Source organism: Emys orbicularis, chromosome 8 (assembly GCF_028017835.1).
Source record: "Emys orbicularis isolate rEmyOrb1 chromosome 8, rEmyOrb1.hap1, whole genome shotgun sequence".
Classification (NCBI taxonomy): domain Eukaryota; kingdom Metazoa; phylum Chordata; order Testudines; family Emydidae; genus Emys; species Emys orbicularis.
The window spans coordinates 29167620-29311798 of record NC_088690.1 but is presented as its reverse complement, the minus strand read 5'-3'; the positions used below and the strand labels follow the sequence as shown (position 1 = coordinate 29311798).

At 41.8% G+C, this 144179-nt stretch overlaps 3 protein-coding genes across 3 annotated transcripts; all 3 read right to left on the bottom strand.

Annotated features, from left to right (window-relative positions):
• Positions 1–17316: 17316 nt before the first annotated feature.
• On the bottom strand, positions 17317–45082 carry SAMD13 (sterile alpha motif domain containing 13). The gene is made up of 4 exons (XM_065409322.1): positions 44947–45082; positions 38557–38641; positions 25724–25835; positions 17317–17460 (listed from the first exon to the last, which is right to left on the bottom strand). The coding sequence occupies exons 1-4, from the start codon at positions 45080–45082 to the stop codon at positions 17317–17319; spliced, it is 477 nt and encodes a 158-aa protein (XP_065265394.1).
• LOC135882982 (dnaJ homolog subfamily B member 6-like) lies at positions 19133–19807 on the bottom strand. Its single transcript, XM_065410004.1, has one exon. The coding sequence runs from the start codon at positions 19805–19807 to the stop codon at positions 19133–19135; it is 675 nt and encodes a 224-aa protein (XP_065266076.1).
• A 28546-nt stretch (positions 45083–73628) lies between the features above and the next one.
• PRKACB (protein kinase cAMP-activated catalytic subunit beta) lies at positions 73629–138892 on the bottom strand. Its single transcript, XM_065410137.1, has 10 exons — positions 138697–138892; positions 115393–115454; positions 114259–114387; positions 107382–107480; positions 99738–99820; positions 98996–99122; positions 95952–96047; positions 91986–92108; positions 87708–87872; positions 73629–75695 (listed from the first exon to the last, which is right to left on the bottom strand). Exons 1-10 carry the CDS (start codon positions 138881–138883, stop codon positions 75570–75572), a joined length of 1197 nt encoding a protein of 398 aa, XP_065266209.1. The 5' UTR covers positions 138884–138892; the 3' UTR covers positions 73629–75569.
• Positions 138893–144179: the final 5287 nt, after the last annotated feature.

The window sequence follows — 144179 nt, the reverse complement described above, 5'->3', positions numbered from 1 at the left end:
CCAATATATTTAAATTAGAGAATTATTACTTATATTACCAATGTAAATTCAATTAGATCCTGATTTCTTCATGAAGCAAACGAGGAAATAAAACCACATTCTACCTACTTATATATTATATCTTCTTTACAATATTAATAGTACAGATTTGACTAATTTCCATTTAAGGGTTCTAGTTAGATGGCTGCTGCATTATTGCTCATCAAACAACCAGCTATGAGGATTATGCAGCTATATAATTGCTTCTATGTTAATCATTGAAATGCTTAAGGGGTTAATGCTCTGTGGGGTTATTTAGGTCTTGTTCTTTAATTTAACAATACTATCATGACTTTTGAGCAGGCAGGAGTCAACCCAAGAAGTAAGCTATGGCTTTTTGGGGAGAAAAATGGGTAGGCAAATTCCACTTTATTTACAACTCGTTTAAAATGTTTAAGTACTCCAGGACATACCTTTGAGCACAGATATTAAATAGCAAAATCAGCACATCTTACACCTATGTGTTCACAACCTGTAGCTAACACATCCACAGTATAAAACCTGCTTAAATCCCATCAGCTTGAAACTGCTGCCTTTAGTTTCCAAGAGCAGGATTTTGAAAACTACTAAATGACATAGGACCTTAAAGCCAATGTGACTTGTGCCCAAATCACTTAGGCACTTTTGAAAATCTCACCCCAAAAGTCTTTGGGCATTAAACTCCTCACTCAATACATTTAGACCAGGGGTCGGCAACGTTTGGCATGCGGCTCGCCAGGGTAAGCACCCTGGCGGGCCGGGCCAGTTTATTTACCTGCTGACGCGGCAGGTTCGGCCGATCGCGGCCCCCACTGGCCGCGGTTCGCCGTCCCGGGCCAATGGGGGCGGGGGGAAGCCACGGCCAGCACATCGCTCGCCCATGCTGCTTCCCGCCGCCCCATTGGCCCGGGACAGCGAACCGTGGCCAGTGGGGGCCGCGATCGGCCGAACCTGCCGCGTCAGCAGGTAAATAAACTGGCCCGGCCCGCCAGGGTGCTTACCCTGGCGAGCCGCGTGCCAAACGTTGCCGACCCCTGATTTAGACTAATTTTGCCCTACTGGATCTGATCACGTGCTTTGGGAAGCACTAAAAATTAGGGCACACATCCTGAATGGGCATTTAGGAAACTGAGGTTGCTTGCAACATAGGAGCATCTCTCTCTCTCTCTTTTGCACAAAAGGATTCATCTGCTCGTCTTAAACACCACATAAAATTGGAAGGCAGCTAATGCTCATCAAAATGTGACATCTTCTTAAAGACAATAGGACAACTTATATCATGGGATGTATTTGTTCCAGATATGCTTTTATTTGCCTGACCTGCTGACTAGTTGACCCAACTAATTGGTCTGTAGTTCTTTAAACTCTGTGTTGGACATTACTTCCTTCCTTGTGTGAAGTTTATTGAATTACATTTGAGGGTCTCATCTCTTTTCTATTTCTGCTACATTACTATTTAATGACTGCATGGTCTTGTAGATTACCTATGCATCTTTTAATGGAAAAATAAAAAGCGAAGTTTAAAAGAAAACTGCTTTTTGACTATTATATTGAATTAGGGACGAGCCCATATGGATTTCATTAAAATGAATACATACCAGATAACATTACTAATATTAAATTCAGATCAGTCCCCCCCCAAAATGATCCACCCCTTCCATTTAAACTAAAAAAAGGATTCCCCTGACCACTGCATTACCCACTTCTTCTTGGTTAAGCAGTTAGTTCATTGTGTGTGGACAGCCTGCTCATTGTGGTTTGACAAACTTAATGGAAGCAACAAGACAGAAAGAAGACAACAAAATCCCTATTCAGACCTCCCATTGGTTCTGAACACACATCATTGCTCATGCCATGCAGTCTCTCTAGAGCTCTGGAGTCGTGCAGGCATTTCAGCCCAGCTTGGAAAAGGTATTTAAACAGTGCTCTGCTTGCAATTGCAATGCCTAAGAGCTGGATTTTTAAAGGCATTTAGGTGCCTAACTTTCATGGATTTCAATGAAAGTTAGGCCCCTAAATATCTTTAAAAATCTGTGCCTAGGTGACTTAGATGGCGAAGTCCCATTTTCAAAAGTGACTTGGGAGCATAAGTCTCATTAAAAGTCAAACTGGGATTTAGCCATCTAAATCACTTAGACTTTGCAACGCTGAGCAGAGCAACACCTGAAAACTGTTACAAATCTGGCCTTTGTGTGTGACTCTTAGGCAATAGACTGATGAGTAGAAAAGTGCCAAACGTCCAACAAGAACTCATGCGAGAAGAGGTGTTACACCTGAGGTCCTGACCAAACTCCAATCTGGATCATTACTTTCTACCTACACAGACTCCCATTAAGTTTTATCTCGCAAAATAATTCTTCCTCCCCGGTCCTAAAGGGTTGCAGAGGTTGACTGCACAGGTTTCACTCAGAGCTGGCTGTTGGCTGTATTTCTGGGGTGGGTGAAATGATCTCGATAAGTATGTGGCCTGATGTCAACCCTGGCTTGAAGTGGTTTCCATCATATACAGTGGTTAGAGTTTGGTTCAATGGCTCTCAGTATCCCGACTGTACAAATTGTTCCAGCACCCCTGCAAGTTGGCTGGGGGTTTTGACCTTGCATCTTTGGTCCATCCTCCCACATAGTTCACTAGTGGCCTATGGATAGGGCCCTACCAAAGTCACAGTCCATTTTGGTCAATTTCATAGTCACCGGATTTTAAAAATCGTAAATTTCATGATTTCATCTATTTAAATCTGAAATTTTATGGTGTTGTTATTTTAGGGGTCCTGACTCAAAAAAGTTATGGGGGAGTCACAAGGTTATTGTAGTGGGGGTTGCTGTACTGCTCCCCTTACTTCTGCGCAGCTGTTGGCAGCAGTGCTGCCTTCAGAGCTGAGCAGCTGGAGAGAGGTGGCTGCTGGCCAGGAGCCCAGCTCTGAAGGCAGATCTGCCGGCGGCGGCAGCGCAGAAGTAAGGATGGCACCGTATGGTACTGCCACCCTTACTTCTGCACTGCTCCCTGCAGAGCTGGGCCCTCAGTCAGCAACTGCCACTCTCTGGCCGCCCAGCTCTGAAGGCAGCAATGCAGAAGTAAGGGTGGCATGGTATGGTATGTTCACCCTTAATTCTGCGCTGCTGCTGGCAGGGCGCTGCCTTCAGATCTGGGCACCCAGCCAACAGCCATCGCTCTCTGGCCACCCAGCTCTGAAGGCAGCACAGAAGTAAGGGTGGCAATACTGTGACCCACTCCCCCACACCTCCCGCAGCTCCCTTTTGGATCAGGAACCCAATTTGAGAAATGTGGGTCTCCCCTATGAAATCTGTATAGTATAGGGTAAAAGCACACAAAAGACCAGATTTCACGGTCTGTGACACATTGTTCATGGCCGTGAATTTGGTAGGGACCTACCTATGGAGGCTTGCAGACTAGACTCCATAACCTACAATTAAAACTTAACTGGTAGTCTCAGATATGCACATAAGTTCCTATCATTTTGATTTCCATTCCTACACCATCCAACATGTGGCCAAACCAGGAAGGTTTCACTACAATCCCCATCAACCATTGATTAAGCTCCAAATGCAATCAATTTTATATAAGATGTGTGTGCACAGACATTTTTTGTTAAATGGGCTAAGAACACAGAGCTGAAATTCTGTTTTCAAAGCCAGTACAATTACTCTCTATAAATTGACCATATCACAGTGCAGAATTCTATATTGTCCATAGCTAAGTATGATATGAAAAAAATTTCTCCTTTCTAAAATAAAATATAATCTCTTACCTTTTTAATATCATTGAGCAAGTCTATTGCAGCTGCTTCAACCTTTAAAGAAAAAACCCAGTTCTCTTCCATCCTCCTTTTTATTTTTGGACATTAGAATATCACTTCCACATGAAGCCAAAAAAAAAGTAAAATCAAAGCAATATCGTGCCCTCATATTTTTTTCTAAATGCTAGAAGCATAATCCTAAAATGAAGTGAACTGCTCTGAGATTTCCAATAACCAATAAAACTGTTGGCTGCAAATATCAATAGGAAAGCTTTGTTAAGATAAAACTATCTGCTGTTTGGGGCACATCAAATAACCAGCCAGCTCTCTCATGGGAAGTAGATAGCTGTATACAAGAGGAAAAACTGTTAGTTGTATTTAGCTATAGGAGTAAAAATATTACACAGAACTCAGTAATAATTAGAATGTGAACTGTATCTGTGCATCTCAGAATGAATACCTGGCAGTTCAAAACACGCCTAGAAAGGAAGGAAGTTCATTCTCTCTCTCAGCTGGGCACTGACTTATGCGAAACAGGCAAGGTACAAATAGCAGCGGTGTTAGGAAGGACTTTTATGTGTAGGGTTCCCACAACTTTGCAAAATTCCCCTTGCCTGCTCACACGGGGTGCGGTTTGCTGTTGTGTGTTTTTGTTTGTTTGGACAGGTGAGTAAAATCTCATTATTTTTACCTTTATTATCAATCATCATAGCAAAGGATGAGTAAATAGATTTTAAGACAGGGCTGGTAAATTTTTAAGACAATTTTGGGAGGCTGAGTTTATATTGGACAAGATTGTGGTTTGCCTTATGCACCTGTGTAAGGGAGGAGAAGAAAGGCCCTTTTACTCCCCTTTACAGGCTGCCTCCATCATGGGTCACAGCACAGAGAAGGGAGTAGACTCCATGAGGCCACTTCTTCCCGTCCCCTGTAGGCGGGTGGTGAGTGGGCAGGCAGGGGTGGGCAAGGGGTGACATGTTAACTCCAACCACCCCCAAAGCATAGGCTGGAATGGAGGAGGTCATAATCTGGTACTAGTCTAGAGGCAAAGCCAGGGAAGGAACTGTGATGTCACAAACCCCATCTACTCCAGACCAGGGGCAGTGCAACTACATTGCAAGCGAAGATGAGCCTGCAGCCGGCCTGGAGGTTAACTAATCCAGGCTGTGGTGGACCACGGACAAGTTCCTAAGTCAAGGACTTCTCATGGAGAACACGCTGTCAGCAGCTTCCATTCTTTAATATTGAGAGTGCTCCAACTCAAGTGCCTTTGTTGATCTCAAATGCAGGAGGATAGCACGGGGAGGGAGGTGATCTCTCACCAGGTAACCAGCTCCCAAACCATTTGGGCCTTATAGGTTAAAGTCAACAAGGATTCCATTTGGAAGCTCATTGGCAGCCAGAGCACTGGTATAATTCAATGGCAAAAAAATAGGTTAACAGAGTTAAGGTTGTTTGGTGTTATGTCATCCCATAAATTGAGCAAAACTCAAATTTCTGAAAACCAGGCAATGCACAATGCAGGTTGCTCATGCATCGTTAACTCTGCCCTATTTCAGCAATGCCTGAGTACACCCCATTCACACACACACACCTTTACTCTGCTAACCCAACATTTGCTGATAAGTACAAGCTCCTTTTACAACCCATTCACTCTCATCCACAGGAATCTATCTTACATTTTTAAGAGACAAAAAGCACGGGGGAAAGGTTTCCAACTTCCCTCTGCCACACCACAATATGTTCTTAATGTAAAACACCACTTACTAAGATCATCATTGACAACCTCCAGAGATCAAAGATCATGAGTTGGACTTCCAAAATAACCAGATATTTTAAAAAAAAGATATTCTGTGGTTTTTTGGTCTGTCCTTCGATTTTTGAAATCCGTGCCCATCCCCAGTGTGTGTGTGACAATTACTGTTGCCCACTGTCCCCAATTTATTGGGTAAGATGATCCCTGCTTCAGGAGCTCTCACCGCCACATCTCCTCATCCCCTGCCCCCACCCTCATAAATTCAGCTCCCCTCTGTTCCCCCTGGGGGTTCTTCCCCTCCCTCTCCCAGGCTGGGAGGAGCTGAGTGGGGTTCCCTCTCCCTTTTCCCAGCTGGGGGGGTCAGCTCCAGGGGCTCTTCACCCCCTCTGGCCCATCCCAGGACGGGCGCTGCAGGAAGGGGGTGCAGGAGGAGCAGAGGCACCATCCCATTACCATTGCTCACAGGAGGAGGGGGGTGGATGGAGTGGAGCCAAGCTGAGCCACTGGCTCTTTAGCTCCCTCCTCCCTTCCTGTGAGCATCGCTTGGGGTTGCTGCAGGAGGGTTGCTGTGGGAGAGAGAGCTCTTCCTGTAGCTGCTCACTCCCTGGGGGCAGGCAGGCAATCAGAGGGTTCAAATTTACTAGAGGGCTGGAGCATCTGTCATCACCAGACTGGTTCCAGCCCCACCCAAAATCATGTCACAGGTGAAAAATCATGAGAGCTGGTAGCACTGTAAGCACGCAGCTGCTCTTGCTTCTGTTTCTGAGTCACTCACCATGCAGCCCCTTGTAGAGCGCACTGCAGCAACATAATCACGTGAGGAAAGCATGGGAAACGATGGCAAGGTCAGTGAGAGAAGTTCACGTTTGCCCCACCAAGCACAGATGGAAAAAAGTGCTCTTGGCTTCCTCTTCTACTTGGATGACCAGCCCCAGAGCTAATAAAACACCTTAGTAGCAAGCACCTTTGTCACATCTGGCAGTTCTACACCCTCCAATACGGGCACGGATACAAGTTCAGCCAACTCTTCTGGTTAGTTCCCCCAGTCCAAAGGGAAAAGTGAAAGACTATGGAAGAAAGAGGCAGAGCGAGGGAAAGGAAAAAAGTGAAGAGAATTAGGAAAGGAAAGAGGAGGACAGAGAACCCAAGAGACACAGTGAGGGGAGAAAAGTTTTTGGTATGTAGAAGATCTGTTACCAAAGTAAATGCTGGCGTTTGATTTATATTTCAGGGACTCAAAAGGGCTTCAGAAAGCTGAGCGTGGGTGGCAGATGAGCCCAGTATTCTTACATATAGGGGAGGAGTTTTTCACATCAAAATGCTGGCACTTAGCGTGGTTTTCTCTGTTTTAATGTGCATGTCTGATGGGAAATGATAGAGAGTTTGGGCCTTAATTGCTTTGGTGCTTCTGCAATGTCTTAAAATCTTCTAAAATCTTCTAAACGACAGGAAATTGTTTCAGATATTTCCAGAATGTCCAGATGAGGGAATCCCAGAGCCCCATTTCTATTGATTGTACATCAGTAGCAACTTTCAACCTTGGTCATGTTTAAATGGTAGCATATTTATGGAAATGGGGACCAGGAATAGCAGGGATGTGTCCCTGAGCAGCTGAGGCACTATGCGCACATTCACCCCTGCAGCCTTTGTTTTTGCCGAGTATGGCTCTGCTGGGAGAGATTAACTCAGATACATTTCTCTCATAGATTCATAGATTCTAGGACTGGAAGGGACCTCGAGAGGTCATCGAGTCCAGTCCCCTGCCCGCATGGCAGGACCAAATACTGTCTAGACCATCCCTGATAGACATTTATCTAACCTACTCTTAAATATCTCCAGAGATGGAGATTCCACAACCTCCCTAGGCAATTTATTCCAGTGTTTAACCACCCTGACAGTTAGGAACTTTTTCCTAATGTCCAACCTAGACCTCCCTTGCTGCAGTTTAAGCCCATTGCTTCTTGTTCTATCCTTAGAGGCTAAGGTGAACAAGTTTTCTCCCTCCTCCTTATGACACCCTTTTAGATACCTGAAAACTGCTATCATGTCCCCTCTCAGTCTTCTCTTTTCCAAACTAAACAAACCCAATTCTTTCAGCCTTCCTTCATAGGTCATGTTCTCAAGACCTTTAATCATTCTTGTTGCTCTTCTCTGGACCCTCTCCAATTTCTCCACATCCTTCTTGAAATGCGGTGCCCAGAACTGGACACAATACTCCAGCTGAGGCCTAACCAGAGCAGAGTAGAGCGGAAGAATGACTTCTCGTGTCTTGCTCACAACACACCTGTTAATACATCCCAGAATCATGTTTGCTTTTTTTGCAACAGCATCACACTGACGACTCATATTTAGCTTGTGGTCCACTATAACCCTAGATCCCTTTCTGCCGTACTCCTTCCTAGACAGTCTCTTCCCATTCTGTATGTGTGAAACTGATTTTTTCTTCCTAAGTGGAGCACTTTGCATTTGTCTTTGTTAAACTTCATCCTGTTTAACTCAGACCATTTCTCCAATTTGTCATCTCCATTCTCTTCCTCCTGCGGCAATCCACCACCACGAGAGGACACAACCCTGCATCAGCAGAAGATTCTGAGACCTATCATGACAGTCACCAAATTGGTCAGCTCTCCCTTATACTCTGATCCACTTTAACCATTGCACAGATTCGGGCCTCCTCATCTTAGGGAATAGCACATAGGGTTAATATAGAAGAAAACCACATATAAATACTAGATGCAAGCCATTCGAAATGAGGGATGCAATGAAATGAATATAGGAACACCCATGTCAGCATGTTTGCTGTTGCCTTGCTAGCAGGTAAAATTTTATAATATACCTGGACTTCAGCAAAGCTTTAGACACAGTCCCTACATGACATTTTGATAAATAAGCTGGAGAAATGCGGGCTCAACAGAACTACCATTAAATGGATATGTAATTGGTTAAACAACCCCAAACAAAGAGTAACTATTAATGGAATGATGTCAGATTAGAAGGAGGTCTCCAGTGGGGTTACCCGGGGATCTGTTCTGGATCTGGTGTTGTTTAACATTGTTATTAATGACCTCGAGGGAGGAATAGAGAGTATACTGATCAAACCTGCAGATGACACAAAGCTGGGGGGGGGGGGGGGGGGGTTGCCAACACTTTGGAGAATAGAGCTAAAATTCAGAGGGACCTTGAGTAGTGGGCTGTAGACAACAAAATAAATTCAACAAAGACAAGTGTCAGGTGGTACACTTAGGGAAGAAAAACCAAATGCACAAACACAGAATGGGGGATAACTGGCTTGGCAGCAGCACTGCTGAGAAGGATCTGGGAGTTGTGGTGGATCACAACCTCAACATGAGTCAGCAATGTGATGCTGTTGGGGAAAAAAAAAAGCAAATGCAATTTTAGGTTGCATTAACAGAGGCATAGTATGCAAGTCACGGGAGGTGATAGCACTGCTCTACTCTGCGCTGGTTAGGCCTCAGCTGGAGTACTGTGTCCAATTTTGGTCACCAATGTATAGAAAGGATATAGAAAAACTGGAAAGGATCCAGAGGTGAGGGACAAAGATGATCAGAAGGATGGAATGCAGCCATATGAGCAAAGGCTGAAGGAACTGGGTATGTTTAGTTTGGAAAAGAGGAGATTAAGGGAGGATAGAATAGTGGTCTTCAAATACTTGAAAGGCTGCCATGAAAAAGATGGAGAAAAGTTGTTTTCTCTTGCCACAGTGGGCAGGACAAGAGGCGATGGCTTCAAACAACAGCATAGCAGATTTAGATTAAATCTCAGGAAAAACTTCCTAACTGTAAGAACAGTAGGACAATGGAACAGATGCCTCGGGAGGGCGTGGAAGCTCCTTCACTGGAGCTTTTTTAAAGGAGGCCACATAGCCATCTGTCTTGGACTGTTTAGACACAACAAATCCTGCATCTTGGCTGGAGCTTAGACTAGATGACCCTTGCAGCCCCTTCTAACCCTATGATTCTATGATCTAACAGATGGTTCGTTCATATAACAACTATGCATATCAGCGCTACAATTCCGCTAAGCATTCCTACTGGTGCTCACAGGCAAACTCACTAGAGGTCATAGCCCCATTCTCCAGTAGCAATGAAAGTCACACACACAGATCACGGGCTGCTTAAGGCCTTAGTGATGTTACCCTTGGGTTTTCCCGGTGCTTGGAGTTTACAGTCATATCCATGTCCACAAGGTTTACTCTTTCTAGGAGGTAGCATTATTTTGGGGATAAGTGTGAACATGCAGCTGGGAGTCTAAACAATAGCACAAGGTTTCTCTCACACAATCTTCCTAATTATAAGGGTTTAAGCAAAACATTTTAAAAGGACATTTTCCATTAGCATACTCAATAAAATGCAGCCATTCCCAACAGGAAAGAAAAGCAACTTACCAAATCAATCTGTCCCCATTATTCAGATGGATGACTCTTAACTTGTGCACTGCCCGAGGGCTCTCACAACTACACTGAATGACCCCAGGGTGGAGCTATTGTTTCATCAGAACGACTTGCTAGCAAACTTTCTTTTTAAAGTTACCAGCCTTTCACTAGACTAGAGTGTTGGTGAAAGGTGCTGGACTGACCCTTGGCACCTGAACTTCTCAAGTCATCCACAGAGCTGGGCACTGGACAGCGAGAGGGCACAGTAGCTCACTCTCTATGCCCAGTACGTCCTTGTGCTCTCTGCTGAGGCAGCAACGTACACCACCACCAATGCTGTTGCATACACGAGTCTCCTCCCTACTCACATGGTGCTTTTGAACTAAAATCAGTTCATGGGAGCAGGAGCTGCTCTTCTGACGCACACACCAATGAGCAGACTGGAATACTGACTAGAACAAAGTTTCTCTGTCTCAGCTCAGCCTCATACTTCAACATTTCAATTTAGATTTGAAACCGAAGGCAAAAGCTGGTTGACACAATAAATATAAGGAATATGCACCTGTCAACAATTATTTTGAGCCATTTTAAATATTTCCCTAAAAATGAGAAACTGGTCTGAATCATGGTTTTCAACTAATACAATAACTGATATTTTACGTAACACCTGAGAGTGCCAGGGCCAAGGGGGAGGGACAGAGTGAAAGCGGGAGATGTTGGGGTGGAATGTAAAGGGAGTGGGTGAAAAGACCAAGTTAAAGAAGCTGATAACAAAAAAACCAACAACAAAAAAGAAAAATAAAGGGGATGGGACTGAATGGGGAATGAAAATAGTCAAGGATGCAATGGAATGTGAGTTGTTCATTAAAAGCTGATGATTCACTGCGAGGCCCCAGTTTTACATTTTGACCTGAGCCTTGAAATCCCTGTGTGACATGTAACTTACATTCCCCCCTTCCACATCACCTCTGAATGTCACCCTGTGAGTAAAAGGAGAGAACCTTCTTCAAGATGGTAAGTCAAACTGCAGCACATTAGGGCAATGAGCCTTTTAAAAAGGGAATAAAAAAATATGCGGGCCGGAGAATGTAATGTATAGAGAAAACACCTTGTCCTATGGGTTGGTAGAGTGACCCCAAATGGGTTATTAGCTGGCAGCTTTTCACATAATATCCCACTGCTAGTTGCCTTTTTAAATCGTGGGGCCATAGTTTTCTACTGTGAATCTAAATTTCAGCCAATATTTGTGTGGTATGCAGTATTTATCTACATATACACACAGAGTATGTATTGTATATACATCCCCCCCCCCCCAAGATTAAATGGTCTATGCGAGTCTATATGTGTCTGTAACTACAGAGAGCTGAATAGTCCATTTGACAGAATCTTCCTCTACAGGTTTCAGAGTAGCAGCCGTGTTAGTCTGTATCCGCAAAAAGAACAGGAGTACTTGTGGCACCTTAGAGACTAACAAATTTATTAGATCATAAGCTTTCGTGGGCTATGATCTAATAAATTTGTTAGTCTCTAAGGTGCCACAAGTACTCCTGTTCTTCCTCTACATTACCTCAGTTACATTTTTGGTGAGGGGAAAAGGAGGGGTGGTTAGCTGAAAAACATCTGGCCTTGGCTTCCTCTTTCAAAACACTCCCGATTTGTTGTTAAATAGATTTTTTTCTGAGGCACCAACAAGAATTTAACAAAACAAACACAGAATGAACTGTTGTGTAAAAACCGTGATAGCACAAAAAACTCCAATGCTAACAGGAAGAGACAAAAATAGTTAAAAACCATGGACAGTAGCAAACTTGCTTCTATACTGTACATTCTGCCACCAAATCTTCTTCCATGCTTTCCATTAGGTCCCGGCTTGTATGAGACAGTTAGCAGCGCTTATTAAAAGAGGAACAGAAATTAAATGCATCTGGTTTTGAATCCAAGTCATTTCAGCTGGCCCTTGAAAAGCTTGCATGCCTTATTATAAAGGCCTGATAAAGACAAAGGGTTATTGTCTCACTAAAACATGGCAAGGAGAACTGCAAAGCAATTATGAACAGGATAACATCATTGCATTGTGGACATTTTCACTTCCCACTTTGGAGTGAATACTTAATTTTACTAACAAATCTGCATGATTCTTTTTATATGTGTAGAACAGAATTATATTAATCATGGATTTATATAGATATAAAATCATGATTAGTGTAATTATATCATCATTGCTGGCTATCCCTTGACACAAGGATCATATCTGCTGGGGGGGAAAATGTCATTGATGAGACTTAAGATGGCTGAGGAGTCCAATCTGTGCTCTACAAGTTATTCCACATAGGTGAAAGATGGTTGCTTGGAGAGAGCACAACTTCTGGCTAGGATGCTGTACACTTTCCTTCCTCCTCTGCCATTTCTCAGCCTCTTGAGAAAGGCGATTCTCTTCAAAATGGGCTGAGGCTTGATGTATGATGCAATGCCACTCTAGTTTATGGTCAGCCAGCTCTTCCCAATTTGTGGGGTCAATGCTTCCCTTCTTAAGATATACTTTCAGGGTGTCCTTGGTGCAATGATCTTCCCATTTGATATGGAGAATCTTGCTAAGGTGGTGCTGGTGGTACTGCTCCAGATGCTGAAGAAGGCTTTGATATGTCACCCATGTCTTGCACCCATAAAGAAGAGTGGGGATATCTACTGCATTATAGACCAAGATCTTAGTTTCCATCAGCAGATCTCTGTCAATAAAGGCACAACGAAGCAACTTTCTGAAGGATGCGGTGGCACAACGGATCCTATGTTTGATTTCCACATCAAGATTGGCTGTCTGGGAGAGGTGGCTATAAAGACAAAGGAAATGCTCAATATTTTCCAGGAGTTTATCAACAATGATGATTTGTGGGAGAAGGGGGACAACTTGTGCTGGGGCAGTCTGGTGGAACACCCTACTCTTCCCAATGTTGAGGGAAAGTCTCAGGCTATGATAGGTGCCTAAGAAAAGAAAAGATCTAGGGTGGATTGCAAGTAATCCTCAGTGTGTGCGAGGATAGCACAGTCATCAGCATACTGAAGGTTGGTAGTAACAGTCTTGGTTACCTTAATTTTAGAATGAAGACGCTGCAGGTTGAAGAGCTGGCTGCAGTCATGAATAAGAATCAAGATCACGGCAAGATAGATGGAAAAAAGGGTTGGGGCAATAACACAGCCCTGCTTGACACCAGTACGGATGGTGAATGGGTCCATCTCCTACCCATTACAGAGGACAGTGGCAGTCATCCCATCATGAAATAGCTTTAGAATGCAAATGAACTTCAATGGACAACCAAACCTAGACAGCACCTTCCATAACTCTTCATGACTAATGGAATCAAAGGACTTAGTTAGGTCAGTAAATGCCATAAACAATGGCTGGTGTTGTTCTCTTGCTCTGTGAGCAAGGATCTTCCTGCCAATGGAGAGGAGGGCAATGTCTTGGTAATTCCCACACATTGACTTGTCCCCTTTCTTAAAAATGGTCACAATATTGGCATTCTTTAGGTCGGGTAGAATTTCCTCATTAACCCAAATTCTAACAAGAAGTTGATGAAGTTTTTGCACAAGTGTTATTCCACCAGCTTTGAAAACCTCCACGGGGATGCCATCTGGGCCTGGCATCTTGTTGTTTCTAGTCTGAGTGATGACGCGCCAAACTTCCTCAGAAGATGGGGGATCGGCAAGAGGTTCTATTACTGGTTGTTGAGGAATGGTCTCGATGGTGGCAGCTAAGACTTCATATTCACAGTTCAGTAGAGTCTCGAAGTGTTCCTTCCAATGCTCCTAGAAGACTACATTGTCCTTAAGAAGGGTGGAGCTGTCCTAAGATTGCAGAGGGGTTGTGCTGCTTGAGCTTGGCCCGTAGATGGCTTTCCTTGCTTGAAAAAAGCTTCTCATGTCATGTTGATCAGCAAAGCTCTGGATCTCCATGGCCTTTGCTTGCCAGCACTGATTCTTGATGTAATGCAGCCTCTTTTGAACTACAGCTTTAAGCCAATAAGTCTCTCATTTTTGCTTGTTAGAGGGTTCATTTTGCTAAGTGCAAAATGTGCTTCTCTTCTGATGAATAAATGCTAGGATTTCCTTGTTGTTCTCATCAAACCAATCCTGATGGCCGTGAGTGGAGTATCCAATCGATTCAGCACACGTACAGTAATTATAATCAGTGATTAATTAATCCATTTAGGATACAGTATTACATTTGCTATTCTATTAATGATTCTCAACAGACAAATCTAGTTTACAACATCTTAAGCACATTTTGTAAATTAGTAAATGATCCAAAAAGTAATATCACAAAACACAAATCAAAAAGACTTAGGGCCCAGCCTCACATGAACTCATGGAAATGTTAGTGCACAATTGTCCATTATGGGAGTTTTTATCCTTTCTTCCAAAGCATCAGACAATGGCTGCGGTCAGACACATGATATTGGACTAGGTCAGTGGCTTTCAACCTTTTTTCATTTATGGACCCTTAAAAAATTTTCAAATGAAGGTGTGGACCCCTTTGGAAAATCTTAGACATAGTCTATGGTCCCCCAGGGGTCCGCGGACCACAGGTTGAAAACCACGGAACTAGATGGACTGCTGTTCTGATCCAGCATGCCAGTTCCTATATTCCGACCATCAGACATATACTCAAATATCTTATTGAGTTTGGGTGCATAGTCCATGGCAGGATTGGGCCCCCAGTGTATACTACTGAAGACAGTGTAGTTTTACACCATGCAAGGCTATCTCCACAGAATTAATTACGATATCTTATTATCTTAACAACTTAATGTGTCATCCTTTCCCTCCTTCCTTCCTCCCTACAGTTTTTACCAAACTGATTCATTTGTGCCTATAAACTCCTCGTTGCAGGGGCTATGTTTTCTTATCTGTTTGTACCAAGCCTTCCAAAATGGGACCCTGATCCTGATTGGGGTCTCTGTGTGCTACCAGAATATAAATCATAATAATAATCACAATATACATTGTGATGCACAAACAGGAGTAAGTACTTCCCTGCTCCCATACCCCAATCTCTGCAGTGAATACAGGATGAGGGATAGAAAGTGATCTGTTAGTTTAGAAGCTTGGTTCATACAACACATTCTCAGAGTCTCAAGATCCAAATATAAATGTAATACAGTCGGGTTGCAAGCCACGCAGTTATGCACATCATCATATGAGTTTAGCCAACAGCCCAGATATAACTAAATATGCAGGGCCTGATTCCCCTTTCATTTTTATTGGTGTAAATGAGGAGTAACTCCCCTGGAGTCAAAGCGGTAACCATTCCACACCCCTTCCCAGCCTTACCAGTGGTCTAGGCGGTCTAGGGGCACCATCATTACTGGATTATAAGCATCTGTTTCCTGCTGTCTTCCACTGAATTCCATCTCTTCTCTCCTGTGCCTCAGCCTTCCTCCAACTTGGCTGACAGGTACCTCCTTCCTCCTCTCCCTCTCACCTTCTTCCCAGCCATGCAACGTCTTCCTCACAATCTCCTCCCACCACATCACTCTCCTCCTACTTGTTTCCCACCACACTGCCATTAGTGTCTTCTCCTTGCTCTACCTCCTCTACTTCACCTCGTCTGTGCTGTATCTCACATTGTGTGTTTAGGGAGTGTCCTAGACTTTATGAGATGCTCAGAGAACTCTTTGTAGCAGGGATGGTAGCTGTCTTATGGTTTTGGAAGGTGTCTAGAATGGTCATGGGCGCTCAGGGTGAAATTCACCCTTCTGCGGAGGGCCAGCATGAAGTATCTGCACTGCATAAACTGGGTTTAAGAGAAGTTAAGTGGAATAAAGGACCTTTGTGGGAACTTTGAAATTGACCTCACTACACTATTAATCAATAAATAATCATGTCAGTGAGAGGGAAGAGAATCAGATCCGTTAATACATAGACAAGTGATTTTAAAAAAACTGTGGTACATATGCATCATCTTCCCCCCTTAATCTCAGTTCACTACTTCTATAGTTTTCCCTTCCTCTTAAAGACAATCCCAGTTAGGAAAGGCAAAAGATCCTAAGCGTCCCTCGTGTATTGAGCTCCACTTTTCATAAATCCTCACTGGGAACATCAAAACAGAAGGAAATAGTTACCTATGTAAGTATTTTATCCTCAGAGGGTAAGAAAAAATATCTCTGTGTCTGATTACTTAGATGTCAATGGAGCTATGCCAGCTGCACATCTGATCAAAAGTATGGATGGACTGATAAGAATGCAGAAACATTAAATAAATACTACAACACTGAACAGTAAGAAGTCTCCTGACCCCCACTATTGGCTGGATGGAGAAAAAGAAATGGGATCCCTCCGATACCACAACTAAGAAAATATAGAGAGAATAGATAGCTTTGAAGTAAACGGAATCAAAACCTAAGCAATGCTTTATTGCGGGAGCCAGTAGCCAATTAAACTGGGAACTAGTACAAACAGATTGAACGAGACTCTCTTTTAACAGAGATCTACGGTAACAAGACAACTTCTTTCACATTTTTGGAAACAAATATTTAAACCATAAATCAAGTAAAACATCAAAATTATTCATTGAAACACCATGAAATACAATAATATTTTTTAAAAACTGCAGAAATCTACTCTTTATACAATGTTCTGCAAAATTTGTAAGAAATTTTTATAAATTAAAATATTAAAATGAACTTTATTTTTGTTTTATAAAGCAACACACGCTATTTAAAAACAAGTATACCTTACTTAGAACTGCGAATAAAACTGGGTGAAAACAAGCTGAAAATATGAACACCACCAAAAATACACAACCAAGCTTCACCTCTTAGGAAGGCCTTCTGCTATAGAAGGTGCTATGTTAATTGTATGTACAGCTTTAAACATTGCAATATACCACAAATAAACCTTAATAAGGTCAAAAATAGGACCCTTTGCAAAAAGGGGTGAGTTGGCAAATCCCAATCCAGTCGCACAAGTTACAAGGAGCAGTAACTTCAGTAGATATTTGACATAAATCAGAATCTACTTTTGCTTCCTCTCCCCAAATATATGTAAACTTTTAAGAGTACTTTAAGTAATTCTTGAAAATTAACCTCTTGTTTGGCTTAGAAATGAAGAACTCCCTTTCTTCACTTTTTGTTCAGAATCTGACTTAATCATCTCAATGTATTCTGTTTAGGGAGCTGGAAGAGAAAATCATTATGTACCATGTGAAAATCCACACCATCCCTCAGTTCAGTCATAGTACAGTATATTGCCAAATCTATCCAATAGGATATATATCATTTCCATTTGGTTTAAATTCTTAAGACATATATTCTCTCTTTACAAAGTTCCATCACATGAAACCAAATTGCTTATTTATTGTTATTGGAGGCACAACAGGACCCCAATTAGACCATTTGCTATAAAGAATTGTTCTTTAGATGTTGTGTCTGTAGAGGCTTTACGTGATATTCATAGATTTTCAGAGCTGGCCCCAGTTTTAACGCAAGTCCAGTCAATACATCATTTCTTGTCATCAGTAGCAATGATTTGCCGTCAATTTCCTAGAAAAAGAATTAACGAGTAATTAAGGGTAACGTACACATCTAAAAGATTACAAAACTATTCTCAACAGACAAGAGTATACTAAAGAGGATCATTCATGAAAAACAGAAATACTATGCTCTATTTTTTCATAAACTGTAAACATCTGTAAACAAATGACGACATCTGCTGATGGGCCGATTTTCAAAAGTGCTCACCCTCTGCAGCATCTATTGACTTCAGCACCTCTAGAAATCACGCTATTTATTCCGGTGTCTAGCTAGAAGCATCCGCATTTGAAATTTTTCCCAGTTATTTGTTTCAAATTCACAGATGCTGGTAAATGTTTTAATTATTAGGTACAGGAGGAAGGGTGGTCTTGTGGCTAATGCAGTGACCTGTGGTGCAGAAGATCTGAGTTCAAGTTTCAGCTCTACCATAGACTGTTTTGTATGACCTTTGGCAAGTCACTTGATCTCTCTGTGCCGCAGTTCCCTGCCTTTTAAAAGAAGGTAATAATATTTCCTTTCTCCCTTGCTTTGTCTGCCCGGTCTATTTAGAGTGTATGTCACTGTGGCGCTTTTGAAAATCCCACCCCAAAATCTGAGGCCACTTTTAAAAATTTGCCTCTAAGTGACTTCTCTAAGGTCACAGAGCCAGGAACAGAATCCACACCCCTCGAGTCCCAGTGCTGTGCTTTCATCACAAGACCATCCTTCCCCTCACAATACTGCAGGCAGTGCTTAATTTGTGCCAAGGCTTGCTAGGGCTGAGCGCCAGCACCTCTGGGCTTGCTGCATCAGTTATGAATGTAAATAAATTGCTGGAGCCCTGGCACCTCTTTCATTACAAATTAAGCCCTGACTGCAATGATACTGTGTGGCACAATCCACAGAACGCAAGCTACACCTACAAGGCTCTATACATGCATCAAAGAAGTGTCAAGAGCAATACCTTTCTGGCATCACATGGTGTAGCTGGAGTGCTTTCTGAGGTCAGCAAGTCCCAGAGAAGTTTATAGCTTTACACAGTTTGCCTACACTGTTTTATGTTCTTTTTTCCACAAAAACAACAGCATTTAGTGATTTAGAACTTGTTAGCAAATAACTTAGACCCAGTTCACTCCCTATACTCATTGCTATTTGCCTATACAGAAAACGACCCACCAGAAATGCAATGTTATTTTGTATTTACATCTTCCAGTACTACACATTTTTCCTTACTAATTGAAATGAACAAAGTTTGTCCTGAGAATGTTAACTTCAGAGCATATTAGCCATTGGGTTCACAATTCAAACAAAAGGAAAAACATAAGATTCATGCTAGTGTAAGTATTGATTGGCCTGAACTCTGATCATTCTTCACTTTGGATAACTATTAATAAATGCAAAGTCCACAGAGAATTCACAACAATTTTATAGACAAAATATATGCATTAATGATAGCCCAAGAATTAACTGACAAGTCTATGGCACCCACATACAATAACTTTGGAAGAACTGTTTATAAATATTTTCAATTAGGCTGCAGCAAATGAAAAGTAGATTTTGGTTGAAACTTCCCCCACAGCCTCATTACTCTGGTTAATCCCTCAAATGAAGCTCATCATAATTTAATATTTCTGATAAATGTGTGTTTTCAATATCGCATTATCCAAGTATAGTAGCTGCCTCTTACCAATTGTTGAGAATTTTAATGGTCAATAATGGTGTCTACTCTTTCTTCTCCATTCATCACAATTCTCTTGGTAGTGATTTTGATGCCATTAACTATTTTGCTGGTCGTTATGACTGATTTGAAGTTGCCTTTCCCACTGTTGTTCAGTGACGTGATGGAGGATGAAGAGCAGCCCCCAACTCGCTGGGAACCAAATGAAGTAAATCCAGTCCCTGAAATAGGAGACACTCCAGCAATAGAGACAGAGTATCCTTCACCACGTCTGCTTCTTCTTCCATGGAGTCCTCGCCGAATGCCAGAAATCCCATCAAGTAGATCATCCCAGAGTTTCACTGTAAAGGAGTCCATTCCTCTCAACACATCTGTGTGGGGGCTATTGAATGGGAATTCAGTATCAAAGTGACTCCCACCCCTGCCTTTCTCTCTACCTTTCCCTCCACCTTCATCTCTACCTCTTCTGTCTTTTCCACTTATACCTCCTTCACTAGACATGTCATAGACATCCCGTTTTTTGGCATCAGATAAAACCTCATATGCCTTAGAGACTTGTATGAATTTCCTCTCTGCTGCCTCTCTGTTCTCTGGGTTTTTATCAGGGTGCACCTTCAATGCCAGTTTTCGGTATGCCTTTTTAATGTCATCTGCAGAGGCATTTCTTTGAATACCTAGAATGTCATAATAATTCACCATCTTGTCAAGATGTTCTCAGCAGCAAAATTCAGTCTCTGTCCTCAGCAACCATTGGCAATCCAGTGAAACTCTAATTCCTCTCGGCACTCTCTCTGTCCCTCAAGTTTAATATGGTTGAGTAATATCAGAAATTTTTTAAAAGGAAAACATGTTTATATTAAAGTGATTTACAAAATGTCTCTCTGTGCTCCTCCATGTTTTTGTTAAGGTATCTTCGTTAGAGAGAGACATGGAAAACTAGCTATTTTCCAACCAACAGTCTGCTTTCAGGATAGCTATGAAGAGGCCTTTGTTGGAGTGGGGATTGTGACATCAGAGATAAGTCAGCTAATAACCATGCTGAGGACTTTAGTTCATTTGCATACTGCAATCTCATTGCTTAAGGTGCTGTGACAGTGGTTATGAAGAGTCGAATTTAGCATTATTGAAATATAACCCTCTGGCTACATGACAGACATGAATATTATTGGTTTTGGTAGCTGGCACTGAAAGTTTTGCTTTCTCTGTTAAATATACAAAGTTGAAACATGTGGCAAAGGGTTACATGCATCAAGTCACCCACACACACCAGCTGCATTGTCAGGACTTGTGTTTTCATCTGCTGAAGCAATGCAGGCATACTAGCAAAGCTCTTCGAATTCAGCCTTGCAATGTGTTGCAGTCTATTTTAGTGTCTTGCTCTTTGAGCCAATTGTTCAGAATGTTTATGGCTCATATTTTCTGTCTCAGTATTTTGCATCTTCCTGCTTCTCTAATTCCCCTCTATCCTCAACTCTCTCACAGTTACAGCAACCCGTTCCCTGCTAATTTGCTATTTTCACTTTTTTATAGTAATTTCTTCCACTAAAATCGACTTACATCCACTGAAATGAGAGAGATATTAAGATTTAATAATACCAGCAGAAGTATAATCACCTTATAATTAACCATTTACACTAGTATTCACAATATACAGTTTTTAAAAAAATGTCTTTTTCCTCATCTGAGAGAGACAAGGGGGGTGAGGTAATATCTTTTATTGGACCAACTTCTGTTGGTAGAAGAGATAGGCTTTTGAGATTCACAGAGATCTTCCTCAGATCTTTTTCCTCATCTGTAAGACATGTTCAGGTTTTAAAACAGCTTGGAGCCATTTATCAGTGTATTTTATGGGCAAGTATTCAGAGATGTATTATACATCCCTTACAAAAAAGTGTGGACTCAGTTACTATTATGCAAAAGGTGGGATTCAAGAACAAAGCAAGCAATCACATTTTCCAACAATTCCCTAATACATATGTTGTAGCCAACCACTATACAAAAGAATGGCCCAGGTGTTCCCTCTACTTAATGGAAGCAGTACAGTGGAGAACAATTTTCCATGGCAAAGGTAAGGCAAGGGGTTATGTGGGACGCTTCCCTCCACACACACAGTCACTTTCCCCCTGCAAGTGTGTGGGGATAGGGGTGTGGGGAGAGAGCCACATTATATGCATGCCTGCCCATTCTTGCCCTCAGGCGAGTACATAAGTAGGGTGGAAAGTCCTGAGATAGCATTAACTCCTGGTGCAATTTCACAGAGGATAGCTGGGGGCAGCAGCCAATGCCAGCACAGCTAGGGATCCCTCTGTGTTGCCATAGCTGGGTTCCTGATGATAAAGATCTGAGGACCCTTAGAGATCCAACAATTAACAGAAACACACAGAGATAAATGGAACCTGAACTAGCAGCTTTCCTCCCAAAACCACAGCAGCTGTCCTACCTTCATCATAATAAAAACAGCACTTAGCACGTCTATACTGCCTTCCATCAGGTGATCTCAGAAGCTCTGCAGATATTCTTGAGAGTCAGCCTCACAAGAGTGCAGTAAAGTTGGCAATTTTTCTTGCTGCATTACTGACAAGGCAACGGAGGCACACAGAGAGTAAGATTCTTGACTGAACTCACCCAGGCACGTCTGTCAGAGGAAGAAAAGCCAGAGCCCCTGACTCCTCAGACTGTCTCTTTCTTAATCATAAATCCACCCTTCGTGGGGTGGTGGAAAGGAGTCACAGGTGATGTTCTTGATGGTTTAGAGAAGTAACAGACTCAGTCAAATCTTGTCTGTCCGATTACTCATCTTTAAATGTAAAATATGCTGAACAGTTAGCAGCAGCTGTAGAAAGAGGCTCCTCGAGCCCTTCCAGAGAATTACCCAAAACAAGGGTTTATTCCACAAGAATGAAACTAAATTTAGTCCCCAGGCTGCACTGATAAATCATCATCAGCTGGGACTTCATTTCTCAGGCTTTAAGGTCAGTTAGATTAATTCAATAGCAAGAAGCTAATTTTATTCCTTTTTGAATGCCACTTTTTTTTTGTGGAAAGCCTGCATTTCATTTTAGCACTGGGCGGCTCTATGCCAAATAAAGAAGGCTAGAACGGAATTTTGATAGGCTTCTTGTCTGTGAGAGGAAAAGTTTAGAGCTGCAACGTTTGAAACGCCTTATGGAGGTGCTGAAAGGATGGATGGGTGGGGTGAGAGACAGAAGTTTTGTATCAAAGTTTAGAACCATCGCCATTAAATGACCAAAGTCTTTTAGTGCAAAGATTTCAGGTACATCAGAATGTAACAGGCAAAGAGGCAACCTACAGGTCCTGAAATCTGTTAAATATTTGCTAAAACATGCATGCTATAAATATATCTTTTAAGCCAAATTAAAAAGATGGTTGCTGAATTGTATGATTTTTAAAAAATATGGTTTATTTATATATATGTTACATATACATATGTTACATATATAAAAAGATTCCAGATCTCTATCCTCCCCTTCAAAATTGTTCTTATCAGCTGCAAAAAACATTAATTTTGCAAAAATTGTAAAAATCAAGCAAAGAAAATAGAATGTCAGGAAGAGATTATTACTATGCAATTTTTACAGCTATAATTTCTATCTGGCCAATATTTTGTAATTTATCAAATCCTGAACTAAATGAAATAAGCAGCTTTTAAGAAAAACTTCCCCTCGAAGGATGCAGAGAATAAAAATAAAACTGTTTCCAAGTAGGTACATTCCCATATCTTCATTATGGAGAGAAGATTTTCACAGACGAAGACATTGTTATTTATTTGTTCTTTTGTTAAAAGACATTTTGGCCCAGGTGTTCAAACTTGGGTGCACTAAGGCCTCATCTCCAGAAGTACTACGCACCCACAGATGTCACTGACCCTGTGTTATGACTGCTCAGCATTCTGGAAAATCAGGGCAATTATCTAGGTGCCTAAATATGAATTTTGGTGCCTAACTTTGAGCACCCAAGTTTGAACATTTGGGTCTCAGTGATCAGGAACGGTGCCAGACTAACAGACCTGGAGATGTATGGTCTCTTGCTACAAAAGAGGCAGGCACATCATGGGCAGTTCTAATGCAAATTTCCCTTCACTGCCCCACTGCTGCTCCTCAGCTGTGTGCAAGTAGCCCAGTTTCAGTGATCCATTCAGTCATTAACCTCACAGCTGACAGACTGCCAGCAAGTGTGTCAGTCAATACCAGTAATGATGATGATGGTTATGTGAATGCTTGTCCACTCGATACAAGATACACCAAACTCATTCCACATGGACTTTAGGTCCTTGTGACTTTTGTCAGTACTGAACCATGAAACAGTGACCTGTAGGAGAAAGGATCCATATTGCATTAACAGCTTACTGAGTGATCAGTCCCTGGCTACCTTTTTCATTGATTCTTCTTCACTGATCCTTCCCTGTCACATCAAGACAGCTACTGTGGAACCTTTCATCCAAGGGGGAAGTGTCACCTTTGGCTTCACTGCTTCTACTCAGATGGCAGAAATGCTGTAGGAGTAGGCTGTTCCAGCCATCACCTTGTTTCCCCTGAGATAAAAAGCATACCAGTGTCTTGTGCTTCCTCTCCAGCAGCCCAACTAGTGAAGATCCAACATCTTTCTCAAGGCAATTACAGGCCGGTAAGCCTGACTTCAGTACCAAGTAAACTGGTTGAAACTATAGTAAAGAACAGAATTGTCAGACACATAGATGAACATGATTTGTTGGGGAAGAGTCAACATGGTTTTTGAAAAGGGAAATCATGCCTCACCAATCTACTAGAATTCTTTGAGGGGGTCAACAAGCATGTGGACAAGGGGGGATCCAATGGATATAGTGTACTTAGATTTTCAGAAATCCTTTGACAAGGTCCGTCACCAAAGGCTCTAAAGCAAAGTAAGCTATCATGGGATAAGAGGGAAGATCCTCTCATGGATCAGTTAAAAGGTTAAAAGGTAGGAAACAAAGGGTAGGAATAAATGGTCAGTTTTCAGAAAGGAGAGAGGTAAATAGTGGTGTCCTCCATGGGTTGGTACTGGGTCCAGTATTACTCAATATATTCATAAATGATGTGGACAAAAGGATAAAGAGTGAGGTGGAAAAATTTGTAGAAGATACAAAACTACTCAAGATAGTTCAGTCCAAAGCAGACTGCGAAGAGCTACAAAGGGATCTCACAAAACTGTATGATTGGGCAACAAAATGGCAGATGAAATTCAACGTTGATAAATGCAAAGTAATGCACAGTGGAAAGCATAATCCCAACTATACTTATAAAATGATGGGGTCTAAATTAGCTGTTACCACTCAAGAAAGAGATCTTGGAATCATTGTGGATAGTGGCACATGTGCAGAGGCAGTCTATGTGCAGAGGCAGTCAAAAAAGCAAACAGAATGTTGGGAATCATTAAGAAAGAGATAAATAATAAGACAGAAAATATCATATTGCCTCTATATAAATCCATGGTACGCCCACATCTTGAATACTGCGTGCAGATATGGTCGCCCCGTTGCAAAAAAGATATATTGGACTTGGAAAAGGTTCAGAAAAGGGCAAAGAAAATTATTAGGAGTATGAGGAGTAGCTTCCGTATGAGGAGAGATTAATAAGATTGGGACTTTTCAGCTTAGAAAAGAGATAACGAATGGGTGATATGATAGAGGTCTATAAAATCATGACTGGTGTGGAGAAAGTAAATAAGGAAGTATTATTTATTTCTTCTGATAACATAAGAACTAGGGGTCACCAAATGAAATTAATAGGCAGCAGGTTTAAAACAAACAAAAAGAAGTATTTCTTCACACAACGCACAGTCAATCTGCTGATCTCTTTGCCAGAGGATGTTGTGAAGGCCAAGACTATAACAGAGTTCAAAAAGGAACTAGAGGATAGGTCCATCACTGGCTATTAACCAGGATGGGCAGGGATGGTTGTCCCTAGCCTCTGTTTGCCAGAAACTGGGAATGGGCGACAGTGGACGGATCACTTGATTACCTATTCTGTTCCCTCTGGGGCACCTGGCATCGGCCACTGTGGAAGACAGAATACTGGGCTAGATGGACCTTTGGTCTGACCCAGTATGGCCGTTCTTATGTTCATGTAGCAGAGCAATGTGCTGTTGCTATGCAAGAAGCCTACTGCTTTCCCCCCTACATTCAATTTCTCTGTTTCCTGATTACTTGTAATGACTTTAATCAAGGAACCTTTCCTCAAGCCAAGAGAGCAAGACTCCCAGGCAACAAAGCAGCACGCAACTGAACTTAAGAGGTAGGGAAGTACTATTCCCATTTTACATATGGTGAAGCTTAGGCACAGAGTGTTTAAGTGACTTTCCTGAGATCACACAGAAAGGGCTGTGGCCAAGCCAGGAATAGAGCTCAGATTCTTCAGGTCCCAGTCTAATGCTTAGATCACAAGAGCAGCCTTCCTCCAGCTACAGTGCATGTCCTGTAAAATGAGGATATTGTTTAAAGATAATAATCCCAGTGGTTGCCACCCAGAATGTTCCCTTTCTAGGAGACTTACCATGCACTAACCTTTGTACAACCAGCCCGTATAATGAAAATGTGAGGAGTCAAAGGGCAGTGACAGTCAATCCAATCCGATTTACCTGTTCTTGAAAAGCACTGGCTTGTTCTTCAAATCCTGCTGTTCTGAAGTAATTTACGACATCAGTGACAGCCCAGTCAGCAGGGTCAGGAGGTCTCCCATTCTCTACTGAACTACAAAATGCAAATGTAGACAGGTAATCACTATGTGTGTGCATATTGTATGCTGCTTCTGTGTGTGCAACCCACGTACTCCTTCCCCCAGAGGAAGGCATCCTCCAGGACGCTCTTAAAGAAATGACAGTCACTCACATTCTTCCCCACTTCAAAGACCCAGTGTCAAGGACACCAGAGAAAGGTGGGATACCTCTCCCTTGAGAATACATTACTGCTAGTCCTCAAATTGGCCAGACGGGGTCAATAGAGACTCCTCCTCATGTAAGGGCTGAACATGCTGCCTTCACAGCTCTCCCCAGTCCCCTACTGGCCTTGGAGCACAAGACGTACCAAGTTTGGGATTGAACACCAGCAGGGCTGGCTCTAGGCACCAGCAAAACAAGCTGGTGTTTGGGGCGGCACATTTTTAGGGGCGGCATGGCCGGCGCCAGAATGCCGCCCCTAAAAATGTGCCGCGGCCGCCCTAGCTCACCTCCGTTGCTGCTGCCTGGGAGGGAGGGGGAGATCCCGAGCGGCCAAGGCGCGCGAAACAGCCGTTTAGGGCGCCGCTTCTCCCCCTCCCTCCCAGGCTCTCAAACCTGGGAGGGAGGGGGAGATCCCGAGCAGCCGTTTCGCGCGCCGCTGCTCCCCCCCCTCCCAGACTTGAGAGCCTGGGAGGGAGGGGGAGAAGCGGCGCCCGCGCCGCGGCCACTCGGAGTCTCCCCCTCCCTCCCAGGCTCTCAAGCCTGGGAGGGAGGGGGAGACTCCGAGTGGCCACGGCGCGGGCGCTGCTTCTCCTCCTCCCTCCTAGGCTTGAGAGCCTGGGGGGAGGCAGGGCTGGGGATTTGGGGAAGGGGCGGAGTTGAGGCGGGGCCAAGGGTGGAGTAATTAAAAAACGGGGGGGGGGGGGGCGGCCAAAATTGTGTTTGCTTTGGGCGGCAAAAATCCTAGAGCCGGTCCTGAACACCAGTCTCCCAAGACTTTGTCTGCTATTTGTTTTCTCCTACCAAACTCTGTTCAGATGATTTCAGTATTTTGCCAATGTGCATATCCCCAGTGGAATATATACATAAACTCTTATGAATCAGGGATGCATCTGCACCGTTAAACACTCTACATGCTCCCATTATCCAAGTCTTTCAACATTGCCTTTAAGACTTAACAAATCTATGGATTTTCTAATCAGCTAAGAATCCTAGAAAACATCTGTTAAACACAGTCAGAATTGATTCCTTTCTGTGGCTGACCTCAGCCAATTGCTTTCAGCAGCATCAGAAACAACAAATCATTCAGAATGTTACCCATTAGTTATTAATTCAGAGTGATTCCAGATAGCATTGCTTATCCTTAACCTACCTTCTTATCTCAGATAACCTTTTTGGCTCTGCAAGTTGTTAATAAAACCTGCACATAACTAGCTTGACTCTGGCTTTCATCCAGTAATTTCAGGAGATGAACAGCAAGTAGTCACTCACAGGAAACACCTGCTTTTATAAAATGCTTCTACAGCTATAGCTTTCAATGTACAAAAGAAGTTCAGCCACAGATATTCTCCATTTTAACTGTGCCATCCCTGTCAATGGCTCAGTTGTAGCATCAATGAGGAAATAACAAGAACTAATTTATATATATATTTCTGAAATCAGGCGAAACGCTTCCATGGTCTCAAACGATTAAAGGGGTTCCCAAGAGAGAAACAGAGCCACAGCCAAAGGTCTTTATAATACATATTTTGAATATGAATATAAATAATTGGAAGCCAAAATTCAGCCTTTAGATACATGGCCCAAGATCTCATTGTAACCACTGGGATTTGCATGCATGTGTCCCAGGTCAGAAATCTGGCCCAGAGACTTACTGCTCTAGCTTCCTTTAGTTTGAACATGAAAGACAAGGACATTTACAATATCTTTCATCTTTGGGCAATCTTTAGCCCTGGAGTCTAATCCCAGGTGCACAGCACATATATGCATATCTATGTATTTATAATTCACTCGTCACTACGGAATGCAAAGGCTATCAAAGCTTATGTGAGCATACAAGTACTCAAGAAGACTGTACTATCTATTGGAGTGGATTTAGAAATTTTAAAAATTAATTCTCTTGCTTCACTTTTCCTTCTCTCGTCTCTTCCTGCATCTGTCTATACTGAGCTATGTTTGGATTGCTAATAGGGAAAGCAATGCCCAGGTGGTGAATCTTGCATCTGACCTCAAAACTCGTGTGGTTCAGGATCACTGTGATGGAAGGGAGTTCCTGCTGCTGAGAAGGTCTAGTCCCTGCCCCAATGAGTCTTAGCTTACCACAGCAAGAGTATCTGTCTAGATATCTATATCTATATCAGGGTAGTAGCAGCAGGGCTCCACCATTCCTGATGACTATAGTGGTTGCTTGTGGTCTTAGGGATCTATGTGATCCCTAAAATAGCAAAGGCCAAGTCAATTTTGGGCCTTGACAGTCAGGATTCAAGTTGCAGATTGTGGACAGTATTGGACAGAGTCAAAACAGCATGCTGAGCACCAGGTGATTGATTGCTCAGGAGGTTGATTTTGGCCTATTCTTCCAAAGGTTCTTCTTCCCACTATCACCGCTTCCATCTTGCCCGGGCTTAGTCAGGCAGCAACGCTAGACCACTGTGCATTTCAGAGTGGCAGGAAGATCGATTTCATGGAAAGAGGCGGTGATTATCTCTGTCAGCACAGGGTCCACAGTCTCCTAACTGCTTTTGACCAGCCACAAAGAACAGGGGCAGAATTGGAGATGGTGGCTCAAACTTCACTGAGCGCTTTGGGGGTCTCCCAGTTGTGTGATTGGCTGTTGCTTCTCCTCTGACTCCTGGGATCTATATTTGTATGCGACAACAGAATTCTGGATCTTTGAAGTTGCATGGTAACATTGCTTGTACATTAGCATTTTAGCCCCTTTAAAACATTTTCTGTCACTCATTAAATATAATACAAAAGCATTCCACAGCAGTAGCCCAAAAACCACACTAAGTTAAGGGCCAGGCTGAGAGCCCTTCAAACAGACCCACTGATTTCAATGGGGCTACTTGTGGAGTAAGATACTATTCGCTGCAAGCAAAGGATTTGCTAACTGGGATGAGTACTGCAGAATACTTGTAGTATTTCTCTTAAATACAGAATGCATTTTAGTTTAAGATTTTTACATAAATCTCTGCATTTTCCCCAAGGTGCAGAATATGCCTCTCACATCACACTTACAATCTGCATCATCGCGCCACTTAAAATAAAAATTGAGCATTAAAAAAGTATTGTGAATTTTAAAAGTGCTTAATTTTCAATATTCTTTCTATATAGCAAACAAAAGATTTAATGTGCAAAAATGCCTACTAAAATTTTGTTTACTAACAAATACATTTTAATTTTAAGCTTATTGTGCTTCAAGGCGTGTTTTAAAACATTTTATTTTTAGGTTTTAGTTCTCCATGCTATTGCTCTTACAGTAAAGGAATATTTATGCACAATGGTCAAGACTCACGCCAGGTATAAATACGTTAACCAGCTACACTAGTGATTAACTTGTCCCAATAAATGCAGGCTTCTGCCTCACAAGTAGCAGCATCTTGCTGGACCTCAAGTGAGAGGTGGTTTCAAAAACTACAGAACTTAAAGCTTGGAAGGAGTGTGGCAGAATCCAGTTGAGACTGGCTGGATTTCTAACCTTTCTTGGCTCCCAGACTGTGGATTGAACAGCTTCCTCATTGCTTAATTATTGTGCAAAGCTCAATTCTTTAGGCCTGGTCCACACTAACCCCCCACTTCGGACTAAGGTACACAAATTCAGCTACGTTAATAACGTAGCTGAATTCGAAGTACCTTAGTCCGAACTTACCGCGGGTCCAGACGCTGCAGGCAGGCTCCCCCGTCGATGCCGCGTACTCCTCTCGCCGAGCTGGAGTACCGGCGTCGACGGCGAGCACTTCCGGGATTGATCCGGGATCGATTTATCGCGTCTAGACAAGTGATATATTTCTGAAATCAGGCGAAACGCTTCCATGGTCTCAAACAATTAAAGGGGTTCCCAAGAGAGAAACAGAGCCACAGCCAAAGGTCTTTATAATACATATTTTGAATATGAATATAAATAATTAGAAGCCAAAATTCAACCTTTAGATACGTGGCCCAAGATCTCATTGTAACCACTGGGATTTGCATGCATGTGTCCCAGGTCAGAAATCTGGCCCAGAGACTTAGACAAGACGCGATAAATCGATCCCAGAACATCGATTGCCTGCCGCCGGACCCCGAGGTAAGTGTAGACGTACCCTATGACAAGGAAAGGGAATGTGTGAGAATCATAGCTTAAGCCATAAATACGTGTTTATGTCCGGCACACAGGGTGCCTTAAAACCTTAAAGGGGCTGGCGTTTTATGACCTGACAGGTTGAATTGCCTGGTACCAGATGCACTGATTACAAATAAAGTTGTGGCCTGTTTGCTTTTCACCACGGTCTGTGTGTTGTGCCTTTATTGCCATCATGTGGTGGAAGCAGAAAGGTCTGGAAAGATACAGCAGCATCTTGAAAAACAGCTTTTACTAAAGCTATTTATAACCTCTAACATAGTGCCAAATGCTTATTTTGTACATAAGCACACACATGCTGTATACATTCACTTAGAAACCACAGCTTCTGTTCAATTTAATTACATTACCCACCAGCTTTAAATAGCCACCTTCAATTATCAGCTGAGCCTCTACCATTTGAGCCAAAAGGGAAAATAATTAAATATAAGCTGTCCTTGTTTTGATTACTTTCCCCCTGCAACACCTATGGCAAAGGTGAGGCTTCTAATTGAGGGTGGTTTCCAAATGGACATACATGGTATGATCCATGTATAGTTACTGCATAAATGCATATTGCTGTGCTGTAACCAGTGCTTAAAGTAGATCTAAATAGGAGGGGAAGCTCACCAGTTTTGATAGCTATCATCAAAGGTCTTGATGTTACATGGTAATAAGATGTTGCATCATCATCTTGTAGTGATGAGATGCAGCATGTGGGAAGAGATTAGGAACCATTTATCGAATTTATCTACCTGGTTTTATATCGTGCCCATCACCGTGCAGTCTATTTCCTTCGGGGGAAATGAGAAGGAATGTGTGTGAAAGCAGTTTATGTCCCCAAGCAGCAGGCCTGCAGCCAACCGAGCCAAAGTATGTGTCTGCGTGTGTACACGCATGCACGCAGCTTATTGGTCCCACCCAGTGCCACTATTTAGATTTGACCAGGGTGAAGAACCTGCATGGATGTCAAAAGGAATAAAAATAGCAGGTCCTGGAGGTTTTTAAACAGGAAAGTTGGAAATATGTTATTTCAGACAAGACATTGCACCAAATGTATGTATCATCTCCATCTGTCATCATCTCTGGATGGGAGGAGAAGCCAGCAGGGGAACAGAACTCTCTTTGGAACAGGTGGATAGGTGCCTCCCAGCTGGGACACTTCTCCCATCAGGCTGCTGTGCCACCCACTGGCAGGAAGCCTGGAAGCCCCAGGCAGGTACCTGGCCTGCCAACTACCCCTCTTCTGATCCCCTGTCTGAGCAGTTCTCACCCCCTCAACAGAGGAGGAGCTCCCCTCATGCTATCTCCTTTGTTAATCCCTGGTTGTAAGGATGGAAGGTGCTGTGTAACTGCAACTTTAGATGCTTACTCTCAGCATTTGGACAAACATAAATTCATGAAAGCTCTATATGACTGGTCATGCGAACAGCAAACATAAATAAGAAAAGAAAAGTGCAATGAACTGCAAAGATTAAGGCCCAGAATTTTAAAGGTAGGTAGGCATTGCTGTGCTCAGCAGTGCAACACCTAAATGATTTAGGAGCCTGAATTTCATTTTCAAAAGGGATTTAGGAACATATACTGTCAATAGGATTTATGCTCCTGAGGCAGCGGATTCACTACAGATTGGAGAACAGCCTGGCCAATGGCTGCATCTACCCTAGGAGCATACACAATAGCACAGTGCCGGGAAAAGGTGCACACAGGTGACCAGGTGGTGCCCTTGCAAATGTCTGTGATGGGTAAATTCTTAAGTAGGGCGATAGAAGTGGATTATGCCCTAGTGGAATAGGCAGTGACCCTAGGTGGGGAGGCATTTCCAAAGCTTTGTAACATGCTAAAATGCATCCTGAAACCCATTTAGATAGTGTTTGGGTGGAAATCGAACATCCCGTCACTCTCTCTGATAAGGTGACAAACTCTGGGAGAAGCTCTGAACAGGTTACTCCTACTCAGGATAAAAGGCAAGAGCTCCTCCCATGTCCAAAATGTGAAGACTGGTTTCCTCCCATGAGGCATGAAGTTTTGGGTAGAAAAGTGGTAACTGAATGTCTTTGTTTATGTGGAAGTCTAATGAAACCTTAGGTAAGAAACAAGAATGGGGACATCAGGTTGCCTTGTCCTGGTAGAATACCGTGTACAGTGGATCAGCCACAAGTACACCTAGTTCCCCTACCCTTCTGGCCAGCTAATGACTGTGACACTCTGTACCTCGGGGGAACACCCTGCATCCCCATGTTCATTCTTATAATAGGATTGTGTGGTATCCAATGCAAAGTTTGTCATGTCAGGTGTCTTCGGAAGGCTCATGATACACTGAGCTTTGTTGTTATAGTAATGTTATAGGTTGTAATTTCATGTATATAGTTATGAGGCTAAAAATGTGTCCTCATGGCTTAAAACAAGCCCAGGCAAAACTCTCCAGGAACAGAGGGGCAGTTCACACCTCATCAGGACAAGTATGGGACAAACCCAGCCCAGCCTCACAGGAACAAAGGACACTGGCCAAGGCAGCAACAAAGGATCTGTTGGACTCTCGAGTGAGTCATCCCCCTTCCCTTGGTCAGTCAGGGACTACGATGAGGTAATGCTCACCTGACCCTGAAGGGGGGGGGGCGCAAAGCCAAGAGGGAAGAAAGAACATGATAAAAGGGAGAGTCGTTTGCCATGCTCTTCCTCTCTCTTCCACCTCCATCTACAGACATCACCACCAAGCGACTGAAACGCTGATCAAAGGGGAGAGCTTGGCTCAGGGCAACCAGCCAGCATCTAAGTTTGTAAGATAAGCGTTAAGATCAGCTTAGAATGCATTTTGCTTTTATTTCATTTGACCAAATCTGACTTGTTGTGCTTTGACTTATAATCACTTAAAATCTATCTTTTGTAGTTAATAAATTTGTTTGTTTATTCTACCTGAAGCAGTGTGTTTGGTTTGAAGCATGTCAGAGACTCTACTTGGGATAACAAGCCTGGTACATATCAATTTCTTTGTTAAATTGATGAACTCATATAAGCTTGCAGCATCCAGCAGGTATAACTGGACACTGCACGACGGAGGTTCCTAGGGTTGTGTCTGGGACTGGAGATATTGGCTAGTGTCATTTGGTTGCACAATCCAAGCAGTTTACATGCCAGAGGCTGTGTGTGAACAGGCCAGGAGTGGGGGTTCTCACAGCAGAGCAGAGTAAGGCTGGCTCCCAGAGTCCAGGACTGCAGTGACCTAGCAGATCACCGGTCCAGATAACACCAAGGGAACGTCACAATGACTGTGAGGAATGAGGTAACTGAACAAGGGAACAGCTCCACATGGATTCAAATGAGGGTTTTCTCAAGGCAGTGAGAAGTAGATTAAGGTTCCAAGGTGTAGTAGGTTTTTGTATGTTATAAAAATGGTTAGAGAAGCCCTTAATAAACCTGGCAGCAGGAAGATGTGTGAATACTAGACACCCCTGGACTGGTGGGCAGAAAGTTGTAATGGCAGCTAGGTGGACCTTACTGGAGCTCAGAGACAGGCCCATAGTTTTTAAATTTAGCCAGTGATCATGTATGTACATGTGGAGAGACTCAGAGTGCAGAGTGGCTGCTCTGCGCACCAGGATTGGAAACGCTTCCACTTTTGCAGGTAAGGTTTCAGTGGTGGTTTTCTGACTAGAACATACTCCCAATTACCCAAATAGTGTAGGGGTGACCAAAGGCACCACTGTAGTCACACCCTACACACTACTGTAATAATCTGTGTACATAATACGCCTTGTGAGGTATCATTTGAAAACTAATAACTCACTGGTCAATAATATCATGGTGAAATGTTTGTAGTAACATTCTATGTAAAGTCATAAACATAACCTGAAATGAGGTCTGAAGCGTGTTTAGCAGATAAGTCTGGGTAAACCAGTTTCTCAAAGACAAAGGACAAAATGACACCTCTAGCCAAATGTCATCAAAGCTGGTGGGCAAAAACCTCTCAAGTGGCCATTTATTGGCAAGGAAGGGGGCAGGAACAAAAAGAACAAACAAACAACAGCATGAACAGCAAACAACAGTATGAAACCTCTTTCACCTCAACACTCCATGACTGCAGCCTCACAGCAGGAGTGAACTTTATCTAGTGGTAACCCTCAGGAAAATCCATTTCAAAAGGGGACTGAACAGTAAAGTGAGGGGCAAAACCACCCCAAGGTATCTCCTCCTATTCGACTTTCTCTCTTTCACCTAAGACAACAAAAGAAACAGCCTTTGGGAGCAGATCCTGGCCTGAGAATTCGGTCAGCAACGTTCCTGGGAACATGTGGTACGGATTTCACCTTGACCAAGTCTGGTTTGTTAAATTTTAGCATTAGAAAGCGCTTTATCTTTATTTCTGTTGTAACCATTTCTGACTTTAATGCCTGGAACTTGTAGTCACTTAAAATGCCTTTGTAGTTAAATGAACTTGTTTTATTGTTTAATCAAAACTAATCCAGTGTTGTGTTTAAACTGAATTGTGTGGGTAACTCTCCATTTAAAGTAACAAACGGTTGGATATTGATTCCCTTACAGGGGCAACAGACCTAAGATATCTGAACTGTCCAGGAGAGGGCTGTACAGTGCAGAACACACATTTTGGGTGAAAATTCAGGGCTGAATTCAGTTGGCCTGTAAGATAAATGGCTCCGATGTCTATGTGGTGGGCGATGCACCAGGCTCTGGATCTTGCTCCTCCTTGGCAATTTACATGGTAAATAGACCGCTCTGTAGACTGTCATTACTTTGACTCAGAGAATCTTTGATCTTGGGTAGGCAGCGTTAGCAAGCATATCAAACTGCTCTGAGTTCGAGGATGCTGATTGGAGCAAGAGTCCATTTGCCTTGAGCTGTGCAGTGCTGAAAGTGGGTACCCATACTTAACATGGAGGCAAGTAGTGATGATCTTTGTGGGAGGTCAGAGCAAGAATGGAACTCCCACATAGAGCTTATGGGGGGTCTCTCAACCAGTTGAGAGAGTTGAGGACTCTATGAGGAACAGACAGCTTGTGCTTGTTGGGAGTGTAGACAGATTTGAGTCAGGTTTGAAGACACCAAAAGTCCAATCTTGCATGGAGTGTCACAAGCTGCCCTCTGTCCCAAAAGTTGAAGGGCTTGCTGTGGTTTGGGGGATCTGATGTAGTGTAGCAATGAGAGTGACTTTGTGGGGAACCTGTCTGGGGGGCAGGTATGCTCTGGCAGCTGCAGTCTAGAGTGGCTCCAACGCAGTCTATGTGTGGACAGGTATCAAGGCAGACTTTTCAGAATTGAGATGAAGGCCCAGAGAGTGGAAGAAGGGTAGGCCCTTGTTGGTTGCTGACTGTACCTAGAGGAAGGAGCAACCCTTGAAGAGCGAGTCATCCAGATAGGGGAGGATGATGATTCCCATTTGTCGAAGATGGACTGTGATGACCAAGAGGACTTTTGTGAAGACTCTCTTGCTGGCTAAAAGGCCAAAGGGAAGAACCCAGTGCTGGCAATGGTTGTTGCCCACAACAAACCATAAGACTCATCAGTGAGCTGGATTACTAGCCATATGGAAATACGCATCTTGGAAGTTGAGGGCAACAAACAATTCCTCTGGATCTAATGAAGGTACAGTTGCTGCTAGCTGAGGAATATCTCTTGCGGCTGAGAAGGTGAGGGGTTTGAGCTCTTTATCGTGAAGGGTCCATCTGGACCAGTACTATTTTTTTTTTTTGTTAACAGTGTTGACCACTAGAGAGTTTGGGATGGGATGGGAGAAAAAGATACTCTGAACGCTTGGCTGGTACTTAGTAATTTTTGTTAGCCCTCTTGCAGGTAGGCAGGATGATCACTAGAGTTTGTCATATTGGACAGGCTGGCAACAGTAGAGCATCATTGCTAGGCAAGGCAATCTTTTCTCGAGGGGAGGTATGCAAACCAGGGGGTGCCGAGGTTCCTATATCTACTCCAAGGGGATCTGCAGGGCCTCTGATATTCTCTTCATTAGCTCTTGGAAGGTCTTGAAGTCATCTGCATAGGATGATGGAGGGGGCATAACAGCCCTATCTGTTGAGGAGGAGGACTTCACTGATGGAGATACCTCCTCCTCTGACCTTAATTCTTGTGCCCCAGGAGGGTCTGGCTGGGGAAGAGGGTCCTTAGGTACCAGTGGCTGTTGCTCTGGTGAGTCCCATTGCGTGACAGCAGTCTGTACAGCTGATCACGATAAGGGGTCTGCCACGGTGTGTTCTACTCACCGCTTGAGGTGCCTCCTCCTGGCTGCTCTGGGGATTAGCTCTTTTCAGGTCCAAGGCCCCCTTCTGCTGCTCGCTGAACACCCTGCTGCCACTCTCTCTTCCAGGTGCTACTCAGGGTGCTCTGCCTTCATGGCTTGGCCCACCAGCCTGGTCCCTATAGTCCTCCCGTTCCAGGGTATCAAAGTTTTTCCTTACAGTCTCAGGAAGTCTTCTCATTCACTGCCCCAATGGTGTCACTCCCCTAGTGGCTGGTAGGGGAACCCAGGCCTGCCTCTATTCCAGGTTCCAGCTCAGGGACTCTCTAATCAGCAGCCAAGGTCTGCAACATCCTGAACCTTGCTGTCTTTTCCCTGTGCCTTTCTTACACCTTCTGGCTCCCCCAATCTGGCTTTGCCACCCAAATTCCTTCCTCCCAGGGAGTAACTGCAAACTAAATTCTATAGCTCCAAACATGCCTCCCTTCCCAACGGGAGTGACTGCAGACTACTTCTTGCAGCCCCTATCTGTTATCAGCTCCCTGGCTTCATAGAAGCCCCACCTGTTCCTACATAGGTGAGCTTACTGTAATTAAGGCTTTCCTTTCAGCCTAACTATCCCCCCAGCTTGCAGCCTAATAGGTTAATTGGCCCCTCTGGACTACATTAACTCCTTCAGGACGAGTATGGGAAACGTGCCCCATCACAGGGCCCCAGGGTTCACAAGCTCACTATGGTGAGGTCCTGCCAAGATTGATGGGACAACCACCAACTGGTTCCTGGGGTCTCGTCCTTGGGATATACCTAGGGGAGAGGGAAGCTGGAATGGGAAGATGATGGAGTCTTGGATGGGCAGTCTTTAGGACCTAAGGAAGACAGTACCAGAGCAGGGACCAAGAGGAATCTGTGTTTGGAGGGCTCCAATCCAGGTATCCATGATGGTGCTGCACTAGGATGCTTGCCGATAGACTCCTCAGTATGTCTGCTGGAAGTCTTTTCGGTGGTACTAGCATGTTGATACTGGAAGAGGTGGAAGCCTTGGCAGTACCCATACTGGGATGCGGGGTTTCCCTGCTCTCTGGACTTTGGGGTGACTTTGCCTTTCTTTCAGGTTCCCTGTCAGGAGAATGGTAGCTATCATTTTTAGAAGGCTTTGAAGCCTCTGAAGCTGCCCCTTGGTCTGTGTTTATCAGAGCCAGAACCAAAGAAGCTAGAGCACCCTGAGAGGCTGATGCTGATGTACTGGAGGAGGAGGGGGGGTTTCAAAGCCCAAAGCTCAAGGAGCCCTCCTTAAGAAGTAGTTTCAATCTGTCCTCCCTTAGCTTCTTGGATCTGCTCTTGAAGCTGAAGACCACCTTATCCTTTGATGGGATGTAAGATGCGCCGAGGCAGCTGGAATGCCCGTCGCTGAGGGGAAAAGACCTGTGGCAGGTCTGGCAGGGTTTGTAGCTTGGGATTTTGGGTATAACCTACATAGGAATAAGGGCCACAAACCAGCAGAGGCCAAGGGTGATGGAGGCCCTGACCACAAACAAAAGAAGTGTGGGATGATCCCCCGCCCCAGAAAGCAGAATTTTGTGCTAGAAATTAAAATAAGAAAACAGCAAAGTAAATAAAGAAAATACTAAAAAATAAAAGAAGAAAACAAGCAAGCCGGATTAAGGCTAGCAAGCGAACACTGTGATATTCCGACTCAAGCCGCAATGGGCTGAGAAGGAACTGGAGCAGTGACAGGTCAGCCCCTCCCTATACACCTCTGGACCAGAGCATCGGGATGGGGAGGGAACAGGTGCAGATCCATGGGCACTGCTGATGAAAAATTTCCAATCGAAAGTGCACGGGCACACACGCACCTGGAGTGGAGTACCCATAGGGACAGTTACTCAAAGAAGAACAAAGCATTTTCCCCCACAGACCATTATGAACTTGACATAATCAGGTACACGGTGCATATTTGCTTTATGTTTGTTTTCCACATGCAGAGTGCAGAAAGGAATTCCATAACAGTCATGGTTGAAAAGACGACAGCAGGATGCCCCCTTTAACCAATGTAATGTCTGTGACCTCTGTTTCCCAGCTGGAATGCAATAAAGACAACTGCAAATGGGGAAAGCTTGCAAACCAATAAATACACCAGTTCCCTCCACCCTCAACCATTAAAACTAATGGAAGAATTTAAAGAAATTTTGGTTTTTGTCTACATATAACATTCCCCAGGAATTCACTTACTTTTTGACATCCAGCGAGCCATTCTCCTTGTTTTCCATGTCAACAGACAGCATGGAGAGGGTAGAGGTTTCTTTAAGTTCAGCAACTAATCAATAAGGAGGGGGAAAAAACTGTGTTTAATAATCAGTAAATACAAAAGAGAAATATAATGTAACAGAAATGAGTGTTCTCCTGCACAAAACCACCTTCCCTTTGGAGAGAAAAAGTGCAGTCAGGACCCTGCTTTCCTCAGAAGCTGGTAACATCTTATAAACTAGGAAAAGCTGATGAGCAAACTCCAGAGGTGCTCTCTGGTCTACAGACAGGAACTGAACATTCGATTTGACCCTTTTCCAAAATAAGTGCTTTCTAGTACTTATTTATAGGGTTTTCTATGCCCCCTCCCATTACTCTAGCATCTCACCTATGTGTATAGAATTTATTCTCACAACATCCTTGTGAGGAAGGAAGTATCGGTGCCCCATTTTACAGGTGGGGAAACTTCGGCACAGATGAGCTGGGTTATTTACCCAAGGTTACCCAGGAGGTTTGTGGCAGAACCAGGAATTAAATCCATGTCTGCTGAGGCCTACTTCTGTGCTTTTCCCACATGACTATCCTTCCTCAGATAGTGAAGTGTCTTCAGTAGCTGTAGTGAGTGCAGAGGAGAGAAGTGGGGACTCCTAGTTAGAGTGAAATTGAAAAAAATCCAATTTATTCTCCCTTCTTCCCCCGCCCTGCAGTGTGCAGGGATATTTTCGCAGTACATATTTTTGCACCACTATTATGTTCATGGGAGAAGTGCAGAGGTGACCCAAGACTTCCCCCCCGCCCCCCCGCAATTCACTCCTGTTTCACAGAGCACTGGGTAACTAACTAAATATTCAAGATGTTCTTGCTGTGGCATTAATGGATGCCTATGACATGTCACAGAGCCCTTTGAAGGAGAAAAGAATGGGAAACCATTACATCTATGTAAAGTTTACAAAAATCTAGGATATAAATTAACGTTTAAAAACACCTTTTGAAAAACCATTACTATATTTAATATATAATTAACAGGATGCAGAACACCAAATACAACTATTACAAACTAATCAAAAAGGTGTTTCTTTCTGTACTGTAGATCAGATCATTTAATACAATTCCCCCCAATCACGTCTCACTCCATCTAAGGAGATTACTGCAAAATGACAAGTGCAACAATTATACTATTCGCAAAATGTTCTCCCTGATACTGTGAAACAAGATTAAAAGAAGAAATAAAGCTGCAGGTGTGTGGTATTTTCATTTACAGCACACACAAACAGACAGAAACTTGCAGTTCTTAATTACTGAGATGATCTGTTGAGAGTTGCTTTCTTTTTTTGCAGTATACAAGGAAAGATTTTGGAAACTGAGTTACACACATTCACCATTTTATAAGCATCTCAGAAATCATTCACTAGGCAACATTACACCACATTGTCATTTTTCTAGGAAAAAAGTAAAAAAGAAAAACCTACCTACAAGCAACTAAAACAAATCATTTTTACAAGCTTATCAAGAACAGCAAAAGAACCCCCAAGGATTTCTTTCATAAAGTAGGCTGGCAAAGGAATTCAATAAGGAGGTACAATTTGACACAGTGAAATAAGATCAGGCTGGCTCAGAGCCAGCATGACGTTAGGAACCACATACAAGCTGCACCAACTGCCTTCTGTTTCATGGCTGACTTTTTAAAGACACAGTGCTCTGCCTGCTCACTTTAGCTAAATACCTTCAGCATAATTATTTAATGCTATAAATCACACGTCTCCTGCTGCAGAATCCACTTAACAACTGCCTTGTAAAAGAGCCACAACTCTTTTGAAATTAATGAGTCTTTCCCCCTACCCTCTTTTATCAAACAACTGCTTCCTCACAACTGCTTACACTGTTAAATATTCATGAGCAGTTTCCAACTAGTTTAACCTGAGTGAAAATAAGGAGAAAGCACATTTCAGATACTGCAGGAACAAATATGCTGCCGAGGCTCTAACAATACTTGCCCTTGGAAAGAATCTCAGAGGGTCCAGTTTTAGCAATTTCTTTTTCAGGAAAGAGTTCCTGCAAGGAGAGCAGAAAATCCTCCCAAATCATTATACAGGGGAGTAATACACTTAACATTCAGTGTAAGATTCGTGATTTGCTTCTTGGGACCTCGACAGTGTAAACCTTTCCCACCCACCCCTACGACCAAATGCAATGTATTTAGTAACAGTAAATTCTGTTAGGAGCAACTTTGCTCAAACTGTAAAGTAGCTGATCCAAAAAAGAGGTCAAGACTATCAAGAACCTCTGCTCAATTCCCATTCCAAAGATGGTCTCTCCAGAGCAGTCCTGATGCCCTCTGGCTGGGTGGTAAGGGGGAAAATTTGCACTACTGTTATCTGTGCCATAAATATTGTGTGGATGGCATACTTTGGTCTCCAGGCTATTAATCTGACATCTTCATGAACACTCCAGTCACTGAAAACGTGGTATTAGTGGTTTTGGCCAAAGTATTGTACGCAAGGGTTAAAGTCCATTTCCCTGGCAATTTCACTTTGCCTGCATTATGCAATGACAGGTAAATAAAAAAAGCACACACAAACCATTCAAACAGTACAATTTTGTGTTAAGACACTGCAAGTGGTGGTGGTACGTGCTTTTTTGTTTTTTTTAGAATTTATTTAGAATAAATAAATACACACAGATAAATCAAATGGAGTAAGAGACACTTATGGGGCAGTGTTACACAGCAAAGGAACCCACCGCCATTTCACATCTCACTTAATGTACTGGAAAATGTGGCATAAATACGTGTTTGTTAGACAGTTTAGCTGCACAAAGCAATTCTCTTTGTTTCTCAAGAAGTGAGCAAGTTCTAAATGAGGACATCTTGAATTTGCTGCATCAGTTGGTTTCTAACTTTGGTAATGAACTGACATTTGAGGATACAAAGTTCAGGCAGCTATTCCCTCACACCCTCTCATTCCTTCCATCATGCTGTTCAATTAATCCTTAGAGTATTTAAAATAAAGTTCACACTGCACACGTGTTCTGCCTAAAAGTCCTTTAAAAGCAGAGATATGAATCCAATACATTAATGGCCTATGGAAGAGTTTGATGCTAAGCCCTAATCCCCAAGTTCTATTGTTTTTAAATCTGTTATGAGGTAACTTAATTCAATTAACAAGGAGATACTGTTTGGGGAAATATTGCTGGAGAGGGTGGGGGCAGGCAGGGGACGGATATAGAGCCTTGTTGGACTGTTTGGCTTCTGTTACTAGTGAAAGGTATTTTCCAGGCCACAGTGGGAATGAAGTGAACTAGGCAGTTCTCAGTTCCATGTCATGGGGTCAGCCGTGGGTGGCCCTAAGTTTATTTTATCTGCGCAAGATCAAACATTCAGAAATCAGTGCAGATATTGTACATTAATATCCAAACGTCAGCTTTCTACTGAGAAGCTTTCCATGTTCCTGGAAGAATCTGCAGTACAAGAAAACAAATACCTCACACATGCATGGCAGCAAAGTGCAGCAATCCTTTAGTGGAAGAGAGAGATGCTGGAATTTAGATCTGGGAGAGCAAGACAGAGCCAAATGTCTTTTCTTTTGCAATGACATGGGGGAGAAAAAGTCAGCAAATTTGTTCAAAGGGAAAATCAAGTGAAACAAAAAATCAAATCACTTTCACTTTGGAACTTCAGTTTTCTGCTGGACTAGCTAGGCAAACTTCTCTTGAAAGAATGAAACAATTAGTGTTAAGCTGTGTGGAATGTAAGCTCTTAAAAGTGTGATAATCCCCTCTTTTATTCTTCTTTTTAAAAATAATGCATGATCCTTTTGAGCTCATCTTCAATCCAGCAGCAAGTCCTGGCTCTCCACACAGGACTGTTGTAAGTTGCTCTAAATATACTTCAGGGCAAAGCATGCATTTTTAAGGAAGCTGCTTAGGGGAGGAATACAGCAGTAACTGAGTCAGAAGAAGGAAACTGAATATTAAAAAAATCCCATTCCCTCTGAAGTGCACAGCAGACCTCACTTACCTTTCTTCATAGCCAGCAAAAGGCTGCCTTCCTCCAATACAGCTGCACCCACATGCAGAGTTCCAAATAGAAGATGCTCTGGCCAATCACAGACAATCTGTCAGGTAGTGTGGCATGCTGGGAGCTGTAGTCCATAACTCCAGAGCAAGAGTAGCAGTCTAGATTTTACTGTCACTATGAGATCTCAATAAAAATATGCAGACCTACCTCTGAGACTCACTAGTTGGGAAGGAGACTTCCTCCATGCTGCATTAATTTTTAAAGCATTGATTAAAGGGGCAGGGAACCTGATTTACTCTTTGCTTGTAAACAACCTAGTAAATTAGCACTGTGAAAGTTACTTTTACTATGACTATTTAAAATACACTTATGATCATGGAATAAATTATGATAAGAAAGACAGACTGGGACTCCAGGAACAGAGGATTTTGGGGAGAGAGAGAGAGAGAGAGAGAGAGAGAGAGTGTGTGTGTGTGTGAGTGTGTATGTGAGAGAGAGCGAGAGCGAGAGAGTGTGAGTGTCAACTGGATATTTAAAATCTTCGTATTGGTTTTCCTTATATTTCCTTGCAGTTAGACAGGAGAGACAACCCACAAATTAGGAGTTTAACCAAAGAAGAGCAAAAATGCTCAGAGATTTTATACAAACTTAAAAAGAAGGCAAAAATCCCAAATTCCCCTTCTTAATAAGAATCTTCCACAACGCTGTAGAAGATGAAAAATATCTGACAGTGAAGAAATCATCTGGCGGTTTTGTTGTTGTTAAAATTAATTCTTGCTAGAATGTAGATGGCAATTTGAAAGTGGCACAGATTTAGGCCAATCCATTGCCAGTCTACCTGCATAATGCCCATAATTATCTCTTAGATCATTAATAGCAACAAAACAAAACAAAAAGTCCTAATTCACACAACCTGCTTTCTCATCCCCCTCCAAACTATCTGTTCTCTGGCTCTAAATATTCATTAACTTGCCAACAAAGGGCTGCATTTCCCCCTCAATTCCCTATTTTCCTGTAGTTTGATTATCATTCCTTAATTGCATTAGGATAGAATCTGTTACTTACCTTAGCACACAGTTTTGAGATTTTAACTTTGGTTGCCTTGCCCTACCATGCCTTCACGAATGTTAATGTCCCAAGCCACACATGCCATTACATGTGCCAGGATCAAAAACTGCTGTTTCTGAATTGGACAAAGAGGTCACTGTAGAGGAGCATGAGGCACCCTCTCTTCCCTGAGGTCCCCTGCTGGCTGAGTGTTGTGCTGCTGCTAAGCAGGTGTGTGTAGTGAGCTGGCTAAAAGCCAATGGCTGCAGAGATGTCAGTGGTTTTGTAAGGCACTTCTCAAGTAGAAAACGTGTGAAGAATACAGTAGTGTAACTTGCACAAATCTGGCATTCAACTGGTGTGCATAATGAGTGCAAACGTATACACCAAGGCCCTGATCCAGCAAAGTTAATTAGATGCTTAGGATGCTCCCATGTTTAAAGTTAAGTATGTGCTTATAATGTGTTGCTGGGTCAGGGCCCAAGATCGTCTACTCTGATTTACACTCTGTGCAGCTACTTCAATGGAGTGACACATGGTGTAAATCAGGGAAGAAGGGAAGAGGTGTTGAAGGAACAGCAATGAACAGGCAGGAGGAAATCACATTCTGGGGTGCAATCTAGACCAGTGAGGGGTTGTGTCACCACCTGCCCTGCAACCCGGGTGTCTCACAATGCTTTGCTGCTGTTGCTCCCAACTAGGGTGACCGCCTTTTCAAAAGGCAAAAGTGGGACACATGCAGGAGCCCTGCCCCTACTCCTCCTCTTCCTTCTGAGGCCCCGCACCCTGGCTAGGCTGGGAGTCAGAGCCAGACTGTGGTAAGAGCTGTCCAGGGAGCCCGGGCCACTGTGGGGAGCCCCCAGATCCTCTACCTGCTCTGGGTAGGGGGCTGGGGTGACTGAGAGCAAGCTCCCGCCCTGTATCCCCGTTCCCCGGGGTGCGCCCCAGGGAAGGTGGAGGGTCCGGGACACCCCAGAGAGGCCTGGGCTCCCTGAGCAGCTCTTACTACTGCCCAGCTCCTGGCTTTGCCAGGAGGCAGGGCCTTGTGAGGGGAGAGGCCTCGTGGTGAGGGGAGGCTAAGGCCCACCTCAGTTAACTGCTCCCCTCCTCCCTGGAAGAGGCTGGTGCCACCCCTGAGCCTCAGGTGGTTTATTACAAGATTATTATGATGGCATGTCTGGTGTGAATACAAGTGTGTGTTCAGTCACAGAGGAAGATAAAGGAAAGGGACTCCAGCTATATCTTACACCTGTTTTATTGGTGTTGGAAGGATTAAGCACCAGGGAGTGTCTTGTCCCTCTGTTCCTTCTCACCTTTTCCTGAGACAATAGTTGCTGTTTCTCTTTTTTCCCCATCCATTTTCTCTCTCATTTCTCTTCCCTGTCTATTCTCCTCTTTTGGTCTTTCATCTTGTCTATTCATTTTTACATTTGTAGTCTTGGTAGCCATTTTACTCACTGCTGAGTTCTCTTCGACCCCTGCTCACTCCTTCCTCCCTGGTAGCTCTGATCCTGTCCGCCCCCTTCTCCCACTCACCACATGGGAAAGTGGATATATTTCCTGCTGTGTTACATGCTCAGTGTGTGTGGCGGGAGAAGGGGGTGAATATGGAGTCCTGCAGTTTTCCCACTCATTGTTCCCTTCCTCTGCACTGCACCTGCCTTAGCTAGTTTGATGCCATGATTGAAGGTTGTTGAGGTAAGAACTGCTCCTAGCTCCTGAAAAACTAAACAGCAATTGCTAATTTCTTTTGACAAAATGCACCTTGTTACTTGAAGGTGCATTTTGTCAAAAGAAATTAGCAATTGCTGTTTAGTTTTACCTTAGAGACAGACCTTCACTTGTCAAGAACACATTCCCCAAAGAGTGTCAAACCATTAACAAGAAGGTTCAGAATGGGTGATACCTGTAAAGAAACATAGATTGAGCTAAGAATGGTTTTTAGACCTGTTGACCATAATTCCAATTTAGAACTTGCTGCAGTAAATGTTTTTATTATAGGCTTTACAGAAAGGACGAGAGCCCACGATTGTCTTTGTTCATCCACTCCACCAGAGGGCCCTTTTTCCTGCACGTGATGTTTTGATATCTACATACCAAAATCCAGAAAGACTTCAATGAAGGGCCCTATTCTTCCCTGGTGAAGAGCCATTCTGTGTTGGCTCTTGGGGTACCCAGGACTGTGGGTCACCTTGTTACCCCCGCCTCCAGTAAGAGGGAGACCTGCTTGTGCTTAACTGGGTGTCAGCTCCCTGACACGACCAGCCTGTTAGCCACCCAAGCACTTTCATCTGGGCTATGCCAGCCCTTACTGTGCCTTGCAGATTAATAATAGATACACCATAGTCCCTGAGCCCCTTCAAAAGGTTCCCCTGTAGTCAGGGGTGAAAGTAACTTAAAAGACTTACCAGTACTCTGGAGTCCTGAGCAGGGGGCAGGGCCTCAACCAAAAGAGGCGTGGCCTCAATCGGAAGAGGCGGGGCCTTTAAATCACCCCTGGAGCTACCAGCTGCAGAGGCGTCTCGGAGCCCCAGGGCTAGGGGGTGATTTAAAGGGCCCGGGACTCCAGCTGCCGCTACAGCAGCGGAGCTCCAGGCCCTTTAAATTGCTGACGGAGCACCAGGGGCTCCCGGCTGCTGCCACTACCCGCTCAGGGCTCTGGTGGAGATTTAAAGGGCTCAGGGCTCCGCTGCGGTAGTGGCAGCTGGGAGCACCTGGCCCTTTAAATCACTGCTGGAGCCCCGCTGCCGCTACCCCAGGGCTCTGGCAGCGGGGCTCAGGCGGTGATTTAAAGGGCCCGGGATTCCAACCACCACTACCACCCCGGGCCCTTTAAATTGCCGCCCGAGCCCTGCTGCTGAAGCCCCCGGGGTAGTGGTGGCAGTCGGGGGCTCTGGCGGTGATTTAAAGAGCCCTTTAAATCACCGCCTCAGCCGCCTCCGCCACCCAGGGCTCTGGCAATGGGGCTCTGGTGGCAATTTAAAGGGCCGAGGGCTCCGGCCGCTGCTGGGAGCCCCAGGCCCTTTAAATCGCCGGCCTGGGGAAGCTGGTCCGGTCCAGCACGGCATAACGGCTCTTGCCGGTACACCGTACCGTACCGGCTTACTTTCACCTCTGCCTGTAGTATTCATACCCATACCATTGAACAATCTCAGAAATACCAGGTCTGCTGTCCCCCAGGGAACAGCGTACACACCAGCTTGCATGATTCAACTCAGGATCAACACCAGGCTTAATTCCACAACACTGAGATAGATTTGTAATTAAAACAACAAAAGGTTTATCATCAAAAGTTCAAGATTCAAGAGGTACTGAGTAAGGACAATGGAAACAAAAGTTACATATAAAACAATATCATAACATTTATCTAAAGACTAAACTGAACTATTAGGTTAACTTCCTGTCTAATGAGGTCTTATCTCATCCAAAGTCTTCTGCAGCGTCTTCAACCAAGGCTAGCTGTGTTCCTGTTTTCATGATGTAAACACACCGCCCATTTACTTCCTAGGTGCAGGACCAGGGGATGTCTTTCTTGCCTTCCACTTATATTCCCCAAGTCCACGATCTGTACTCAGAGACAGTATAGGGTTGCCAACTTTCTAGTTGCACAAAACCGAACACCCTAGCCCCATCCCTTCCCAGAGGCCCCTTAGGAAGCTGATCACATATCTGTGGCTTCTGTATACACTCTCACCTCTGCTGTTCCTCATGATGAAATAGATGATCTCAAGAAGGCCCTGCTGTGTCTAACTGAGCAAGTTAATCAGCCACTCCGGCTGAATACTCTAGTGGGAAAGCCCGACAATTCAAAAGGAGGGATGCCCGTGAGCACCAATGACAGTGGTTGGTATTATCACCCGTAGTTCAAGAGACTCTGTTAAAACTACTTATAGAAGTGACATCTTCTGCTACAAGTGTGGGGAGGATCATCACATGAAACGAGACTGTGAAGTGGAAGAGGATTTGCGGAAAGCCACCCACAAGCTCATCCAAGCCAAAAAGAATTTGGGAAACTTCAGAGAAGTCCAGTGAAGGAACGAACTGGTGCTTCAAGGAAGATACGCTCCACAAAGTGCAACCAACAGCTTGCTAATACCTGGAGGGATTTGCCCCAAGGACTGGTTGGTCTGGCTCCCATTGTTCCTGTTCAAGTAGCAGGTCACCATTCTATACAAGCCATTTTACAACACCTACCTTTGTCACTTGCCCATCCAACCCTTAGATAATTTGGAAAGATGGGGGTTGAATAATCAAAAATACCCATATAAGTGGAACTTGTGCAGATTTAGATTGAGTTCCCGAGCTCAGTAGTGAGCTGGCTAAAAGCCAATGGCTGCAGAGATGTCAGTGGTTTTGTAAGGCACTTCTCAAGTAGAAAATGTGTGAAGAATACAGTAGTGTAACTTGCACAAATCTGGCATTCAACTGGTGTGCATAATGAGTGCAAACGTATACACCAAGGCCCTGATCCAGCAAAGTTAATTAGATGCTTAGGATGCTCCCATGTTTAAAGTTAAGTATGTGCTTATAATGTGTTGCTGGGTCAGGGCCCAAGATCGTCTACTCTGATTTACACTCTGTGCAGCTACTTCAATGGAGTGACACATGGTGTAAATCAGGGAAGAAGGGAAGAGGTGTTGAAGGAACAGCAATGAACAGGCAGGAGGAAATCACATTCTGGGGTGCAATCTAGACCAGTGAGGGGTTGTGTCACCACCTGCCCTGCAACCCGGGTGTCTCACAATGCTTTGCTGCTGTTGCTCCCAACTAGGGTGACCGCCTTTTCAAAAGGCAAAAGTGGGACACATGCAGGAGCCCTGCCCCTACTCCTCCTCTTCCTTCTGAGGCCCCGCACCCTGGCTAGGCTGGGAGTCAGAGCCAGACTGTGGTAAGAGCTGTCCAGGGAGCCCGGGCCACTGTGGGGAGCCCCCAGATCCTCTACCTGCTCTGGGTAGGGGGCTGGGGTGACTGAGAGCAAGCTCCCGCCCTGTATCCCTGTTCCCCGGGGTGCGCCCCAGGGAAGGTGGAGGGTCCGGGACACGCCAGAGAGGCCTGGGCTCCCTGAGCAGCTCTTACTACTGCCCAGCTCCTGGCTTTGCCAGGAGGCAGGGCCTTGTGAGGGGAGAGGCCTCGTGGTGAGGGGAGGCTAAGGCCCACATCAGTTAACTGCTCCCCTCCTCCCTGGAAGAGGCTGGTGCCACCCCTGAGCCTCAGGTGGTTTATTACAAGATTATTATGATGGCATGTCTGGTGTGAATACAAGTGTGTGTTCAGTCACAGAGGAAGATAAAGGAAAGGGACTCCAGCTATATCTTACACCTGTTTTATTGGTGTTGGAAGGATTAAGCACCAGGGAGTGTCTTGTCCCCCTGTTCCTTCTCACCTTTTCCTGAGACAATAGTTGCTGTTTCTCTTTTTTCCCCATCCATTTTCTCTCTCATTTCTCTTCCCTGTCTATTCTCCTCTTTTGGTCTTTCATCTTGTCTATTCATTTTTACATTTGTAGTCTTGGTAGCCATTTTACTCATTGCTGAGTTCTCTTCGACCCCTGCTCACTCCTTCCTCCCTGGTAGCTCTGATCCTGTCCGCCCCCTTCTCCCACTCACCACATGGGAAAGTGGATATATTTCCTGCTGTGTTACATGCTCAGTGTGTGTGGCGGGAGAAGGGGGTGAATATGTAGTCCTGCAGTTTTCCCACTCATTGTTCCCTTCCTCTGCACTGCACCTGCCTTAGCTAGTTTGATGCCATGATTGAAGGTTGTTGAGGTAAGAACTGCTCCTAGCTCCTGAAAAACTAAACAGCAATTGCTAATTTCTTTTGACAAAATGCACCTTGTTACTTGAAGGTGCATTTTGTCAAAAGAAATTAGCAATTGCTGTTTAGTTTTACCTTAGAGACAGACCTTCACTTGTCAAGAACACATTCCTCAAAGAGTGTCAAACCATTAACAAGAAGGTTCAGAATGGGTGATACCTGTAAAGAAACATAGATTGAGCTAAGAATGGTTTTTAGACCTGTTGACCATAATTCCAATTTAGAACTTGCTGCAGTAAATGTTTTATTATAGGCTTTACAGAAAGGACGAGAGCCCACGATTGTCTTTGTTCATCCACTCCACCAGAGGGCCCTTTTTCCTGCACGTGATGTTTTGATATCTACATACCAAAATCCAGAAAGACTTCAATGAAGGGCCCTATTCTTCCCTGGTGAAGAGCCATTCTGTGTTGGCTCTTGGGGTACCCAGGACTGTGGGTCACCTTGTTACCCCCGCCTCCAGTAAGAGGGAGACCTGCTTGTGCTTAACTGGGTGTCAGCTCCCTGACACGACCAGCCTGTTAGCCACCCAAGCACTCTCATCTGGGCTATGCCAGCCCTTACTGTGCCTTGCAGATTAATAATAGATACACCATAGTCCCTGAGCCCCTTCAAAAGGTTCCCCTGTAGTCAGGGGTGAAAGAAACTTAAAAGACTTACCAGTACTCTGGAGTCCTGAGCAGGGGGCAGAGCCTCAACCAAAAGAGGCGTGGCCTCAATCGGAAGAGGCGGGGCCTTTAAATCACCCCTGGAGCTACCAGCTGCAGAGGCGTCTCGGAGCCCCAGGGCTAGGGGGTGATTTAAAGGGCCCGGGACTCCAGCTGCCGCTACAGCAGCGGAGCTCCAGGCCCTTTAAATTGCTGACGGAGCACCAGGGGCTCCCGGCTGCTGCCACTACCCGCTCAGGGCTCTGGTGGAGATTTAAAGGGCTCAGGGCTCCGCTGCGGTAGTGGCAGCTGGGAGCACCTGGCCCTTTAAATCACCGCTGGAGCCCCGCTGCCGCTACCCCAGGGCTCTGGCAGCGGGGCTCAGGCGGTGATTTAAAGGGCCCGGGATTCCAACCACCACTACCACCCCGGGCCCTTTAAATTGCCGCCCGAGCCCTGCTGCTGAAGCCCCCGGGGTAGTGGTGGCAGTCGGGGGCTCTGGCGGTGATTTAAAGAGCCCTTTAAATCGCCGCCTCAGCCGCCTCCGCCACCCAGGGCTCTGGCAATGGGGCTCTGGTGGCAATTTAAAGGGCCGAGGGCTCCGGCCGCTGCTGGGAGTCCCAGTCCCTTTAAATCGCCGGCCTGGGGAAGCTGGTCCGGTCCAGCACGGCATAACGGCTCTTGCCGGTACACCGTACCGTACCGGCTTACTTTCACCTCTGCCTGTAGTATTCATACCCATACCATTGAACAATCTCAGAAATACCAGGTCTGCTGTCCCCCAGGGAACAGCGTACACACCAGCTTGCATGATTCAACTCAGGATCAACACCAGGCTTAATTCCACAACACTGAGATAGATTTGTAATTAAAACAACAAAAGGTTTATCATCAAAAGTTCAAGATTCAAGAGGTACTGAGTAAGGACAATGGAAACAAAAGTTACATATAAAACAATATCATAACATTTATCTAAAGACTAAACTGAACTATTAGGTTAACTTCCTGTCTAATGAGGTCTTATCTCATCCAAAGTCTTCTGCAGCGTCTTCAACCAAGGCTAGCTGTGTTCCTGTTTTCATGATGTAAACACACCGCCCATTTACTTCCTAGGTGCAGGACCAGGGGATGTCTTTCTTGCCTTCCACTTATATTCCCCAAGTCCACGATCTGTACTCAGAGACAGTATAGGGTTGCCAACTTTCTAGTTGCACAAAACCGAACACCCTAGCCCCATCCCTTCCCAGAGGCCCCTTAGGAAGCTGATCACATATCTGTGGCTTCTGTATACACTCTCACCTCTGCTGTTCCTCATGATGAAATAGATGATCTCAAGAAGGCCCTGCTGTGTCTAACTGAGCAAGTTAATCAGCCACTCCGGCTGAATACTCTAGTGGGAAAGCCCGACAATTCAAAAGGAGGGATGCCCGTGAGCACCAATGACAGTGGTTGGTATTATCACCCGTAGTTCAAGAGACTCTGTTAAAACTACTTATAGAAGTGACATCTTCTGCTACAAGTGTGGGGAGGATCATCACATGAAACGAGACTGTGAAGTGGAAGAGGATTTGCGGAAAGCCACCCACAAGCTCATCCAAGCCAAAAAGAATTTGGGAAACTTCAGAGAAGTCCAGTGAAGGAACGAACTGGTGCTTCAAGGAAGATACGCTCCACAAAGTGCAACCAACAGCTTGCTAATACCTGGAGGGATTTGCCCCAAGGACTGGTTGGTCTGGCTCCCATTGTTCCTGTTCAAGTAGCAGGTCACCATTCTATACAAGCCATTTTACAACACCTACCTTTGTCACTTGCCCATCCAACCCTTAGATAATTTGGAAAGATGGGGGTTGAATAATCAAAAATACCCATATAAGTGGAACTTGTGCAGATTTAGATTGAGTTCCCGAGAAGCTGGACACTTTAGTCCTAGTGTGCCCAGACCCCTGCGTCAAGAGTAATGTTGCAATTGTGGTTGGAACCAACACTAGTCTGTTCTGGCGATTTTTCAAAGTATGCAAAGAAACCATGGGGGATTGATGCATCAATAGTCTGCCTATCCATCCTAACATCCATGAGCCTATAAATGCTTCCAAGGAGAATCTCCCTCTATTTCTGATAAGGATGCTAATAGATATAGCAACACAGAGAAGAAATGTCCACATACCATCCAACGGTAGCCGACAAGTGACTGGGATCGAAGTGAGGTTTTTACCCACGAAAGCTTATGCCCAAATAAATCTGTTAGTCTTTAAGGTGCCACCAGACTCCTTGTTGTTTTTGTAGATACAGTCTAACACGGCTACCCCCTGATACTTGGGATCCCTAAGGTTCCTATTCTGCCTACTGATCAGTTATTGTTACTGGATACATCAGAGTAAACATCCCCACCTGGAGGATTTGTGGTCAGACCTAGGTGTGAGTGACTACAGTAGTGTCTCCTAGGAGAATCATGGTTACTTTTAGAAATGTATCTGCTCACAAAATGATCCTTCAGCATGGGACAGTGATTACCCAGTTGTTCCTAGTTGATGTACTACCTCAGATGAATGCTGCAGCTGTCAAGAGCACACTACTGACTTGGCACCCAACTGTTCTTATTAGGGGACTCTCCAAAATCAGAACATAAGAACGGCCGCACTGGGTCAGACCAAAGGTCCATCTAGCCCAGTATCCTGTCTACCGACAGTGGCCAATGCCAGGTGCCCCAGAGGGAGTGAACCTAACAGGTAATGATCAAGTGATCTCTCTCCTGCCATCCATCTCCACCCTCTGACAAACCGAGGCCAGGGACACCATTCCTTACCCATCCCGGCTAATAGCCATTAATGGACTTAACCTCCATGAATTTATCCAGTTCTCTTTTAAACGCTGTTATAGTCCTAGCCTTCACAACCTCCTTAGGTAAGGAGTTCCACAAGTTGACTGTGCGCTGTGTGAAGAAGAACTTCCTTTTATTTGTTTTAAACCTGCTGCCTATTAATTTCATTTGGTGACCCCTAGTTCTTGTATTATGGGAATAAGTAAATAACTTTTCCTTATCCACTTTCTCCACATCACTCATGACTTTATATACCTCTATCATATCCCCCCTTAATCTCCTCTTTTCCAAGCTGAAAAGTCTTAGCCTCTTTAATCTCTCCTCATATGGGACCCTCTCCAAACCCCTAATCATTTTAGTTGCCCTTCTCTGAACCTTTTCTAGTGCCCGTATATCTTTTTTGAGATGAGGAGACCATATCTGTACGCAGTATTCAAGATGTGGGCGTACCATTGATTTATATAAGGGCAATAATATATTCTCCATCTTATTCTCTATCCCCTTTTTAATGATTCCTAACAACCTGTTTGCTTTTTTGACCGCCTCTGCATACTGCGTGGACATCTTCAGAGAACTATCCACGATGACTCCAAGATCTTTTTCCTGATTTGTTGTAGCTAAATTAGCCCCCATCATATTGTATGTATAGTTGGGGTTATTTTTTCCAATGTGCATTACTTTACATTTATCCACATTAAATTTCATTTGCCATTTTGTTGCCCAATCACTTAGTTTTGTGAGATCTTTTTGAAGTTCTTCACAGTGTGCTTTGGTCTTAACTATCTTGAGCAGTTTAGTATCATCTGCAAACTTTGCCACCTCACTTTTTACCCCTTTCTCCAAATCATTGTTGAATAAGTTGAATAGGATTGGTCCGAGGACTGACCCTTGGGGAACACCACTAGTTACCCCTCTCCATTCTGAGAATTTACCATTTATTCCTACCCTTTGTTCCCCGTCTTTTAACCAGTTCTCAATTCATGAAAGGATCTTCCCTCTTATCCCATGACAACTTAATTTGCGTAAGAGCCTTTGGTGAGGGACCTTGTCAAAGGCTTTCTGGAAATCTAAGTACACTATGTCCACTGGATCCCCCTTGTCCACATGTTTGTTGACCCCTTCAAAGAACTCTAATAGATTAGTAAGAGACTATTTCCCTTTAGAGAAACCGTGTTGACTTTTGCCCAACAATTTATGTTCTTCTATGTGTCTGACAATTTTATTCTTTACTATTGTTTCGACTAATTTGCCCGGTACCGACGTTAGACTTACCGGTCTGTAATTGCCGAGATCACCTCTAGAGTCCTTTTTAAATATTGGTGTTACATTAGATATCTTGCAGTCATTGGGTACAGAAGCCGATTTAAAGGACAGGGTACAAACCCTAGTTTATAGTTCCGCAATTTCACATTTGAGTTCTTTCAGAACTCTTGGGTGAATGCCACCTGGTCCCGGTGACTTGTTAATGTTAAGTTTATCAATTAATTCCAAAACCTCCTCTCATGACACTTCAATCTGTGACAGTTCCTCAGATTTGTACCTACAAAAGCTGGCTCAAGTTTGGGAATCTCCCTAACATCCTCAGCCATGAAGACTGAAGCAAAGAATTCGTTTAGTTTCTCTGCAATGACTTTATCGTCTTTAAGCGCTCCTTTTCTATATCTATCATCGAGGGGCCCCACTGGTTGTTTAGCAGGCTTCCTGCTTCTGATGTACTTAAAAACAGTTTATTACCTTTTGGGTTTTTGGCTAGCCGTTCTTCAAACTCCTTTTTGGCTTTTCTTATTACATTTTTACACTTAATTTGGCAGTGTTTATGCTCCTTTCTATTTACCTCGCTAGGATTTGACTTTCACTTTTTAAAGGAAGTCTTTTTATCTCTTACTGCTTCTTTTACATGGTTGTTAAGCCACGGTGGCTCTTTTTTAGTTTTTTTACCGTGTTTCTTAATTTGGGGTATACATTTAAGTTGGGCCTCTATTATGGTGTCTTTAAAAAGTGTCCATGCAGCTTGCAGGGATTTCACTTTAGTCACTGTACCTTTTAATTTCTGTTTAACTAACCCCCCTCATTTTTGCATAGTTCCCCTTTTTGAAATTAAATTTGAAATTGAAATTAATCCTGAGATGGAAACAGCGCCTCTGTAGGAAAATGTTAGAGCATGCTGACGTCTTCTCCCGACATGAGTGGGATGTGGGCCATGCGAAAAGTACTCAGCATGAGATCTAACTGACTCTCGACCTTTTCTAGAAAGATTCCCTTGCCTGGTCCCAGCCAATGTGGAAGATGTTTGGAGACACCTACATGACTTGATAGCCACTGGAATAATTTCAGAGTCATGAAGTCCATATACCTGCCCAATTGTTGTGGTGAGGAAGAAAAATGAGTCTCTCAGAATGTGTGTAGACTATAGAGCTATCAGGAACCTTGGCCTCCCCAGAAAACAAACTTGCAAACCATTGGAGTTCACAGTCCTACATTATGGAAAATCAAATGCCTGGGCTACTTGTCTACCAATTAAAGCCTGAAAAGAATGGCGGCCCATTAAAGACTTTACATTGAAACCATTTACTTCCTCTGGGGCAACACGTCAGAATGGATGCTCCATCAGATATCGAGCCTATCCCTGTACCCAGATCATCTTGCCAGAGGAGATCCCTGACTTCCAAGAGTTCCTCTTCCAATTCTATAAGTGGTGCTATTCCTGTGCCAGCCTCTGCTACCTAAATGGACATATTTGGTCCCCCCTCGTGGAGGAGGTATACCCTGACTATATACCTATGTATCATGGACACTCAGATATGTCTTCTGGGTCTATTGTACTATCACTTGAATCAGATCAACCTGAAAGCACAACTAGAATGCCCCCTTTAAACTCTGAAGCTCTTCCATTCTTCCCTGTGGGAGAAGTCCTTAGGGAGTGTGTAGATATCTGCAGCAATCCCCCTGGATTTCTAGTGTAGGTAAAGAGGTTGCTATATATGTTGCTCCTTCTGAAATAGGTAATTCTGTGATGGATGCTGCATCTGAAGGAGCTTTATTAATACCTCCTGTACAGGAGGAAGTTGGAATGACACTGCCCTTACGGAGGTCCCAGTGAGAGATCAGGCCTCCTCAGCAGTTAATGTATGTTGTGGCTGGAGTCAGTAGTGAGGTGTCCATCCCCACAGTACATTGTGGAGTGGTTGTTCTGAAAGATTTTAGAACACCTGTAGAGTCCAAACCAGGATGTGTATTCCTCTAAGGATGGGCTCAAGTGTTTTTCATGGTGGTGCTCACCGCAGGCTAAATGACTAAAACTGTGCTTATTCTAGTGGGCCTATACTTTACCCTGCATTGAATGTTACATTCCTACTGCTATCCAGGGTATGTATGTATTATATTGTGAATTATTCTTGGTTTTTCTTCTTTATTCTTGTTCCTTAATGGGGACATTAAGGATTTTTCTGGTGTGGGGGAGAATGTAGGTACCCTTTACTAGAGGGGCCTCTGAACTTAATTGGGAGTGTTCCAGTTGAGAAGATCCTGAGTGTTCCAATCCAGCCTTGGAGACTACAACTCCCATGATGCCTTGGGGAAGAGAGAGACTTCCACTTCCAGGGAGTGAGAGAGAGCATACAGTGGGCTCCATTTTGGGAGAGGAGCTGAGATTGTTTAAGAACATAAGAACGGCCATACTGGGTCAGACCAAAGGCCCATCTAGCCCAGTATTCTGTCTTCCGACAGTGGCCAATGCCAGGTGCCCCAGAGAGAATGAACAGAACAGGTAATCATCAAGTGATCCATCCCGTCGCCCATTCCCAGCTTCTGGCAAACAGAGGCTAGGGACACCATTCCTGCCCATCCTGGCTAATAGCCAGTGATGGACCAATCCTCCATGAATTTATCTAGTTCTTTTTTGAACACTCTTGTAGTCTTGGCCTTCACAACATCCTCTGGCAAGGAGTTCCACAGGTTGCAGGGCCACCCAGAGGATTCAGGGGGCCTGGGGCAAAGCGGGGGAGCTTGTACTCACCGGGCGGCGCTCCGAGTCTGTTGCGGTGGCAGCGGCATTTCGGCGGCGGGTGGCCCTTCAGTCGCTCCGTGTCTTCGGCAGCACTGAAGGGCCCCCCGCTGCCAAAATGCCGCCGAAGACCCGGAGCAACTGAAGGGCTCCCCCGTCACCGAAGACCCGGACCGCTGCCGGGTGAGGAAAGGGATTCTCAGCCATGGCTCGCGGAGCCCCTGTGGGGCCCGGGGTCTGGGGCAAATTGCCCCACTTGCCCCCCCTCCCCTCTGGGTGGCCCTGACAGGTTGACTGTGTGTTGTGTGAAGAAATACTTCCTTTTGTTTGTTTTAAACCTGCTGCCTATTAATTTAATTTGGTTACCCCTAGTTCTTGTGTTATGAGAAGGAGTAAATAACGCTTCCTTATTTACTTTCTCCACACCAGTCATGACTTTATAGACAGGGAAGAGGCAGGGCTGGGGAAGGAGTCGAATAGGAGCAGGGAGGAGGCGGAGTTGGGGCAGGGACTTTGGGGAAGGGGTTGGAATGGGGACGGGGCAGGGGTGGAGTCGGGATGGGGCCGGGGGTAGAGGGGAGTCAAGCACCCACCAGCGCCAGCAGAAGTCGGCGCCTATGGTGCCTAGAGCTGACTGAGGTGGGCCTGCAGTGCAGGCAGTGTGAGTAACCACCACCTTGTTTTGGGAAAGTGCTTGCGAGGGAAGGAAGATAGCAAAGAGACTTTAAGGGGTTGTCTCAGTCTGAGAAGAGGCAGAGTGGTCTTATCCTCTAACTAGAACCCAGGGTTGCTGACATCTGGTTAAAACAACTCCAGTCTTCAAAGGGTTTGTGCAGCGTGGCATGATCCCAATTTAGAATTGTTCTCCCCCTTGTTACCTTGGCTGGACTGATTCACTGGACCAACAAAGTGTAGTCCCCAGCTTCAAGAACTTCAGCGCACACATGCAAGCAAGTGTTTAGAACTCTAAAATCCAGAGGCATGTACACTCATGGGCAAGGTAAATGGTGGCAGGGTAAATGCAAGTTAGAGAAGTTTAATTTACTACTGTAAAACTGTATTTGTTAATTGATTTATCAAACTGTCCTCTCTGATTTAAATTAATGGTGACATTTAATCTCCGTCTTTTATGCCAGGTTTCCTTAAATTGTTAAGTAAATGTGTGTTAACTCTAATCTAAGTGTATTGGATGTATACTGTTTACAATTGGCATTTCTGAGTTAGCCCCATTGCACAGATTAGCATAGGTTTATTCCTGGAGGCTCCCAAGGCATGCCCTTGAGTGTGCTGCCACGTGGAAGCACCACCAATTTTAATTTCCTTGACAAGTGAAAGGACTGAAGCAGAGAATTCCCACCTATTCCACATTGCCATTGGGATAGTCAGGATCTCCTTTACTGTCAACATCAGGCACTTGGGCACACGGGAGCGTTGCCTGCTCCTGAGTAACCCAGGAAGGAAAGGGGGGTACACCTACAAGGCTTAATTTACATGCCGTCGGAGAGGTGAATAAGCATCCTGTCTGACAGGAAACCTGGTTTCCTACTTCTGCTGTGATACAGAATCTAAGAACATACTTCCGTAGACATCCAGAACTGTAGATAGTATCTGTCCATATATTTCACGACAATAACAATGACCAGTGTGACCGTGGCTTTCACTGAAGACCTCACACGATGTTCTTTGGTGAATCCAAACATACATACCAGAATGAGGATATTCTTGTAGCCCCCTTGCCAGTTGGAATAGAGGGGTTCTTGGGTAAGACCTTCATAGTTTTTCTGGTTGGATTTTGTTTTGAGTAGGTTTGAAATTGGCTCGGTTTTGAGCAGGAGCAAAGTTTAAAAAGGGTTAATGGGGATTTCCCTTTTGTGCTATGAATGGCACAAGGGAAAAGACGATTGCTTACCAAGGGGGACTGTGTGAACTGGATTCCTGTGTGTTCTGTTAAGCTGATTGGTCTCATTTTGATGATCTATATTGGGGTTTTTGCTGTGGTGTTGGCACAAAAAACAAGCAAGCAAACAAAAAGATGGACAATTAGTACTGACTCCTGAGGTTATGTCTATACAGCAATGTAAGCCCAGACTTGAGCCCAGGTTCAAGCCTAAATGCCCTTGTGTCCACACACCAATTGTGTTAACCTAGGGCTCGAACCTAGGATCCCAGGACCCTACAGGGCTGGAGGATCTGAGCCTGTGTTAAGCTGGGACCTAGGGTCTGAGCCCTATTGCTTTCCTGTGTTCATGTGGCTCCATCTTGACTCAGATTCTGGAAGTCCTCTGGATGTATCACAGAGTTCCTTGGGGCAACTTCCTTAGGCCTCTCTATGCCAACAATCTGTGGCGCAGTCTATTGCAAACAGAAGCCACAATTCCCTTTGCAAACAGCAGCAGCTTAGATCAGTGTTAACCCATTGTCTGCTGAACACTGGTCTGAAAGCACGCTATCAGAGAGCCTGCATGGGCTTAAAGCTAAGCATGTGCTTAAGTGCTTTGCTGGATCAAAACCTTAATGTATTTGGAATTAATAAAAAAACTACCTTGGGAGACAATAAGGCTGCTAACCTGTATGTAACATTACCAACTCAGGTAAAAAAAAAAAATAATAAATAAAAAAATCAGGAAAACAAATAGGTAAGTTACTACCATCAACATCCAAGCAGAAATCTCAACCCTCCTGTATGCACCTCAGAACACATTCCCTATACTACAGAGGCGTATCTTAGCAATCCAAATAATAACATGAAATGTAACTAACGAATATTCATGAATATCCCTTTTAACTTAAAAAAATCTAAAATTTTAAAGTAATCATCATAACCTTAAATGGAAAGATAACTATTTATGTTTCAACCTAATAATCATGACACAATAGTTAAGGAAATAAAAAATGTTATTTTCCACTCCATCACTGGCTTGTGATTGAACTGAAAAAATACAGACCCTCCTATGTATGCAGAAAAACAGAGATGTGATTAACTTGTTCCTAGTAAGGGTTTGATTCAGGATGCACTTAAGTACCTGGTTAATTTTAAACACATGCTTAAATCTCATTGATTGAAATGGGGCTTAAGCATGTGCTTAACATGCTCTCCTGAACTAGGAAGTATATTAGCAGCAGAGAAATCTTCAACACACATAGGAACACAGCATACCCTGTAAATATAATTAACAGACATTTTATTTTAATCTGGCTGCCCTGTCTTTTTTCATACAGGGTTTAACGCCCTTATAAATGCTGCACTTGTTGCTCACATGAGCCTCCCCCAACCACTTCAGCTGGGGTGAGGGCCCCTATTTGGCATAGTCTTGGTGCAAGAATGGCAGGACTTGAAACCCAGAGAACATGGCATACCTCTGGTACCGGGGCCAGTACCCCAAACTGAGTGCTGGGAACCCACATAAACAACAAAAACCACCTACCTCTCTCTCTATAGATGGATAGATATTACTAACAAACAAACTACTAACTATACCTGGGTTCTATATATCGAGAAAGACTTGCAGAAGAAAGGACAGAGAACACCAACAACTGTCACTGGTGGTAGGAAGGAACTGAGGGGGGTCTAGGGAGGTTCAGCCCTTTATGCCTGTGTGACATGTGTAAGACAGCAGAGGGCGCTCAGGCCCCACGATGGGTACTGCTCGGACAGCTGTGCACTGGAGCACACAGACCCTACAATGGAATGGACCTGTGCAGTCACCCAAAGAAGAGCTTATAGATGGTCATTAGCTGCTATGACAGAAATGTTGGTTATATGTTAGAAATTTAACCTATTTTCCCATCTTCTCTCACCAGTCCCTTCTTAAAAAAACCCCCCAAAACCCCACCAAAACGCAATAGGCATTATCTTAACCAGAAATGATATTCAAAAGCCAAGCATTTTATTACTGTTTTCTGTAACTTACTGTTTAAAATAGTACGGTAAATAGAAAGGAGCATAAACACTGCCAAATTAAGTGTAAAAATGTAATAAGAAAAGCCAAAAAGGAGATTGAAGTACAGCTAGCCAAAAACTCAAAAGGTAATAACAAAATGTTTTTTTATGTACATCAGAAGCAGGAAGCCTGCTAAACAACTAGTAGGGCCCCTGGATGATCGAGATACAAAAGGAGCACTTAAAGACAATAAAGTCATTGCGGAGAAACTAAATGAATTCTTTGCTTCAGTCTTCATGGCTGAGGATGTTAGGGAGATTCCCAAACCTGAGCCGGCTTTTGTAGGTGACAAATCTGAGGAATCGTCACAGATTGAGGGGTCACTAGAGGAGGTTTTGGAATTAATTGATAAACTTAACAGTAACAAGTCACCAATACCAGATGGCATTCACTCGAAGTTCTGAAAGAACTCAAATGTGAAATTGCGGAACTACTAAATATGGTTTGTAACCTGTCCTTTAAATAGGATTCTGTACCCAATGACTGGAAGATAGCTAATGTAACGCCAATATTTAAAAAGGACTCTAGAGGTGATCCCAGCAATTACAGACCGGTAAGTCTAACGTCAGTACCGGGCAAATTAGGTGAAACAATCGTAAAGAATAAAATTGTCAGACACGTAGAAGAACATAAATTGTTGAGCAAAAGTCAACATGGTTTCTGTAAAGGGAAATCATGTCTTACTAATCTATTAGAGTTCTTTGAAGGGGTCAACAAACATGTGGACAAGGGGGATCCAGTGGACATAGTGTACTTAGATTTCCAGAAAGCCTTTGACAAGGTCCCTCACCAAAGGCTCTTACGCAAATTAAGTTGTCATGGGATAAGAGGGAAGATCCTTTCATGAATTGAGAACTGGTTAAAAGACGTGAAACAAAGGGTAGGAATAAATGGTAAATTTTCAGAATGGAGAGGGGTAACTAGTGGTGTTCCCCAAGGGTCAGTCCTAGGACCAATCCTGTTCAACAATGATCTGGAGAAAGGGGTAAAAAGTGAGGCAAAGTTTGCAGATGATACGAAACTGCTCAAGATAGTTAAAACCAAAGCAGACTGTGAAGAACTTCAAAAAGATCTCACAAAACTAAGTGATTGGGCAACAAAATGGCAAATGAAATTTAATGTGGATAAATGTAAAGTAATGCACATTGGAAAAAATAACTCCAACTATACATACAATATGATGGGGGCTAATTTAGCTACAACAAATCAGGAAAAAGATCTTGGAGTCATCGTGGATAGTTCTCTGAAGACATCCACGCAGTGTGCAGCGGCAGTCAAAAAAGCAAACAGGATGTTAGGAATAATTAAAAAGGGGATAGAGAATAAGACGTAGAATATCTTATTGCACTTATATAAATCCATGGTACGCCCACATCTTGAATACTGCGTACAGATGTGGTCTCCTCATCTGAAAAAAGATATACTGTTATTAGAAAAGGTTCAGAGACAGGCAACTAAAATGATTGGGGGTTTGGAACGGGTCCCATATGAGGAGAGATTAAAGAGGCTAAGACTTTTCAGCTTGGAAAAGAGGAGACTAAGGGGGGATATGATAGAGGTATATAAAATCATGAGTGATGTGGAGAAAGTGAAAAAGGAAAAGTTATTTACTTGTTGCCATAATATAAGAACTAGAGTCCACCAAATGAAATTAATGGGCAGCAGGTTTAAAACAAATAAAAGGAAGTTCTTCTTCTCACAGCGCACAGTCAACTTGTGGAACTCCTTCCCTGAGGAGGTTGTGAAGGCTAGGGCTATAACAGGGTATAAGAGAGAACTGGATAAATTCATGGAGGTTAAGTCCATTAATGGCTATTAGCCAGGATGGGTAAGGAATGGTGTCCCTGGCCTCTGTTTGTCAGAGGATGGTGATGGACGGCAGGAGAGAGATCACTTGATCATTACCTGTTAGGTTCACTCCCTCTGGGGCACCTGGCATTGGCCACTGTCAGTAGAAAGGAACTGGGCTGGATGGACCTTTGGTCTGACCCAGTACAGCCATTCTTATGTTCTTATGTTATGTAAATATACATTTGTGCAATATTGATGTGAAAAAATTAAAATGGATAATTTTGAGCCCGTCTTCAGTTACTGTTCTGTTCCTTAATTTTCTCCCCTCCAAGTGCTTTGGGTCTTTTAGCATTTAGATGAACATTGATTTATGCTTTTTGCCTGTAATTATTATCCAAATAATTATATGGCCAAATATAGATAAATCTAAGTTTGACCAACATTCAGCTGTTTATAGGACATTTTTTACTCAGTCAGTTTGCAAACACTTTCTCCATAAGTTTCTCATTCATTCTTATACTGAAGGATTTCATATTGTTTGGTGTCCAGCTTTTAAATAAATGTTCATTTAAAATTTCCAAAAAGTTTGCTGATATGATCTCCTGAGTGCATCACCCCCAGACTCTACAACAGAGACACAAGGTATGTTGATTCTCTCCTATCACACCTATTTGACTGTAAAGTTAAGTACAGATGTGGGAAACACAAAGCATATAAAATGCAATAAGTTTCAGAACAAAGGGTAATGCAAGACCACTTGGCAAGCAAAATACCCTTAAAATGAAAAGATTTCCAAGATAAAAAGGATGTGGGGTTAGAATGTATTTTATGAAAGACCAAAGAAATATATGAAGTATCTAGGCTAACATTTTCAATGCAGGAACCTAAGGTTTGGTGCCTAAGTCCACTTTTGGTCTCTTAAATAAAGGCATGATCCAAAAACATACTGAAACCAATTGGAAGATTCCCACTCATTTCACTGGGCCTTGGACTAAGGTCCAAGTGGCCAGATTTTTAACTCAGTGGGAGCTGAACACTTCTGAATATCTGGCCACTTATTAAGTTCTTAAATGTGGATTTAGAACCTAATTTTAGGCTCTTATATTTGAAATTTTGGGCCTTAAAGTGTTGTTTTAAAGGTCAGAACCTGAACAAGTCAAAATAAGAGACATACGAATATTGGTGGTTGTGGGCTTAGTTTTACGGGTGTTTTCTGTCACTCTATCCTTCCCCTTCTCTCAGCCTCCAGAACCCAGCAACCCCTTTGTTGCATTACTTTAAATAAAGGTGCCCAGAGTGGCACCTTTTTGTAATACTTCACTATAAATCAATAAAACCCAAATGCTGTTCTTGGAGTTCAAGCCAGACATCTCTTTTCTGCAGTTTTAGAGCTTAGTTTGCTTCCAATTCCTACCGCAGATGCTTATTGAACAACAATGATGTTATTTGGGGGTTTAATGCAGGCTCCCCCTTCTTCACAGTTAACATTCAGGGCACAGGATGGCCTCAAAATTAACACACGAATGCAGAGAGTTAGCAGGGACCAGTCTTACGCATTCAGACCATGCCTACCACAATGGAGACCCAATTCTGATTGTGGTCTCTTGGCATTACTGTAATTTTATATACATACATATATATACATATATACATACATATATATATATAAAAATAAAACCAAGATCATGGCACTGAGGCCTTCTGAATATTGCCTTTTCATCCTCTGCACTGGCTGCTTGGTACAGAGCTGTTTGAACTGAGGACAGCATAGTACTGAGATTTTCATCTTTTTTCTTTAAGGTTCTCTGTTCATGTCAAGTTTATTATTTGGCTTGGGGCGAAAGCTGAAGAACAAATACAAGTCTGTCAGTCAAATGCCTGTCAGCTCCTGACCTTTGAAGTGCACGTAACAGTAATGGGATCACATGCTGCTCAAATTAAAAAAAAGCTGGGCTGGGCGACTTATTCCAAGAAGATTTACCAATCGGGGAATATCCAGCTTTATTACTACTGATGGAATGAAATATGAAGAGCTGCTTTTGTCCAAATTGGACTCAAACACTTCCTTTTTAAAGATGGTTATTGATATAAGAATGCATGATTGCAGTTTAAACACAAATATTGCTATAAAATCTGTTGTACAATTATACTTTACTAATAAAATATCACCTTAGAAATGTGTATTTCGTGTCACTGATAGCCAGAAGAGGCTGGCCTCATTTGTTAGCTATAACATGTTTTATAATGATGCAGATAATTACAAAGGCATACTGCAATCACAGAAGTTGTAGGTTTGAATAAATACATTGGTGTGAATTGGAAGGTTGGGTCCAAGGCTAGTACCCAGGAATTCTAGCATTCTAGTGATGTCGCTAATTTTTCTAACACAGTTGCCCAACAAGGAAAATGTCTGCCTGCTTCTGAGTGATGTGAGGATAAGTTAATATTTGCAAAACATTTTGAAGCTATTAATATGTAAGCACTAAGTATTTATTATTAATGCTGTGTGCAGGGGTGAAAGTAACTTAAAGTACTTACTGGTACACTGGAGTCCTGAGCAGGAGGCGTGGCTTCAACCAGAAGAGGCGGGGCCTTTAAATCCCAGGGCTCTGGCTGTGGTAGCAGTGACTGGGAACCCCGGGCCCTTTACATCACCCCCGGAGCTACCAGCTGCAGAGGCGGCTGGGAGCCCCGGGGCTCAGGGGCAATTTAAAGGGCCCAGGGCTCCAGCCGCCACTACCGCAGCAGAGCCACAGGCCCTTTAAATTGCCGACAGAGCCCCGGGGGCTCCCGGCTGCCGCTGCTACCCCAGGGCTTGGGCGGAGATTTAAAGGGCCTGGGGCTCCACTGAGGTAGTGGCGTCCGGGAGTCCCTGGCCCTTTAAATCACCGCTGGAGCCCCGCCGCCGCTACCCCAGGCTCTGGCAGCAGGGCTCAGGCGGCGATTTAAAGGGCCTGGGGTTCCAGCAGCTGCAGGGAGCCCCAGGCCTGTTAAATCGCAGGCCTGGGGAAGCCGGTCAAGTCTGGCACGCCGTACCGGGTTACTTTCCTCTCTGGCTGTGTGTAGTATGTTATCTGACATACATGTCCAAGGAGGCAAATTTCTGTTCCCTACGATTCTTCAACAAGCATTTTACACAGGCTTGTTTGTTCACACAAACTCAGAAGTTAATATATGAACTTTTCCTATTTGTCCTGATCCAGACCTTAATGAATATGCCATCTACTGGCCAATTCAGTTTATTTAAATTGTGTCATCTTGTTACAGAGAAGCTAAGCAGAAATAGAAGTATGGTTTTTGTTTTGATTGTATGCTAAAGTATTTTGGAACTTCATTTCCATAGTATGCCCCATTTACTGTATAATATTATGTTTGCCAGGGCCTGGAGGTTGAAACGGCCATGTTTTTCTCTATAAAATAGTTGGAGTAATAAAAAGACATGAAGAATCAATTCACTAAGAATTCCCTTGCCATTTATTAAAGTGGGAAAATCAGATTTTTTTTTAAACTATTTGCAGACCAATTATGAGAGGAGCACAGAGAATCTTAAATTGTGTCTTAATTGCACAAATAGTATTTGGTATTAGCTGAAATATTATACGATAGGCTCATTAAAAGGACTAAACTGAGTAATTGCAAGGAAAAACTTCTTTTCTGAGAAGAAAAAGCTAAGGAAAGTGCACATACTAACAATACCATTTTGATTGAGTTTCCTATGTATTGAGAGATCGTTTTGGAGTCAGCCCTAACTATGTTAAAAAGTGGATTTACTATTTCTACCCCTTTGAGTTGAAAGGCCACAACTCTTACCTGATCACGACTTGTAGACACTTACCCTAACTGCTTGCTTGTTGCCCAGTCTGCTGTCTAGCTCTCCACAGGGCTGTTGATTAAGCAATTGATCAGACCTATTATGCATCTTCACAAGCTCATTCCCAATCAAATCTTTACTTTTAATTCAAAACAAAAAGCTTTGCCAAGGTTCTTTATGAATTCTAGAAACTTAACAGGCACAGCTATAATTACTGAAGCATTGCTTGGGCTAAGATCAAGGCAGCAAACAGTACAGGTCTATTACAACAGTAGCAACACTAGACTAGTATGTATTAAAATTTGAAGCACTGAAAATTAAAATTGGTCTTACTAATTAACAAGCAATAGCAGAATAAAGGTCACTTAATGACTTCCCTGACACTGGCCCTAATTTTGTACCATGTTACTTGCTGATAGCTGACTGCTCTAACAGACTCAAATATTAACACTGACTTTTTAAAAATTCAGGTAAAATTTACACTCAAGTACTTTGCAAAGTAAAATGGGTTCAGCTGCTTTGAGATATGTTAGATTGAAAGATTACATGGTATTCTCATCAATAGTTGTCTAGTTAGGGTGAAATGCACCTGCTGATGGTGGGCTTCCACATAAGGCACCCCATGCTATGGAATTCCCCAATGTGCCTTTATGCAGTGAGGGATGCTGTGGGGGAAGGAGGTGGCCATGAAAAGGACCTCTCTACCCTTGACTGCCGGGGGGAGGAGGGCTTCATGCCAACTCCAGATGTGCTAGTACAGAATGGAACACTAGAGGAAGGGGACAGCAATCAGCAGTTAGATCCAATAGACAGGAACCACCTTATAGGAAGAATTCAGGGATAGGGCTGGAATAGTATTCATATAGTAGCTGTGGACAGTGCCCCGTTCAAAGGCTGAGGGGTGGGGTGCATTCCATCTTAGATGACACTATTGGATTTTTCCACAGAGCCCAATTACTCTGAGCAATGTGTGAGAGAATTACACCCTCAGCAAATAGTTGCTAAACAATAATACAACGTGATTTGACATGCCCTGTCTCCCTACACATTACACATGTGCAGTATGGTAATAGTAATGCTAGGCTGCTTCCTAGCAGGAGCAATATCCTGAGCCTCAGAGTTTATTAGCCCAGGATACAATTATGAACTCAAACGGGGGGCATCTTTTCCCAGTTACACTGAAATGTGCTCACCACCTTCTCACTCCTATGTTCCAGTTGGTTACTGCTTGCATCTGTTTGTCCCAATCAACATGGCCGCCTCAGTTTCTGACACCCTCCTGACCCCATCACACTATCTAATTAGATCCCACCCTTCTCAATCCAAGCTCCCCCCCCCCACATCACACAATCAAATAATTTTCTTCTCCACCCAAGCTCTTCCCTGCTCCCCAAAGAAAGTTCAATTCTGTTTCCAATGAAGTCAATAGCAAAACTATTACTGATTTAAATGGTTCAGGATTCGTCTCAGATTAAGAGCAACTCTTAAAAGCAATTGCATTTAATACCTGGATTCATTTTAGGAGACAAGTTTAGAAGGGGCTGGAGGTTGAGGCACTCATGTTTATTGGAGGCACACACATGGTGAGATTTTATAGGAGTGGCCCGAAAGGAGAGACTTGCATAATTCACCATAAACCTGAGAAATAACCAGACAGTGAATATGCAAATCCCTGTTCCCCAATTGGCTAACAATATCCTCTATCATCTGCACTGCATAGTTCTGAAATAACTGTAGAGCTATTAAATAAATAAGAACCCTTCATCCACTAAAAGTGCAGGAAATGACAAAGTTGAGAAACAACAGCTAGAGGTCAGTAATAGGACTGGTCAGAATTTACTAAAATTTTTTAATGAAAAATTGAATTTTTGACTAAATGAAAATGTGCTCTGAACATTTCAGCTTTCCTTGAAAATATTTGATTTTTTCCCACTGGAAAACCAAAATTTTTTGTAGCTGAAAATTGGAAAAAACAACAACAACCCATCAGTATGGGGCCAAAAGATTTCCAGTGTCAGCAGTTTCCCAAAATGTTGGTCTTTGGCAGTTTTCTTTTCTCACTTCCTCTTTTTTCAAATGAAAAGTCAAAGTTTTCTGTGGAGAAATCCTATTTTCCAATGCTAGTCGTTAATAACTATATGGCAGCCCTGTGCTACGAGGGGCTGAGGCCAATCTATCTATATCAGTGGAACAGAAAGCTGACAGAGTTAAAAATCTCATAACTGTTAGCGGCAGCAAAGATGAACATAAAATAAAAATAGCTTGTCAAATTCACAAACACATTTTAGATTTGGGTGAAAGGAAGCCTAGAGAATTAAAAAAATCAACCTGAGAAACTGAGAATACTTCAAATAAGGATCTAGTCAATATTACTGGCATCATTACACTGAAATCCCTGCCTCTTCCCCCTACTCCCGCCCCTTCATCCTTTCTCAGAGACTTTCAACTTGTCTTCCTGTCCTCTACCTCAGAACAAGTGCTAATATTCTTGGTGTATAATACAACACCTCCTTCCTTTCCCCATCCCCCTTTCCTGTCCTTCCCTGAACAAGTTACTCCTGGTTATGTCAATATTTCACTAACAAGATTTGTCTCACCAAACCTCTGCGTTGACAATTAACTTATAATTTAGCTTGCGTACTAATACTTCCAGTTCTTCCTGTTTATTCCCCGTACTTGTTGCATTTTATAGACATCTCTATGAACAGAGATTCCCCTCTTGTTGCTCCAATGACCCATTGTAATTTTCCATGCCCCCTCCTCCTAACATCTAGTCCTCTGTTAAGGTCACTTTTTTTTTTTTTTTTTAATACCTACTTGTGGACTTTTGTCATATGCCCCTTTGAACACAGTTTAAAGCCCTCCTCACTAGGTTGGTGAGTTTATACACAAAGATGCTCTTCCTCTTCTTGGTCAGCTGGATCCCATCTCTTCCCACTAGATCTCCTTCTCAGCAGACCTTGTGATGTCAGAATGCTCCTCTGCCTGCAGCGTCAAATGGTACTGTGTGGAAATCAGGCATTTCTGGTGTTCTGGTTTTCTGACTGTCACCAAAATCATTAGGGTTCTTCCCAGTGATGCCTAAAATGTTCCCTGAAATTTTTGAATTGATCAGATGTGGTCTTCAAAAGCTATCGCATTAGACCCACAAACACTACCGAATTGAATGTTCGTCTTCCCTTTGGTCGCCCAAATGTATCTCAAGATGTGCCTTGTCAAATCTTCTACAGTACCTTGGAAGCAAAGGAAATGAAGAGATGTAACTATAACCGTATCTCCCAGTGAAGAAGAAAAGCATCTGTGACTGAGTTTGGACTCCAGTGTGCTCATGAATAGACCTCAGGACTTGTGTGTTTAGATTTCTTGCAAGCAGAACAACAGCTGGATGTTTCCATTTGACAAAGATTGAAGATGTCACTGTCCTTGAGAAACCATTCTAACTGGTCTGCACTCACTCATCTTGTACTATTGGGCCAAGTGTTCTTCACTTCTGCCACACGCAAAGCCAAAAGAGTCATTGTTCTGGATGCACCATTCTCAGTCAGGTTACTTTGTGATACGACAGGGGAAATAGAGGCCAAACGTGGCAAATCAGATACTAGATTTTCACAGATAACACAGGGGCAATCTGCACCATCTTGCTCTGACTACAAGGAGGAATGCTTTTAGGACAAACCTTACAACCAAAACCTCTAACAGATCTCTAACAAACCCCTTAACAGTAAGGGGTGGCTTCGTGTGTGTGGAAGTAACTGAGTCTCTTTCTGCTTACACATTTCATGGGTCACAAGCTGACTCGAATGAGTACCACAAACATGTCACCTCTACAATCCAAAAAGAAAGGGTTTTGTACTGGTCCACCTCAGGAGTGATGTCTTGACCGCCTCAGATCACAGAACCATGTCCAGACTGAGAGTCACCAATGTGCTGTACCGGGGATACTGGGCTATATAATTAGTTATGTTTTGGCTATATACAGTGTATGTTTTATAGTAAGAATTAAGGTATTAGAATAAATGAATAGGATAGTGGATACTAATATTAGCCATTTTATTCATGCCTTGCAAGTAACAGACAGGATCTTGTCTGTGTCTATGTTAATTAGATTAGAGGAATTTCGAAGGCCTAGGCCCCAATGTAGGAAAAGATAGTTGCAAGATTTAGTAAGGCCTAATTTACGATGCCTTTCTTGTTCAACATAAAACACTGCTATGTGTTACCTTTTGAAGGTCTCTGTAAAGAACTGTTTGTGAGAATGAGGAATGCATGCATCAGGCAAAGATAAAGGTGTGAAGGCCATTGTTGAAGCCAGATGGCCAAGGGAGGAGGAGTGAAGAGACTGAAGAGACTTAAAGACGCCAGAGAACCATAAACACGCATCCATGGTTGAAGAGGGGCAGATTGATGACCCTGAGGTGAAGGCTAGCACCCTTAAAACACAAGATAATTAATTAGATCGAAACCAGACAGACTGACCCTCCCGGAGGTGTTTTGGGCCATCAAAAGATAACACCCACTGAGGAGTAACTGATCATAAACTGACACAGCAAAGTCTATAGACTTCAACAGAGGCTTCATGGGGCTTTGGGTTCGTCTTGCCAACAACTCCAGGAGCATCGGATCGTGACCGACAGAGCCCGGCTCCCCTCTGCGACCAATCTGGCTGGCCACTAGATTGATGCAGACTCTGGACTGGTAACTATAACATCGATTGGCAGGACTGGGTGCATTGTGTGTGTGTGTGTGTGTGTGTGTGTGTGTGTGTGTGTGTGTGTGTGTGTGTGTGTGACTGAAAAGCATATGCTAATTGCTGTATTCTCAATAAATGCGGCGTGTTCCCTTTTCCCCTATAAAAAGATCTTGTGCTTTTTATATAAGCATAACAAATGTTTAAAACTGAATTGTACGAGCATTGAAATAGATCCATGTTATCATTTGCATGACTTCACAGGAAAGTGTAAGTAGCCACCCGGTCTAGCACCCTTACGCAGAATTTGATTGGAGTGCAGAGTCCTGATGATGCAAGGATGATTGCCCTAAATAGATCTACAAATTTCTTTGAAGCAGACAAGCCCTTCTAGAGTCTGCAGAAACCCGTGTAAATGTTAGCACAGGAGCTCTCAGATTCAACACAGCTTTTTACTCATTCACCCTCAACCTCAAAAAGTGACAGAGAGGAAAGTTATCTTGAGAAACTAGATCACACCTTGACCCAATTGAGCCAGCTGTCCAAGTAAGGGAACTTCCATATTATCCCTGCCAGACCAACTCTAAAGATTCCCACCTGTACGTCCTTTAGCAGTTTCTTATGGAAGGTGGTTTCCCTTAATAAGAGATGAGAAAGGGGAATTCAGTTTGGCAACTGAAAAGCATAGCCTCATTCTATAATCTTTGGAACCTGGCAGTAAAAAGTGACTGTCCCAAGGTTGATGGCAAACAGTCCCTTCCTAAATGGTAAAAAATTATAGGAGTCATTTCCTGATTAGGATGACATCTTCTAATCTGCTGCTTGACAGGCTGTGTTCATTCAACACAATGCAGGAGAAGCATAAGACACGTGATCTAGAAGACTGCAACAAATTTGTCTAAAAAAAGCACAAACAAAAATCTTTAAACTGTAAAACGGTGTTTATACTAGGAAACTAACAAATACAAAACCAAAGTCAATAGGCCTATAGCAGCATAAAATAAGCTTTTTCAAGTTCTGTGACCACAACAATGTGAAAAAAGGAGCCGAGGTGCAGACAGACAGCAGTGCCTTTTAAAACATGAATTGCAGAATACCCTGTGGATAAATGATAGCCAGCTTCCATAACAGTTTTTACTTTTATCAATAGTTTCATGGCTTATAAGGCACACAGTCTGTACAACAAGAATCCACAGAGATTATTTCATAAGAGAATTATTTTAAATTAAAAAGAAGGAATAAACGTGAGATGATAAATATGGAAAATTATTTGCATTTAAATGACCAGCTTGGTCTCTCTCTGTTTTAAAAAATCCAACCTTCATTGTCTTCTGGCAGTGCCTTCAACCAGTACCATCCTCTTCAAAACACCCAACTTTAGTGTGGAATTTAATAGGCCCAACCTGGTATGTTCAGTACATTACTCAGAGTCTTTCCCTGCTATTAGTAAATTCAATTTTAAGAAACCATGTATGTGATGTGGTACAATTAATTAATATACAACATTCTGGTTCAAAAAGAAACAGCACAATATTTCATGCAGTGTTATAGATAATTTGCACTTTTGTATATAAATGTTTACTATATTTCACACTATTGCAGTACATCTAATAATTTGCAAAAAAAAGTAAAATATTTTCAACACTATTTAAAAATAAGGGGTTTAATGCCACTGACAAGAGAATAAAAAAGCAATTTACTTAATGAGATACAATCCTTTAGGTTGGAAATGAAATTGCATATAACTAGAGTACAGTTCAAAATTACCTTATAGTTCAACACTTAACTCTGCAATTGTGTAAAATTAACAAGCCTTTATTTTTAGATATACAATTTTTCATATGGTAAAAAGAGATTTTTGAAATTAAACCCAAGTATTGTGATAGTCTTGTGGTTATATTTTTATGGTTGTGTTTAAAGGAGAGGATTGCATAATATTCACATTGTCAAATGTACTCACTAATGCCATGGAAACTATGCTCCTTCTCTCCCCTCACACCCCCAAATAAAATCTCATTTCCGTACTGATGTTTATTATGCCATGTTGGAAATTTATTTTACTTCCCATAGTTAGCCGCTTGTTGATACAATTCAGAAATAGCATATCATCATGGAATTATTAAGAGGCCGCTTCAATTTACGCCCATCTAGAGTTTAATCTGGATATCAAATAGACATGTTAGAATCAATGCCCTAGATTCCTTTGTTTTACTGTACACCCAGGGTGAATGATCACTGTATTTCACAGAATAGAAAATCTCTGAACCGTATTAGGTTATAAATGACTGAAAATTAAAATAATAAACAATCAAACTGTGATCTCCAGCATTTATTAAAATCTTTTAAAGTTCATAAACGACAACAAAGTTACTGTAGAATTTATCGCATACAGCTAGCATACAACAGCATGTCCTCAGTCTAAATGAAATACAAAAGATTTTAACATTTTTTATACAAAGAGTTTTTCTTTAATTTATTAATGTGATGATATATTTTTATTACATAAAATTTGCTACAGCAAAGTATCTTATACTTTTCTTGTACATATGTAAATATGGGTGGACAAAGGCTGCAATCAGTGTCAACCTCCTAATGACGTTGTGCAAAAATGCTTGACAACCTAAAGACATACAGAATGTTGGATGGTACAGCTCATACTGGTTTGTAAAATGTCTACAAAGGCTTTTCTTAAAGGAGTGTCATACAGATTAAAAGGATGTAATGTCAATGGTTCATCTGCACTGACATTCAAACAAATACAATAGCTATGTATCAATATAGATCAGTTTTAATAAAAACGAGTCATCCTTGTATGCATGTAAATTGATCATAAAATATGAGCCTAGTTTATTTTAAACTGTTTAGATGTGCTGTTTTAAAGACAGGTCACTGAGATATCCAGAATCAAGTGTACAAATAAAAATAGTATGGATAAGTTTAAAAGCAAAAAATAATGTGCTGAGCGACTGCTTATTAATAAACACTGAAATAAATGTGTAAAAGTGCCAAAAGCTAGTACATGGCAGCAGTATCTTAAGTCAGTTGGTGAGAGTATACAAGCCCAAATTCTTACATCTGTGTGATCATACATTCTGTTTCATTGAAAGGAAGTAGGTTAGAAATGAAGACACCACGTAACTAAGAAAACAACTGTGGCGGTTTTTAACTATGTCTCTTTTACACATGAATGAAGCACTGTAATTAAAAATCAAATGATCATAGCAGTTCTCCATCCTCAGTTTACTAATATAGTATACCAGAATAAAAACTTGGCAATAACCTCTTTTATTTTAACAGCTAACAAAACAAAACAACTATATTCAACTAGCAATGCATCCATATTACTTCGGATTTGCTAAACCCACTTGTTTCCTCAAAGCTAATGGCAGAGCACTTTTTGATTTTGTTTTTTAAACCAATGCCTTAAGTTAAAAAAAAGGGTATTACACTAGGAATACTTTAGGAGACACAACATTGACTTTTTTTTTAGTTAGCCATATTCTGTTACAATACTGACCAAAACTTCTTTTAAGAGTTTAGGGTTTATGGTGTTAAAAACCCATTTAATACCTACCGACTGAAATGCTGGTAATTTACTTGGTTAAATATGGTCTGGGACCCGGTGGAACTGTTCCTGCTCAATGAGATTGCGTACTTCCCATGGCACAGTCAGGTTATGGCATATTTACCTACTGCCCAGCTGAGGAATACAAAGGAAGGAGGCAGTGAAGAGAACTGCAGGTATGTAGAAAACCAAGACACGGGGTCTAGCTACTGTCCCCTAATTAAGCTGTCCAATTTATGCTAATTTTGGTCAAGCTCCAAGAAGTAATGTTTTAAAGTTAATTTAGTATAGACTTATGTGGCGATAAATACTACCTTCAAAAATGCTAAAAATGTTGGCTAGATTTAGTCTGAGCTACCAAAAATATATATATATAGAATCAACTGTAGTCTCAGATACAAGACAGACAAGAAGTATTGGCTGGCACAGACTAGAAGCAACACTTATCTTTCACTTCAGTCTAAATCACAGTAGCCGCAACACCTTCCATTTCACTCACATAAATACATTATTCAAAATAAAATGGAGCATTCTTGGGTAAAAAACTACTTCATTTTAAAAGGGGGAACTGAACATTACACAGAATCAAATGAAACGACAGAAACCAAAGATAAGTAGGAAAGTGGTCTAGTATTCTGTGATACAGCAAAACAGTGCTTGCTTAATTGTGCCTAGTTATAAGGGTTGGTGCAAACTGCACACATGGAAGATGGCAATAAAGACCTCAGTCAGCTTTGTGGAATGAAGTAACTAGGTAACTGTTTTGACATATGACTGTCTCAGCTTCACCTCATCAGTTAATAGAGTGCAAAGATCCCAATGTAAGTCCTGATGTCATCTTGTCTTCTTACACATACTAAAAATCAGCAAATTCTTTTGCACATTTCTCTGTTAGAGACACACGAATATCTTCTTCTTCATAGTCATCAAAGTTGCTGGTATCTCCAGGTCCTCTGCACTTTGGTATAAATGGAGCTTCTACCTATATTTGAGAGAAAAAACATGTAAGATGTCAGTTTAAAAGAGCAGACAAGTAAAAATCTACCTTTTAGATTTACTGATATGGTAACAAGCATAAAAAAACCTTGATCCTCCACCAGCACTTTATCACTGGCAAGTGAGAAAGCTTAATCAGAATAACTTTACCCAATATAATCCATTATCACATTTACTTAGGGCTTTCTAAAATGAACATATCAAGAAGCGTCTAGATGTATGCATAGAAATTTAAAAACATCATATCACTTATTGACAGACGTCCAACAAAAATTACTTTCGTCCAGAGAAAGATTACCACCCTTCTCAGCCACCATCTCAGACAAAAGCCTAAGCAAATACAGCTATTTATTATGCTGCACTTGGAAGATCAAAAAACTCAGATTCCAACAGACAACAAGGGAAAATGAATTCCCTGTTGAGAATATTCTGCTTCCTGGAGATGATAAAGGTAGAGATTATGCAGTGAGGGCTGCATGCAAGAGAATCTATCATAATGGTCGAAGAGATGGAAAAAAGGACTCCTGGCTAGCAGCACTACCTAGGAGTCCCGGGACAATTTGGGATCCAAACCTCCCAGATTAAAAAAATCCATCCAAAAGACTGGGCAATATCCAATAACACTGCTCTACAGCCAAAATGCTTCTGAAATAAATGTAGTCAAACTTTACTAATTCTGGGTCACTGAGAACGAAAATGATGCTTAAAATTGTTGATTGGCTTTAGTTTTCAAGATATGCTATTGGGTCAGTATATACGACCCTTGACTTGGGAATGGCGTTGGATAAGTGAGTTATAAAGGGAAGGGATCTCAATTTAAACCAGAAATGACTAAAATACATCTTTGACTGGATCTATGAATAAATCTATGACTGGGTTTGGACAGTACTTGCTTTTTAGGCAAAACAATGAATGATGCAATCTGAAGCTGGTATTGCGTCATACATGATATGAATTGCATCATGTTATTCCTAGAAGTCATGGATGATGCAATCATAACGAAGCTTACATCACTCTGCTGAACAAATTGCCCTATATCAGCTCTAGAAATCATACAGTGTCGTGCTCTCTTATTTGTCAGTGTTTGATTTTGCAAAGGGACACATTTCTGTTTAGCCAAAGTGAGCAGAGATGCCTCGTACTTGTGTGAACAGTGCAGATAACTTCTGCTATGTTTGTGGTGAAGTGACTTTTGCATCACAAAAGCGCAGTATAACCACTATGGTTAAGAAAGCCTATCACCTTTATTTTGGCTGCAAAATTGGAGATCAGGACAAGAGGTGGGCCCCACACACAAGCTGCAACACTTGTGCAACAAATCTTCGCCAGTGGTTGAACGGGAAAAGGAAATCTATGCCTTCTGCAGTGCCAATGATTTGGAGAGAGCCAACAGATCATACCAGCAATTGTTACTTCTGCATGGTGCCTCCAGTTGGGAAAGGTGTGTCAAAGAAGAAAAAATGGACTGTGCATTATCCAACATTCCATCAGCTATACGCCCAGTACCCCACGGAGAAGGACTGCCGGTTCCTGATGCACCAGAATCATTCTCACTTGAGTCAGACGAGGAAGAGGATGAAACTTCTCTGGTCCTGAACCATTAATGTCACAGGACCCACATTTTCTCCCATCCTCCTCCTCTGAACAGGGCCGGCTCCAGGCACCAGCCCACCAAGCATGTGCTTGGGGCGGCGCCTGGAGGGGGGCAGCGCGGCGGGGCGCTCCGGCCCGAGAGCGGGGCCGCGACCGGGCTCGCCGCCCTCCCCCCAGCGCTCCGGCCGGTCGGGGAGAGCGGGGCCCCGGCCGGGCTCGCCGCCCTCCCCCCAGCGCTCCGGCCGGTCGGGGAGAGCGGGGCCCCGGCCGGGCTCGCCGCCCTCCCCCCGGCGCTCCGGCCGGTCGGGGAGAGCGGAGAGCCGCGGCTGGGCTCGCCGCCCTCCCCCCGGCGCTCCGGCCGGTCGGGGAGAGCGGAGAGCCGCGGCCGGGCTCACCGCCCCCCTCCCCGGCGCTCCGGCTGGTCGGGGAGAGCGGAGAGCCGCGGCCGGGCTCGCCGCCCTCCCCCCAGCGCTCCGGCCGGTCGGGGAGAGCGGGGCCCCGGCCGGGCTCGCCGCCCTCCCCCCGGCGCTCCGGCCGGTCGGGGAGAGCGGAGAGCCGCGGCTGGGCTCGCCGCCCTCCCCCCGGCGCTCCGGCCGGTCGGGGAGAGCGGAGAGCCGCGGCCGGGCTCACCGCCCCCCTCCCCGGCGCTCCGGCTGGTCGGGGAGAGCGGAGAGCCGCGGCCGGGCTTGCCGCCCTCCCCCCGGCGCTCCGGCCGGTCGGGGATTGCGGGCCCGCGGTGGGCTCTCCGCCCTCCCCCCGGCGCTCCGGCCGGTCGGGGATTGCGGGCCCGCGGCCGGGCTCGGCGCCCTCCCCTGCCGCGCTGAGGGGGGGGGCGCGCGGGGGTGGCTTTTTTGCCTAGGGCGGCAAAAGAGCCAGAGCCGACCCTGCCTCTGAACCACACCTCATAACACAAGGTGAACTGAATGACCTTGTCAGGGATTTGGAACTACCCAAGAGTAAGGCAGAGCTGTTGGGCTCCAGACTACAGCAGTGGAATCTCCTGGCAGGTGATGTTAGGGTTTCCATGTTCCGTGACCGTCAAAAGGATCTTGTCCCATTCTTCTTCATGGAAGGTGATCTTGTTGCCTGCAACAACATCGATGGTGTGATGGCAGCCCTCAACATCGTTCACGATCCAGATGAGTGGAGACTCTTCATTGATTCATCGAAGACGAGTCTTAAAGCTGTTTTACTGCATAATGGCAATGTTTTGCCATCAATTCCAGTTGGTCATGCAGTCCATATGAAGGAAACCTGTGACAACATGAAACAACTTTTGAGGTGCATAAACTATGACTTACATCAATGGCAGCTTTGTGGCGATTTGAAGGTTGTTGCTCTCTTGCTTGGTCTGCAGACTGGATACACAAAGTACTGCTGTTTTCTCTGCGAATGGGATAGTCGTGCAAGAGATTCCCACTACATCAAGAAAGATTGGCCACTCCGACAGTCATTGGAGCCTGGGAGGAAAAGTGTTCAGCATCCACCACTTGTTGAATCAAGGAAGATTTTGTTACCACCCTTACACATCAAGCTGGGTCTGATGAAGAACTTTGTCAAGGCCATTGACAAAACACAAGCAGCTTTCAAGTACCTCCGTGGAAAATTTCCAAGGTTAAGTGAAGCTAAGATAAAGGAAGGTGTCTTTGTTGGTCCTCAGATTCGTGAACTTCTTCGAGATGATGCATTTGACCATGCACTGCGTGGCAAGGAAAAGACGGCATGGAAAGCCTTCCAGTTAGTGGCAATAAATTTTCTCGGAAACAACAAGGCAGACAACTACAGGTTGTTGGTGGAAAACCTCCTCAAGGCATACAAAGGCCTTGGTTGCAACATGTCACTAAAGATGCAAAAAATGTACTCTCATCTAGATTTTTTTCCACCGAACTGCGGAGCAGTGAGCGACGAGCACGGCGAGCGATTTCACCAGCACATTGCAACAATGGAGAAACGCTATCAGGGCAAATGAAGCCCATCAATGCTTGCAGACTATTGCTGGACAGTGACAAGAGATGCTCCATTTAATGAATACAAGAGACAAGCCAAGAAGCGCCGAGTAGACACTGAATAGGACTAAACTATGTACATAATAGTTTTTTGCCTTTTGTTTCATAATAAATTTTATTTATATAACCCTTTTGCTGATTTTTAAAGGGTTACATAAACAGGACAGGTGAAATATTATCATGTAAAACAACCATAAATACATTAAAAGACCTAGGTTTACAATTTATGATTAAAACTCTACTATCTACACAATATACATAGACATAAAATGTAAAAACTTAAATATCTTAGAAACAGTATTGTGAATCATCAGCATATATACCGGCTCAAAATCCACATCTTTTCACCATCTCCCCCAGCAGCTTCACATACATGTTGCTCAAATATAACTTTCAGGACCCCTCATGACAATTGTTCCACATTATTCAGAGATCTCCCGAAGATGAAAAAAGTCTGTTTAAATGAGAAGCGAGAGCCCATCCATCCAGTCCTAGAATTGGGACATAATCAATGATATGAAGGGGTACTGAAAGATTAAAAAAAATCCAAGGAACTCCTTAGCTGTAGTTATTTTTATGAAGGGGTACTGAAAGATTAAAAAAAATCCAAGGAACTCCTTAGCTGTAGTTATTTTTATGAGGAGAACAATGATGTCATCTCCATGACACACTCACAGCAGTTTAGCTTTAGCATGTCTCAAAAGGCTGACTCCTGTGATTAGATGAAGTACCGTATATACTTGTTCGTAAGCCGAATATTTCTGGTAAAAAAGTAACGCATCAAAGAGCGGGGGTCGGCTTATAAATGGGCCTACACCAAAATTTGATGATTTTAAACTCTATGGAATCATTGAATTGAATATCTAATACATTGTTGTTTGTTTACCTGGAACGTCTGCAGGCATAGAGCCCCTCAGCTCCCAGTGTCTGCAGTTCGCCGTTCCCAGCCAATGGGAGCTGCAGGAAGTGGCACGCCAGTTCCTGCAGCTCCCACTGGCTGGGAACGGCGAACCGCGGACACTGGGAGCTGAGGGGCTCTGTGCTTGTGAATGCTCCAGGTAAACAAAACGTCCAGGTCCCCTAGCGGCTTACCCTAGCAGGCCAGGAGCCAAAGTTTGCCAACCCCTGAAATATAGGGTCGGCTTATGAAAGAGTCATACAGTTTTTGCTATTTTTACCTAACCATCTTGGGCGGTTGGCTTATAAACGAATGGGCTAATGAACGAGTATATACGGTAATTGGTTGGGTTTAACAGTTAGATAGGTCAGACTACACTGTTTAAAAAAAAACAAAAACAAAAAAAACAAGGTTGTTTCTATTCCTTCCAAAGATATTATTCACACTATTCAATATAAATAAGCTCAGAGACTCCGCTGTAATTTTCCCTACAGTTAATTCTAAGAGTAAAATTGAAATGAATGAGCAGATTCACCTCATCTGGGTAAGTTCATTAATCAGCTCCTTTTTGCAGATGCTCCAAAAGACATATTACTGCCTCTTGTGAACGAAGAGCATTAAAGATGGATATTAGAAAGAGGTATATTTGAGGTTAGAAAATATGATTTATGAGGGAAGTTTGAAAGAACTGAGCATGTTTAGTCTAGGGAGGGCATGAGAGAGGGAGGGCATGATAACAGTCTTCAAATAGGTAAAGGTTGTTATAAAGAGGACAGTGATCAAAACCAAACATCTGTTGAAAAAACAACACAGCGGGGCACAGATTATCCAGTAAGTTCTTGGAATGTATTTGAGACAATTTTTTTATGTCAGAAGGTGGAGAAAGCTACTAGGGGAGAGGCTGTTCTAGATTTGAGTTTGACAAATAGGGAGGAACTAGTTGAGAATTTGAAAGTGGAAGGCACTTTGGATCAGTGATCATGAAATGATTGAGTTCATGATTCTAAGGAATGGTAGGAGGGAAAACAGCACAATAAAGATAATGGATTTCAAGAAGGCAGACCTTAGCAAACTCAGGGAGTTGGTAGGTAAGATCCCATGAGAAGCAAGTCTAAGGGGAAAAGCAGTTCAAGAGAGCAGGCAGTTTTTCAAAGAGCCATTATTAAGAGCAAAAGAGCAAACTATCCCACTACATAGGAAAGATAGGAAGCATGGCAAGGCACCATCCTGTCTTAACCAGGAGATCTTCAATGATCTGACACTCAAAAAGAGTTCTACAAAAAGTGGAAACTAGGTCAAATTACAAAGGATGAGTATAAGCAAATAACACAAGGATGTAGGGACAAAATTAGAAAGGCCACGGCACAAAATAAGATTAAATTAGTTAGAGACATAAAAGGTAACAAAAAAACATCCTACAAATACATCAGAAGCCAGAGGAAGACTAAGAACACGGTAGGCCTGGTACTCAATTGGGGGGCGGGGAGGGGAGGGAGGAGGGAATAACATAAAATGTGGAAATGGCAGAAGTGCCAAATGACTTTTTTGTTTCAGTTTTCACCAAAAAATGTAGTAGCAATTGGACATCAAACTTAATGAAAGCCAGTGAAAATGAGAAAGGATCAGAGGCTAAAATAGGAAAGAACAAGTTAAAAATTAGTTAGACAAGTTAGATGTCTTCAGGTTACCAGGGCCTGATGAAATACATCTTAGAATACTCAAGGAGCAGACAGAGGAGATATCTGAGCCATTAGCAACTATCTTTGAAAAGTCATGGAAGACATGAGAGATTCTGAAGGACTGGAAAAGGGCAAATATAATGCCAATCTATAAAAAGGGAAATAAGGACAACCCAGGGAATTACAGACCAGTCAGCTTAACTTCAGTACCCAGAAAGATAAATGGAGCAAATAATTAAGCAATCAGTTTGCAAACACCTAGAAGATAATAAGGTGATAAGTAAGTCAGCATGGATTTATCAAGAACAAACTGTATCAAACCAACCCAAGAGCTTTCTTTGACAGGGTAACAAGCCTTGTGGATGGGGCGGGGCAAGCAGTAGATGTGGTATATCTTGACTTTAGTATGGCTTTTGATACGGTCTCACAAGACCTTCACCTAAACGAACTAGGGAAATACAACCTAGATGGAGCCACTATAAAGCGGGTGCATAACTGGTTGGAAAACTGTTCCCAGAGAGTAGTTATCAGTGGTTCACAGTCAAGATGGAAGGGCATATCGAGTGGGGTCCTGCAGGGATCAGTTCTGGGTCCAGTTCTGTTCAATATTTTCATCAATGATTTAGATAATGGTATAGAGTGTACACTTATAAAGTTTGCGGACAACACCAAGCTGGGAGGAGTTGCAAGTGCTTTCGAGGATAGGATTAAAATTAGTGTCTGGACAACCTGGAGAAATGGTCTGAAGTGAACAGAATGAACTTCAATAAGGATAAATGCAAAGTACTACACTTAGGAAGTTGCACCCATACAAAATTGGAAATGACTGCCTAGGCAGGAGTACTGCAGAAAGGCATCCGGGAGTCACAATGGATCACAAGCTAAATATGAGTCAACAGTGTAACACTGTTGCCAAAATAATAATAATAATAATAATAATAATAAAAAAGCGAACATAATTCCGGGATGTATTAGCAGGAGTGGTGTAAGACAGACATGAGAAGTAATTTTTCCGCTCTACTCTGTGCTGATTGGAGTACTGGGTCGAGTTCTGGGCGCCACACTGCAGGAAAGATGTGGACAAATTGGAGAAAGTCCAGACAAGAGCAACAAAGATTAAAAAAAAAAAAAAAGGGAAAAAAGAAAAAAAAAGACCTATGAGGGAAGATTGAAAACAAATTGTGTTTGTTTAGTCTGGAGAAGATAAGACTGAGAGGGGAACATGATAACACTTTTCAAGTACATAAAAGGCTGTTACAATGAGGAGGTAGAAAAATTGTTCTCTTTAACCTCTGAAGATAGAACAAGAAGCAACGGACTTAAATTGCAGCAGAGATGGTTTAGGTTGGATACTAGGAAAAACTTCCTGTCAGGGTAGGTAAGCACTGGAATAAATTGCTTAGGGGGGGTTGAGGAATCGCCATCATTTTATTTTTTTAAGAACAGGTTAGACAAACAGCTGTCAGGATAGTTTAGGTATACTTAATTCTGCCTCACAGTGAATGCTAGCTGACCTTCTGAGGTCCCTTCCAGCTCAACATTTCTATGATTACAGTGCACCACAGAGGCCTAGCAAAAGCACAACATGCTGCCATGTGGGAATCAAGTAAATCAGTCCTGAACATCAAGGCCTATGTTTGTTCCCTGTGGAGTGGCAAGAGCAGCAGACTTGTATATTATGTGATATCCTCCTATGGCCATGTTAGAAACAAAGTGGACAAGTTCCAAAGGGAGTTGAAACCATCTTCTTTGGCCCAAAGGACTGTCACTGCAATGTGAGGGCTTTCAGAATGGAGGGAAGGTATGCAGGACAAAAATAAATCATGCAGCTTTATACAAAGGGAATATTGCATAGGTGACCACTATGGTGGATTCTTTGTTGACATCAAGGGATTCTGATATCTCACAACCACCAAGAAAGTAAAGCTGCAGTGGTTTGTGAGATCACACAACTCAAAAGATACCTATACAGTTTTGGTATCAATGTTTTCCTATAGTGAAATCCTTATATTTAATGGAGAAGAGTAACATTTTTGTAAATTTTTATACTGTTTTTTTATGATTTTGTATGGTGATGTTTCCTCCGAACATTTTATGTCAGAGCCAGAATGTGCCTGTGCAACATACTGGTAGCCAAATAGTGTTTTTGCCATTTTTTGTTGCTTTAAACCTTGCAATGGTTAATCTTATTTTAGACCCCAAATCATAGGGGTCTCTGAGGATCACAACAAATCTGCCTGCTGGAATTTGTGTCAGTGAATCTGACAGACTGCCAAATATTTAAAGAGATTGCGAGCTGAAAACATCAGCTATTATTATTTAGTGTTAGATCATGACATTATGATCTGCATAGTGCAAGGGGTGGCATGTTACTGCACTGACTTGGAACATCCTGGGAGGGAGACAGTGACTCCCTGCTATGCTGGGGAGGGAGGAAACTATCTAGTGTTTATACCCAGTGCAGCATAGGAAGGCTCTAACTTCCTGCCCCACAGCTGCACTGGGATGGAGGGAAGTAGCAGCTCTGCAGAACCTGCTTCCTTTCCTGTACTGCCACCTTTGATGTAAACATATGCATGTCTGGACCACAGTCATACTCACTACGATTTGTGAAGCTAGAAACCACAAATAGGAACAGGGCCGCATTGCACATGGCTTTATACAAACATACATCCCTGCCCTCAAGGCAGGAAGGAAAAAGTGGGTGCTCAACAGCCTGAATATATACCTAACCTATGTAACCATATGTTCCTATTGCCATTACCCTCATTCTCCTTCCAGTTGTTCCCAAATTATTCCCTAATAAAAAAACCAAACAGACTAAAATTGGGATTTTAAGCAGCGTTTATCAAAACCAGGGGCTTTTCTGCAGCCACAGCCCCTTGGGCTCTGTTTGTGTGTGGGGAGTAACAGCCCCTCCCTCTCCCTGTTGCTCTTGGATGCACCACCTTGGTGTTGGTTGTGGGGCTGCCAGCAGGGGTTGGGCCCTGCCCCCCTATGGAGACACCTGGGGCACAATGCTGGAGGAGCAGGCAGCCAGTGAGTTCCCCACCTTCCCAAGGGCGGTGGGGCTCAGGCTTTTGGCTCCAGTCCCAGGCTCCAGCTGCACAGTGGCAGGCCCTAGGCTCCGGCAGCGGGGCTTCAGGCTCTAGCCCCCCCCCACTTCCCCTAGCCCCTCATCCAGGGCTTAATTTGTCCCCAGGCTTGGCAGGGCTGAGTAAGTCTGCTGTGAAAAGTGATATTTGTATGTTAATATCACTTTTCTACAACGGACTTACTAGCTAGCAATAAATTACAATGATTTGGATGTGTATGTGTGCATATTTAATTGTTTTTCTTAAAGCTAATTAAGTATTTTAGGAAAAAGTGTGAGAGTGGCCACCAGCAAGAGTTGGTGGCCGCACTCTGATTGCCCCCAAAAAATTTGTCCTGGGAACCCCTGTTAGCTCAAATGAAAAGCCTGAGATGTTTACTTGCCCTTGCAATACAGGGTTATTTTTCACAATATTATTCTCAGATCCCTACCAGAGGAAATCTCTGAAGGTGAGCTCACAAGAGAACAGGGATATGCAATGGAAATACTGCTCAGCCTTAATTAAAGCCGTATTACCAGGCACTGTTTTAATAAATACCTATGCATGCATAACAAGAACAAGAGGCTCTGATCTTATCTGAAATATTAAATAACTGACTGTATTATGCACAAGTGTAACACAACAGTACTATTCATACCATTTTAGTTGCTAAGGAACTATCTTTTCATTATGCAGAGTAGGTCCAGTTTAGGCAAGTGACTTTACTATAAGAAAGCACTGGTGAAAACAAGTGACTGTGAAAAGATGGCGTCAAACATAATAGTTGATCTCTAGATTTCAATACACCCTGAAATATTAATATTGTACTCTACTATTATTGTTTTAGCCTTCTAATAATATTTATTTCCCATAATAATTAATTGCAAAACCATTCTTCATTAGTATTCCAAATCCTTTACAAATGGTAATATAAAGTAGTGATATTTCTTGCTTCTGATAAAAAAAGTTTTCGACAACAATAGGATAGTGAGGTTAAGCATAGGTAACAAAATATTAAAATATTTAATTTATTATTATAGGAAAAAATCACAGAGGAATCCCCACTGCATATAAATTGTGTTCTAAATGGGCATTTAAAAACACAGAGAAGAGAGAATTACAATTTTGTAATGTTAAATCTTTTCTTAAAATGTCTCCATTTAACACAAAGAATGCAAGATGTGTTAATAGTACCCTGTCTTATAGTAATTAATACATTAGTGATTACAACAACTACTGTTCTGTCAATTTGTGCAACCAAACAACCAGTTTCTTTTTATAAACTATTTTTAGATTTTAGGTTTGGCCTTTAAAAGAATTTTTAAAATTATTATTATAGCAGCACTTTCACACCTCTGTTAGCATTTGAATAAGACACTAATATTCACTGAAGTATGTCACTTGACTGTAAAAACTCATTTATGACAAATGTCTCAAAATAAATTATTTCTGCTCTCAAAATTTTCAGAACAAAACCAATGAGATTTTAAAATTTTACTACTTCCTATTTAAAAGACAGAAAAATACTGGTTTAACCTAAGAAACTGTTCATTTCCTACGTGTATGTCATCTGGGAACTGGCTAATTTCCAGGTGCTTAGTGATGCTACAAAAGTAGCACTATGCCAGAGGGGAGCAGACTCTGGGAGCTGCTGGGAGGCAGGGCCTGCAGTAAGTCCCACCCTACTTCACTCACACTCTGTCAGGAACCAAATCTTCCCCTTCCACCAGCCTTCTCAGCAGTTGTATCGGTGATGAGAATTTTCTTAAGGTCTCATTCTGGTACAACTCCAACACTGGGAGCAATAGTGGGAGCCCTAGCATAGGCTTGCTGCCAGCATTTTCTGACCCGCTCAGAAACTGAGCTGGTCTAGAAAACACTATGGTAAAAATGCTGACCTCCAACCAGGGCCAGATTTCCAATTAGGCACAGTAGGCACGTGCCTAGGGGCATCAGGGTTCTAGGGGCACCTAAAAGTGAGAAGTGGGTTAAAAGTTTCATTTTTTAAAGAAAACATGCTGTGGGCAGGGGGAGAGACGGGACAGGGGACGGGGACGCTGAACATGCTGTGCCTAGGGGCGTGTAAAGTGTAAATCCGGCCCTGCATCCAACCACTAGAAGGGCTCCCAACATTGCTACCACTGATGGAACTGCACTAGTGCTAGAAAAACAATTGGAGAATTTATAAGAAATCTTCTATGTATTCAAGATTAACGAGATCCTCTTCTGCCTCAGAAGAAGACAGCAGAGGAAAGGTGTGTGACAGCAGAGGCTGGGTGCGTAATAGCAGAGGCTGGAGACAAATCCCTCGATTAAGACCAGAGCATCTCCATGCTGAAGAACAGGCTGGTTTCTGAGAAGAAGTAGGCAAAGAACATAAAGGTTTCTTAGTGGGAGGGACAATTTCAGTAGCCATTATATGTTAAGGATTAAGTAGAAGTTAGAGGTGCAAGAAATAGCTCATTTTGAAGATGGGCAAGAAAGAAATTAGAGTAGAGTGTGAACCATGCATTAGGGGAGCAGGGAAGTGCATGAGGTGCCCAGGATAAGTATACTGGTCCTTTGTAATTTAATGCATTCCTCAGGATTCTAAGGAATATCATGCTTTTCTCAGAACATCTGAATTTGCTGGGTCAAATTTGCTAACTTTTCCATTCATAATACAATTTACAATACCCAACTTTGACTTTACTTAATGAAATCAGAAATACATATAACTTTAATTATTTAGATGAGAAAGTGCCTTACCTTTCTCTGATAAATGGCAATCCAATCTGTTGTAGCAAACCACTTGTGGTTCTTTATGTCATTTACACCATTCTTTAGATTTCCATATCGTTTGGTCAAGTCTACCTGGAGTAAATTTCTTAGTAGGTCCTTCAGGTCTGAACTAAAGTGTGATGGGAACCGTACCTAAAAAACACACCCATAAATTAACACCACAATATAGATTACATTTGTTTTTTCTCCCCCTTTGTGAAGTAAAGAGAACAATGCTCATGTAAATTAAAACTGTGGAGTCATTCTACACTTCTAATTATACATATCAGTTGGAGCACTTAGAGACAGATGGAGTTAAGGTTGCTTATGCATTTTGATTTCAAAGGGCCTTTTCCAATGGCATATAACTTTGTCAAATTTTCACTTCTTGGGCTGAAATTTTCTAGGTCTTGTCTGTCTCTGGATTATTTATTTCTTTATTTTGAATTTTTAGCATACAGTAGTGGTTTTGTAAGAACTAAGAAGCTAATTTAGTTTTTACTAACTGATGTCTCTCCAACACTCCTGGGTCCCCTTTCATCAAATAATTTTTAAAACCAAATTTTAAGCTAGCATCAGATTTTGCCTCCCCATTTTTGAGAATATAACTGATTTTTCCAGTAGAGAGGGGATACTAGCCTGACTTATTCACACAAATGGTGGTTTGTATGTACCCACTTACGCTGGTGAAATCAAATAAATCTTTTTGAAGAATGAGGACAGCAATTTTAATTCTGATTTGGAAAATCATAATTATAGAAAAGAAGACTGAATATATAAGATCTGTGAAAACTGACAGGGAAATATAAATACTTATTAAAAATTCCTACCAAAAAAAATAAATACACGAGATGATGAAACTACTAAAACTCACACTGCCACGGTTGGAGCTATAACTCCTTAGTACAATAAAAGGCTTATCTTTAACTGGTTTAAATCTTACAGGATTTATTTTTCCTTACAGAACTGAGAAAGGGTAAGCTGAATGCATATGATAGTTTGTAGCTGAGGCCTGGACTGACAAGAGTAATCAACACCTGAAGGGAGGGCTCATTTCTTGGTGGATAGAATTAGGGAGGTAAACAGATAATTATGCTGAAAACAGAACATTTGTGCTAAATAAGGTAAGTAAATAGGACAGTAGGCTTAAAAGATAGAATGTCTGAGCCAGCTAAGATAAGAGAGAGAATACCCTGGGAACCATTTACTATGAACAAGGTAACAATGGACAAAATAAGTTAGGAATGTAGAGATGAGGTAAAGAGTAGGTTGAGTGTGGACAATGCATGGACAGAGCATGCTTCACAGGGATTGGTTCTTGCAAAGTAACCAATCCAATAACGTGTGATGCAATGTATAGCAAATGCAGTATAATGTATAAAGGAAGATGTTTTTTGTGTAACTCTGGATGTGTGGTACACCCTATAACTTGAGTAGGATCAACTCAGCATAGCTTTGCTGAATGCCAAATAAAGATTCCCGAGTGATGAAATCTGGAGTTGAACTGAGTTTTTTAGATTCCATGAAGTGTTCTCTGAGAACTGGACAAGGTGCTCTGGATAAGCTGAGTGGAAAAAGTCTCAGAGGGAATCCCAACACTGTTTGACCCTGGTGTTTTGTCTTTAGTAAATTACCATTATAAGGGCATCCCATAGCCACTGAACTCATGTATTGGATTAGGAGGATTAGGATTTCTAATTAGTTGCTAATTGCACACTCAGCAGTCATATGTGAGAATTCAATCTAGAAATGTATTTATACTATAATCTCTCTATAGATACCCATACACTGCCAATCAAGCTCTTAGCTGAACAATTCTGAGCATTGTTCAAACACATGAAAGTTTGTTTGCCTTGTCAAAGTAAATTTGTGACTATTTAACAGACTATCTCAAACACAAAATAGTCATATCCACTCTGCACTGGCAAGGTAAACCAGGTTAGCATGAACTGTGCTTCAATAGTGTTTAAAAAAGATCCAGTTGATATAGGTTTCATTGCATAGTTTAACAGGGCCTTAAATGATCCAAGAAGAACCATCAGAAAAATCTAATGCAGGATCTGAAATTGAAAAAAAAGTCTCTTGCCACGTCCACGCTTCCAGAATTTGGCACTCACTCCGCCCAGTTGGTCAGTGGTATTCTGTAGCTATGAAATGTCATTAAATAATTAATTTAAGAGTTAAATGCAGTGCGCAGAATTATTTAATCTGTGAAGAGATGTGGCAAAATCATCAGCTCTGATAGCTAAGTATGCTCCTCCGATTTATCTGTCTAGGCATGTGTATGGCTCTCATTAGTGTAGTATCTGAGTGCCTTACAATTACTAATGAATATTATCCTCAAAACACTCTGAAAGGCAGGAAAACATTAATGCCATTTTACTGATGGGGAACTGAGGCAGAGGGTAGGTAAAATGACTTGCCCAAGGTCACATAGGAAATCTGTGGTTGAACTGAGAACTGAATCCAATTCTCTTGAGTTCAAAATCCAGTGCCCAATCCACTAGACCATCCTTCCTTCCCAGAGTCAGTAAAAATATCGAATGATAAAACTAGAGAAAATTTAGGTACAATAATGACTGCAAAAATGAACCTTCTTTTTCCAATATGAAGATAAATCTTTAATGAATAGGTAGTTTAAAGAATCTTTCAGTAAAGAGAGTGGTCATTCTAAAAGTCAATACTTTAGGCAAAATGTAATGAAGGAAATTAATAACCTATTTTTACAGGAAGAGCCACAGGAAATTTAGTAATCACAAAAGTGTCCCCAATTTTATATTTCATCCAAAAGATAGACTCCTCAGAAGCAATATTCTGTAACACCATGCTACAACATTAGTTCAATACTGACTTAGAAGGAGGAATGCCAGTATTTGAATCACCAGCACCACCTGGGTTTTCCCCAAGATCTTTTGTACAAGTTGTGAACCAGTTAAACCCTCACTGTTTAAGTTAGGAGATCTGATGAGATCACTGAATGAAGTGATATGGCTGTTCATCATGTCAATGTCTTTTGTGTGCTTTTACCCTGTACTACACAGATTTCACGGGGGAGACCAGCATTTCTCAAATTGGGTCCTGAACCAAAAGGGAGTTGGGGAGGGGGGGTTGGTAAGGTTATTTTAGGGGGTTCATGGTATTGCCACCCTTACTTCTGCACTGCCTTCAGAGCTGGGCGACCAGAGAGCAGTGGCTGTTGGCCAGGCACCAAGCTCTGAAGGCAGCTCCCCACCAGCAGCAGCACAGAAGTAAGGGTGGCAATACCATACCATGCCACCCTTACTTCTACGGTGCTGCTGCTGGTGGCAGCTCTGCCTTCAGAGCTGGGCACCCAGCCAACAGCCACCACCTCCAGCTGCCCAGAAATAATGGTAGCAATAACCCCCCCCCGACCACACACACAATAACCTTGCAACCCCTCCCCCAACTCTTTTTTGTCTGGATCCCTACAATTACAACACCGTGAAATTTCAGATTTAAATAGCTGAAATAATGAAATTTACTATTTTTAAAATCCTATGACTGTGAAATTGACCATGAATTTGGTAGGGCTAACCGGAATGGGCTATGCTTTAACCTTCCTTTCTCTGTGCTAACCTAAGGATTCCCATTGCTGTGTTGACTAATAAACCCCATTATTTTGACAACACTTTGAGTGTCACTGCAAATGCTTGGTGAGGTTCATTAGTCCCTGAAGATTACACAAGTCTCTACCAGGAGTCTATCTCAGTTGGATTTGGCTCAGCAGACTTCATGGTGTGAAAGAGGAGTGTTGGAGCCCCAGATGTTCGGTCTAAAGAAGGCAGTGAGGCCACGTGGCCTAGTCTGTGCAGGAAGAGAGAGACCCTTTGAAGGTTTGGCACACTGAAGGGGTGCCTCCTAGAGACTGTTCAAAGCTCGGGGTGTAGCACCAATCCTGTGGATTTGTGACATATACCTACTGGATTATTTAGCCATTTTCTTTTAAACACGAAAATATAAAATTTGGGGCGTGGGAATGCAAGAGTTTTTAAACTTTAAACACAGCAATATTTCAGAGACTTAAAAAATGTATGCACTTTTAAAAAATTATTATTGCAGTAAGGATGTCCATGGATTCAAAAGTACCTGTTACGGACTTTTCTAATTCTCTATCTAAATGGATCAACCTCTAATAAATCAGTGAATTGTGGATCTACTCAGTAGACAATCAGGTTACAGGAAAAGCTCTGCAAAGACAATGGTACAAAACAAAGAGTTTTTTAAAAATAGACCCCTTTTGCATACCTTTCCAGAAACTATCTTTTCATAAATTTGAATTGGTTGATCTGCAAAGAATGGAGGATATCCAGCGGCCATTTCATAGATTAACACTCCTAATGCCCACCAGTCCACTGCTTTGTTGTAGCCCTGCGAGATAAAGGGGAAATATTACTGTTTTACCATAGCTAATTGAAATTTCAGAGTTCCTATACACTTATAAATACAAAATATATAGTATTAGTATAAAACATTAAAACACAGAATAGTTCAGAATTAATTGCCTCATGACTTCCAGTTTGAAGACGACTTAAAACACACATGGATGATGCACTATGAGATTTATTCACGGCTCAGTTCTTGAAACTTCTTGCACAGATTGCTGTGCTTGGGCAGAGCCCCAGTGAAACCAGTGGGACTCTGCACAGGTGCAGCAACCCACCCACCCAGAAGAAAGCACAAATAGCACCCACATAGCCACCCACCCACCGAGAAGAAATATTGGGGCCCAGGTCTTTATTTGAATGCAGTCTCATCACATGAAATTAGTTTCAGAGCGAATTAAAGACATTTCATTAAGTAAAATCATGCCTCTAGCAATGTACATACTCGGTTTCATTCTTCATATTATTTTAGTATCTTAAAACTTATTAGTTAAGTTAAAATGGAACCTCTCAAAGCTTTGAATAGAAACCAGTTTTAAAATATTTAGTTATTTAGCTGTTATTGATTCATCTATTAACTGACCTGTACTTAAAATTTATCTGAAAAGCTTTTTTTAAAAAAAAGCTGTTTACTCTGAAAATAGAGACTACTATTACTTCAATTACTAATACATTTGCAAACAGTACACTTAAAAATATGTTCTTTTTCCGAGATCTTACCAGGACCTGAGCTCAAGCTTCAGTGTCTTCCCTGAAAAAATTAATATCAATATGCTGAAGTGAGAGGGGAAGGAACACAGCTTCCTGTGCTGCTTTGCATGTTAAGTGCATTAAGATACAAGGGCTAAGAACTATTATCACCACCAAAAGTTTCAAGAGAACCATCACCCTGCACTAAGGCCTTGGAAGGTTACAAGTATTTTCAATTCACTTTTACAGACAATAGATAAGATATTGTGTAATAAGGGGGCATCGGTAAAACAGGGATAATGATACTGCTTTCCTTTGTTAAGCACTTTGAGATATATGGATGAAAAGTTTTACATAAAAGCCAAGTATTTATAATAATTCCTTGTTATATTATTTGAAGAAAGAGATGATGTGAGATAAGCCAGTTATGCTTAAAGAGTAGTGGCACATTTGATTTTTTTTATTTATATTCAAAAAGACAAGAAAAAAAAAGATGATTTAATGCATAATGCTTACAGGTTGAAACACTCCCTCAGAGGGGTGATTCCCAAAGGCCTATTGGTTTATCCAGTATGCAGGTCTGGTTACCTTCTGGAATTTTTTAACTAGTTCATTAAAATATGAAAACATACCATGGCAGGCAAAACTGGCATATGCTTATGAAACACAGTAAAAGAACTAAAAAAGAGACACCATGGCTTAACAACCATGTAAAAGAAGCAGTGAGAGATAAAAAAAGACTTCCTTTAAAAAGTGGAAGTCAAATCCTAGTGAGGCAAATAGAAAGGAGCATAAACGCTGCCAAATTAAGTGCAAGAATGTAATAAGAAAAGCCAAAGAGGAGTTTGAAGAACGGCTAGCCAAAAACTCCAAAGGTAATAACAAAATGTTTTAAGTATATCAGAAGCAGGAAGCCTGCTAAACAACCAGTGGGGCTCCTTGATGATCAAGATACAAAAGGAGTGCTTAAAGACGATAAAGTCATTGTGGGAGAAACTAAATGGGTTCTTTGCTTCAGTCTTCATGGCTGAGGATGTTAGGGAGATTCCCAAACCTGAGCCGGCTTTTGTAGGTGACAAATCTGAGGAACTGTCACAGACTGAAGTGTCACTGGAGGAGGTTTTGGAATTAATTGATAAACTTAACATTAACAAGTCACCGGGACCAGATGGCATTCACCAAAGAGTTCTGAAAGAACTCAAATGTGAAGTTGCGGAACTATTAACTAAGGTTTGTAACCTGTCCTTTAAATCGGCTTCTGTACCCAATGACTGGAAGTTAGCTAATGTAACGCCAATATTTAAAAAGGGCTCTAGAGGTGATCCCGGCAATTACAGACCGGTAAGTCTAACGTCGGTACCGGGCAAATTAGTCGAAACAATAGTTAAGAATAAAATTGTCAGACACATAGAAAAACAAACTGTTGAGCAATAGTCAACATGGTTTCTCTAAAGGGAAATCGTGTCTTACTAATCTATTAGAGTTCTTTGAAGGGGTCAACAAACATGTGGACAAGGGGGATCCAGTGGACATAGTGTACTCTAGATTTCCAGAAAGCCTTTGACAAGGTCCCTCACCAAAGGCTCTTACATAAAGTAAGTTATCATGGGATAAAAGGGAAGGTCCTTTCATGGATTGAGAACTGGTTAAAAGACCGGGAACGAAGGGTAGGAATAAATGGTAAATTCTCAGAATGGAGAGGGGTAACTAGTGGTGTTCCCCAAGGGTCAGTCCTCGGACCAATCCTATTCAACTTATTTATAAATGATCTGGATAAAGGGGTAAACAGTGAGGTGGCAAAGTTTGCAGATGATACTAAACTGCTCAAGATAGTTAAGATCAAAGCAGACTGTGATGAACTTCAAAAAGATCTCACAAAACTAAGTGCTTGGGCAACAAAATGGCAAATGAAATTTAATGAGGATAAATGTAAAGTAATGCACATTGGAAAAAATAACCCCAACTATACATACAATATAATGGGGCCTAATTTAGCTACAACAAGTCAGGAAAAAGATCTTGGAGTCATCGTGGATAGTTCTCTGAAGATGTCCGCGCAGTGTGCAGAGGCGGTCAAAAAAGCAAACAGGATGTTAGGGATCATTAAAAAGGGGATAGAGAATAAGACTGAGAATATATTATTGCCCTTATATACATCGATGGTACGCCCACATCTGAAATACTGCATACAGATGTGGTCTCCTCATCTCAAAAAAGATATACTGGCACTAGAAAAGGTTCAGAAAAGGGCAACTAAAATGATTAGGGGTTTGGAATGGGTCCCATATGAGGAGAGATTAAAGAGGCTAGGACTCTTCAGCTTGGAAAAGAGGAGACTAAGGGGGGATATGATAGAGGTATATAAAATTATGAGTGATGTGGAGAAAGTGGATAAGGAAAAGTTATTTACTTATTCCCATAATACGAGAACTAGGGGTCACCAAATGAAATTAATAGGCAGCAGGTTTAAAACAAATAAAAGGAAGTTCTTCTTCACGCAGCACACAGTCAACTTGTGGAACTCCTTACCTGAGGAGGTTGTGAAGGCTAGGACTATAACAGCGTTTAAAAGAGAACTGGATAAATTCATTAAGTCCATTAATGGCTATTAGCCAGGATGGGTAAGGAATGGTGTCCCTAGCCTCTGTTTGTCAGAGGATGGAGATGGATGGCAGGAGAGAGATCACTTGATCATTGCCTGTTGGTCCACTCCCTCTGGGGCACCTGGCATTGGCCACTGTCGGTAGACAGGATACTGGGCTAGATGGATCTTTGGTCTGACCCAGTACGGCCGTTCTTATGTTCTTATAAAAATGCTAGCAAAAAAGACACCTAATTATAATTTGCTTCCTGCTCGCAAAAAGTTACTTGCAAATGTGAGAATAGAATTTTAAAAGGTTGCATTAAGAGTGTGTACTAAGAGATAATTTGGAGTATTTTTTAATAATCTCTAATTAACAGAGGATTGCATTTTGTGTACTTTACGAAGGGCTGGCAATTCAGGGACTGATTTTCACAGGTGCCTAGCTACTGCAACTGCCTCAGACGCCAATCGTTAAATAAATAATTATAAATTGGATCAAATGTCAAGCCTGAACAACAAGACAGTGCTTGTTCTTAAGATTATATATAGAAATACCTTGCTGAGAATTATTTCAGGAGCCAAGTATTCTGGAGTTCCACATAACGTCCAAGTCCTTCCTTTTACTCTTTTTGCAAACCCGAAGTCTGTGACCTGGAGCACAAAGAAAAGTACTTGTAATTATTTTTAAGTGTGGTTTAAAAAAAAAATTCAATTTTGGAGATGTTTTGAAAAGTATCTTTATCCACAGAAGCAATTCACCATTTATGTCTTGTTCAATATGGTGTAAGACTTCATCTTGTTTAGCCAGTTATTTTGATCCTTTAATTCAGACAAAAAAAACTTATGAAAAAATTGATAAAACTAAAAAAAAGAAAGATATGGCACCCTTAGCACAAGCTGCTGTATTAAAAAAATGCAAAGCAATGAGAGTTAACCATGGATTATTATCTTACAGATGAATTATACTTGTATTAAATGTTAGTCCTTACTGTTACTTCAGTCTTATTAAATATAGCTAAAAATGTGATTATTGATAATGGGTCACAACTTCTGTAGATGCCATAAATAACTCGACAACGTGATCAGAAAAAAAACAGTTGGTCAAGAGATCAGCAACTCCTTGAAAATCTGGGAGATTTTTACTGCAAAATTGCGTAAGGATTATACCAGGGGTCGGCAACCTTTCAGAAGTGGTGTGCCGAGTCTTCATTTATTCACTCTAATTTAAGGTTTCGCGTGCCGGTAATACATTTTAACGTTTTTAGAAGGTCTCTTTCTATAAGTCTATATTATATAACTAAACTATTGTATGTAAAATAAACAAGGTTTTCAAAATGTTTAAAATTAAATTAAAATGCTGATCTTACGCCACCAGCCTGCTCAGATCGCTGCCAGCCTAGGGTTCTGTTCACCTAGGCTGACAGAGGGCTGATCAGGGCCTGCGGCCGGGACCCCAGACCTTGGCGGGTGGGGGGCGGGTGTTTCAGGGGTTAGGGCAGAGGGCTGGGGGAGGGGGTTCAGGGCAGAAGGCTGGGGTTTGTGTGGGGGGGTTCAGAGATCAGGGCAGAGGGCTGGGGGTGTGTGGGGGTGCAGGGCAGAAGGCTGGATGTGTGTTGGGGGGTTCAGGGAAGAGGGCTGGAGGTATGGGGGGTGCAGGGCAGAAGGCTGAGTGTGTGGGGGGGTTCAGGGCAGAGGGATGGGGCTGTGGGGGTGCAGGGCAGAGGGATGGGTGTGTGTTGGGGTGGGGGGGTTCAGGGCAGAGGGGTGGGGGGGTGCAAGGCAGAAGGCTGGGGTGCTTGGCTCGTGGGGGTGCTCCCAGCCCCCTGCCCTGAGCGGCTCATGGCAGGGGGCTGGAAGGGATATGCCCTGTTCCACCCCCTTCCCCCAGGCTCCGTCCCTACCTCTCTCTGCGTCCTCTACGGAGCTGTGTGCACGCTGCCGCTCTTCCCCCTCCCCCTCGCTAGGGCCATCAGCTGATTGGCGCAGGGACGGAGAGGAGGAGGGGAAGGAAAGCACCACGCTGGGGGAAGAAGCGGGGGAGGGGGGAAGCTTGGCTGCCGCAGAACCAAGCTTCTGCCTCCTGCCCCCACAGGGGAGAGCAGTGTGCGGGGGGGGGCTGAGTGGGGCTGGTGGTCGGGACCGCGACAGGGAGCTGCGTGCCACTCAAAATTGGCACGCGTGCCGTAGGTTGCCGACCCCTGGATTATATGTACCCAGTGTAACATTTATGTAATAGAGTAAGCTATCATAAAGGAGGTCTTTTCAGATGATAGTAACTTCTGATATAATCCCTCTGAAACACTTTCTCAGACATTATATACTATTCAATACAAACTCCTTCAGATGCAAAGAGATGCAAAATGGAAGAGGAACGTTTCCATAGCTCCACTACTACAGTATTTCTTTATGTGGAAGAAGACTGGAACTTTCACCTAGATAAATAGGGCATATATCTTTGTTAGCATTTCTTCCTCCACCAAAAAAAAAAAATAATAATAATAATAATAAAAAAAAATCTGAACTGCCACTGCTCAAAAAATCATTTACGACGATCCAAAAACCACTTATTCAGTATAAGACAAATACATATTCTTCTTTCTTGCAAAGACAGATGGCTGTTATGAAGACTTTACTGGAAATAGCCAAATCACAAACACTGATCTTTGTTCTTTTCCATTTATGCTTTCAGGCTGAGTGGACCAACTATTGAGGTTTTCTGTTTTATAATTTCAGTCACACTGTTAATCAATCAAACTTATCAAGAGAGAATTTTTATTTGCAGTTATGTTGTTTGAAGCAATGCGCAGTTAACACTCTTGAGGCATATGTGGAAGGTGCTTTATGGGAGTTTTCCTGAAACTTCAAGAACTTGCTATTTGAGTTCAACAGTTGTACTGTGAGATTCAAATATTTACGTTTGCATAAACCTACGTTTTTACCCCTTTTTAGCCTGAGCGGTTAGCCAATATTTGGGGTCTTGCAGGTTGTTTCCATTAGGAGGAGAAATTGATGATAGTGAGTTATTTCTCTGATGCCATCATGTGTATTTATAAATAATGTACACAAAGTTCTGTTTCCTTAAACACGGTAGAATCAAACAACAGGAGGCAATTTCTTTGCTCACAATTCCAAGCCTCTTCCCAATCAGAACTTTGCCCCAAAAGCTCTCTTTTGGTTCTCTCTCAAGGCCAAGTCACCAGTGCTTCACTTATTGTCTCTCCTGGCTCTCTGCTTGCTTTCCTGTTGGCCTGTGTGTTTCTGGCTCACAGTCACAAACAGCTCCACCAAACAATACCCACCCCTTCACTGGCATTCAGATCCAAGGAAAAACTTTTCAAACTGCATAGCTCAGCTCCTACTCCAGCCTTCCCATGATGGTCAGAGATTTGGGCAGTGGCTTCTTATTATTTCATCCATTACTAAACATAAGGGCATTTAATCACTCCCTCATTTAGCCTGAATGGAAGATGACTGTCACATCTACCAGATTCAACAAGGTTTGTGACTTCCCATAATTCATAGATGCACTTGCTAGGAACTACCCAACCTCCAGCATAATACAAAACTCTGAAATATATAAATGTTCACCTGCATCATACCTGGATATATCCTTGCTGGTCAATTAAAAGATTTTCAGGCTTCAGATCTCGGTAGATGAGGTCTAGTGAATGGAGGTACTCAAATGTTAGCACTATCTGAGCTGCATAAAACCGTGCATGTGGTTCACTGCAATGAATTAAAACATTATTATGCCTTTAACAATAGCCTTACGTAGTTACAATATAAAACGTCACATTCTTAAAGCTGTAGACAATTTAAATATCAAGCAATTGTTTCCTAGTTATTTATGTGATAGAAAAAGAACAAAGGGAACCAACAAGATTTTAGTATCCAAATACCCGTAATCTCAATCCTCCACGATTTATAACATTTAAAATTGCACATGCAAGACAAGGGGTAACATGCTCCATAGGATAAATCTTTCTGTTTATTTAATTTCTGCTTTGTTGCAAGATGATGTTTTCATTTCACTTGGTCTTTTGGATTGACTTTTAGAAACCAAAAACATTGCCAATGACAATCTATACACTCATCCCAGGATTCTTTCTTGTACAGATTATGAAAGCCTATATTAACTAATTGCAAACTAATAAATATAATTAGGAGACTTCCACTGCATGATTTCAGCTCACTGACAAGGGGAAAAATTAAAAGGCATGTACCCATATTATGTAATTAAAACTCTTTTCTTTAATGATTACAGTTTTAAGAAAAAAATATACACAAACTAGAAACTTAAGGTTTTTATTTCTGAAGGAATAATCTAATTAAGTATCTTACCTGAATCTTCCAATTCTTCTTAGATGTGAGAACATTTCACCACCAGGGACATATTCCATAATCATGTATAAATTAGAATTGTCCTAAGAATCAAATAAAAAAATACACATAAATATTAAGAATTCAACATTCTCGAATCTCTATAGAAAACAAATTTTCAAGTAAAGCACATTTTACTTTTTACTAAAGAAGTAAAAGATTAATCTCTAACCATATACTCACCATAATCAACACAAAACAGCATACAGTAGTTGGTGGAAAAGTCAGACACAGGAAACAGACACCACCACTGTGATGTTGCACTCCATATGTTTTATGGAAATATGCTAATGAGTGTGAATATAATGTTACTGGAATATGCTTTATGCAAAAGGTCTCTTGTAAGGTATCATTACAAAGCTTATAATCTACTAAGTAGATCGTAATTGTACTCAACAAAAGGTGGCATATAATAGCCATAAAAGGCTTAGTTTATGTTCTGCCCTGCTACCACTGATCTGAAAGGTTTAAAAACCATAAACAAGAGGAGAGTTCAACCAGTCTCACGGTAAATCGTAAGATCCAGGGGTGCGAATCCTGTACAATGCTCGGCTGGAACCTTAGCTGGAATAAACTAACACAGCTCCATTGAAATCAATGAAACTACACAGAAATAAACTAGCTGAGGATCTGGTCTGATATCTTTAGAGAAGTATATTCCCACAACTGTTTAGAAAGAGAGGGCAGCTCCTTCTAGTGGACTTCTAACAATTGTAGAACTAACCCAGGGAATGCACTTTAGTTCATGCAGTGGTCCAATGGTTAGTTTAATACCTATTCTGCTTCAGTCCTCTCTTAAAAAAGTTAATTGTGATCAGATGCTTAATACAATTAACATTAATTACAATCTGGAGCATGAGCCAGAACAGGGAAAGAACAGATTAAAGAATAATTAGACAAATTAGATATATTCAAGTTGGCAGGGCATGATGAAATTCACCCAATTTACTTAGGGAACTAGCAAAAGCAATCTCAGAATCATTAGCAATTATCTTCAAGAACTCATGGAGAATGGGTGAGGTACCAGAGAACTGGAGAAGGGCAAACACAGTACCTACCTATCTTTAAAAAGGGGAACAAAGAGGACTGGGGGGTTATAGACCAGTTAGCATAATGTCGATACCTGGAAAGACACTGGAACAAGTTATTAAACAATCAATTTGTAAGCATGAAGAGGGTAATAGGGTGATAAGTAATAGCCAGCTTGGATTTGTCAAGAACAGCTCATGCCAAACTAACCTATTTTTTTTCTTTGACAGGGTTACTGGCCTAGTGGATCGGAGGGAAGCTGTAGATGTGATTGTAGTAAAGCTTTTGAGGCTGTCCCACAATATTCTCGTAAGTAAACTACAGAAATGTAGTCTAGAAGAAATCACTATAAAGTGAGTGCATAACTGGTTGACTAACCATGCCCATGAAAGCTTATGCTCAAATAAATTTGTTAGTCTCTAAGGTGCCACAAGTACTCCTGTTCTTCATGCTCAGAGAGTAGTTATTAATGGTCTGCTGTCAAAATGGGAGGACATATCTAGTGGGGTGCAACAGGGGTCTGTCCTGGGTCTAGAACTATTCAATATTTTCATTAATTACTTGGATAATGGAATGGGGAGTATGCTTATAAAATTTGTGGATGACACCAAGCTGGAAAGAGTTGGAAGAATTTTGGAGGACAAGATTAGAATGAAAAAGGACTTTATTTAATTTAATCTTATCAAAGGTAAGTGCAAAGTATTACTGTCCTGCTCTATTTAACACTAGTTACATCCCAGCTGGAGTAGTATGTCCAGTTCTGGGTGCCACACTAAGAAATATGTAGACAAACTGGAGAATCTAGAGGTGAGCAACAAACGTGATAAAAGGTTTAGGAAACCTGACCTATGAGGAAAGATTAAAAATACTGGGTATGTTTAATCTTGAAAAAAGAAGACTGAGTGGGAACCTGCTAACAGTCTTCCAATATGTTAAGGATAATTATAAAGAAGATAGTGATCAATTGCTCTCCATGTCCACTGAAGGTAGGACAAGTATTAATGGGATTTATCTGTAGCAAGGGAGACTTAGGTTAGATACTGGGAAAAGCTTTCTGAAAGTACAGGAATATGTTACAAAGGGAGGTAATGGAGTCTGCACCATTGGAGGTTTTTAAGAACAGGTTAGACAAACACCTTTTGGGGATGGTCTAGATTTAGTGGGCCTTGGATCAGTGCAGGGGGATGGACTACACGATCTCTCGAAATCCCATCCAGCCCTACACTTTTGTGATTCTATTATTCTCATTAGGGCCTTGCCTCCATAAGATATATAAATGTATCTCAGAAAATATAGATGCAGACAATGTTAGCCTGCACTTAAAAAATTCTTCCAAATGGAGCATAAAGATTGTCATTAAAGTAAATGATGTTAGTTTGAAAGATTCCGCCGCACTGGAAGCTGAAAATTTCTCAAGTTATTTTCAAGTTCTCCTTTGCTCATCAGTTTACAGCACGCACCCATTTATCTGAATAGAATAGAATAGAATATCAGGGTTGGAAGGGACCTCAGGAGGTCATCTAGTCCAACCCCCTGCTCAAAGCAGGACCAACCCGCAACTAAATCATCCCAGCCAGGGCTTTGTCAAGCCTGACTTTAAAAACCTCTAAGGAAGGAGATTCCACCATCTCCCTAGGTAACCCATTCCAGTGCTTCACCACCCTCCTAGTGAAAAAGTTTTTTCCTAATATCCAACCTAAACCTCCCCCACTGCAACTTGAGACCATTACTCCTTGTTCTCGTCATCTGGTACCACTGAGAACAGTCTAGATCCATCCTCTTTGGAACCCCCTTTCAGGTAGTTGAAAGCAGCTATCGAATCCCCCCTCATTCTTCTCTTCTGCAGACTAAAAACAATCCCAGTTCCCTCAGCTTCTCCTCATAGGTCATGTGCTCCAACCCCCTAATCCATTTTTGTTGCCCTCTGCTGGACTCTTTCCAATTTTTCCACATCATTCTTGTAGTGTGGGGCCCAAAACGGGACACAGTACTCCAGATGAGGCCTCACCAATGTCGAATAGAGGGGAATGATCACATCCCTCGATCTGCTGGCAATGCCCCTACTTATACAGCCCAAAATGCCATTAGCCTTCTTGGCAACAAGGGCACACTGTTGACTCATATCCAGCTTCTCATCCACTGTAACCCCTAGGTCCTTTCCTGCAGAACTGCTGCCTAGCCATTGGTCCCTAGTCTGTAGCAGTGCACGGGATTCTTCCATACTAAGTGCAGGACTCTGCACTTGTCCTTGTTGAACCTCATCAGATTTCTTTTGGCCCGATCCTCTAATTTGTCTAGGTCCCTCTGTATCCTATCCCTACCTTCCAGCGTATCTACCACTCTTCCCAGTGTCATCTGCAAACTTGCTGAGGGTGCAGTCCACGCCATCCTCCAGATCATTAATGAAGATATTGAACAAAACTGGCCCCAGAACCGACCCTTGGGGCACTCCGCTTGATACCGGCTGCCAACTAGACATGGAGCCATTGATTACTACCCGTTGAGCCCGACGATCTAGCCAGCTTTCTATCCACCTTACAGTCCATTCATCCAGCCCATACTTCTTTAACTTGCTGGCAAGAATACTGTGGGAGACCATATCGAAAGCTTTGCTAAAGTCAAGGAATAACACGTCCACTGCTTTCAGCTCATCCACAGAGCCAGTTATTTCCTCATAGAAGGCAATTAGGTTAGTCAGGCATGACTTGCCCTTGGTGAATTCATGCTGACTGTTCCTGATCACTTTCCTCTCCTCAAAATGCTTCAGAATTGATTCCTTGAGGACCTGCTTAATGATTTTTCCAGGGACTGAGGTGAGGCTGACTGGCCTGTTGTTCCCCGGATCTTCCTTCTTCCCTTTTTTAAAGATGGGCACTACATTAGCTTTTTTCCAGTCATCCGGGACTTCCCCCGATCGCCATGAGTTTTCGAAGATAATGGCCAATGGCTCTGCAATCATATCCGCCAACTCCTTTAGCACCCTCGGATGCAGCACATCCGGCCCTAGGGACTTGTGCTCATCCAGCTTTTCTAAATAGTTCTGAACCACTTCTTTCTCCACAGACTGCTGGTCAACTCCTCCCCATGCTGTGCTGCCCAGTGCAGCAGTCTGGGAGCTGACCTTGTTCATGAAGACAGAGGCAAAAAAAGCATTGAGTACATTAGCTTTTTCCACATCCACTGTCACTAGGTTGCCTCTCTCATTCAGTAAGGGGCCCACATTTTTCTTAACCTTCTTCTTGTTACTAACATACCTGAAGAAACCCTTCTTGTTACTCTTAACATCTCTTGCTAGCTGTAACTCCAAGTGTGATTTGGCCTTCCTGATTTCACTCCTGCATGCCTGAGCAATATTTTTATACTCCTCCCTGGTCATCTGTCCAATCTTCCACTTCCTGTAAGCTTCTTTTTTGTGTTTAAGATCAGCAAGGATTTCACTGTTAAGCCAAGCTGGTTGCCTGCCATATTTACTATTCTTTCTACACATCGGGTTGGTTTGTTCCTGCAACCTCAATAAGGATTCTTTAAAATACAGCCAGCTCTCCTGGACTCCTTTCCCCCTCACGTTATTCTCCCAGGGGATCCTGCCCATCAGTTCCCTGAGTCAAAGTCTGCTTTTCTGAAGTCCAGGGTCCGTATTCTGCTGCTCTCCTTTCTTCCTTGTGCCAGGATCCTGAACTCAACAATCTCGTGGCCATTGCTTCCCAGGTTCCCATCCACTTTTGCTTCCACTACTAATTCTTCCCTGTTTCTGAGCAGCAGGTCAAGAAGAGCTCTGCCCCTAGTTGGTTCCTCCAGCACTTGCACCAGGAAATTGTCCCCTACACTTTCCAAAAACGTCCTGGATTGTCTGTGCACCGCTGTATTGCTCTCCCAACAGATATCAGGGTGACTGAAGTCTCCCATGAGAACCAGGGCCTGCGATCTAGTAACTTCTGTTAGTTGCCAGAAGAAAGCCTCGTCCACCTCATCCCCCTGATCTGGTGGTCTACAGCAGACTCTCATCACGACATCACTCTTGTTGCTCACACTTCTAAACTTAATCCAGAGACTCTCAGGTTTTTCTGTAGTTTCATACCAGAGCTCTGAGCAGTCATACTGCTCTCTTACATACAATGCAACTCCCCGACCTTTTCTGCCCTGCCTGGCTTGGAGGCACCCAAAAGTTTCAGATAATGGGGCATTTGAACACACAGAAGTGCTATTCACTAACACAGGGCTGCATGGAGGACATGCTGTGGATTCAGATAACTAGGATTATCAAATAAAGGGAATTTGGATAATTGGAATTATATTGAATTTCACGTAGGGTATATAGCTAGTTTACAACAATATTTTGACATCAGTTTTGAAGGTCTTTCTAATATAGAGAGGGCATCCCCAATTCCCAAGATGCGGATATGTAACTGACTCTTGGAAAGCTCATGCTTCTGAAGCATACACCTCACACTGCGCACCACCCATCTATACACACACTTTTCATAGTTAAGAGGCACTTCTTGTTAAAATAATCTGAAGAGAAGGAATTTAGAATGTCACCTAATCAACAAGATGATAACATTAAGCTCGCTCGTATTCTCTTTAGCTTCTATTTCTTGTATAGACATTTAGATGTTACAAAGTGTCATCAAGCAAAAATGCATAACATGGATCTTTCCGATACTTACTGTATCTTGGGCCTTGTCTACACTACAGAGTTTTGTTAACACAAGTTACACCGATGGACAGCCACCGCTGTAATTAAACCGCTGTTTCATGTCCACACTATGCTCCTTGTGTCGATGTAGCGCATCCACAATAGCACCTCTTGCATCGACACAGAGAGCAGTGCACTATGGGTAGCTATCCCGCTGTGCAACTGGACGCAGGGAGCTTTGGGAAAGTTTTGCAAGGCCTGACGGGGGCAGGGAGAAGTGCAGTGTCACAGATGACGGCTTCTCAATCCCATCGTTCCATGGGCATCCTACTAGATTGACAACTACTTTTCAACTGCCCTGGTAACCTGCAACCTAATCATCTCGGTCAGAAAGCATGGATCCTGCACTGCTATTCAGTATTGTGCTGTGCGTTATGAACACACGTATATAAGAGTAACACAACGGGGGGCTATTCAGCTGGAGGAGCGTATTAACACTGAGCCACAGTAATGTTGTTGACGTAGTGTACTGAGCCTGGCATTGTTTGTTTGTAACGTGCTATGAACCTTGTAATGATCACAGTGTGTGCCCGAAAAGTGACACATTTTAAATCCCTTTTTAAAGTAGCACTCAGTAATATGACCAAACTGACACTGCTGAACACTAACACAAGAAGCCCACATAAGTGTGTGTGTGGGTGAGCGTGTGACAGTGAGTATGTGTGACAGAGTTAGAGAGACAGAGTGTGTGTTGGGGGAGAGTGAGTGTGTCGGCATGCTATCTATAAATTCAGACAGCAGCCAGAAACAACCAATCCTGAGACAGAAGCTGGTGCACAGACAACTAGCACAGCCTCTTCTCCCCACAGACCGAGGAGATCCACCCACTTCCCTGCAGTCCAGGCAGGAGTGCGGTTGCTGCCAGTAGCTTGCCTGTATTGCTGGCTGCAGGGCAGCGGAGTTCAAAACAGTGAGCAAAGCGGTCATGGTAGGCATTGTGGGATACCTCCTGAAGGCCAGTTATGGTGATGTAATGAACACAGTGTCTACACTGACTCTTTGTTGATCTAACTTTGCTGCAAAAAGCTCTACGACTCTCATCAAGGTGGTTTTATTTGGTCATCAAAGCAGGAGAGTTTTGTTGGTGGGAGGAGCACTGTAGGGTGTACACCTCCACTATTTTATTGACAAAAGCTGCCTTTTGCCAACAAATTGTGTAGTATAGACAAGGTCTTACTAAGAAGAAAAAAGACTTTAGCTTAGCATATAGGAGCAGAGGCACAAGGTTTTGAGTCTTTTTCAAAAACAACCAAAATGCCAACACACACACAAAATAGATCATATGCTTCTTCATGTAACACATATACTTACTTTATTGGTTATATATATAGGCTGGTGTTGATAGTGGAAAGAAGAATGATGGAGAAAAACCAATTTTTTCTGCTTTAGCGTAATTCTCCCCAGAAGTACACAGTTAAAGGTACAGCATGAACTTTAAATGTTACTTTTATCTGAAAGTTTTACCAATGATTTTTACAATTATCATTTAGATTATTACGACTGAAAGAGATTAGAGAAATTACATTAAAAAATGCAAAGCCTAACACAACACATTAAAAATAATTGGCTACATTTCAAATTGATAGTGTCCCTTCATGGAAAGGTTTTATGCAAAGTACATTTTACCAAAAGCATGAATTACTGGATATTAGTCATAATTTACTTAGTATTTTGAAAACAAAGCACATACTTTATATTACCCATGGCAGAGAAGAAAATTAATTTAGCATTAATAATTCTTAGGAGGATGTGATCTACTTTATCATAACTGCATTATAGTGCAATGGCTTTACAGATTGAGCAAGAAAGTTATCTGTACATATCTAAAATTTGAGTATACTTCATTCACATTTTGAAACAACTGCTTTCAAAATATTTACCTTAAAAGAATACTCCAGTCTCACAAGGAAAGGAAAGTTCACTGCTTGCAATATTCTCTTTTCATTCAGCGTGTGTTCTATTTGCTTCAGTTTGACAACCTACAAACAAACAATCTTTAAATTTTTCAGTCTAAACAGAACATCTTATATCTTCCAATAAACATATTAAAGTTGTTGAACTGAAATGCAAAACATGTAGATACACGTGGCTAAATGAAAGGCTTTCTAGTACACCTCTACCTCGATATAACGCTGTCCTTGGGAGCCAAAAAATCTTACCACGTTATAGCTGAAACAGCGCTATATCGAACTTGCTTTGATCCACCGGAGTGTGCAGCCCCGCCCCCCAAGAGCACTGCTTTACCACGTTATATCAGAATTCGTGTTATATCGGGTCACGTTATATCGAGGTAGAGGTGTACAACAACAACAAACAACAACAACGTCATATTTAGAATTTCTTTCCTTAAAATTTTAAGAGACTTTACAATTCTTAAAACATGGTTAATGGATATCTTTAGTAATTAGAGGCCTTTTTATATCCCCAAAAGTGGAGCATAGGAACCACTGGGGCAAACTTAACACATCCATGACAACGTACCCAGCCGACCTGATGGCAGTCACCTGCAGCAGTGACAGGGTAGTGAATCTCCATAGCCATTAGATGCTGAGACTATCAATAAGGGTGTCGATTAGTCCTAATGATGAGTTTTGTGGATGAAACATACTTACTCACAAGGAACAGGACTGAGACCCACTCATTTTGCAAAGCCCACAGCCAGGAGAAGATAATGGAAAATTTGGGTTTAACTAATAATTTCCTTACTCAGAACAGTCGCATCTGCCACACTTCACAATGGGTTTCGTATATTCTTCTGTATACAGTAATTCCAAGGCCTCTTAACAACAGTGTCAAAATCTGAGTCTTGTCCTCTGCTTGGAGGCTACTATAAATGCTTCACTGCGAAACGCAGTAAATGGTAGGTTCCAGCTCTCTGTTCTTCTATTGCTAATAGGAAATAATTCTATTTCCTTTTATTTAATTCCAGCATTAAGTAATCACTCCAGTTTTCCTTACTTCCCATCACCCAATTTATCAATACCCCATTGTGAGAACTGGTCGAAGTGCTTATGACTTGAGAATTATGTTACTAATGCTCTGGGTTAGCTTTGAACTGGTTACCTAAAGGTGAAAGGCTTTGTATCCCATCTCATTATCAAGGTACTAAGCTATTAAAGTCTCTCTAAGGTGCATTGATTTTATCAAATAATATAGGCTTTCTAAAGCAATTTTAGGTAGCATGTAACATTTTTTTTTAAAAACACAAAACAGAGCAAACAAGCCGACGAAAATCAGGATAAAATTGGAGCCACTCAAAAACAGTGTTTTTGTTAAATAGAAATCTGATCTTACTATCGTAAATAACTGATATGCTAGGTTCCCAGCCAAATCTGAAAATTTACTTGTATTAGTTATTTTGGTTGCAAAATAGCTGTAATATGTAGAAGAGCACTCTCCCCTTCCTCCCCCCTCGAAATTTTGTATGAGAAAGCTTTCTCTTTCTTTTTTGGGGGTTTGTTTTGTTTTAAATGTTTCTTCTGACAGAAATCACAAACCCAGATATTTATACTCACCAAATCAACTCAGTTTGCCCTTTCAAAAAAGTAATTATGTAATAAAAAAACCAAGCAATCACTTTACAGATATGCTGTACCAAGAAAGGACATACTTGAAGTTTTTTTAATTACATTTTTAAGCTTTGATGAACCTTGACTTAGAATACAGAAAGGAAACACTGAATCACCCCTGACATTCAGGGTCCAACATGTTATGTTGTTATTGACTCTAGACAAAAGCTGCCTCCATGACCACAAACTCTGTGGACTTCCGAGGGATTTTTAACTGCTGAATCTGGTGGAGTTTTTGAGAAGGAAATATATCAAATTCATTTGTCTGTGGAATGGAAGGCAACTTTCTTCAGCTGACTGAAAATTGCATACAATTCTCTTTTTTAATCAGTCAGATCTCCTCCCCTCTCTCTTAGATGATAGGACACCACACACAGTAACAAGATGGTAACTAGAATTCAACATAGAGTAAGGGTGGTGATTGTTTGAGGACCTCTAATATCATAATGATCTAAGAACTCTTGGCATGGCACAGATGTACACTTTGCTATCACAGGGATGTAATTTGTAAAGTCAAAATGGCTGAGAACTTAAAATCTGGATGGTAACAGATTGCAAATCCCAGTGATGACAACCTGCTAATATGCTGAACAAAAAGTGCTCTCAACCATATTTGTAGCTGTTTCCATTTCTTCACACTGACTCAGCCATTTTAGGCTTCAGTGTGATACACGGATTGACATTTCTGGAATCTTATTATATAGATAATCCGTATGTGCAAGAAACTGAATTAAAATTGCATGGGCAACCTTAATTCTGACATTTCCTAATTTTTGAGCCCTTCACTTTGTAATGTTCTTTTAATGTATTTTTTTGCATTAAATTATTTATATAGTGTCATAAATGTGTCATAATGCCTTACAAACAAATAATATGAGAAGTCTTAGTCTTAGGACCTTACAATCTGAATTACAAGCATTATATTCCTGAACAAGTTCTAGATGAAAAATTATCTGCAAACCATAAAAACCTGTCACCATAAAAATATGCTTTACCATAAAAAATAAACAAAAGTTATAGATTAGTTTAACAATATTACTTTGCATCCTAAAATTCCAACTTCGTTTAAAATGAAATTTAAGCAAATTATAGTGTTTATTGAATCTAAAGTAGATGTGATTAAAAAAACAACTATTAATAAAATGTAGAGTGGCATAACAGAAGTGATTCAAACCTTAGCAAGGCATTTCAATTTTCAATAGATAGCAAATGTATAAAACAGCAGCTCTCTCTGTAGTCTGTGGAAAGCTGTGCATAGTGTTGGTTCTCCTCTTTATTTCCAGCTGCTAAATCAGAGAGCTAAAAATATTTTCAATTCTTTCCTAGATTTACTCCTCCATCTAAGGGTTTGTCTACACTGAGAAGTTTCTGCGCAGTAAAGCAGCTTTTTGCGCTCAAACTGCAGCCATGCACACACTGTCAAGCCAGAACGCAGAAACTCCTCAGTTGCAGTGCTGCAAAAAAACCCACCTCGACCAGAGTCGTAAGGCTATTTGTGCAGAGGCTCAAGCGCTCTATTGCCAGTGTGGACAGTTGATTGCTTTCTGCGCTGTAATTGGCCTCTGGAGCTGTCCCATAATGCCTCAAGTGACCGCTCTGCTCATTGTTTTGAACTCAGCTGCCCTGGAGATATGCGCCCCTCCCCTTTAAGTGGGTGTGTGAGAGAGAGAGAGCGCGCGCCCAGGGAGGAAGGCGGGGGCTGGTGTGTGTCCCCCAAAACACAGTCTCTCTCCTCTTCTCCATACACACATACACTTCCTGTCACACACTCTCTCCCCCCCACACACTTCAGTTGAAAAGCAGCTGGCAATGTAGTAGGATGCTCATGGAACAATGGGATTGGGAAACCTGCATCATGTGATGCTGTGCCTGCCCCATGAGGCATTGCAAACCCTTCCCAAAGCACCCTGCAGCCAGTTGCACAGTGGGATAACTACCACAATGCACTGCTGTCTTTGCCATTGCAAGAGCTGCTAATGTGGATGCGCTCCAGCATCACAAGGAGCACAGTGTGGACATGCAACAGTGGCTTAATTCCAGTGTTTTAATAAAAGTGGCATAACTTGTGGCGCAGAAACTTGCTAGTGTAGACACACCCTAATTAAGCAATTACTATAGCTGTTACAGGTATGTTATATGATCATGAATGAACATGGAGTATGACTATGGTATAAAGAATGGAGATGAAATGATCCAACTAGGCAATCTCTATTAGCTTGTGGTCCACGCTATGAAAAATTTGTGGACTCTTGATCCAAAGTGTCCTTCAAAGTTCTTGAGCTACATTGTATCAACATGTAGCAAGATAATTTTCAATTTTAGAAGCTCACTATACACCAGGTGTTCTCAAATGGGGGGTCGGGACCCCTGAGAGGGTTGCGAGGTTATTACATGGGGGGTCATGAGCTTTACGCCTCCACCCCAAACCCCGCTTTGCTTCCAGCATTTATAATGGTGTTAAATATATTAAAAAGTGTTTTTAAATGTATACGGGGGGGGTCGCACTCAGAGACTTGCTATGTGAAAGGGGTCACCAGTACAAAAGTTTGAGAACCACTGCTATACAAATACAGTTTGCTTATGCTGAAGAATGTTTGAGCAGATTCCATCTAAACCCTAGTCAGTTACATCTGAGCAAAAGATAATTAAAAGCAAAAATTTTATCTTTAAAATCAGCTGTTTCTGTACTTTTTTAACATGATCTTTTTAGCATATTCTGTGAAACGTCATTGCTAATGGTTGCTATGAAGCAAAGACATTCCTGAACAATCATAATTGAAAAATGTAGGAACTACCTAATAAGAAACCACTAATTAGACTTTCTTTAAACACTATTTGAACTGTCGATAGTACTAATTGTAGTAAGCAAAGAGTACTACACATGGTATATATTTAATCAGACCCATGTCAAAACAAAATCTCTTCTTAGTAATATCTAGTTAATAAATTATGTGTCAAATTCTCTGAACTTGAAAAGTTTTACTCTTTAAAATTTAGTGCCAGTACAATACATATTGTTTATTTTGCACACATATAGGATTACCCAATCTAGTGATACCAGACTATTTTAGTGGGCAGAGTAGGAGCAGTGAAGCAGTGAAAGCTGCACCACCCTGGATACAGGACAAACAGCAGACAACTCATTCGAAAATGACTGCCTTCCCAACAGTCAAAAATCCAGCAAGACATAGGAGTAGCTCACGCATACAGGGCTGCAAATTCAAACAGCCAACTGGCCTATGCTGCTCATCTTTGTTCCCTTGGCACTCAGTTCACCTGTCCTGGCAACATGCAGCCGTCTGTTGAGTGGGGAAACAAGGAGTGGCAAACCCCAAAAAAATAATCAAAATTAGGGCTGTCAAGTAATTAAAAAAATTAATTATGATTAATCAGTTTTAATCACACTGTTAAATAATATTAGAATACCATTTATTTAATTTTTTTCAGGGGTTTCTATATTTTCAAATATAAGCTCTGGGCTGGGGGCTCTGGGCTTCAGCCCCCCCTACCCTCCCCGCCCGCTAGGGTTGTCAAATTTCTGATTGCAGAAAACTGAACACCCTTCCCCCGCCTCTTCCCCAGGCCACGCCACTTCTCACTCCATCCCCCCTCCCTCCTTCACTCGCTCTGCCCCACCCTCGCTCATTTTCACTGGGCTGGGGCAGAGGTGGGGGTGCAAGAGGGGGTAAGGGCTCCGGCTGGGGTGCAGTCTCTGGGGTGGGGCCAGGCATGAGGGGTTTGGGGTGTAGGAGGGGGCTCCGGTCGGGGGATCTGGGCTGAGACAGAGTCTTGGAGTGTGGGAGGAAGTGAGGGCTCTGGCTGGGGGTGAGGGCTCTAGGGTGGGGCTGGGGGTGAGGAGTTTGTGGTCCAGGAGGGGGGCTCCTGACTGGGGGGTGGGGCCAAGGGGTTCCGAGTATGGGAGGGCACTCCAGGCTGGGGCAGGGGGTTGTGTGTGTGTGTGTGTGTGTGTGTGTGTGGGTGTGGTCCAGCTGGGGGTGTGGGCTCTGGGATGAGGGGTTTGGGTTGCAGGAGGGGGCTCTGGGCTGGGACAGGAGTGCGGGCTCTGGGAGGGGGCTGGAGTGTGTGAGGGGGTACAGGCTCCAGGAGGGAGTTTGGGTATGGGAGGGGGCTCAGGGCTGGGGTAGGGGGTTTGGGTGCAGGAGGGGGTGCAGGCTATGGGTCTCCATGCGCTGCCCCTGTCTGCAGGAACGGTCCCTGCAGCTCCCATTGGCCGCAGTGGCCAGCATGTCCCACCAGCTCCTAGGTGCTGGGGCAGCCAGGGGACCTCCGTGCACTGCCTGCGCCCCAAGTGCCGACTCTGCAGTTCCCATTGGCCAGGAATCACTGACAGGCGCAATGCGCAGAGCCCCCGGGCCGCCCCTGTGCCTAGGAGCCAGAGGGACATGCCGGCCACTTCCGGGAGCTGTGCGGAGCTGGCCACTGTGGCCAACCGGACTTTTGGCAGCCTGACTGGAGCAGCCAGGGTCCATTTTCGACTGGCCATTCTGGTAAAAAACTGTATGCCTGGCAACTCTACCCCCCTGCTGCCTGGGAAGCTGCAGGCTTGGATTGCTCTAGCCCTCCCTCCCCTGACTCCAGAGCTGCACAGCCCTCCCGCCGCTGATGCCTCTCACCCTGCCCCCAGGTATGCGATTAATGCATTAATTTTGCTTTAAGTTAATTGCAGGCGTTAACTGCGATTAATTAACAGCCCTAATCAAAATAGGTTATAACAAAGAAAGAAAAAAATCCACACAATAAAAAAAGAAAACATAATAGGACAATGGACAAAAAAAAAAAAAAAAAAGATGGGTGAACAAAACATATTCTCTTCAAAACACTACAAATCCAAAGAGCCAGGGAATGAACTATGAGCATCCACATACAAGTGTGAAATGCTATGACTAGACTGCAGGATTTATTTTTTACTTATGCCTTTTAAAAAAAAAATTGAATCCTTAGGACAAGGTAATTCTCTCGCAGAATTGTTAAAGAAAAGCAACAACTCTATTTTCCTGTCAGAGGCAGAAGTGCCAGCTAAAACCCACCGTAACAGCATGAAAAGTGAAAATAATAGGATGCAACATTTTTTCAGACCACAGATAATGATTTCAATGAACAGCATGCTCTCTGCTGGCAAAGACAGTTTTTAACCACACAAATTAGTATAATTATAAAATGCTCCAACCTTCTGTTTATCCAGTATCTTCATAGCATAATACTGTTCTGTGGATTTATATTTCACCAACATAACTCGCCCAAATGATCCTGTTCCAAGGGTTTTTTGTCTCTCAAAGTCATCTAGGCCAGCAGTATTCTACATGTACACAAAAAAGTATAACAGATTAATAAATAATGATTACAGTTTTGGTACATAGAGACACTTAGTGATGGGAAATGTAGTCATTTATCAAAGAGGATGGATGCAATTTCTTCTGTCAAAACTAAAAAACTAGAGCGCTAACTAACGTTAATATAATTTCACACAATGAACCTGGATTGAGAGAACTGTAATAGTGCTTGCATTAAAATAGAAAGGGACTTAATTTAATGTATGTTTAAAAATGACAAATATTGTTATCAAAATGTTATGCAGCAAGCAGTGAGAATTTAGCTGCAAAGAAATCATGATGTTAACACAAGAAAAAAGAAAACAAAACCTGCAAAAGATTACAGTCACCATCAAGTTTCCAAAATTAAGTGCTACAGAGAATTCTATGTGGGAATGTATTGAGGAACTACTATTCATACATTGTCTAGAATTCATATTTGAACACATTTATAAAAAAGAGATCTATCACCTCAATATTTGATGCTATTTGAAAAGTAAGTAAAATTACAACTTTTCCTCCAAATAGGAAGCATATACTATGCACTCTCACTCATCAAGAGGGAAACTTCTCCCTAAAGCCAAAGGATTACGAACCAGGAGAGAAATTTCCAAGGGGAATGTCCAGGATATACAAGGTGTCCTGTTACAAAAAGCCAGTTGTAATAGGACATAAGAGTGGCGAGATTCAAATTATCAAATTGTCAGTAAGAATGAATTTCATAGCAAGGAACCTATCACTAAAAATGCTCTTTCCCAAGCTTCTGAAACCAACAACCGAAGCATCTTTGCTGATCTCAACTGCAATTACAAATAATGCGGTTAAATTCTTTGCATGGACACTCCCTCAACAGTTTTTGTACTGAAAATATCTTCAATTTTCTGTAGCTCCCACCACAGTAGTATCTGAGTACTGGATACTGAACTCATTTCCATAAAAGCTCCTAGTCAGAGTCATGCAGTGCATTTGTATTTTAAATCATAGTTCCTTACCTGAGGGGGGCTTTCCCATTTTCTTAAGAAATCTTCTTTGGCTTTGGCTAGGAATTCTTTCACTGAAAATACAAAAAATGTTCTCAAGTTCAATTCACTAAACATGTAATGCAGCTGTTTGAAACATGTATCTATTAAGTATGGTTTCTTTAAATAAAAGTACATGATAAACTCCTCTTCAGTTCTCGTACACTAAATAGATGAATTGCTTTTACTAAATACAAAGCAAGCATCAGCATCTCTAAGATTTCTACAGTACCTCCAGTAGACCCCTAACTCTCTTGGAATACTACATATTTCTATATAAATTACTTAATCTACTTTAAATCTAATGGCCCACAATACTGCACATGCAAGCAGTCTTTAAGGTGATGTTAAGCATTCTCAAATTGATTGGGAAAAACCTGCACTTTGCAAATAATCTACATTCACCTAAGGCAAAGTTATACTTTCAATAATTGGAGAACAAAATAATTCTCATTGCCTTTTTTCCCCCATCACCTTTATTTAAAGACTGATTGCAAGCAGAAGTACAAATTGTACAGCATTATCGCAAGCAAAGACAAAACACAGGGCTACAACACTGCACATTAGAGATGCCCACAGTCAGAGAATAAACTTTTAAGGTATTAATTTCCCATTTGAAATTAAAGCAATGTAGCAACAGTACAATTCTGGACGACTGTTTAAAATGTGCACTAGCATATTGTAATCCAAGATCACTTTTCAGATATTTTAATCCTACGTCTTTATCAGCCAAATCAGTGTAGGATATTTTATAGATGCAATGAAAAACAGGGGCTTTTTCAGTTTTTATTGTTATTCTGAAACATTCAAAGAATCACCATTAATAACTCATGTTTATTTTGTTTTCTTGGGGTCACTCCACATAACACGAGATTAGAAGTGGTAGGTTTTCTGTATTGATGAGTTTGGCTACAGGTAATTTCTAAAAAAATTCAACATAATCAAGTGTTTTCTGAGCGGTATACAGAAACATATTTTTTAACAAGTATATTGTCATTTCTGCTGCTAAAAAAGAAAATACTGTTTTATGATTGGCTAAAAACAATCATGTGATGAGTCAGGATGTTCCTATTGTTTGCTTACTCAAAGAATATATATGCCTCATCTATACAGAATATTTTTTAAAATTCCCCTACCATTGCTCTAGTACTGGTGCAGCTCCAGCGGTTCTAGCAAATGGTAGGATCCCTAAAGCAGACTAGCCACTGGTATTTTTACTACCATGCCATCTAGATCTGAAGTCAGACAACACTAGGATAAAAATGCCAGTGGCTGGTCTGCACTGCTGGCACAGGGGGAGAGGCATCAGTGCAGGGGGAAATTCAGAAAATCCTCAGAGCAGATGCAGTCTTAAAGACATGAGCAATGTTTAAAGCAGTGTTGCCCAACTTTATTACGCAGGAAGGCCACGTAAACCTAAACACAACCTTGTGTGGGGCAAACAGATTCTACATATTTTAACAAGATTTAAAGTCACCTGGGTTGATTTATATTTTAAGTTCAGCTTGTTTTGTATGTATTTAGATAGGTTGTTTCTATGTCCAGTATTGTCTAATTACACATTAGTGTAAACTAAAATTATGTAAACATGATGACAAAACTCTTTCACCTAATCTCATTTAAGGAGAGTAATGGATAGGGCTTCCCCTGGCATGAAACTCCTCCTTACTACAAGAGGAACTATGAACATCTGATTTCACACCTGATTGTCTTTGAACCAGTAGGGAAAGAAGAATAGGGCAGTCACTTTTTGACCAAGTTTTATAAACCTAACTTTGAATTACATTCAAGTAACCTGAAAAAATATTTCATGTTAATAAAGATAAGAAAAAAAAAACAGTTCAGGTTTTGTTTTATTTTGGGGTTTTTTGGAGTAGGTGGAAGAACATCAAAACTTATGGAGTATGAAGCATTATTACATAAAGCACTTCACCCCCCTACTGCAGAGCAGACCCAAAAAATTAACAAAATGTTATACGTTTTGTTATTCCTCACTGAATCATATTCTTTCATTGACATTTTTGGCCTCACTAAACATCCCCAGGGCATCTGTCATTGTCGGTTTAGTATGTATATATATATATATATATATATATATATATATTTTAAATTCTTCCCATATTTAATTATTTAATTTCACAGATACTTTATGAACTAGAGCATTTTACAAGTAATCATCCCTTTCTACTCTATTCTAATTATGGAATAAAACTATTTGCTAAATATTAAAAAAAAATATAGCATTCTGGAGAGATATTCAAGTTGCCTGAAACATGAGGAAAAAATGCTGTTCAACCCTAGAACTCCAAGAGGCCACGGGAGTTCTTCTTCCATATAAATCCTCTACCTTATCCTATGTCGCTTTTGGTCTGCTCTCTTCAGAGGCAACGTTAAAAATAGCTTCTTTAAACAAAGTTTCTGGATCCCACTTATTTATCCTTTAAATATGCATATTATAACATACTTCATGTTTACAGTATGTTACAATGTTACATATAGTATGTTATAATTAACTGGGGAAAAAAGCCCTTACCATAAAAACATCTGGAGGTAAAATTTTCAAAAGCACCTAAGTGACTTAGGAGCCTAAGACTATATCTACCCTACAGACTTCTATGTTGGTCAGGGGAAAGAAGAGAGGTGATCCCTGACCGACATGCTCAAAAAAGCCCCTACTGTAAACGTAGCTATACCGGCAAAGCTGTGCTTTTAACCAATATAGCTTGTTTAGCTCATGGAAGTTGGGTTTTACTAGACTGGTGAAGAGCGCATCTTTATGAGTATTGCTGCATCTATACTAGTAGCGTTTTGTCAGCCTAGTATACTGATATTCCTACACTGGTAAAGCACTTCTACTGTAGACATAGCCTAGGTCCCATTTTCCAGCCCTACCAAGACTCCTAAGCCCCAGTAAAACTCAAATAATTGTCAGTGTGACTTAACCACTTAAATATCAAAGAAACTTTGGAAAACAGGAGTTAGGCACTTTTGAACATTTTAACCCTGGTCTCAGAACACCAACACCTGCATTTAAATTTTGTAGGTATTGTTTTTTTAAATACATAAGCAACATTCATGTTAATGGGTTGATACCAGTGGCCAGTACCAGGAAAATATCATACAAAAATCACTTTTTGGGGTGCCAAACTGTGACAAGACCATGTAAAGTGATAGATTTATCAAATGACAACTTCCAAGTTTCCCTCAAGTGCACATTTTAGCCATTTTTCAATGTTATGATTGGACTTGTTTGGTTTTTTATTCATTGTTTTTATAACAGTCTGTGACTTTGGGCTCTAATGAAAGAATGAGCATACCAAAGGTCTCTATATACGTTCACCAAGGGTTTGCAGGAACATTCACCCACACAGATGAGATGATCAAGAGAGGAAAGAAAGAAAAAAAAGTTTTATGCATTTCCACAACAAACACATAGAGAAAACAAATTAATTCTAACCTGCTCCCCTAATCCCCCAAGAATAGACTACAGAAAGAACCAATCTTCCCCCACATAGAGAAAATGGATCATGCTATATCACAGAATGTTTGAGTAGAAGGTATTAAAGCAAAACACACAAAAAGACAACACAACTCACACAGCTAAATGCTCTTATCTAGGAAGAGAAGGTTTCACTTTCACTTTTTAATGAAAAGTCATAGAAATAAGCTGTTTGCGAGATTTCTGAGGCGATCGAGTGTTTTTCTTTAAGTTAGTCAGTCCCAACTCAATGATATAACAAATAAATAATAATAAATAAAAACTAGATGTACTGCATTATGTTGGATTACAACTACTATAATCTGCTGGAAGCGGGGCACGGGGGGAGGGAGGTTCGCTTTCCTCTGCAGCACAGGGTCACTTGCAGGTTTAAACTAGTATTAATGGTGGATTCTCTGTAACTTGAAGTCTTTAAATCTTGATTTGAGGACTTCAGTAACTCAGCCAGAGGTTATGGGTCTATAGGCAAGGTTCTGTGTCCTGCAATGTGCAGGAGATCACATGACGTTCATGATGGTCCCTTCTGACCTTAAAGCGTATGATTTTTTTCCTGCCCTTTACCTTGTTCTAAAGACTGTTTATGTGAGCGGTACAGTGGGTGTCGGCTAGCACAGAAATAGAAGGCAATATCACCAAAATAATTCACAACAAAAATTTCAGTCCCAGTATCGTACAATAGAGCAAAAAACTCTTTCAAAACACTGATTTGCATGAGTGAACCTAATTTAAGGTGACTGATTTTCAGCTGCACTGTAATAATTTATGAATATTATATGTTCTGTTTGATTACTATATGCATATACAGAGTTAATTCAATAGCAGGATTGTCAGGAAATGCATTCAGGAAGTTGGGGAGTTAGATCCTAAAATACACTTTTCCAACACTTCGTAGACAATGATATTAATTTTGATGCTCATGCTTGATCAACTGCAGAATTCACCTAAATGGTTTTGGACTATCAGGGCTAACGAATGCTTGGGAAGAGAGAACAATGAATGACTAAATTTAAAAGGACTCGCTCTCTCTCGGGGTGTGGGAATTGTCAGAGACACTTAACAGGAACAGACTGAGACCCAGGCCCCCCAGAGGTTAAGTGTCTGAGGTAAGCTAGACCTACCTAAGATTCTATGTAAGACAAACATGTGCAGACCTTTTGGAGGTTTTTTTAAAATCCTTTTTCTCTTGTGCTATGTTTTTTTCCTCCTGTTAAGATTAAACAATATTCTGTTTTAAGGAGACAATTTGGGTCACTGTATTCACTGCTGGTCACAAGCTCCTGAAGGGAAAAACTGCAGAGCCTGAGCCAAGTCAGGTCTGCTGGAGTAAGCACGATCAATACACAGGGTACTGCATCCTAGGACCTGGTGTAAGAGTGGGAGAATCGTGGGGATTCCACTCACAGAGATGAAGGCACGAGGTCTCACACATTGGGAGTGCACTCAGACACTACAGAGGGGGTCACAGGTACAGCTAGTACTGAACGATGACAATTTGAATTACTCTGCCTTTTTTCCCCTGCCTCCTCCACACGAACACTGAGAGATATGTATTTGTTTTTCTCAAGTACAACCCACCCACCCCCACGAGCCAACAAGCCAGAAATTTGGGGGTGGGGTGGGGGAGGGAAATCTATGGATAGGATGCATGGAAAGAAAGCAAAAATTAAACTGATCAAAACTAAACACTGAGCACTACTACAAACACCGCATCTGCTGTGCTAAATGCCAGTTTCTGCTTGGCATTTAGCATGCCCTTTATCAACACACAATTTAATTTCAATTCCAGGGACTGTGATATAATCATTTAAAATCTGCAAAGATAATCAGTGTCATAAAATGAAATATTCTATGAAATCTCTACTCTCCAACTACTGACACAATATACAAATACATACAGAGAATGCATAGGCTAATCTTGTTTCAGAAAATAATATATTTACTTAGGGTACGTCTATACTTACCCGCTGGTTCGGCGGCAAGCAATCGATCTTCTGGGATCGATTTATCGCGTCTTGTCTAGACGCGATAAATCGATCCCGGAAGTGCTCGCCGTCGACGCCGGTAATCCTGCTCTCGAGAGGAGTAGGCGGAGTCGACGGGGGAGCCTGCCTGCCGCGTGTGGACCCGCGGTAAGTACCTTTAAGTTTGAACTAAGATACTTCGACTTCAGCTACGTTATTCACGTAGCTGAAGTTGCGTATCTTAGTTCGAACTGGGGGCTTAGTGTGGACCAGCCCTTAGTTCATTCTGTGAAAAACACCAATTGCTTAATTTTATAGCCCTAGAGCTACCCTTTATACAGATAAATATGAATGTTTTATGAGTGAAACATGGTACACTAACAACTGGAAGAGCGGTATGGTCTAAATATAGGACTGGAATTCTCCAATGTTCTAAGTCCACCTCTTACACCCACTCACTCTGTGATCTTGACCAAGTCATAACCTCGCTATCTCAGTCTTCCCTCTATGAAATGGGAATAATTCGAAAACGCACGTGGCTGAAGTGTGGATTTGTTAACCCCTGTAAAAGTCTTTGGAGATGAAAACAGACATAAGTGCTAAGTATTAGGATGTCTCCCAGGAGATGAATTAGCTTTTCAATTAATCTTCTCCAAATAGAAACCAAATGACCTCACTCAACTGATAACCTCAACAAAAGCAAAATATCTGAGTTTTGACAATGTGAAAGATAGTTGGTAAAAAATAAAAACCAATGCGAGATTGGACCATGGTATGGGCAAGCTAGTCAGCTCATGCAAAGAGCTCTGTGGCTTCTAGAATTTTGGTCAGGGTCTCCCATGGTGGTCTTTTCTGGAAAGTCTCCAAAATTTTCATGGGTGGCTAGAAATAAGTGATATACACATGGTGGTTTCCTAACGGAAAAACTTCTGTTTAAATACTGCCATTTTGAAGTTAGTAAAGTAACAGAGTTTTAGGCAAACCTGTACATGTAGAACACTAGACTGAGAACTACTTAGCAATCCACAAAACATGCTCTTTGAGCCATGTAGCCTGGAGATTTCCTAGTCCTATTATGATAGACTTCCTTAAATTAGTGGGTTTAGCACTCAAGCACCATGGTGACTGGTTCAATTTAAATACAGTACCTAAATCACATCTTGAAAATTAAAATGTACAAGACACCTACTATTCATATATTGATATGAAAGACATGCAGGGGTCACACCAGCAAACTCCTTAGACAATACCATGGTAAGAAGTACAGCATTCACTCCAGGCTGCTAGGAAAAGATGCTGGGATTTTACAAGAATGCTTCCCTGAGAACCTTGCTAGTGAATTCTGTCTTTTGTATCAACTTGGGTCTTTTGGGTGCCTCATAAATTTGAAGCCCTCCTTAATTCCCAGATTTGCCTGCCAGAAGAAGTGGTTTTTGATCTCTCTCTCTCTCCCCACCCCATTGCTCCTGTACCCCAGTCCTTTTTTGGGGGGTCTCTCTCTCTCTCATGAATACTTCAGTCTCTGCCTTTCCTAGAGTTAAGATTTTCCAAGCTCTAGTGCTCAGCTTCCCCAAGCAGCAGCAGACTGAAAATGACATAATTCTGGTAAGTTTCGGAGCTGCCCACAAGATTTTGAAATAGCAGCAGTGAAATTAGCCACAGTATTGTTTTAATTTTATTCAGTTGCTGCTTCAAAAAACAACAAGCAATAGCAGGGCTCTGTGGTTATCTATAGTCTCAGAAAGACAGCTAGCTCTGCATCAATTCAGCATTTTGAATTAAGATCTTCACAACTATGGATACATCTTCACTGCAGAGTTAACCCAGACTAGCCTAGCACGGGTGAAGCAGCCTCAATGCAAATCCTACTCATGCCAGGCCTGCATAAATGTCTCCACAATAGTGCTGTATTAAAACTAGTCTGCTGGGTTCTCCCAGTCCCATGGTTCTCGCAGTCCATGAAACTGTGCCACTTTAAGTATTAATCTGCAGGTTGTGCTCTCTCTCCTGTCTACCATGGTGCTTAAGGTTGTGGCAGTGATGTGAGAACAATACTTAAAGTAAATAAACTTCCAACTGGAGTTACGTATTACTAATGAAGTTTTGAAGGTGAAAGCAAATAGCATTTGGCATCAAGAACTTTTAATTAAAATGTCATTAAGGAATTCAGTCTTCAAACCACAAAGTGTTTTGTAGGGCACCCAAATGACTTCTCTGCCTGTTTCTTTCCTGTCCACTAAACATTAAAAAAGTGTCATTTGGGGTACATTTCCCAAAATTATGCATCTTATCGATATCACACCACAGATTTACCAAAAGGCTACTATCAGGTTCAGGCCAACTGGTAGCATGGGAGGTGGATTTCTTGGATAGCATCTCTGTTCATATGTTATAGAAATGCAGCAGAAATGGGGCAGGCAAATCTGGGATGAAAATGCTAGCCAGCGTGGGTAACTTCCAGCGAAGAAGGGAGGAAGTACACAAGAAAGTACAGCCAGGTAAAATTGTAGGTTACGATTAGAGGACTAACAGAACTCAGGCTTGATTAGCCTGCCTTCTCACTGAAAAGTAGGCAGGTTGCCAGCCTAGGCTGAAGCAAAACCAAAGCTCAAGCCTATATCCTCAGTTATGCCAGCTAGCCCAGGCTTAAAGCACCCTCAAATTCATGATGGAGGCTTTTCTGTGTGGATGGACAAGGGTTAGGGACAACCACTTGGGCTAGAGCCTGAGCTAACTCTGCAGTGAAGACATACGCTATAAAGGGCCAGAATTTGTTTAAAATTCTGCAATAATTAACAGTGTAGCTTCCCTCACTAGTCAGAGCAAACACATACGGGGAATGTCTGCAGGACACCCATGTGCTGGAATACAAATACAAAACAAAAAAATTAGCAAGAGAATGGCTGGGCCAAGAATACTTCACTGCATATAACTAATAGTAAAGGGATAGCAATATTAACTAATCTAATTACACCATTCTGAACAACCTCAGATGGAGGCAGAGGGCTAAGGTAGGGAGTAAGGAGCAGAGGGAGAAAATGTAAGGGAAAAATATGAGGAACAGAGAAGGAGAGGGAGGCAGGATACAGTGATGAAGTAAGGGGGAAAGGAGAATAAAATGGCAGCTGCTGCACCCAAGGGGTAGGTAGTGGTAATTGGAACCTCTTCAATTTGCATGCTCCACACATTTAGGAATGAATTTGAAGCTGAAATGTACATAAATTGAGGAAAACAACTTTCACTTAAAGGCTCAAAATCAGAAGGCAGACAATTTGTTTTTCTTTAAATGGTCTCATTCATGAGTTTAAACTCTTGGCCTTGACAATACTGTAACCAAGTCTGTATTTGAGTCTCAGGCAGTGACATAGTTGTTAAAGGGACTCTTATTAGAGAACCCAACTATTTTCAACTGTTATGGCCCTAACGCTATAAGCAGCAATTTCTTTTTAAGATTCACTTCAAACAAAGCAGAAGCGTAATGCTCACCTCCCTAGTTTTTGAGTACGGAACTGCAATAGAGTCTTGTATAAGAAGTTGGACAGACATGTAAACCTAATAGCAGGGTAGGTGCTGTTTCTTTAGCAACCATGGAACGAAAAGCTCTTTTACTGAATTTTAAATGGAGGATGTTTGGAGACCCTTGCATAAAAAGGAAAGGGTAAATTATACTTTCTTCTCCATTCCACTATGACTTCTACAGCCAAATCGGCTTTTTCTTTGATTCTTCCATCCTGGCAGGAGTAGTGAGCTCAAATATACTTCCAATTGTGATCTTTGAGCATTATCCCTTTATTATTAATCTAATCTCTTTAGAATATATAATAGTGGTCCTCAAAATGAAAGAGGCAGTGATGCTGAAAAGGTTAAATGTTAATGTTAATAGAGTGAAACAGTACAATACAATGTGGACCTGATTTTGGGCCTTTCCAGGGAGGCAGAACCAAACACAAATTAGCTAATGCTGAACAGGCCTGACTCAAGAAACCCTGGACTTAAATTCAAGAAATGAACTTTTCTGTATATGCAACATCAATTCATATGACCACAGAGACAACCAAGACTTGTACCAGCTTTGCTTTAAGAGAAGTTTGTTGTACACTTCAGTATGTTTCAACCACTACCCTTAATAAAAAATCTAAATTTAAATATATTACAAATGAACAGTAGAGATGAAAAAGTGATTATTTTCTTCAGTTCTAACATTACAAAGAATCTAAAACTAAAAACATTAATACTTCAAACAGGATGAATATACTTTATCAAAGATTAAAAAGTCAAATCTAAAAGAAATCATATTGGTCACTTAATCCTAGGTTTAAAAAAAGGAGGCATTCATATCTAAAATGTTGCAACAAGCCCAGAATATTGAGAGTTGAAGATTTCTTGTGGGAAATATGACTGTCATGAGTTTTCACAACTCTCCCACCTAGTTTTATATCAATTCTCTTGACATCTCAAGCACTTGTTTCTACAATACAGGTACATTTTGTAGTGGTGCCCTGGAAACAGTGGCTATTTTTTTGGCTAGGTGATCTCTCTTGGGTGGAGGTTGTTTAAACTACCTGCCTATCCCAGATATATATGAATACACAACAAGCCAATCAGGTTTTCTAGTACAGACAGTAGCATTTAGCAGATAAAATGTATACACAAATTAAATTAAATTTCTATTTATTTGAGCCATCCATCCCTCAAAATTTCCCACACTAAAAGATGTGGGGCAACCCAATCTTTTTCTTTTCTAGAGTACTGTACCTTCCTGGCTCTGTACTAAGGGTTAGACTGTCTCTTGAAAACACAGAACTTAAAGAACTATCGCTTGGAGGACTTGTTGGCCTGCTGTCACAGAGACCATTATTTAAGGTTACTGTATCAGAGAACATGTGTAAAGACCTACAGGTAGCTGATCTGTGTACATCACTCACTGATTAACTTCCTGAAAGCAGGTGACATTTTTATCCCACTTCTAACACAGTACACTACATACAGTCCAAATTTACACCCTTCTTGGGATTTATTTTACTGTTAACTTAAACAGAGAGAAAAACTTCAGCCAGAGCTTGCTTTAGAACTTGCTTGTTTCTAGGGTTGCTCCTTGGAAAACCCCTCTCCCCCAGCCTATAGATACCTCTGCCTCAGATAAACACAAACTCTCATATGTGACTTCAAGCTAACAGGACAAGTCTGGTCAGGCTACCAGGGTAAATCAGTATAGAAGCTCTGCATCTCTATGTAGGGTTTCTGCATTTCACATCATGCCCAAATGCTGAAATATCCCTTGTGGAGTGTACTTTTAATCTTTAAAGGAAATGGTTGCCTACAGTAACAAATTGAGAAGTATTAGCGGTCCATTTATAGCCCTTAAATAGCACAGGGACTCTGACTTCCTGAAGGAGGAAGTCATGTGTAAATAAACAAATTTTCACATTTCTATGCACATCAAGTACACACCACAATTTGTCTTCGTCTACATGAGAAAGGGGTAGGCAGAAACTGGATAAGGCTAATTATACTGTATTGATAATAGAGCAACTACTTTAGAGAGAGAAATAGGATAAAGCCATAGTATGAGACTGTCCTGATAAGAGGAAAGGCATGAGTTGAACAGAAAAGAACTGCAAGCTCACATGCTATCCTGCTAGAAATGACTGCTGCTAGAAAAATTATCTTGCAAGTGAAAAATAAATAAGCATTGAGTTAACCAGTTCTTACAGATCCAAATTATCTGCTGGGGACTCAAGGGGATATAAGATGGTGTCTAATGTAGAAGACTGCTCTAAAGAATCTGAATAATAAGAGACAGGAAACTACAGTTAGGTATTGTGCCTTTAAATAGCATTACAAGTAGTTACCCCACACTCTTAGGGTATGTCTACATGGGGATAAAAAGCCCATGGCTAGCCTGAGTCATGCTTGTGAGGTTTGGGCTCTAGGCTGAAAAACTGCTGTCTAGACAGTCAGGCTTGGGCAGGAGCCAGAGCCCTGGGACCCTGAGAGGGTAGAGGGTCCCAGAGTTTGGACTGGAGCCCAAGCCCAAATGTCTAGACAGCAATTTTTAGCCCAGCAGTCTGAGCCCCGCAAGATCAACCCAGGCCAGCAGTGGCCGTGATGTGGCACTTCTATACTCGTATAGACATACCCTTAAGGAAGTGAAGGCAAAGTATTCATAAAAACAAACCGGCCCATGTAAAAACTGTAAGCTGGAGGAAACAACTCTTTTGACGGAGAATATTTAAGAGATGCACGAGTGATTGATTAAGCCCTGGACTTTACAAGAATGCCACAGAAGTACCCTTCTTTCTAGAAAACAAGAATAACTTTGTTTAATGTAACCATTTTCTCTCTCATACTCCAGACTAAGTGCAGTGAATTTCAGTATCTGATGACCGGGAACTCTGACACCTGTGTAGTCTCCTTAGCTGACTGCTCCTAGCATGCACTTGAGAGTTCATCTTGAATCCTACAATGTATGTTTTGATTCAGCTATTTTAGGTCCAATAGCAGATAAGTGCACCAAGTTTCTCAAACCTGGCTTGTCTGGAACTGACCCCTTCACGGCAATGAAGTACTCAGCAACCTCACGAAACAGAGCTCTCTATCTGAAAAGGCACACAAAATAAACAACTATCCTGGATGCATGAAGGACAATCAGGAATTCTATTAAATAACCTTTGTTTAGTATTGAAATAACCGTTTATCCAACCTGATCAAAGCCCAAGCTGGCTGTTAAATTTGGTATGTTCCTTCCCCATAGGGGAGCATCTCAGAGAAGGAGAAATTGTCAGAATAAGCGTTTGCCTAGTTTTGGGGTTTTTTAGTCTCAGTAAAGGTGCCAAATGACTGTCCAATCTTCCAAACAGAATAGATGGGAACTTGAATTTAAAATGTTTTACAAGTTTTGAAATAGAAAAGTTATGCTTAGGGCCCTACCAAATTCACGGCCATGAAAAACATGTCACAGACCTGTGAAATCTGGTCTCCGCCCCGTGAAATCTAGTCTTTTGTGTGCTTTTACCATGATTTCACAGAGGAGACCAGCATTTCTCAAATTGGGGGGTCCTGACCCAAAAGGGAGTTGCAGGTGGGGTTTACAAGGTTATTGGGGGGGGGGGGGTCGCAGTATTGCGACCCTTACTTCTGAGCAGTCTTCAGAGCCGGGCAGCTGGAGAGCAACAGTAGCTGGCTGGGTTCCCAGCTCTGAAGGCAGTACCCCGCCAGCAGTAGCGCAGAATAAGGGTGGCGATACCATATCATGCCTCCCTTACTTCTGCGCTGCTGCCTTCAGAGCTGGGTGCCCAGAGAATGGAGGTTGCTGATTGAGGGCCCAGCTCTGCAGGCAGCAGCGCAGAAGTAAGGCTAGTAATACCATACCATGCCATCCTTACTTCCGCGCTGCTGCTGGCAGCAGCTCTGCCTTCAGAACTGGGCGCCCGGCCAGCAGCTCTGCTCTCCAGCTGCCCAGCTCTGAAGGCAGCATTGCCACCAGCAGCAGTGCAGAAGTAAGGGGAGCAGTACTGCAACTCCCCCTACAATAACCTTTCGACCCCACCCCCCATGACTCCTTTTTCAGATCAGGATCCTTACAATTACAACACCTTGAAATTTCAGATTTAAATAGCCAAAATAATGAAATTTATGATTTTTAAAATGCTATGACATCAAATTGACCAAAATGGACTGTGAATTTGGTAGGGGCCTAGGTTATGCTGTTTCAACTATCCTACTCACCAAAAGTGACATTCACTTGATTTGGTCTTCATCAAGCACTGCTCTCTCTCCTCCAATCTCTCTGTTACTGCGTTCCCCCTGTCCATCATGCTGTCATTCAGCCTTCTTGTGATTTCTCATCTGCTCACAGCCCTCTCTTCTTTGCCTTCTCTTCCACTGATTTGGCTGTTGGCTCTCTCCACACCTCATTCTTCTCCACCCTTGACTCTTTGCCCCCTCTCCCACAGCAAGGTCCATCCTGCCACCCCACAGCCCAAGTTCACCCCCAAACCTATGTCTTTTGCACCTCCTCTCATGCTGCAAAGTGTCTCTGGTGAAAATCCATGACCAGACTGACTCCTTATACTACAAATTCATTCTCTCCTCCTTCTCTTCTTCTATCTTCTTAGCTAAACAACTTTCTCCAACTTAACTGAATCCCATGTCCTCCATCTCAGCTGTCTTTACACCACCTTTAACTCACACCTCAAACCCTCCCCACTGCTCTTCCGGCCTCTGCTTCTCTCCACACAGGATCTCACCAAGAGAAAACTGACAAAATACAATGTGACCTTGCCCCTCACCTTGGCTCACGTTTGATTAAAAAAGAGAAACAAAAGAAATAGTATTTTTCAATTCATCTCATACAAGTACTGTAGTGCAATCTCCTTATTGTGACAGTGCAACTTACAAATGTAGAATTTTTTTTATATAACTGCACTCAGAAACAAAACAATGTAAAACTTTAGTGCCTACAAGTCCACTCAGTCCCACTTCTTCTTCAGCCAATCACTAAGACAAACAAGTATGTTTACATTTACGGGAGATAATGCTGCCTGCTTATTTACAATGTCACCTGAAAGGGAGAACAAGCATTCGCATGGCACTGTTGTAGTCGGTGTTTCAAGGTATTTATGTGCCAGAAATGCTAAACATTTGTTTGCCCCTTCATGCTTCGACTTACAGATTTTATCTTTTTACAGTGCAAATATTTGTAAAAAAAAAATTAATATAAAGTGAGCACTGTACACTGGGTACTGTACAACTGGGTTGTAATTGAAATCAATATATTTGAAAACGTAGAAAAACATCCACAAATATTTATAATAAATTGATACTCTTATTGTTTAACAGTGCGATAAAACTGCAATTAATCACAATTTTGTAATCTTATGATTAATAACGGTTAATTTTTTTAATAGTCTGACAGCCCTACCTTAAACTCAAGCTAACTGCCTTGTGAGGGTATGGGTTGAAGCATGAGTGCTGTCAGTGCTGGAACTAGTAATGCAGTGGTGATGCAGCAGTTCCAGTTACATTACCTCATAATCTGCTAATCCAATCACTCTGTTTTGCTAGTCCAATTACTGTGTGTAGTTTGAGTGCTGTTTCGGAGTATGGTCAATTTTAACTCCACACACTCAAGTAGGTTACGTGGAGTGGAGCAACTAAAACATACTAACTCAAGCTAAATGTTGTAGGCAAGACAAGTCCTTCAGAAGGAAAGGGCCATGGAAAAGAAAAGGTGATGCAAATGCAGGAAGTATCTGCACCAACCAGATAGTTGTGGTAGCACTTGTATGATAGGAGCTTGAGAGATTAGCTGCCACCTCTGTTTGGGCCCCAACTTGTTCTTCCAGCTCGTGTAGTGCAATGATGGGAAAATGGCCTTAGTGAAGGCTGTGGGCCATTCTTTTGATGGGTTTGGGACTCTCTCTATGCTTGATGCAAAAGAATCTGCAGATGTAGGTTTGTGGAATCCATCCACAAACAGAATATGCAGCCTCTTTTTATTCTAATCTATGAACAAAACTTTTCAAAAAAACCAACAAAATCTATGATAAAATGCAATAAAATAACCTACTTGAGTCACAAAATTCAAAGCTGATGTAACTGACTCCATCAATCTAATTTTTGTGAAGTCACAAATCAAATTGTGGGGGGAAAAGACAGGAGGAGGAGCTACCCATCAGCCTACAAGGGGTGATGTGTGTGTGGGGTGTGTGTGTGTGTGTGTGTTAAAACACACAGAAGGGACATTACATTCTGGGCAAGATTTTTAGAACTAACAGGAGCACTCAAGGCAGACAAGGCTGTTACAGAGAAGCTAAATGAATTCTTTGTGTTGGTCTTCATTGCAGAGGATGTGAGGGAGATTTGTTTTGTTTTAGGTGACAAATCTGAGGGACTATCCTAGATTAAGGTGTCAATAGAGGTGGTTTTGGAACAAATTGATAAACTAAACACGAAGAAGTCATCAGGACAAGATGGTATTCATCCAAGTGTTCTGAAGGAACTCAAATGTGAAATTGCAAAACTTAACTGTAGTATGCTAATGTAACATCATTTTTTTTTAAAAGGCTCCATAGGCGATCCTGACAATTACAGGCCAGTAAGCCAAATTTCAGTACCAGGCAAATTGCTTAACACTACAGAAAAGAACATAATTATCCGACACATAGATGAACACGATATGTTGGGGAAGAGTCAACGTGGCTTTTGTAAAGGGAAATCATGCCTCCCCAATCTATTAGAATTCTTTGAGGGTGTCAAGAAACATGTGGACAAGGGTGATCCAGTGGATACAGTATACTTGGACTTTCAGAAAGCCCTTGACAAGGTCCCTCACCAAAGGCTCTTCAGCAAAGTAAGCAGTAATGGATAAGGAAGGTAGGTCTTCTCACAGATCAGTAACTGGTTAAAAGACAGGAATGAAGAGCGGTATGAAGAGAGGTAATTTGCCTGGGCTCCCAAGAATCTGTTTTGGGACCTGTGCTGTTCAACATATTCATAAATGATCTGGAAAAAGAGGCAAACTGCACTGCGAAAAGTTACAAACGGATCTCATGATACTGGGTGCCTGGGCAACAAAATGGGAGATGATATTCAATGTTAATAAATGCAAAGTAATGCATATTGGAAAACATAATCCAACTATACATACAAAATGGTGGGGTCTAAATTAGCTTTTTCCAAGATCTCTTTCTTGAGTGTCACTGCAGATAGTTTTCTGAAAACATCTGCTCCATGTATGGTGGCAGTCAAAAAAGCTAGGAACCATAAGGAAAGAGACAGATAATAAGACAGAAAATATCACACTACTACATAAACTGATGATACACCCACACCTGGAATACTGTGTGCCATCCTGGATGCCCCATCTCAAAAAAGATATATGAGAATTGGAAAAGGTACAGAGAAGGACAACAAAAATTATTAGGGGTATGGAACAACTTCGGTATGATGAAAAATTGAGACTGGGACTGTTCAGCTTGGTGAAGAGATGACTAAGGAGGGATATGATAGAGATCTATAAAATCATAAATGGTGTGGAGAAAGTGAATAAGGAAGTGTTATTTACCCCTTCACATAACACAAGAACCAGGGGTCACTCAATTAAATTAATAATCAGCAGGTTTAAAACAGATAAAAGGAAGTACTTCTTCACACAATGCACAGTCAACCTGGGGAACTCATTGCCAGGGGATGTTCTGAAGGCCAAACTATAAGTGGGTTCAATAAAGAATTTGATTATTTCATGGAGGATAGGTCCATCAACGGCTATTAACCAAGATGGTCATGGATGCAACCCCATGCTCTGGGTGTTTTAAGCCTCTGAGTGCCAGAAGCTTGTAGTGGACAGCAGGGTACGGATCACTCCACAATTGACCTGTTCTATTTATTCTCTCTGAAGCATCAGGCATTGGCCACTGTTGGAAGATAGGATACTGGGCTAGATGGTAATTGGTCTGACCCAGTTTGGCCATTTGTAAGTTAACTCAGCACAGGCAATTTCACATATAATTACCATGATCACATGATGCTGATCAGACTAAGTAAATATGTCTTCACATCTGCACATGCAGTGTTCTGAAATCTGGCCTTATGTTGTAAAAAAAAAAAAAAAAAACTTTATGCCAACAGGGAGCTGGCAACAAAGCATTTCATTCAGGGAAGATGCTCACAAAACAAATAATGTTACACAGAGTATCTAAACTGAAGTTATATCTGGCAGGCATGCTGTAACTTCACCTGTCTTTCCCATATCCTATGTCATCTACATGGGATAAATCTCAGCAGTAATAGTACTCTGAATACAGTAGAACCTCAGAATTATGAACACCAGAGTTATGAACCACACACCTCATTTGGAATCGGAAATACGCAATCAGGCAGCAGCAGACACACATACACAAAAAAAAGGGAAATACAGTACAGTACTGTGTTAAATGTAAACTACTAAAAAAAATAAAGAAATAAAGTGAAAGCAGCATTTTTTTCTCCATAGTAAAGTTTCAAAGCTGTATTAAGTCATTGTTCAGTTGTAAACTTTTGAAAGAATAAGCATAATGTTTTGTTCAGAGTTACAAACATTTCAGAGATATGAACAACCTCCATTCCCCAGGTGTTCGTAACTCTGAAGTTCTACTGTAATCTCAAGTAAATTTAAAGAAAAAGCTCAAGTAAGAAATAGATTATTTAAAAATTTCTCCATTCTGTAAACAACTTTCAAAACAAATTATTTTTGAGAAAGAAAATGGTGTGTATTTTGGGTTTATATATTTTGATTCAACTTTGACTGATATGCCAAAATGGAATAGACTGCCTCACAAATCTTTATCTCAATTTACATTTATATAAAAGATAATTAGCAATATTAACAATCATGAAGTTTTTGGTAAACAAATATCTGCCTGATTAATTTACTAGATATGTTGTAATTCTAAGTGCCAAATACCTTGATTTAAGTGAAACTCTCCTTCCCTCCATGAATGACCTCAACAATTCTGCTATCCCATTTAGACAGAATAAAAGCTATAGCAGAACAAGTTTGTTCATGGAATTCAGTAGTAAAAGACTAAAAATGCCCAGAATTTGAAAATTATAACTACAAAAATTTCAGAAGGCTCTCCAGTTTGAAGTACTGCTTTGCATACATTCACATAAAATTGTAATAGAACAACTTAATGAACTATACCAAAGGAAATGATAAGATTTAAATAAAGTGATTTAATTCAGGATCACATTACAAATTCCTCATCTGAAATTTGATGCCTGCTATTTATTGATTTGGAATCAGATTATTTAAAAATTATTAAAATTTAAAATATTAATTAAATCTCTATTATGCAAAGCAAAGAAGATGCATCTTCATGTTTGATACAAAACATAAACCTTTATGATTTGTCATTTTTTATTACTCATACTGACTCAATTATGAAAAAAGCTTAATATATTAATTTATTTACTGTAGAATATGTGGGAAAGATTGAGGAACAGGGTAGATTTTTTCCATATTGTGAAGACAGTATTATTAAATAAAAACAGACTGTAGTGTCATAGGTAATAAAAAGACTTACCATTCATGTTGAAAAGCTAGCTTTCAGAAACATATTGCTCATAATATTAATCCAACATTTGAGGAAGTTATGTTCATCTCTAGAAATACAAGGACTGATCCAGTAAACACACACACACACACACGCACGAACTGTAATAGATAGCACACAGAAATCCAGAAATCTTGTCTTCATTAAGAACTCCTTGAGATGTGAAACAACTATCAAATACAAAATACCAGTAGTGAACACCAGATCAATATTCAGGACGTGGATGCTTAATTTTGCTCATTAAACGACTTGTTTTCTACCCAGCATTACCTCTACATGTCTAAAGCAACTGAAAATGGCAGGGGGGGGGGGGGAAGCATTAAAAAGCCAGTATGTTTTAAAATGTTCTCAATTCTATCAAGCACTGGTTGTTTCCATGGCAACCTTAGACCAGAATTATCTGTTGAGTTCTACCCAACCAGCAGTTACTCTAAAGCTTTAATCAATCCACACAACGTACACCTCTATATTTAAGATTTAACATTTCTCCCCACAGTTAGCATTTATCCTGCTGAAGCTCTATTGTGTTTTTTCAAAGGCTTACAAGACATATATACATAAAATGCATATAACGTCTTTTAAACATATTTAGTGTCATGCTGAATCAGCATCCTAAATTAAATTCTCTCCCTTATTAATCACTCATACACTCACATTTTAATGAGAATCCCAGTACTCACATCTACTAAAACAATGTAATGTTAGTGACTCTTCTAATGAGTTGTGATACTAAGATTGCTAATATCTCATTTTTCATAATTTTGGGAAAACGGAAGGTTAGTGTGAGTAATGGAGGTAGGTGATTTGAAGACTGGGATTTGCAGCATTAAGACATATCTTAACCACTCTTATCTCCACATTAAAAAAATAGAGTAGATGCTCAACTGATCATGTTAAATTTATCTGGAACTGAAAATGAAATATACAATTCTGAATACTAAAATAATATTAATTTGGTCCTGAAGGTTTTACAACATTATAAATGTTGGCTAATGGCCAGTTTAAATTATTCAAACACATATGCACTCTGTCAATTTTCCCCCATAAAATTAAAGCTGTGCAGTATGAAGAATCAAATTTCCTCTCACAGGAATCTAAAAATTACACAAAATAATCTCATACACAATCTGAGGCTCTAAAGACACTTTTAGAAACATTTTACCTATTTTACAGATTGAAAAACTGAAACACAGAGAGGACAAATGATTTGCTCACAGTCAAACACTGAGTCAATGGCAGAGCCAGGAAGAGAACCCGGGTTCAGAATACATACCCCATTACCTTACTCATAGCACTAAACCACAAGCCTAGATAACTAATGGCACTAAAAAACCACAAAGAAGCAACTTCCTCTTTAAGTGCAGTAGTTGCATCAGAAAGTACTTTACAAAAGAGGTACAACAGAGAAACAGAGCATTCAGGACATTCCATTACAGCAGAGGGTGTTATATTAACTAAATGTACTTTAAAATCGATGCCACTTTAGTACTTAATATATTTATAAGGGTTTTCTTGTTCATGTTTCTTTCTAGAATTATAGAGTATATTTGCTTGGGAGAGTTCAGGAACAAATTACCAGGTTTGCAGAATTTGGTGTCACCTAAACAGTTAATAAGAACACAACAACTGCAGAGACACAGGTAGGAGGACATTTACGAACATTTTAAAATCCCTTATCAAAAAACTACGGTATGCTGCTTATTTAGATAAGTGCTTATCAATAAACTTAAATTTTATGCTACATTATTCTAGAACATGAAGGAAAGCTATTATGCAGCCAGATATGATCAAGACTACTCCTCTTCTACTTTCTGCTGTATTCTGTGAAAGCACAACAAGAGAGTCAAAGATTTTTAATACTTTCTTCTCAAGAGGAAAAGCAAGACAATTTTCCACTCAGGGGTAGACAGGCATTCTGACTACACCACTGCATTCACTGTTCCTATCACCCTTAGAGCCATGATAGTAGTGACTTAAGAGTCCTAAATTTACCATATAGACACAAACCCATGTGTGGCTTGGCATTATTCTTTGTCTACAGATGATCTGAACTGAGAGCAAATATTTAGAGTTAATATCTGCAAATTTCAACTTCAAATGACACACATATATCCATGACCGCTCAGCTACTAGTTCACAAACTTTGCTGATACAAAAATGCTACAACCAACGTGCATAATTATTGCTTAAAATATTACTTTAAGAACAAGCACCTGTTCACTACATTTATCATCAACAGACATGACATTCCATTTCCTCTTCAAACAAGTCATGCAATCAAGCTTGCCCTAAAATAGAGAGAAAGAGACGCTTGTACGCAAACAGGTCCCAGTTTGTGAAGATAGTAGGTCAATACCGTTTTTTCATTTTATTAAACAAATGAATAAATGACAGGGCTGCAGTATTTTTCAAGCAGTGTTCTCAACATTATAATAATTTATTGGAAGCTTGAAACAGTGTCTGATGAAATGTATTCTCTCCCTCATGTGAATATACACTTGTTTATCATAGAATCATAGATTATAGAATCATAGATTATTAGGGTTGGAAGGGACCTCAGGAGATCATCTAGTCCAACCCCCTGCTCAAAGCAAGATCAATCCCCAACTAAATCCCCAAATGGCCCCCTCAAGGATTGAACTCACAACCCTGGGTTTAGCAGGCCAACGCTCAAACCACTGAGCTATCCCTCCCTGATTTGGAGTGGTACAGACACATTTAGGGATCCTAGGGCTCAGTGGTTCATTAGGTTTGGTAGTTTCTACTCAGAGTGTCTCTCCCTCAAAACTCATTCTTCTATCAATAGATGTGGTTTCATATTAAGTTATTTTTAGAGTATCTGACTGTGCCCATACATTAATGAATTAAGCCTCACAACACAAGCGAGGGGAAGTGTAAGGACGTAGAGAAGTAGTAGCCTCATTTTACAAAGAGAGACTCTGAGGCACAGAGTAGTTAAGTGACTTGCAAAGGTTCCCATAGAGAGCTTGTGGCACAGCCAAGAATGGAACCCCTATCTCCCAATTCCCATTCTTGTGCCTTAATGACAAAGCTATCCTTCCATCTCAAAGTGTCAGATGTTTGGCCCATCCAAAACATGTGGATCTCAGGGAGAGAACAGAATCAAGAACCATTAATATCAAGGTCCTATGCTTCCATTCTGCCTCCCTTGATAAACAGCAGCATGGTTCTGACAGAGCAATACAGAGAGGGCCTACCCCAATGCCTGTGGAACCACAGTGAATTCCACATCACCGACAAGAAACCTGTGAAGTTACCTATAAAGAACAAAAAATTAGTTTGTGCCCCTTTTTTACTTTTTATGTATAAAGCTGAGCTGAAAAGTTTTACGTATCTGAGGTCATGCCATTTCTCCCCACCCTCACAACTCCAATCCTCTTGCCTGTCCATCTTCACCTGAGTTGGGAGATCTTGATTTAATTTATCTTATCTTCAATACGGGCATTAACAGCTTTCTGGTTTTCATATTTATCTTCCATTTTCCATTTTTTGAGGTTAAGGACATTCCTAATCATACACATTCATAAATTCAAATTCACAGTAGGCACATGTGTTAACTTGGCCTTTTTCACATGATGATACAATACTATGACACAAGCATATTTTGCTAAGGCCTATTACTTTCAATAGTAAAAATTGCTTGTGGTATTCCAACCCATTGCTGTATCCAAATTCATGTATGAAACTAATACAAGTTATATTTAAAAAACAATTTAAAAGTATATAATAATAAGATAATACATTATTTACTTACATTATCTATTGGAAGTTGCTCTAAAAATAGGAAATGGGGATACCATGATAATTTACTTAGATTGTGAAATACCTGATACCTCTCAACTCCACCCACCCAAAAATATGATTGCGGAAAGTATGGATACAAATTCCTAAATAAAGTGTTTGTTTTAAAGTGGAGTATGTACAGAGTAGTGATGACTATTTTGATCTCATTAACTTTATTATGGTTTTCCTAGAATTATGAACTTTGCATATTTTGTGTGATTTAGAAAGTAACGGGGAGAGAGGATGCACCCGCCTGAGCCATATTTCTGATCAAGTATGTTTTATGCAATACAAATAAATTTGCCCCTTTCTCTCCCACAAATTAAGAATATTATAAAAATCAAAATTATTGATAACTAGTGCTATAAATCAAAGTACTACACTGAATTAATTTGAAATAGTAAACTATAAATGTCTGCTCCAGTTTTAGTGTTCAAACTCTCACCATAAAATGGATTTTGAAATATCCATTAAAAATAAAAGGACACTATAAATATTAAATAAAAGCCATGTAATTAAGGACCTAATCAGCATAACATAATAGCCACCCTTCCAAAGTTTACGGCAAAGAAAACCAACAATTTAAAACAAGTAAACTATCTATTACTGCTAAAACTAGAAAATTTAGATCTGAAATACTGGGAAGAAAAGTTCACAAAAAATACATACATTAAGTTAACATTTGCCTAACAAAAAGGAAAGCAAACTCACAAGTGACACTCTGTTACCAGATACCAATGCCTTGCGAAAGAGTATCAGATTTCCACCTGCATGTTGCAATAGCTCTTTCTTTAAACCAATATTTTGTGTTATACTACAAAAAGGCTGATGGAATATACTCTAGTTTGTCTATTTACTACATAAAGTCTTTTAATTAGAATACAAACTGAATCTTGAGTATCTACAGAACACTTACTTGATCTGTCCCACAGGGCAGCAAGTTCGGAGAAATGATGGCTCTCATTTTCCAGAGCCACTTTCTGTTCTTGTAAAGAACCCTTCGAGTGCCTATGAAAAAGTCGGTTAGCAAACCCTTCAAGTTTCTGCAAAGCTGTGGATGTTCCTGTGCACTGGTTACAAGGTAGCTCCCGCTGCGCTGCCATCTATATACATTGATAATTTACTTAAAAAAAAAAACCAAACAAACCAACAAAAGACAACCTAAAAAGGAGCTGAAACAACTTACACAGAAGCTAAGAGCTATGCATGTGTCAAACTTCCTGAAAGCAATGTTTTCTAACCACTACTGCTGTTCTACTTCCTGTTAATATAAAACAGCACATTATGGTGTTTTTCTTTGCAAAACTCTTTTGTATCAGCTAAAAGGTGACAAAGAGCTGTGATATTTGCCTTAAACTCTCAGTTTAACAGCTTTTTTCATATAAAAACACATGATAATGAGATAATGAAAATACAAAACAGCATGGGATATAAAGTGGAGGAAAGAATCAGAAGCCATATAAAATTAAAAAATAGTTACCATAAACATACAAACTAAGTGAGTTGCTGGAAGAAGGCAAATGACTAGTTCTACACATCCTTCTCTTAAGATAGTTTTAGTACTACTGCAATTACATTATAACATTATGGGTAGTTAATTAAATTATGGTGTCCCTACATTTTCTACAACAGTATAATTTTCTAAGCGAGGAGGTTACTTGTTAAAACAAATGATGGTTTATACTAAACAAAAATGAACAAAGTCACCACTTTTTTCCTTTTACGTTTAGAAAGCCAAAATGGAGTAAGATACAGAATAGTTCTTGTGTATATAAGAACAAGAAGCCAGATTCTTCCAACCTTACTCATTCTGAGTTTTACCTTACCCCAAGTGTCTATCAACAAGTCAGTGGGGCCACTTGCTGAGTAAGGTATTACCCAGTGAGAGTACTGCTGGCAGATCCCAGCCCTTAGTAAAGAAATAAATCCATTTTCCAGCCATCCCAGAAGAAAAACAGAAGGCAATGGAAAGACTTAGCCTGAAACTTTATACACTTAACATATCTGGGAATACCAGGCAATATGTTGTACAGTGCTGGTCATAGTTCTTTTCTTAGTCATTTCCATTTATTTGGGAGTGCTGCTATCAGTCTTCCCCCCCCCCCCTCAAACACACCTGGTCCCAGCCAGACCCCATCACTCTCCCCTCTATGAGAGTTCAGGGGACTGTAAAAGGAGGATGGGGGGATTGGTTCCCCGGTGTACCCTTCCATAACACCTACCTGCACTGGACATTTGCCACATTTTTAAAGTTACTAAGCTGCAATATTTTAACCAAAACTCCCTGCCTACCCTATCAGATCTTGACCTGCTGTGGGGAAAGCAAACAAACAAATAAAACTCCACCCCACCCTGGCCAATCGGGCTTTGAGGGAAAAATTCCTTCCTAGGCCCTAAGAAAAAGGTGATTAGTATAGCACCCACACTAGATCATGAAGAAGAAATCCACTCCTACTCTAATTCCATTGGTGGGAGGGCAGATGCTAACCAGCTCAACTTCAGTGAGAGAAGGCTTCCCCAGAACTGCCCACGGTATAAATATTTCCACCTCCCCTGGAAGGGCAGTGGTCACACCCTTCCCGCTCTTGGTCTAGCCACTTTATGTTCCTCCCTGTGCTGTCCAGGTCAACTTTTCCTATCCTCCCCCCGTCACCAATTGCAGAAGAAAGCCCTGATAGGGACAGCAATCCCTTTTCTTCCAGTCAACTGCATACGGTTGCAGTGAGGACATTCCCTTGGCTCACAAGATAGGTGAAAGGTCAATCAGAAATGTAATGTTACCAACTCTCATGACATTGTTTATTTTAAAGCCCCAGCTCCCAGAACTACATTGGAATCTCAGTTTTCATTTTAAAGGAGTTTTTAGTATTCCTGGTTGTGTATAAAGTTTAAAAAAATCTGATCCCTAGAGACTCAAAACCAAGGCAACCAAAATTCATTACTTTTAAAACCGAATAATTATTTATTCAGTTAATCTCACATTTTTGTGTCCTGACATACAATTTTTGAACACTTGAGGTAGGCAATATTGGAAATTCATTTTTGAGAGAAAGAAGAGATATCCATCAGACAAGTCTCAGAATAGAATGTATTTTCAACGTCTAATTCATATATCAAATGTCCCTATTTAGGAAAGATGATCTAGATTGCTCAAGATATAAATAAATAATTTTTTCCACTTTCCCCTCAAAATGCTCTTCTAGTTCAAAGAGACAAAGTGGGTGAGGTAATACCTTATATTGGACCAACTTCTGTTGGTGAAACAGACAAACTTTCATGCTTACACAGAGCTCTTCTACGGGTCTGTGAAAGGTACCTTGAGCGTCACAGCTAAATGCAAGATGGAACAAACTGTTTAGCATAAATAGCTAGCACATATTCTAAGGCAGTGGTTTCTCAGCCTTCTCAGACTACCGTATCTCTTTCAGGAAGCTAATTTGTCTTGTGTACCCCAAGTTTCACCTCACTTAAAAACTACTTGCTTACAAAAATCATACACAAAAATCCAAAAGTGTCACAGCACACAATTACTGAAAAATTGCTCACGTTCTCATTTTTACCATATAATTATAAAATAAATCACAATCCCCAGGTTGAGGAACACTGATATAGTATAAAGAGCAGTATAAACAATTCATTATCTGTATGAAATTTTAGTTTATACTGACTTTGCTAATGCTTTTCATGTATCCTGTTGTAAAACTTTATCTAAGTGAGTTGACATACCTCCTGGAAGACCTCTGTGTACCCAGAACCACTGTTTTAAGGGACCATTCAAGAGAGCACATATTCTGGGCCACTCTAACTACTTCTCCTAAACAATCAGTTCCACCTTGCATTTAGCTGTCCCGCTCAAAGTACCTTTCCCAGGCCTGAAGAGCTCTGTACGGCTTGAAAACTGGTCTCTCTCGCCAAGAGAAGTTGGTCCAATAAAAGTATTACCTCACCCATCTTGTCCCTCTACTATCCTGGGACCGACACATATAAAAACTGCACTGCATACTTCTAGTTCAACTCTGTTAAAAGGTCTGCCCCTATTTTTCTCCCCATAAAGCCCTATCTATAGCTTTCAAATGTTTGCAGATATACGAATCCATTCCAGTCCTATGATTCTATGACACATTCTGGGACCTTACTTTAAATCAGAGATGGGCAAACTACAGCCCGCGGGCCACATCCGGCCCGCGGGACCATCCTGCCCAACCCTTGAGCTCCCGGCTGGGGAGGCTAACCCCCGGCTCCTCCCCTGCTGTCCCCGCTCCCTTGCAGCCTCAGCTCACCGTGCCGCCAGCACTCTGGGCGGCAGGGCTGCAAGCTCCTGCTGGGCAGCGCGGTGGCATGGCTGGCTCTGGCTGGGCGGCGTGGCTGCCAGTACTCCTACTCTGAGCAGCACGGTAAGGGGGCGGGGAGCGGGGGGGTTGGATAAGGGGCAGGAGGTCCGGGGGGGCGATCAGGGGACAGGGAGCGCTTGGATAGGTGTGGGAGTCCCGGGGGGCCTGTCAGGGGGGCCAGGGTGTGGATGGGGTCAGGGCAGTCAGGGGACAGGGAGCGGGGAGGTTGGATAGCGGGTGGAGTTCTGGGGGGGGAAGGGGGGCGGTTAGGGGCAGGGGGTCCCGGGAGGGGGTGGTCAGGGGACAAGGAGCAGGGGGGGTTGGATGGGTCGGGAGTTCTGAGGGGGGCAGTCAGGGGGTGGGGGCCAGGCTGTTTGGGGAGGCACAGCCTTCCCTACCCAGCCCTCCATACAGTTTCGGAACCCCGATGTGGCCCACAGTTCAAAAAGTTTGCCCACCCCTGCTATAAATCCATTTGATAATGTCAGACAACTTTTGAACAACACAATCTATTACACAATGGATACATTTTTAACAAAACAAGATCAAGACAATGTAGCCAAACATTTGGAGGAGAAGGGTTTTGGTTTGGTATTTGGAGGGCTGTTTGCATAGGGCTTGAAAATTCCATTGGCCCCTGGTAGGTAAGATGAGTTTTTGAGTGACTATCATCAACTTTAAGAACATAAACTTATACATGCCTCAAAGCAGCCAGCAGTCAAGGAAAGGTAGAACAGTAAAGACATCCTATCTGCCACTGTAGTAAACAAGTGACTCTAGAATTGAGGGGAAGAATAGAAATAGGTAGTCCTTCTCAGAAAGTTTGATTAACAGCAAAGGTAAGGTTTATTCCCTGCACTTTTTCCACAGAGCTCACATTCTTCCTTTTCTCCTCCTCTTCTCTCTCCGCCCACCCCCCTGGTGCATTCTGAGAACTGTAATTCCTGGACTCAAAGCTACAGGAACCACCTAGGAACAAACTTACGTAGCTATCTGCACCTACCTAAATACAACAGGTTGGTTTAAAATATTCCAGGAACTTATTGTGCTCCCAGAAAGGCTCTAGATCAGCAAGCTAGCAGAAATCCCAGCATCCTTCTCTTTCCTAGTAACTAGGGGAGAGTGGTTTCTTCCCAGGTCTCCTTTCTGGACACCCCCCTTACAAGCCCATCTTTCATACAATCTTGAGCTAATTATTTTAGTCCTCTGCTCAAGTTTCCAAACTATTTGTCAATGGAGAGGGTTGATGGAATGTGGCGATGGATGGATTTATTTAAGAGAAAGAGATTGTGTAGCACAAGTTAAAAAAGAGATTACTGTATTTTAAAAGAAAGATTGTGGAGTGAAATCATGAATGGTATGAAGGCATAATAAACCCAAGAATTATGTAATATGTTACGTTTTTTAAAAGTCACAGAGAAAGTTCAACACCAATGTGTTACATTAATAAATGGCACACAACTAAATCCTTTAAATTATTTGATGGAGAATGAAGGAGGGACAGGGTTTGGGGGAACTTGGTAGCATAGATATTTTCCATTCTGGCTAGCAGGCACTGGGTTTCAAGTCCTCCGTGCATGCAATAGATTACTTAAGAGGTGGTGCTCTCCTGAAGGTGGAACATATTTGGCTTTGCTTGTACCAGGACTTCAGTTTGCCAATCAACACTTTTTCCTTAGAAATAACTGAAATTTAATAGAGAGCCTGGTGTATAGGGGAGAATGGGGACAGGCTACTTGGATGGACTACATCTCCCATGATGCACCCAGAGGGACACGACTCCTCTGATGTGGTCACCTGGAGCCACACTGCATTGTGGGAGATGTAGTCCTCCAAGGAGTCCAGCCCACAGGAGACAACGAGGGGCCTGAATTACAACTCCAGTAAAGCAAGAGAAATGCAACTGAATGTTGACCTGACTCAAAATGAAGCATTTGGGTCAATAAAACAAAGTACTTCAATTTCAGGAATGTCAAAATATTTTGTTTCAATTGAATATGCCAAAAATAATTTTCAACATTTCCAAATCAAAATTCTTGGGAATCTGCATTTCAAAAAAAATCTCAAT

What these genes read in the sequence shown, in the direction of transcription:
- LOC135882982 (XM_065410004.1), bottom strand. Translation starts at nt 19,807, where the DNA reads ATGGTGAATTATTATGACATTCTAGGTATTCAAAGAAATGCCTCTGCA.
- SAMD13 (XM_065409322.1), bottom strand. Translation starts at nt 45,082, where the DNA reads ATGGCTACCAAGACTACAAATGTAAAAATGAATAGACAAGATGAAAGA. An exon ending in AACTATTGTCTCAGGAAAAG is followed by an intron (nt 38,642 to 44,946) that starts GTGAGAAGGAAC and finishes CTTATTGATTAG; the next exon opens with TTGCTGAACTTAAAGAAACC. An exon ending in GGCTCGCTGGATGTCAAAAA is followed by an intron (nt 25,836 to 38,556) that starts GTAAGTGAATTC and finishes TGCATTTTGTAG; the next exon opens with TTCAGTAGAGAATGGGAGAC.
- PRKACB (XM_065410137.1), bottom strand. Translation starts at nt 138,883, where the DNA reads ATGGCAGCGCAGCGGGAGCTACCTTGTAACCAGTGCACAGGAACATCC. An exon ending in TGCCCTGTGGGACAGATCAA is followed by an intron (nt 115,455 to 138,696) that starts GTAAGTGTTCTG and finishes TTGTATTTTCAG; the next exon opens with TGAAAGAATTCCTAGCCAAA. An exon ending in GACTGGAGTATTCTTTTAAG is followed by an intron (nt 99,821 to 107,381) that starts GTAAATATTTTG and finishes TTTGATTCTTAG; the next exon opens with GACAATTCTAATTTATACAT.